This window comes from Solanum dulcamara, chromosome 8, assembly GCF_947179165.1.
Source record: "Solanum dulcamara chromosome 8, daSolDulc1.2, whole genome shotgun sequence".
Lineage (NCBI taxonomy): Eukaryota > Viridiplantae > Streptophyta > Magnoliopsida > Solanales > Solanaceae > Solanum > Solanum dulcamara.
In genome coordinates, this window is record NC_077244.1 from 56,011,409 (window position 1) to 56,155,587 (window position 144,179).

General features: G+C 34.1%; 7 protein-coding genes, 3 long non-coding RNA genes and 1 pseudogene across 21 annotated transcripts; 7 read left to right on the forward strand and 4 right to left on the reverse strand.

The window, feature by feature from the left end:
• Positions 1-4,562: 4,562 nt before the first annotated feature.
• On the forward strand, positions 4,563-7,149 carry LOC129898727 (40S ribosomal protein S15-like). Its single transcript, XM_055973376.1, has 4 exons — positions 4,563-4,670; positions 4,779-4,924; positions 5,510-5,567; positions 6,721-7,149. Exons 1-4 carry the CDS (start codon positions 4,668-4,670, stop codon positions 6,967-6,969), a joined length of 456 nt encoding a protein of 151 aa, XP_055829351.1. The 5' UTR covers positions 4,563-4,667; the 3' UTR covers positions 6,970-7,149.
• A 331-nt stretch (positions 7,150-7,480) lies between these two features.
• On the reverse strand, positions 7,481-10,475 carry LOC129898728 (probable pectinesterase/pectinesterase inhibitor 46). Its single transcript, XM_055973377.1, has 2 exons — positions 9,297-10,475; positions 7,481-8,567 (listed from the first exon to the last, which is right to left on the reverse strand). Exons 1-2 carry the CDS (start codon positions 10,309-10,311, stop codon positions 7,888-7,890), a joined length of 1,695 nt encoding a protein of 564 aa, XP_055829352.1. The 5' UTR covers positions 10,312-10,475; the 3' UTR covers positions 7,481-7,887.
• Positions 10,476-14,222: 3,747 nt separating this feature from the next.
• LOC129899622 (uncharacterized) lies at positions 14,223-15,664 on the forward strand. The gene is made up of 4 exons (XR_008769562.1): positions 14,223-14,477; positions 14,594-14,818; positions 14,985-15,113; positions 15,354-15,664. It is a non-coding gene; the product is annotated as an uncharacterized LOC129899622 (long non-coding RNA).
• Positions 15,665-20,771: 5,107 nt separating this feature from the next.
• Positions 20,772-21,741, forward strand: LOC129899623 (uncharacterized). The gene is made up of 2 exons (XR_008769563.1): positions 20,772-21,190; positions 21,431-21,741. It is a non-coding gene; the product is annotated as an uncharacterized LOC129899623 (long non-coding RNA).
• An 8,968-nt stretch (positions 21,742-30,709) lies between these two features.
• Positions 30,710-31,898, forward strand: LOC129899624 (uncharacterized). The gene is made up of 3 exons (XR_008769564.1): positions 30,710-31,024; positions 31,178-31,275; positions 31,789-31,898. It is a non-coding gene; the product is annotated as an uncharacterized LOC129899624 (long non-coding RNA).
• An 8,825-nt stretch (positions 31,899-40,723) lies between these two features.
• Positions 40,724-45,320, forward strand: LOC129900460 (vacuolar-sorting receptor 6-like). Its single transcript, XM_055975440.1, has 12 exons — positions 40,724-41,324; positions 42,064-42,756; positions 42,849-42,937; positions 43,079-43,148; positions 43,310-43,393; positions 43,491-43,567; positions 43,691-43,772; positions 43,910-43,992; positions 44,079-44,141; positions 44,251-44,379; positions 44,582-44,685; positions 44,876-45,320. Exons 1-10 carry the CDS (start codon positions 41,024-41,026, stop codon positions 44,254-44,256), a joined length of 1,548 nt encoding a protein of 515 aa, XP_055831415.1. The 5' UTR covers positions 40,724-41,023; the 3' UTR covers positions 44,257-44,379; positions 44,582-44,685; positions 44,876-45,320.
• Positions 45,321-45,554: 234 nt separating this feature from the next.
• Positions 45,555-50,353, reverse strand: LOC129900459 (probable splicing factor 3A subunit 1). 5 transcript variants are annotated; one of them, XM_055975439.1, is made up of 6 exons: positions 50,177-50,353; positions 47,538-49,696; positions 47,119-47,418; positions 46,608-46,678; positions 46,396-46,474; positions 45,555-46,300 (listed from the first exon to the last, which is right to left on the reverse strand). In XM_055975439.1, exons 2-3 carry the CDS (start codon positions 49,686-49,688, stop codon positions 47,149-47,151), a joined length of 2,421 nt encoding a protein of 806 aa, XP_055831414.1. In that variant the 5' UTR covers positions 49,689-49,696; positions 50,177-50,353; the 3' UTR covers positions 45,555-46,300; positions 46,396-46,474; positions 46,608-46,678; positions 47,119-47,148. The 5 variants fall into 5 exon arrangements, with proteins under 5 accessions (XP_055831414.1, XP_055831413.1, XP_055831412.1 ...); XM_055975438.1 differs by having other exon boundaries at positions 46,396-46,678; XM_055975437.1 differs by having other exon boundaries at positions 46,396-46,947.
• An 802-nt stretch (positions 50,354-51,155) lies between these two features.
• On the reverse strand, positions 51,156-55,461 carry LOC129901201 (uncharacterized). 6 transcript variants are annotated; one of them, XM_055976325.1, is made up of 4 exons: positions 55,239-55,456; positions 54,320-54,871; positions 52,688-52,756; positions 51,156-51,603 (listed from the first exon to the last, which is right to left on the reverse strand). In XM_055976325.1, the coding sequence occupies exons 2-3, from the start codon at positions 54,849-54,851 to the stop codon at positions 52,728-52,730; spliced, it is 561 nt and encodes a 186-aa protein (XP_055832300.1). In that variant the 5' UTR covers positions 54,852-54,871; positions 55,239-55,456; the 3' UTR covers positions 51,156-51,603; positions 52,688-52,727. The 6 variants fall into 6 exon arrangements, with proteins under 6 accessions (XP_055832300.1, XP_055832302.1, XP_055832301.1 ...); XM_055976327.1 differs by having other exon boundaries at positions 51,356-51,370; XM_055976326.1 differs by lacking the exon at positions 51,156-51,603 and adding an exon at positions 51,744-51,913.
• Positions 55,462-56,573: 1,112 nt separating this feature from the next.
• LOC129899017 (uncharacterized) lies at positions 56,574-65,839 on the reverse strand. 2 transcript variants are annotated; one of them, XM_055973761.1, is made up of 15 exons: positions 65,600-65,839; positions 65,214-65,321; positions 64,760-64,874; positions 63,616-64,316; positions 63,360-63,491; positions 63,116-63,205; positions 62,845-62,968; positions 61,462-61,785; positions 61,160-61,224; positions 60,204-60,366; positions 58,789-58,893; positions 58,564-58,665; positions 58,305-58,475; positions 57,086-57,217; positions 56,574-57,005 (listed from the first exon to the last, which is right to left on the reverse strand). In XM_055973761.1, coding segments are annotated over exons 1-15 (2,484 nt in total). In that variant the 5' UTR covers positions 65,602-65,839; the 3' UTR covers positions 56,574-56,855. The 2 variants fall into 2 exon arrangements, with proteins under 2 accessions (XP_055829736.1, XP_055829738.1); XM_055973763.1 differs by lacking the exons at positions 65,214-65,321; positions 65,600-65,839 and having other exon boundaries at positions 63,616-64,320.
• A 960-nt stretch (positions 65,840-66,799) lies between these two features.
• LOC129899018 (uncharacterized) lies at positions 66,800-85,430 on the forward strand (annotated as a pseudogene).
• Positions 85,431-117,747: 32,317 nt separating this feature from the next.
• On the forward strand, positions 117,748-126,084 carry LOC129901027 (protein PLASTID TRANSCRIPTIONALLY ACTIVE 14-like). 2 transcript variants are annotated; one of them, XM_055976131.1, is made up of 13 exons: positions 117,748-117,967; positions 118,076-118,291; positions 119,260-119,397; positions 119,878-120,003; positions 120,247-120,375; positions 120,917-121,006; positions 121,087-121,237; positions 122,984-123,093; positions 124,034-124,105; positions 124,777-124,882; positions 124,975-125,175; positions 125,517-125,559; positions 125,660-126,084. In XM_055976131.1, the coding sequence occupies exons 1-13, from the start codon at positions 117,899-117,901 to the stop codon at positions 125,736-125,738; spliced, it is 1,530 nt and encodes a 509-aa protein (XP_055832106.1). In that variant the 5' UTR covers positions 117,748-117,898; the 3' UTR covers positions 125,739-126,084. The 2 variants fall into 2 exon arrangements, with proteins under 2 accessions (XP_055832106.1, XP_055832107.1); XM_055976132.1 differs by having other exon boundaries at positions 117,749-117,967; positions 124,978-125,175.
• The last annotated feature ends 18,095 nt before the right edge of the window (positions 126,085-144,179 follow it).

The window sequence follows — 144,179 nt, forward strand, 5'->3', positions numbered from 1 at the left end:
ATGTTCTCTAGACAAATTAATAGGTGTATGTAAATTATCTACTTGTCATTCAAAAGGGGTTAAAATCTTTTTCATTGTAAATTTTGAATAGGCTATGCTATCCGAATCTGATTTATTTGTAAGTTTAAGTTCTATTTCAATAGAACCTGTGTCAACAAGGATGAATTCGTAAAACTTTTTTGTCTTAAGTGGATTCTCCGTTTCCACATAATTTATGTTCGTGTACAGGGGCATAAGCAAGTGCTTGACCTCATATCCTTCATACTCTTTGTCTAGAGCAAGGATTGGAGAGACATGCAAAGAAACAAGGTCAAATTTTTTTTTAACTTTTTGATTTTGAATTGTTGCTGGTGACACAAATGCAGCCAAGCTCTCTGGAGCTTCCATAGCATAACTATCCATGGCTAGATTTTGGGAAAATCTCTATTTTCCTGAAGATGAATAGGAACTAGGTTCTTGGTCTTTTAAAAATAGTTTTTTCATAATTAAAAGATTTGATGAAGAGCCTATTGGTGGCAAAGGTGGATATAAGGTTGGGTTTATGGGTGGCAGTTGTGCCAAGGCTGAATAACTGCTCTGGTCATTCAGTGATGGCCTGATTGCAAAAGGTTTAGCTGATGACATTTTGTTCACCTCTTTTCCCTTAAAGGGACTATTTGATGCTAGCCGTCTTATAAGTCTCATATTTTTTCCTACAAGAATTCTCTAGTTAGAAAATTTGGGAGAAAATTATCCTCTCTCTTTAGAAATTCAATATGAAAATCAAAGTTGGATAATAAAGCTTGCGTCCTATCAAATATTTATTTAGCGACAAGATATTTAACATCTTTTTGCAAGATATCTTTTACCAGATTTACAATCTACTCTAAGCAAGAATTCTTTGTTAATAAGATCATCTTGAAATTTAGTAATGCAAAGAACTATAGAAATAATTCCTTTTTTGATAGTACTATAATTCTTTTGCGCAGAATTTCAAATTCCAGAAGTATAATGAAGTAATTGTTTCATCGATTCAGGAAATTTTCTTTGTTTACGAATCCCTCCGTAACCATTATCTGAAGTATCAGTCTCTACTATCATAAAATAATCAGGGTTAGAGATGCCTAAACAAGAAAGGTTCTTGACCATTTCTTTGATTTTGATGACAGTAGAGGTTTGCTCCTTTGTACAAGGAACAGGGTTTTCTTTAACCTATCATAAAGGGATTTGCAGACCTGTCTTACTTTGGAGATAAATCTGCAACATAATTAAGGCTTTCTAAAAACCTTTGCAACTGAGTTTTATCAGTAATAACATCAGAAAATTTGTCCAAAAACTCAATGGCCCTGCAAATAGATTTATAAGTGCCTCGATACAAATTATGGCCAAGAAATCGGATCTGTGTTTGAAAAAGCCTAATCTTTTTAGCACTAACAACATAACCATTGTGCTCGATAATTTTTTAAAAAATATTTAAATGCTTGAAATGAGAATCAATGTCCTCAGAAAATATTAACACATCATCAATATTAACTCAAAAAATATTAACACATCTTCTTTTCAGTATAATTCCACTATTCACATTTTGATATGAATTCTCCACCTTAGGAGTGTTGCAACTCTTTTTCTGAGTTGAACTCACTGACTACAGGATTTAACTCAAGTCAATAACACACTTGATGGATGGTGGTGAACTATCGTAATATCGAAAGTGAATGATTGTTATATTAGTTCACTATCTGAGCTAAGTCCTCTGGTAGAAAAGTGGTTGTAATCTATACAACTTCTAGCATGTCGCCTCAATTAAATACAAACCTTATTTTCTCTAGCCTTCCATCCAAAATGCTTATCAGATTCTTAAAACTCCCAAGTTCCAAATCTATAACCCAAAAAAGTAATATGCTTACCTAACCTCTCACTCGCAGTGACAATAATATACTAAGCAACAAACATCTTTGTTGCGCTTATTATCCAACTATAACATGCATTACTTCTATATAGTCCAACAACAGAAATCTTTTTAAAGCACTATAGTTTTGACCCCTTCTGAAGACATAACAATCATCATGTAGTGAAGCAATATTTCCTATTACTACTAGCATACAAGTATAAGTTTGACTTTAAAAGTAGTTCCATTTTCCTACACCAACTACATTCCAGGTGACTCATTAGATGATCTGAAAACATCTTCTCCTAGAACTTTGGTTTTCAAGCATTTCTGTTTTGCCCCTCTTCTAGGCTTTTGAGAACTTTATTACCACTTCCCAAATAGGCTGAGTAATGCAATACATTCTACACATCTCCAATTCACCTTCTTCAACATCATTTACTACTCATTTTGTTCGAGATCATTCTAGCTTTATATCATAATGGAAAAAATGAACCTAGGACCTAACTCAATCCAAAAAAATAGCTCATTGAGGTGATCATTATACAAATCATTTAACAATTCATACCCTCAACCAATGTAGGATTCTAACAAAGTGTTTGTGTTGTACACTTTGAAGAAAGAATCAATCTAAAGGTGAATTCAAAATATAGTTTTTTCGAAAAAAGTATAAACTTTATAGAATAAGTAGGCTCTCAGTTACCCTTCTTTCCTTTTCTTTCGTTTAATATGTGAGAAAATAAACTAATGAACTAAAGTATAGGCTATGCAATTTCTTTTTCTTCAGAATTACCAGAAGCCCCAAATCACAAAAAGGAACAAAAACTAGAAATAGAAAGAAAAGGAACCGAAGAACAGTAAAGGGGTTGTTCAGGTAAAAAAATTTCGGATAAAATGAATAAATAAAAAAGCGACGAAGAAAACCCAGTTAAATAATGAGATTTGAATTCAAGAACCAGATAAGCACCAAATTCTAGCACAAATTTTCTGTTGTTTCGTCAATTATATCAATCCAACATACATAAACTTAAGCATTACCAAGTTTCACAAAAGGAAAAATAGATCAACAATCAAAATTACATACCTGCAATATAAATAGCTCCAGTGAGAGTGGTGAAGTAGGAACAAGTACGATGCTTGTTTTAGGGAAGGAGACCAAATATTCAAATTTAGCATTCAGATCCCTTTGAATTTGAAAACTACTACTATGCCCCAAACTTCACATAAATGGAGAAGTGCTTCTCCTCCTTTCTTTATTCCATTTTATATGATGGTGCATTAGTTCTTTAAATATAAAATATATAAAAAAATGATTTTCCTACTTATAACATAGATGATAGTAGAAAAAAATAAATTAGCAATCTTAAAATTCTCAAGTTAGACCGGCTAGGTTAAATGAGACATAAGTGTTGGTCAGTCAAAGCTCTCACAAATCAAAAGGTGAAGGTTGCAGAAATGAGGATATTGCGATGGATGTGTAGGCTTACTCTGAGAGATAAGATTAAAAATGAAGATACCTAGGTCAAATTATGAGTGGCCTCGTGGAGGACAATATGAGCAAAGCGAGACTAAAATTGTCCTAGTACACGAAGAGAAGATGCATGGATGCCCTATTGTAGAAATGTGAGATGTTGTCTATGGGTGATTTCAGGAGAGGTAGAGGTAAACTCAATAAGTATTAGAAAGAGATGATTAGACAAGACATGATAAGGATTCAATCTACCGAAAACATGACCTTAGATATGCGGCTATGACTAATAGATAATTGAGTGTTGTCTCACTTACTCACCCATACTAATAATCGATATAATATTAGTACAATTTCTTGTTGTACAATTTCTATTATAGTGCTTTATTAGTAATTGTATCATATACACTTGTGAGATGTCCTAAAATGAATAGAGCACCATATTGGTTGGGATGGGTGGATTAAACTGTTGCAATTTTTAAAAATTGATATATTATTTTTAAAAAATGATATGGTTACTTATATTTTTTAATATATTTCTTCGTTTGATAGATAACTTGGGTCAATGTGCACAAATACCCAACTTAGGTCATCATTTAAGTTTTATATGTAGTACCTAAATAATTACAAGTTTATTTATTTTGAAATAACTTCATACATGTTATGTCTTAAGTTTTATACGATTGAAGTTCAATCATTTTATCGCAATTTTAGAGAAAAATGTTTAATCATCAGTTATATGCAAAGGCATAACTAGGAAGGTTATCAAATTCACGTGAATTCGTGCGTCTTTTTCACATAGTCATTTTTTTTGTAATAGTGCATACATCATTTTGAAAATTCCGAATTCACCTCTAGCCATATATAACTTATATCTTAAATTATTCCATAATTTACAGGCATGTAATTTTTTGATTATAATTCAATACAGATTAAATAATAGTATCCATATAAAATACCGACCGAATATTTATGATAACTTGTTTAAACAAAACAAAACTCAAATATGTTTAATACTCATATAAGTTCCTGCAAAATAGAAAGTAAAACTTTTAATATCAAAATTGAAACCTACCCAAAATACCCCAAAAAATTGAAACAAGTTTCGAATTAAATCCAAATAATCTCTGCCGTTTATATGGCTATTGGCCCATTAAGAGGTTACACAACAGGCCCACTTTCTCAACCCAGCCCATCAAAAATAAATCGAACCCTACACCCTTCCTTATATATTCTTCTCACTTCTCATTATCCCACCTTTCATCGTCTTCCCCAAAACCCTAGCCGCAGTCACTTCCATAGGTGTTTTGCAGCCAATCCATTTTCCAAGCCATGGTAATGTTTCTCTCTCGTAACGTGTAACCAATACGCTTCTACTTTCACTATTCCTGATATTTAACAGTTCGTTGATGTTTTTCTTCTTCTTCTTCTTCTTGTGGATAGGCGGAAGTTGAAGCTGATGTTGCGACCGGCCAGCCAAGGAAGAGAACGTTTAAGAAGTTCAGTTACAGAGGAGTTGATCTGGATTCTCTTCTTGACATGTCTACTGATGAGCTCGTCAAGCTTTTCCCTGCTCGTCCTCGCAGAAGGTATATGACTATTTTTTGCAAATGTATGTTGTTAAATTGTTATTGATTTGCTTTGCATGAACTTGTATTAATGTGGAAGTGTAAGATCCCGAGCTTATTGAACATAAATCTGTGCATGAGCCTAAGCAAACAGTCTCATAGATGCTGTTTAGTGGAAGAATTGTAACTAGGGAGTGTGATAATTAGGGAAAAATACAGATCTTGCAATTAATATTCTTTATCTTCCCCAAAAAGTGAATGGTGGGTCAGCCGTTTCAATAAATTTGATGTGAATGTGATCACTGATTTTGTTAATTTTCGAAGCAAGATTATTTCTACTTTTTTCTTAAGAAGTACAATCATTATTTCTAGATTAAAAATATATATTTAAATCCACCTGCAAAGTGTTGTCTTAGGACGAACATTTTTACCTCACAATAGTTTTAAAGTGAAAAAAGTGATATTATACCAAAAATAACTGAACTAGACGGCACTTGTGGATGTAGTGTTTGGACTTAATTTTTCCTATTTATAGGCTCATATTTTAATATGTAGTTAGTTTTCTTGTCTGTCACGAGGACTCATCTTGAATTTTAATTGTGTTAGGTTCCAGAGGGGTTTGAAGAGGAAGCCTATGGCTTTGATCAAGAAGCTCCGCAAGGCGGTAAGAAAAACAATTTTACCATTTAGCTTCTCCTTGAACAAATGAATTATTTATTCTTCTTTCCTTTCTGTTTATTCACTGATCTGAATTTGGTGCTAAATATCAACTCTTTATATGGTAACGAATTACTTGAAATAGTTATATTAGGGATGTGTGGACCTCGATGCTGCCCTCTTAATTCAAGAATGAAAATTTATTTTGATTGATAAGTACGACTTTGTTTTTCATGACCTTAGTAACATCCAGGTCCACCCTGTATTTTGTGTATTAATTTGGAGAAAACTGTATTAGTGTAGCAGCAGAATTCTTAATGCCATAGTGAATTTAGCTCACGAGTTGAAAGACAGCTGAGATGTGAAGCTGTACTGAGTACCTGTTAATGCTTTTCTCAAAGTTGATTGTTGTAACCCCTTTTTTTTTAACAAGGAGAATCTAGGTTAGCTAGCTGTATCTTAGGCAAAACATGAATTTTTTGTTTGATATAACAAGATGGAGCAGTATTAGCAATGAATCTTTTAAATGTGTTTGTGAGTTTTTAATCTTAACATATTGATAGTAACAAAGAGATGTTGAAAATTGGGTGCCTAAGGCTGAGATCTTCCCTCGTAACTAAGAGGTGGCGTGTTATTCCACACAGTGGTTTTTTTGTGGTGCACTATGTGCGTAGGCGCACAATAATGTTTTGGGGTCTCCATGGCCACTTTGGTGCCTCAACTTGCTTCCAAAGTGGCGGGATTGCCCTATATTTTCATTCTTCCACAGTTGCTTTGTCTTTCATCTGCCACTAGAGTTGCAACTTATTTTGTCCCATTCTTTTGCTGAATTTCAAATGAGGTGGTACTGTGTATTTTCTTGTACATATTAATCAACGTGTACTAGGTATTGTGACTGGGAAATTTTACTTGTCAATAGTTGTTTGGGGAAGCAGGAAAGGGCTTCTGATGTTCAAGTTCTATTCATCAGAATGTCACTTTCCTCATGCAACCGCCTCTCCCTACAGATATAAACAGGATTTAATGCTTGCACCCAGTGTTTCATGGTTTGCAAGTTTGGCTTCGCTGTAACATTGGAATATTTCCTATAAGCTTTACACTACTAATTGTTAAATATGTCCCTGTCTTGCCATTGATGCATTTATTTCATATTCATGCAGAAACGTGAGGCCCCACCAGGTGAGAAGCCAGAGGTTGTGAGAACACATTTGAGGAACATGATCATTGTACCTGAGATGATTGGAAGCGTTATTGGAATCTACAATGGGAAAACATTCAATCAAATTGAGGTCAAGCCTGAAATGATTAGTCACTACTTAGCTGAGTTCTCCATCTCGTACAAGCCTGTCAAGCACGGTAGGCCTGGTATTGGTGCTACTCACTCTTCAAGGTTCATTCCATTGAAGTGATTGGGGCAGAGCTTGTCTTCATGTTTTCTAGTAATACTAGTACTTCGTTTTACTGCAATTTTGATGAGAACAGTTGGTACTGAATGGTGATCGGTTTGAGACTGGTAATTTCTGTTGGTACTGATACATTGCTATATTTCTGTTATTGTGCTTATCTAGATCCTTGTTCCATTTTGCCTTTTTAGGAGTGTTACTTTGTGCCTGAATTTTGAACTTGGTTTAAAGTCGTACTCTCATTTTGTGCGTCCTTTGTGTTTTTTACTCAGTTATTGAAAACCAGTTTTCAAAGGAAAATTAGTGCGACTTTGCCCTTGTTACAGCTAAATATGTTGAAAAGAGTATTTTTGATATCTACTTGCAGTAGATCAATACCATTAGATTAAGAGTAAAAATAGTATACAGTCCCTGTAAACTAAAATGTCGACACTTGAATTTTCAACTATGATAGTATGATATCATTCTAGTATATATTTGAGCCTTTTTGTTGGTGAAGTCAGATTATTTCTTGGCTTTTTTGCTTGTGAAATTCTAATATATTTCTGGTTGAATAGAGTGTTGCAATTGGCTGGTAATGATTCTAAACCACTTTCCCCTCCTTGCATACTCTCTGCTACTGCTACTTGGAATCAGAACAACTAATTATGAGTACTTATTGTCACAAAGGAACATTGGGTACATAGAAATTTCCCTTGTTTTCCCCCCTGAAATTTTGGGTACAAATCAGCCAATGTTTAGACAAAGCATTTAGGGTGTGCTGCTGTGTGTATAACATGTCCTTTGGCTCTTTGAGCTTCAAAAGTAAAACCAATTCTGCCTCCCCAAAAACTCCCCTCAATACAAAGAAAGTGCAAAAACAGAAAACAAAACTCAACCTTTGTTAAAAGTAAAAATGTGAACTCCATCATAGAATCATCTCACTCAAATATCCTTCTTGAAGGTGACTCCAGTTGATGGGAGCCATTTGTCCCCCTGAATGAACTGCTTAACGGAAAACTTGTTAGCTTCTTTACTAGTAATATTCAGTTTCAATCCCTTCCAGTTGACTCTATTTTTAGTCACAGCTCCAGGGCCAAAGTTTCTATATTCAGCATAGTAAATAGTATCCGGTGCTGTAGTACCGACCCAAGGTAACCACCCTTTAGGATCAATAAAGCTAGCCATTGTCGTATATATAAAAACAGTCGTGGAATAGTCCTTCCACGGCCTACCCAAGAAGGTACTGACTCCAGTAAGGTTAGCTGAGGGCCAAATAGTGCAATTCTGAATAGAAATGCCTGTGTTCTGATTAGGGTCGATTTTGCCTTGAGCTGTAATGGTGTTTTGTTGGCCAGGCATTGGTTTCTTGGGCAGTATGTTGCAGTTCTGGAAAACAACTGCTGAGTTACCAAATATGAAGTCTACTGTGCCATAGATACTGCATTCTCTGTAGAATTGGCGATTGGAGTGTGCGTAGAGTGTGTCTTGGTACGCATCGATTTTGCAGCGGTAAAAGACAGAGAGATCAGCAGTTGACATTAGGGCTACTGCTTGATGCTTTGCTGCACCTGCTGTGTTGCGGAACCCCATGTCACGAGCCATAAATCCCTTGCCAAACACAGCTGCGTGGGAAGAAAAATGGAAAAACAAATGAGTACTTGCTTCACCAATTTGATGATTATATACTGAATCCCCTTCATTTCTTTATGTGTTTGCTTCTTTATAATTTGGTTACTTTTAATGAAAATTCTACCTCAGTCATATCATGGTGGTCGGTGGATAGAAAAACCACAGTTGTAACGACTCTTTTTATTGGTAAAAAAAGGGGGATATTTTTGTGATAAAAAAGAAGAAACAAAACCATGAATAATAACTCAGAAACAAGAGGGGTTGCTTGGGTGATAATTGATAAGTGCACTCCACCTTCAATCCTAAGTTCATGGATTTGAGTCACCAGGAAAGCAAAAAAGGTGTGAGCTCAAAAAATTAAGGTAATTGTAGTGTGAGCACCCCTATCTCCCGCCATCTTATAACATGAAGTATATAAGAAAACAGTTCTCAATTACGATATGAAACCTTCGTGTACCCTATTAAAATAAAATGCATGCATATTGCTTAGATTTTAAAGTTGTAGGAACCATATATGTGTACTCCCTTCGTTTCCGTTTCTATTATGTTATTTCTTTATAGTCTGTTGTGAAAAGAATGATACGCTTCTATATTTGAAACTCTTTAATTATAAAATTTTCTTTTTACCTTTAAAATGAGAAGCTCGTAAAGCCACATAACTATTACTTATAACGTGTTTAAGATGACCACAAATTCAAAATTTGTAACCAATTAAGTCTTACCAAAAGTTGCAGTTTGGAAAGTGGGAGTGCCATCTACAAAGTTAAGAGAACCAGAAACAATAGTTGCATCCATGCCATCACCAATCATCATAACATTCCATTTATTCTTCTCAACCCTAACATTTTCAACATAAACACCCTTTTTCACATATATCACAAACCTCTTTTTACTCTTCTCAGGCACAACCTCAAGAGCCTCAAAAATATTGGTAAAATGCCCAGTCCCATCTTGAGCTACCACAACATCCACCTTTGTAGATTGAAGCAATTTCCTATCTTTTGAACTCATCCACCTCGGAAAATCTCCATCAAAATCCATCAAAAGACGACGTCTTCTTCCAATTCCACCTAAGGAATTGATTGAGTCCATTGAATTCTGAACTGATTCATCAATGTTATCAATAATAGCCAAGCTGTTACTAATATATTCCCCTGAATTCTTAAGGTTATGTTTAGCAGTTATATTTCCAAAACCATCGATACACGTTTGCTGGTAAGTTCCAGCTGCACTCAACGTCGTCTTGAGGTCAGAAAAAGCCTCGAGCAACGACTTGTTTGGTATAGAAAGTGAGTCATTCAGACTATCCAACGCAAGTGAGAGAAGATCATGACAACTTTCTATGGCCTTAATAGCCATGGGATCGGAAATGTTCTTCAATTCTGGCGAATTGAAAAACTCATCCGATGCTCTTGACAACTCGTCGACAGCAACTTTTACGGATAATTTGTATATGTCTTGAACTTTAAGGTTGTTTGATGTGGCTAGATGGCCAAGGCTGTTGTAACATGATTGAGGGTACAATGTTATGTCACAAACAGCCTTAATAGCTGTGGAAAAAGAATTGGTTTGGGTGTTTGAATTGTCATTGTTTTTGCTAGTTGTTATTCCAACTACAGCAGCCACAACACAACCAACAAATACTATAGAGGAAATTGCAATAATACTGATCCTCTTGATTGATTTTTTTCGAGCACCTACACTTTCTTGATTATTATTTACATTCAGATAGTCCATTTTTTTTAACTACTTTTTTTTTTATTTTATGTTGGGAATTGGAAAGGAAGGTGTTTATATAGGATTAGTTGTTGTGATTTACGTGCAAGGCATAACATTTAAGGAATTAAGGTTATATATGGAGAAGAGGCTATCAAAACTTATGTGTTAGTCATTTTTTTTTATTTTTTATTTTTATTATGGACCAGTTCAGTTCTATGAATGTTTAGAGGGGGGGGGGGGGGTTGTAATAATATGACTATAAAGAAAGCTGGGGGATTTCTAAGGGAGGGAGGGAGGGTGGGAGGGAGGGGGTATTTAATTAACTGAAAATGGCTTAAGAAAATGTAAGGGTAAGACTAAGCAGGCTTATAAATTGATTAAATTAGTTTATAAGTATTTTTTGGCTTATTATAAAGCGTTTGGTAACATCAAAAGTGCCTGTAGGACAAGTATTTATGAGCGCACTCTTGGTTTAACTTTTACGATTTTATCACTAATAATATCTTAAAAATTTCCTAAAATATTTTCTGTAAATAACTTTAGGGATATATCAATCATTTTAATAGAAAAAAGTGATTGTCAATGCATTTTTTTCAAACACCTTAACTGCATATTATCAATTTCACCATTTCTATTCAAAAGAATTCTGTTGGATTGCATGGGTCATATTTTGAGATTTTGTTGAAATAGTATATGACAAACCACTTTTTGTGAATCTTTTGGGAGGTTACTCGATATTTTGTAATCGTTATTATTCTTTTAGTATTTCTTATATTATATTTTGTTGTCTGATTTGTTATTTCAAACCTAAATATTTTTTTCAATTAGGATAAAAATTATCTTATGAATGGAAGTAGCTGCAGCCAAAGATAGTGCGAACGCACTTACACTATTTATCTGCTGCATCTAACTATGGAGAATCTTCGTTGAGGAATAATTCTCGACAAAATTGGTTTTAATAAGTCCAAAGATTAATATGTCTAAACAAATGAAACAACACAAATAAGTACAAAGGATGTTACTAAAATATTAAGTTGACCCCACAATCTAGTTGCATCTTGAAATTAACAGACTTTCAGTTAGTTTAATTTAGGAAAAATTACACTATATAGCCGTACATCAAATTGTAGCAAGTAAATGTACATATTGTATGATATATTTAAAATATACATCTTTTAATACAAAATTATATACATTCATTATTATTACGTGTTGATTACTAGTACAAATAGGTCGTTTTGAAAAGTTCCATATTTTTTGAAAGTCAAATAGGTCGGAATAAGATTAATTAAAGTATAATAGGACCCAATCAAAAACAGAAGAAAGGTGACCAAATCTAATGGAAGAACAAAGAAAAACTATTGGGTTAATCAATTGAATTTTTCCAGTGTGTTTGCAATTAATTATATATAGTAAATTTTCAAGAAATTTCTACTCCTGGCCCATTCCAATTTGCATGTTTGTGACTATCCACTTAATGAGGATAAAGTACTTGACCAAATTTAATTAAAAGACTTATTAATTTGGTTAAATTTAAAGATTTAGATATTCAATATTTCATAAAAGTACTTCTTCAATTCGTTATACTGTATGGTATAGTATATGGATGCAAATTAGTTAATGAAATTCATTTTATAGAAAATGTCTGCAAAGTTAATTTGATAAACATCACATAATATAATTTCTGCAACTTGATGAATTCAAAATTTTAAAAAGGCATAATACAGAAATAGGTCCTTTAACTTGACCTCATTCCACATTTATGCTCTTCAATTTTGGGTATGTACATGTAGACACTTAAACTTATAAAAATTGAACAAGTAAACACACATGTCCTACGTGACATAATACACGTAGGACGCCACATAGGACACAAAATTGCCTTGTAGAATGCCATGTAGGACGAATGTGTCTATTTGTTCAAGTTTTGGATAGTTAAAGTGCCTACTTGTGCATTAGTAAAGTTAAAAGTCAAGTTAATGGTCATATTTTATGCCTTTTAAAAATTATTTAAGTTTGATAATATTAGATGATTTCAAACATTATTTATTTACAAATCAAAATTAGTTTATCAGAGAAACTCATATATAACATGGAAATAAGTAAAAAACATAATTAGTATATAGTCGAAAGTGGCTTGCATGTTAACAAAGATTTTAGAATGTTTGAGTTTGACAATTATTCTAGTTTAATTAGCAGTTTTAGCTAAAACAATAACTAGTTGCTGTATAGTTGGTGTTTACAAAACTAACAATAACGACTTTTTTGGAGTATGAGAAAATGTCAAGTTAGTACTAGTAGATAATATACTCTATTGACAACATAAACTAGTCCTTTTGAGTATAAGTTTTTAATAAATAACGACTTGTTAAGGAAAATAATTACAACTACTTACATATTATCTAAAGCTACGACCCCAAATTTTATGAACCTTATTACGATCAATTAGTCAGGAGTAATAGAGTATTACTTACAAACTTATATTTGGTGACTCGAAAACGTTTATACATATTACTCGTTTAATGCATATCCAAAATAGTGAACAAATATTGTGGACATATTTGCGCGATTAAATTAGATAACATGAAGTATGTGGACGATTTCAGCAATATATTATGACAAATATAGTATAGATACTGTTTTACAGTTGTAGGCATCTCAATACAAGTTACCATTGCAACGCACGTACGGTGAATCTAGTGTGTATATATATATATATAAGAATAGAATAAATCTATTACGAACTCAGGCAATCCGGTTGCTGGTCGATGATTCAAAATGGAAGAGATGATTCGTCTACAGATGGCACGGGATTCAGAGAATCTTGAAATCGTTTTATGGACTGCCTAAACCAAACATCAATTGGAGTCTCAATCCCAAAATCTCAATATAAAATCCACCATAATTTATGAAACAGAAAAGGGTCATATTTGTTCTTTGTTATATTTTATTTCAATAAATATGTTCTTTTTATACAATTTTAGTGTCATATTTATTATTATTGTGTTAAATCTTTCACGCCACACTTTAATTTTCATATGTAGTTCCTATGTGACATTTTTTTTTTTCAAAACTGACTTTATTGCTCATTTTAACTCTTTTAGTCCGCCCATGTTAGAGTAAAAGGAAAACTTACACAAATCTCCCTAATTTAGGAGCTAATTACTTAGATATACTCTAGTTTGTAATATTACGAATCTTACCTGATTTTTTATGCGTTCAGGTACGTGTATCTCGAGATACATGGGGTCAAAATTAGGTGTAATTTATTCTAAATATACTGTATCCAAGTGGATTCACATGTATCTGGAATACATACACAAATGTGGCTCGCCTCCCTCTATCTCGCTAACCACTCTCCTATGTATTTGATATCCCAGATACATGCGAATCACACCAGTTATATACAGATAAATGTATTTAGTGTGTATCTAGTGTGATTCACATGTATCTGGTATACATGACTATCTCGTTCGCCTCTCTCCCCATCTTGCTCGCCTCCTTCCTTATTTTTAATGTATCTGATAGCAAAAATACATGTATTTATGTGTATCTTTCTGAATATGTAGTAGAAAACTCTTAATCAGTGGTAATATACATAATTATTTAAAAATATAGATAAAATTAATATAAATGATATGTGTGTATGTCTAATAAGATAAGTCTCGTGCGAAATATGTTTTACACTACCAAATACTCGGAACATTAATATGAGATGGGTAGGTGGCGAAGGGAGGGGAAGGGCCCAATCAAGAAAAGAATTTTGGCTTCATTCATGTGCTGAAAATAACATTTCTCAAAGCAGTGCCTTCTTTTGGGGGGGCAGTTTAGATAAGAGAACTCAGCATGGACCAATAATGTTTAATGGGTACGTTTGTAGCCTCCCGTTTAAATTTTCAAATAAAGCGCAGGTGAATAATGTGACTATTTGTCATATTCTTCAATAATGCTAGGTACCCTACCCCAGGAAAAAGGAAGAAAAAAATGTGTGAATAAAAGATAAAGCTGCGGTACCTATTTTTTTTCCATCCGGTGTTTAAAACTTGATTGGATCTTGTACTGTAATGCTCATTTAGGTTGACGCTTTCAATAGAATTTTCTCCATATTCAGGCTCGAACCCGAAACCTCTGATTTGATGATAAGCTGCGTTAGTATTGGTGTAAGTTGTTGATAACTTAAGCAGGTACCATATCTCTCTCCCTTCCTTATCTCGTGTTTACTAGTTGGTGTCCCAGCCTCATGCATTGCTTGTTTTCTTGTATTTGTTAAATCAACATTAATAATTGAGCTTTTCTGCAGAGATCGAAAATACAGAAGCACAATACTAATATTCACTTGTTCATCATCTTGTTGATAATTGTTGGGTTAACTTTGAGCTCATTTTCAAGGCATGAAGATAATTATTCGGAGAAATATGCAGTGATATTTGACGCTGGAAGCACTGGTAGCAGAGTTCAAGTCTTCCGTTTTAACTCAAATATGGGCCTCCTCAATATTGCCAATGATCTTGAGCTCTTCTTGCCGGTACATTTCAATTTGTTTACTTAACACAAAGTTTAAGAAACTAAAGTTACTTTTGAATCTTGTAGTTTTAAATAAAAAATATGCTGAATGTATCAAATTAAAATGTATTTTAAAAAGACATTTCATCAATATCTAAACTGTAGCATTTTTTTTAACACCTTTGCAGATAAAACTAGGTCTGAGTTCATATGCAGATGATCCAAAGGCTGCTGCAAATTCTCTAAAGCCCCTTCTTGAGAAAGCTGAAGCTGTTGTTTCTAAGAATTGACAGTCTCAAACCCCTCTTAAAATTGGGGTCAGTTAATTACTACTCCTGAGTCTCAATTTATATGGCACAATTGAAATCGAAATTTCTTTCTATGACTTTTAATATTTTAAATTGTTAATTATTATAATTTATAGTACTAATTTCCATGCCAAATAAATTAAGACAAAAAGAGTATTATTTCACTCTGAATTCTGATCAAAATATCTTTAATGAAATTAATACTATTATTAGTTAACATTATTCTTGGGTTAATCTTAATTGATATAGGCAACTGCAGGGCTGAGGTTGTTAAAGGGTGATTCATCCCAAAAGATTCTGCAAGCAGTACATTTTTTACCCTTTATTTCCCTTCATTAATCGGAAAATTGATCTTAATTATTGTATTATTTGTTAATCCTTCATAGCACAAATTAATCTAACTAGTTTAATTATTATTTTTTTCTTATTATCATTCCTTGATTATGTTGGGATATATAATATTAACCATGGAATATATACTATTAATCATGAGTTTGGATATAGTATTTATCATAGAACAATTGTTTATTCAATTTTAATAAAAGCTTTAATAGATCATATATTTTTTTATGTGTCCATTTACTTATATAGGTGATGATTTAGTGTATAGAGTTTTAGCTTATACACAGAGGATTAAATCATCGGTTTTTATAAGTATAAAATATTTTTGTTCACAATCTAAGATGGAAATTGGACAAGTCATCGGTATGATCGTAGCACAAGATTATATATATATAATTTATCTTGATTATGGTAGCGGTGTAGTTCCAACTTCTTGTACTAGTGCATTTTGTATGTATTGAACGGGACCGAGTAGAGATAGTTGTTTTAGACTGACTAACAAAAACATATTCTCTAAACTGTTAAATGTACTTATATTCTTAATCTTGATATAACTATTATGATCTGTATATATTAATTATGTTATTAATTTATTAAAAGGTGAGATTATGAGAAGGGTCAATATGCCTGATAGATTGGATGATAATAATATATATTGGTGAAATAATAAGTTATTAATGAAATCCATGGCTCGATATAGAGATTGATGATATGCCTTTTTGAGAAGCTTATAAGTTTTCATGTTGTCAAACCTTACAAGTGATTTTATGAATCCGACACATGAAATAAGTTAAGCAGTGCTCTAAAAAAAATTAATCTTTCAGTTAAATTCGTCAGTAATTTAACTTAGTGATTAGTATCTGTAATCTTAACATGGGGAATTACATAAGTGTTTAATGAGAAATTTCAAAATATATGGAGGAGTGCAATTATGAATTTTTAGTGGAATGATTTGTAATTTATTATGGTAAGAATAATTCAAATTAATTATTTTGAATTATTTTCATAATAAGGAGCCTCAATAATTAATTCTGTGGTCCGTATAATGCCCATATTTAACTAGAACTCAGAATCCCATTTTCTTCTCCCTTTTGGACCAAGAAAATGTCCCTATAAATAGGGGTTCTCCTAACCTTAAAAAAAAGAAAAGGATAGCGGTAAGGTTTTCTATGCTATATTTGCCCACCACCAAAGTATTGAGAGAATTCGGCTGTGAACTTGGAATCACTATAGAATACCGTAGAACTGCAGTCTGACTTGGAGATTTACTTGAAGGTATTTGCTCACTCTTCAAGAGGTATTTATCGAATTAAATTTCAAAAAGTTTATGTGTTCTAGCATTAACATATATGTTCTAGCATAAATATATGTGTTATATATTATTCATGTAAGCAGAATGATTCTGATATATTCCGCTGTGCATATAATTTTTCAATAATTGGCATCAAGAATCTAGCTTGCATCTAAATAGATAACTTAAAAAGGATATACGTACATGTGATTGCACTACATGTTTCGGAATTTAAGTTTTTGATCAAAGTGAGTGCCGTAGTAAATTCATTCAACGTTCATATTGCGTCTGACAGTAAAGTTGTCTATGACACCGGACTTGAGATTCCTCGTTTGTTTGGTTAAAGAAATCTTTGTTAAAAAGCCTTTGTTTTGGTGATTAGTAAAACAAAAGAAATTGAATGTTGTACATGTTGATGGCGGCAGCAACACAGTATTGAGTTTTAATGATTAAACTCAATTTTTTATCAGAAAAAAACAAAAAGGAAGCTAAGTACTGCTTATTAGGGTTGCTTTGCACCTTGATGACTTACATCACAATTTAAACCCCTTTCTTTTAATTTTTCTTTTTTAAAAAAATTAATTAGATGGTATTCACATGATAAATGTTGTGGTCATTCAATGTGTTTCCCTTGGTGGCTTAGCTTCCTCAATTAATTTGTTTTCTTATTCTGAATCATGACTACAGGAAATAACTTGATTTCTATGTTTTTCATTGTCACGAAAGGGCAGTGACTTACTAGAAAAAGTTAAAGTGTGGTTGGATTGATTTCGAATAGAAAAGGATTTAATTGTAATACTCTTTCTCACATGAATATATAAACTTGTATATATTAAGAATTTTATAATTAATAAATAGTTACCATTAAAGTAGCTTGTTTATTTGAAATTATTAGAAATTCTTAATATTTTATATATGTGAGACTACAATGCATGAATTAAGAATTATGATTAATAAATATGATTCACTTAAGTGATCTATTTATTTGAGTTATTAGAATGTGCTCAATGCATTATGTGTAAATTGTTCTGCAGTAGTGTAGTGGTGGAGTTTTATCTACTGAAAGAAGATTACTTTTAGCCACTAGTAACACCTAATTAATTCATGAGAAGAGATATTAAAGTGTCACGTCCCGGGAGGGTACCCTAGGCGTGGCCGGCACTCGAAGGCCATATCTGACCTCCGAGCGAACCGCCTGGTCCAGTCACACATTCATTCAAACACATTCTCTTAGCGGAAAATTTAATTAATAAAATACTGTTCCTATATGGGGGCCGAAGGCCAAGCATTTTCAGCCCAACAAAACAATATAATAAGACATCCTCAAAATAACAGTTCAACCTCCCCACACTCCAGTCTATGAAGCCTCTATCAAAGTCTAAGAGGTGCCAATGACAAGTCCATGGCTACCAATAATCAAAATAACGGAAACGACAACACACTATACAAGAAAGTTCAACATCCTCCGGAAACTAGGAGGACTCACCAACTAGCTGGGAGTGTATGTGGATCTTCAACGGAGCGCTGGTTGATGATCTCTAGTACCTGTCTCTGCATCATGAAATGATGCAGGCCAAATGGCGTCAGTACATGGAATGTACGAGTATGTAAAATGGCCGAATACAACGAACATCAAGGAAGAATCAATCAACTCGGAATCTCAACTCAAAAGGGACAACAACTCAATCAAATGTCCTAAGTCTAAACAAGGATATGATTTAGACGGGACCAATCACATACAATTCATCTCAATCTGACTTAGAGTACTATCAAGACATATTTGGGAGTTTCTCTTACCCGACAACCATCACTTATGAGCCAGTGAAAGTACAACAAACCGACGTTGTTGCCGCGTCCGTTCATACTTTGCTAGGGTATGAACGAATCAACCAATCATGGATCCAATCCAACCAAGTCCTATAATGTCAGGACAAACATCTCGGGGAAACATCCGACTTTAACAGTTCAATCCCCCCTATGTTTGGCGACGTAGTTATTGGGTTCTAGTATGGACTATACTCTTTCCCAATTCGGTGCTCGATACTCCTTCCAAGACTCAATGCTCATAAAACTCCATCCAATCAACTCAATCAAATCACATCGACAAGTCTCATTTCAACCTTGTAAACTCATCAACTCTATCATGATCAAATCTCTCTCAATCATACTATCCGATCAATCTCAATCATATCGTTTAAAGAAATTTAAATGCACGTTTATAGCAACATATAGACATAACCAATCATTTCCTCCATCTATTGAGACATCTTTGAGACTCATCACAACTTCAAGACTTTAAATCGACACTTTATAATAGGCAACATTCTTAAGAAGATAGCATCTTTTATCATAATCTACATAATTAAGAAGATCAATAAAATATATTTAACAACTCATCTTCATCAACTCATACTCACATAAAGGCCCATTTTAAGAACTTTTTAGCTCAACAACATCAACACATATAGAGTCAAATAAATAGGGGACAAAGCTCATACAAACATAACCATACCAAGAAAACTCCATTTTTCATGAACATCTAACCTCAAAGCAAGAGTAGGGCACATGGGTGGACTCAACCCATGTTTTGGATAGCCTTACATACCTTAGTGAAGACTTGAAGAAAACCTTGTGGTTGGGTCTTCAATGGAGAACTCAAACATTGAAGCTCTTAGAACTCTTCTTGTTGGAGAAGGATTTGGAGAGGAAGAAGAAGGGAGAGAGAGAGAGAGAGAGGTTTCTAGGGCTTTTAGAGAGAGAGTGGGGCTGAAGAAATGGTCCAAAAATGTTCAAGTCTTGTGAATATATAATTTGGGACAATTTCCAAATTACCCTTCCTCCAAAATTTTGAAAATTAGGCCAAAAACGTCTTTGGCGCGATAGTGGCGCATCGCGCCCTTACAGCGCCAAGGCCAATTACGCCTAAAAACCTGCACAACTTTTAGTGGCGCGCTGCGCCAAGGACCAAACTACTGAGGCATGTTCCTGGCGCGATAGTGGCGCGTTGCGCCCTTATAGTGCCAAGGCCAAAGGTTCTGGGTTCTGGAATTTTGGCTTGAAAAACCCTACACACCTCGCAATGGCGCGCCGCGCCAGGGACCAAACTACTGAGGCATGTTCCTGGCGCGATAGTGGAGTGTCGCGCCACTGCGGCGCCAAGCCCAGATTTCCAGTAGTTGAACCCCAGGCCTGAAATTCCTGCTGTGCTAGTTCATCTTAGGATCGTCATATCTTTCGACTCCGAACTCCAAAATTTACATTCTTGGTGGCGTTGGAAAGAAGACTCGACGACCATTAATTTAATAGGTCGTGGGCCACCCAAATCGTCATATATCAAAAGATAGGGTCGTTAGAAGTCAACCTCTCATGCGAACTCCTCCTCAAACTTAGCCACGACGAATCTTTTTGCTCTTAGCTCGGTCCTAGGGGTCCTTCGTGACCCCACATCACCTCCAACACTCCTCAATTACTCGGGGACTCATCTTAACTCAAGAACACACTTCTAAATAATTGGGTTCGACCATGCACGAATACAAGAAGGGTCCGAATCCTAGGGAAGAATTTTGAGGGGCGTTACATAAAGGTTTTTATAGGTCTGAAAGGGTGAAACATAATATCTTGAATTCTCAAGTGTATTAATTGAGAGAATAATTAGTTTTTTTAAAAAAAGTGTTGTGTGTCTTAGCTAAAGAAAAGACACACGGTATATTTTATGCTCATGAGATAATTATTAAAAGAAAAAAAAATCTAAATCAAGTTATTTTAATCTTTAACTATGCCTAAAATGATTAGTTTTAAATTTGGTCATAGTTTAGGTGGTCATAAATTTTATGATCTCTTATTGACTTGAAATTTGATGGTTCCATCGAAAATCATTTAGATGATTTTAGGTAGTTTGTCAAATTAAAATTTGATTGGAATTTGATAAAATCATTCTTTATATCAGTTATGTTTATGTTAAATTTGAAACATGATTACATATGGTGATTTAACATGAATTGATATGTGATAACAATGCAGATTATGTTATTTTAATTCCTAAAAATGCTTAAATCACTTGAATTTGAATTTGGTCATAGCTTTGGAAATAAAGTTTTTTTTAGATTCCAATTGACCTAAAATTTGGTAAGTTCATTGGAAACAACCTAGTAAGAAATACTCACTGCTATGCGGTTATGGTTCTTGAGGTCGTTAAGATAAATTTTAAGTTGTTCTTTTGGATTAAAATGTGAGTTAGTATGAAAACAATCCTTTATATCATTTTATTTATGTTAAATATGGTACATGAATACACATGATAATTTAACATGAATTGATATATGATAAGGATATATGCGCTTTTCAATATGCAGATGATCCAAAGGCTGCTGCAAATTCTCTAAAGCCCCTTCTTGAGAAAGCTGAAGCTGTTGTTTCTAAGAATTGACAGTCTCAAACCCCTCTTAAAATTGGGGTCAGTTAATTACTACTCCTGAGTCTCAATTTATATGGCACAATTGAAATCGAAATTTCTTTCTATGACTTTTAATATTTTAAATTGTTAATTATTATAATTTATAGTACTAATTTCCATGCCAAATAAATTAAGACAAAAAGAGTATTATTTCACTCTGAATTCTGATCAAAATATCTTTAATGAAATTAATACTATTATTAGTTAACATTATTCTTGGGTTAATCTTAATTGATATAGGCAACTGCAGGGCTGAGGTTGTTAAAGGGTGATTCATCCCAAAAGATTCTGCAAGCAGTACATTTTTTACCCTTTATTTCCCTTCATTAATCGGAAAATTGATCTTAATTATTGTATTATTTGATAATCCTTCATAGCACAAATTAATCTAACTAGTTTAATTATTATTTTTTTCTTATTATCATTCCTTGATTATGTTGGGATATATAATATTAACCATGGAATATATACTATTAATCATGAGTTTGGATATAGTATTTATCATAGAACAATTGTTTATTCAATTTTAATAAAAGCTTTAATAGATCATATATTTGTTTATGTGTCCATTTACTTATATAGGTGATGATTTAGTGTATAGAGTTTTAGCTTATACATAGAGGATTAAATTATCGGTTTTTATAAGTATAAAATATTTTTGTTCACAATCTAAGATGGAAATTGGACAAGTCATCGGTATGATCGTAGCACAAGATTATATATATATAATTTATCTTGATTATGGTAGCGGTGTAGTTCCAACTTCTTGTACTAGTGCATTTTGTATGTATTGAACGGGATCGAGTAGAGATAGTTGTTTTAGACTGACTAACAAAAACATATTCTCTAAACTGTTAAATGTACTTATATTCTTAATCTTGATATAACTATTATGATCTGTATATATTAATTATGTTATTAATTTATTAAAAGGTGAGATTATGAGAAGGGTCAATATGCCTGATAGATTGGATGATAATAATATATATTGGTGAAATAATAAGTTATTAATGAAATCCATGGCTCGATATAGAGATTGATGATATGCCTTTTTGAGAAGCTTATAAGTTTTCATGTTGTCAAACCTTACAAGTGATTTTATGAATCCGACACATGAAATAAGTTAAGCAGTGCTCTAAAAAAAATTAATCTTTCAGTTAAATTCGTCAGTAATTTAACTTAGTGATTAGTATCTGTAATCTTAACATGGGGAATTACATAAGTGTTTAATGAGAAATTTCAAAATATATGGAGGAGTGCAATTATGAATTTTTAGTGGAATGATTTGTAATTTATTATGGTAAGAATAATTCAAATTAATTATTTTGAATTATTTTCATAATAAGGAGCCTCAATAATTAATTCTGTGGTCCGTATAATGCCCATATTTAACTAGAACTCAGAATCCCATTTTCTTCTCCCTTTTGGACCAAGAAAATGTCCCTATAAATAGGGGTTCTCCTAACCTTAAAAAAAAGAAAAGGATAGCGGTAAGGTTTTCTATGCTATATTTGCCCACCACCAAAGTATTGAGAGAATTCGGCTGTGAACTTGGAATCACTATAGAATACCGTAGAACTGCAGTCTGACTTGGAGATTTACTTGAAGGTATTTGCTCACTCTTCAAGAGGTATTTATCGAATTAAATTTCAAAAAGTTTATGTGTTCTAGCATTAACATATATGTTCTAGCATAAATATATGTGTTATATATTATTCATGTAAGCAGAATGATTCTGATATATTCCGCTGTGCATATAATTTTTCAATAATTGGCATCAAGAATCTAGCTTGCATCTAAATAGATAACTTAAAAAGGATATACGTACATGTGATTGCACTACATGTTTCGGAATTTAAGTTTTTGATCAAAGTGAGTGCCGTAGTAAATTCATTCAACGTTCATATTGCGTCTGACAGTAAAGTTGTCTATGACACCGGACTTGAGATTCCTCGTTTGTTTGGTTAAAGAAATCTTTGTTAAAAAGCCTTTGTTTTGGTGATTAGTAAAACAAAAGAAATTAAATGTTGTACATGTTGATGGCGGCAGCAACACAGTATTGAGTTTTAATGATTAAACTCAATTTTTTATCAGAAAAAAACAAAAAGGAAGCTAAGTACTGCTTATTAGGGTTGCTTTGCACCTTGATGACTTACATCACAATTTAAACCCCTTTCTTTTAATTTTTCTTTTTTAAAAAAATTAATTAGATGGTATTCACATGATAAATGTTGTGGTCATTCAATGTGTTTCCCTTGGTGGCTTAGCTTCCTCAATTAATTTGTTTTCTTATTCTGAATCATGACTACAGGAAATAACTTGATTTCTATGTTTTTCATTGTCACGAAAGGGCAGTGACTTACTAGAAAAAGTTAAAGTGTGGTTGGATTGATTTCGAATAGAAAAGGATTTAATTGTAATACTCTTTCTCACATGAATATATAAACTTGTATATATTAAGAATTTTATAATTAATAAATAGTTACCATTAAAGTAGCTTGTTTATTTGAAATTATTAGAAATTCTTAATATTTTATATATGTGAGACTACAATGCATGAATTAAGAATTATGATTAATAAATATGATTCACTTAAGTGATCTATTTATTTGAGTTATTAGAATGTGCTCAATGCATTATGTGTAAATTGTTCTGCAGTAGTGTAGTGGTGGAGTTTTATCTACTGAAAGAAGATTACTTTTAGCCACTAGTAACACCTAATTAATTCATGAGAAGAGATATTAAAGTGTCACGCCCTGGGAGGGTACCCTAGGCGTGGCCGGCACTCAAAGGCCATATCTGACCTCCGAGCGAACCGCCTGGTCCAGTCACACATTCATTCAAACACATTCTCTTAGCGGAAAATTTAATTAATAAAATACTGTTCCTATATGGGGGCCGAAGGCCAAGCATTTTCAGCCCAACAAAACAATATAATAAGACATCCTCAAAATAACAGTTCAACCTCCCCACACTCAAGTCTATGAAGCCTCTATCAAAGTCTAAGAGGTGCCAATGACAAGTCCATGGCTACCAATAATCAAAATAACGGAAACGACAACACACTATACAAGAAAGTTCAACATCCTCCGGAAACTAGGAGGACTCACCAACTAGCTGGGAGTGTATGTGGATCTTCAACGGAGCGCTGGTTGATGATCTCTAGTACCTGTCTCTGCATCATGAAATGATGCAGGCCAAATGGCGTCAGTACATGGAATGTACGAGTATGTAAAATGGCCGAATACAACGAACATCAAGGAAGAATCAATCAACTCGGAATCTCAACTCAAAAGGGACAACAACTCAATCAAATGTCCTAAGTCTAAACAAGGATATGATTTAGACGGGACCAATCACATACAATTCATCTCAATCTGACTTAGAGTACTATCAAGACATATTTGGGAGTTTCTCTTACCCGACAACCATCACTTATGAGCCAGTGAAAGTACAACAAACCGACGTTGTTGCCGCGTCCGTTCATACTTTGCTAGGGTATGAACGAATCAACCAATCATGGATCCAATCCAACCAAGTCCTATAATGTCAGGACAAACATCTCGGGGAAACATCCGACTTTAACAGTTCAATCCCCCCTATGTTTGGCGACGTAGTTATTGGGTTCTAGTATGGACTATACTCTTTCCCAATTCGGTGCTCGATACTCCTTCCAAGACTCAATGCTCATAAAACTCCATCCAATCAACTGAATCAAATCATATCGACAAGTCTCATTTCAACCTTGTAAACTCATCAACTCTATCATGATCAAATCTCTCTCAATCATACTATCCGATCAATCTCAATCATATCGTTTAAAGAAATTTAAATGCACATTTATAGCAACATATAGACATAACCAATCATTTCCTCCATCTATTGAGACATCTTTGAGACTCATCACAACTTCAAGACTTTAAATCGACACTTTATAATAGGCAACATTCTTAAGAAGATAGCATCTTTTATCATAATCTACATAATTAAGAAGATCAATAAAATATATTTAACAACTCATCTTCATCAACTCATACTCACATAAAGGCCCATTTTAAGAACTTTTTAGCTCAACAACATCAACACATATAGAGTCAAATAAATAGGGGACAAAGCTCATACAAACATAACCATACCAAGAAAACTCCATTTTTCATGAACATCTAACCTCAAAGCAAGAGTAGGGCACATGGGTGGACTCAACCCATGTTTTGGATAGCCTTACATACCTTAGTGAAGACTTGAAGAAAACCTTGTGGTTGGGTCTTCAATGGAGAACTCAAACATTGAAGCTATTAGAACTCTTCTTGTTGGAGAAGGATTTGGAGAGGAAGAAGAAGGGAGAGAGAGAGAGAGAGGTTTCTAGGGCTTTTAGAGAGAGAGTGGGGCTGAAGAAATGGTCCAAAAATGTTCAAGTCTTGTGAATATATAATTTGGGACAATTTCCAAATTACCCTTCCTCCAAAATTTTGAAAATTAGGCCAAAAACGTCTTTGGCGCGATAGTGGCGCATCGCGCCCTTACAGCGCCAAGGCCAATTACGCCTAAAAACCTGCACAACTTTTAGTGGCGCGCTGCGCCAAGGACCAAACTACTGAGGCATGTTCCTGGCGCGATAGTGGCGCGTTGCGCCCTTATAGTGCCAAGGCCAAAGGTTCTGGGTTCTGGAATTTTGGCTTGAAAAACCCTGCACACCTCGCAATGGCCCGCCGCGCCAGGGACCAAACTACTGAGGCATGTTCCTGGCGCGATAGTGGAGTGTCGCGCCACTGCGGCGCCAAGCCCAGATTTCCAGTAGTTGAACCCCAGGCCTGAAATTCCTGCTGTGCTAGTTCATCTTAGGATCGTCATATCTTTCGACTCCGAACTCCAAAATTTACATTCTTGGTGGCGTTGGAAAGAAGACTCGACGACCATTAATTTAATAGGTCGTGGGCCACCCAAATCATCATATATCAAAAGATAGGGTCGTTAGAAGTCAACCTCTCATGCGAACTCCTCCTCAAACTTAGCCACGACGAATCTTTTTGCTCTTAGCTCGGTCCTAGGGGTCCTTCGTGACCCCACATCACCTCCAACACTCCTCAATTACTCGGGGACTCATCTTAACTCAAGAACACACTTCTAAATAATTGGGTTCGACCCTGCACGAATACAAGAAGGGTCCGAATCCTAGGGAAGAATTTTGAGGGGCGTTACATAAAGGTTTTTATAGGTCTGAAAGGGTGAAACATAATATCTTGAATTCTCAAGTGTATTAATTGAGAGAATAATTAGTTTTTTAAAAAAAGTGTTGTGTGTCTTAGCTAAAGAAAAGACACACGGTATATTTTATGCTCATGAGATAATTATTAAAAGAAAAAAAATCTAAATCAAGTTATTTTAATCTTTAACTATGCCTAAAATGATTAGTTTTAAATTTGGTCATAGTTTAGGTGGTCATAAATTTTATGATCTCTTATTGACTTGAAATTTGATGGTTCCATCGAAAATCATTTAGATGATTTTAGGTAGTTTGTCAAATTAAAATTTGATTGGAATTTGATAAAATCATTCTTTATATCAGTTATGTTTATGTTAAATTCGAAACATGATTACATATGGTGATTTAACATGAATTGATATGTGATAACAATGCAGATTATGTTATTTTAATTCCTAAAAATGCTTAAATCACTTGAATTTGAATTTGGTCATAGCTTTGGAAATAAAGTTTTTTTTAGATTCCAATTGACCTAAAATTTGGTAAGTTCATTGGAAACAACCTAGTAAGAAATACTCACTGCTATGCGGTTATGGTTCTTGAGGTCGTTAAGATAAATTTTAAGTTGTTCTTTTGGATTAAAATGTGAGTTAGTATGAAAACAATCCTTTATATCATTTTATTTATGTTAAATATGGTACATGAATACACATGATAATTTAACATGAATTGATATATGATAAGGATATAGATTTGATTATTTTTCCTTAAATCGTTGGAATCTGAATTTCACCATAGCTTTGGAGATAAATATCTTTTTTACTCTGATTGATCTGAAATTCAGTAAGTTCATAAGAAACGATCAAATTAAAAATACTCACTACTATGTGGTGATTTGGAAATTTGAGGTCATTTAGATGAAGTTTTGGATATTTTTTTGTATCTTAAAAAAAAATTTAATAAAAAATTACTCGACTATGATATAGTGGTGATAGAGATTGTTCTCTGTGGTCTTCATGCCTAAATTTCAGTGAAGTATTAAGTTCATGTGCTGGCTTTAGACCTTCCTCCATATCGGATGAAAGTAATACAAGTCGCTACATTTAATCTCTAGTTTTGATAATCTGTATTGACTCTCCCTATCTGAGTAATATATGATTGGATCAATGAATCTAGGGATAATGATATTCTTTTGGCTTAAAATTTAACAATATACTCTTTACCTGAGTTAGTTATTGTTCTAAATTTATTGGAGTGAATATCTGACATCACATATATATGTTGCATGAGTAGTTAGTTTTCATCAAAATTTATCATTTAAGATGCATGGATATATATGAGGTGTATTTTGAATTTTAATATTCAATGAATACATAGACATGCTGATTTTTGGAAAATAGTACTCAGATAATGAAAATAGATTTTAAATTTTTGTTCTTTATTCTTAATTCGTGTATTTATTACGCAAATGATGATATGTGATAAGAATTATTGAACGAAAAATTTTAAAATTCTATTTTGGCCAAAATCTTCAACCGAATTGATCATAGTTTTGGAATTCAAAAAAAAAACTTTGATTGATCTGAAATTCGGTAGATTCATTAGAACTATCTAGTAAGAAATATATATTTTTACTATTTGGATCCTTATATGAGTTTTTGGTCATATTTGGTGATAGGGGTCCTTTCCATAATTACCAAGATTAAATAGTAGTTAAGTACTAATTTTATGTGCTGGCTTTAGACCTTTCTCCCTATCGGATGAAATTAACACAAGTCACTATGTATTTAATCACTAATTTTGATAATCTGTATTAACTCTCCTAAACTGAGTAATATATGATTGGATCAATGTAACTAGGGTGATTTTCACTTGACTTTATCTAACAGTAGACTCTCCATCTGAGTTAGGTCTGTATAAGTTTATGGAGTGAATAATCGATCATTGTATAAGTTTATGGAGTGAATAATCGATCATTGTACATGTGTATTGCGTGAGTAGTTCTCCAATCCCATCGATTGACTATTCGAGATGCATGGATATATATGTATAAATGAGTCCTAAATATTATTATTCAGAATTATTCGACATATTATGATCTGTTTATATCTCAAATTCTCAACAGACTTCACAGACCCACTTAATATCTTGAGTTTATCAAGACATTTACAAAGTCTGTAAATGCCTTGATAAAACAGATTATGATGCTTTGTAAATGCCTTGATAAACTCAAGATATTTAAGACAAAAATAAAAATAGCATCATGAAAAATATATAAAGTCACTGCAATCTGATTTTAGCGCCTCTTTGCAGAGTTCACTAATCACTTATCTGATAGAGTAATTGCAATTCAATTGTCTACACCTGACACTCTATTATAGATTGGTGTAAAAGAGAAAAGAAATAGACTTTTATGGAGATGATAATATTAATGAATGACTTATTCGAAGTTGTTTGTTTCTTTTGGAATATGTCCTAAGAACTGCATATCACATTTTGAATTTAATTCTTTTTTATGTCAGTACCTTTGACAACTATAAAACTAGTGTGGATTTGACGTAAGTCCAATCTGTGACATGTTCAGATATAGGATTGTCTAGCATATGTGCTGAAAGGATGACCAAACAAGTTGAAATTAAGAATGAATTTGTGCGTTAGTTGTATAACCAAAGAGAATGAAAGAAGGTTTATTTTATTGTCCTAAGGAAAATAAGGCAATTGTTAACAAAATTGTCAGAGTTCTAGAAAAGGACCATTTAACAAACCATGTTCCTAGAAGTAAATTAATTTTATAGGAACTGAACATAGAAACAACAAATGAGTCAATTATAAATTCATACGCTCAAAAACATCTAATCAGTATATCAGAGTTGATGTTCCATTGCATTTAAATAGTGGGAGAAACGTTACTTGACATAAGAAAAATTACTATCTCAATTAGTGAAAGTGATGTTGAGCAAATTAAAGAACACTACATGAATAAGTTGTTAATATTTCAATGCCGAAAGGTTTTGAGGAAAATATTAAAATTTAAGAACATAGAAGTGTGACTATAGTAGTAGTACTTAGTCGTAGCGGGAGAATCGTAACGAAAATTGATTTGTTCTGTATTCTTGAAAGAACTTTCATGATAGAACTCCTAAAAAAAGTATACTTTTACCAGGTTTCATGATGGAGTCTCCGAAGATCTAGTTCAAAATCGATTAGTTACGACTAAGCACTACTAGACAGAGTTGTATAAGAAAATAACTGGTAAGATCCTTTTGACAAGTCATATAAAAGGAATGACTGTGAAAGTTCTAAATGCATAATTAAAAGTCTAAGTGGGAGATTGTTAGTGTATATACTATTAATCATGGGTTTAGACACAGTACTCTAACAATTTTCAAGATTAAACATCTTAGTGAAAGATTTTTAAGGTATATACTATTAACCATGTATTTAGATATTGTATATTATAACAATTGTGATGGTTAAAAGTTTAAGTGGGAGATTGTTGGGATATATACTATTAACCATGAGTTTGGATATAATATTTATTATAGAACAATTGTTTATTCAATTTTAATAAAAGCTTTAATAGATCATATATTTATTTATGTGTCCATTTACTTATATAGGTAATGATTTAGTGTATAGAGTTTTAGCTTATACACAGAGGATTGAATCATCGGTTCTTATAAGTATAAAGTATTTTTGTTCATAATCTAAGATGGAAATTGGACAAGTCATTGGTGTGATTGTAGCACAAGATTATATATAATTTATCTTGATTATGGGAGCGGTGTAGTTCCAACATCTTGTACTAGTGCATTTTGTATGTATTGAACGGGACCGAGTAGAGATAGTTGTTTTAGACTGACTAACAAAAACATATTCTCTAAACTGTTAAATGTACTTATATTCTAATCTTGATATAACTATTATGATCTGTATATATTAATTATCGTTTTGATTTATTAAAATGTGAGATTCTGAGAAGGGTCAATATGTCTGGTAGATTAGATGATAATAATATATATTGGTGAAATAATAAGTTATTAATGGAATCCATGGCTCGATATAGAGATTGATGATATGCCTTTTTGAGAAGCTTATAAGTTTTCATGTTGTCAAACCTTACAAGTGATTTTATGAATCCGACACATGAAATAAGTTAAGCAGTGCTCTAAAAAAATTAATCTTTCAGTTAAATTCTTCAGTAATTTAACTTATTGATTAGTATCTGTAATCTTAAAATGGGGAATTATATAAGTGTTTAATGAAAAATTTCGAAATATATGGAGGAGTACAATTATGAATTTCTAGTGGAATGATTTGTAATTTATTATGATAAGAATAATTCAAATTAATTATTTTGAATTATTTTCATAATAAGGAGCCTCAATAATTAATTTTGTGGTCCGTATAGTGCCCATATTTAACTAGAACTCAGAATCCCAATTTCTTCTCTCTTTTGGACTGAGATCCCTATAAACACAGGGGTTCTCCTAACCTAAAAAAAGAAAAGAATAGAGGTAGGATTTTCTATGCGATACTTGCCACCAAAGTATTGAGAGAGTTTGGCTGTGAACTTGGGATCACCGTAGAAGACCGCAGAACTGCAGTTTAACTTGGGAATTTCCTTAAAGGTATTTTTTCACGCTTCAAGAGATATTTATCGAATTAAATTTCAAAAAAATTATGTGTTCTAGCATGCTTGTATGTGTTCTAACATAAACACATATGTTATCTATTATTCATATAAACAGTATGATTCTGATATACTTCCGTTGTACATATAGTTTTCCAACAGATTTTGCTGACGAATGAAACTACTCTGAGTTACAAGGCTGAATGGGTCTCTTTTCTCGAAGGAACCCAAGAAGCTTCTTATTTTTGGGTAAGTTCAATTATTAAACGTTCTTACTTAAAATTGACAAAAGAATAATTTTGTGATTTTACTGTTATAATTAGTAAATTAAATTTAATGCTCATACGTGAACTTAATTTGTTAGAACACTTCAAAATTAATGTAAATCTTTTTTTCTTCACGAAAATATATAAAAAGATCGCGTGGTTAAACTTATAGAAAAACAAGAGAGTTTTTCACATGTAAGATAGACCGAGTTGGTTGATCAGGTAATCCCTCAAATGGGGGGTCACAAGTTTGATGCTTTCTTGGTTGAGTACTAAGTTTGGCTTGCCTAGTAAAGTTTACCTCTTCGTTATGATTTGGAGCTACTATACTGAAGCGAGATTTATCTTGTGTACACCCGAAGTATAACAATCGTAGATTCCTCACCGAAAAAAAATGAAAAAAGGACCTTTTCAAAAGTCATACAAATATTTCACCAAACTGTAAAAAAAAAAAAAAAAATTAAAATGACTTGTTTTCTCCTTTATGAAAATGCAGGTGGCTTTGAACTATTTGTATGGGAATTTGGGTAAAAATTACTCAGGCACCATTGCTACAATTGATCTTGGAGGTGGATCAGTCCAAATTGCTTGTGCTGTCTCAAAACACAGTGCTTTAAATGCTCCTAAATTATCTAATGGAGAGTCTTATGTCCAACAAAAATCCCTTCTTGGAACAAGTTATTACCTCTATGTTCACAGGTTCCATTGATATAATTTATAAGTAATTAATTATTTTCCAATTAATAGATCTATTTAATTTCTCAAAGTATAGTTAATTAACGTGCAATTTTATTTTTCTCTTCGTTTATGCACCATACAGTTTTCTAAATTATGGACTATTAGCGGCTCGAGCTGATATTTTGAAGGCTTCTAAAAATTCTACCAGTCCATGCATCGTGGAAAGCACAATGGTACTTTTCCTTGAACAAATAATTGAACCATATTAACAAAAGGATTAATATCATTTCTCGTCCCTTATTGAATTTTTTTGTATTTAATTGTAGATTTCTAGTGATATTTGAATAAGCAAATTCGCCCTTCAATTAATTGTCACATGCCCTTTTGATCCCTTAACTTGTCAATACTCACAAATTTTCCATAATTACTAATAATTTTACCACTTAATTACCTAATGTACTATGTTAATCTTTGCAATACTACGACAATAATTAATATAGTTCTAAAAATACTTCGAGTACTCTATAACATATTTCATATGCAAAGTGTATTCAATCTGGTGAGAGCTTTTTTTGATGGCCAAACTCTTCCTAAACCAGTCACACATACCAAACTTGTACTAATACCAAAGAAGAACAACATTGAAACTTTTGCTGATATGAGACCAATCAGTCTCAGCAATTTCATCAATAAGGTGGTTTCTAGAGTGGTTCAGGATAAGCTGGAAGGCATTCTGCCTTCTCTAATATCTCCTAACCAGTCTGAATTTGTTAAGGGCAGATGTATCATTGAAAATGTCCTACTAACTCAAGAAGTTGTGACTGACATTAGACTAAGAGGAAAACCAGCTAATGTGGTACTTAAGCTTGACATGGCTAAAGCTTATGACAGAGTATCATGGATTTACTTGATCAGAGTCTTAAGGAAGATGGGATTTGCAGACATCTTCATAGACATGGTTTGGAGATTGATAGCAAACAATTGGTACTCTATACTCCTTAATGGGCAAGCACATGGCTTGTTCCATTCCACCAGGGGGGTTAAAAAAGGAGACCCTCTCTCTCCTGCCCTGTTTATCTTATCTTCAGAAGCATTATCCAGGGCATTAAACTCTTTATTTGAGAATAATGAATTTAGAAGTTATGGAATGCCCAAATGGAGGGTAAATCTGAATCATCTAGCATATGCAGATGACACAATAATTTTTTCATCTAGTAATGCTAGATCTTTGAAGTTAATTATGGAGGTCCTAGAAGCATATGAGAAGGTATCAAGCCAACTTATAAATAAAGCCAAGAGCTTCTTTTATGTACACAGTAAGGTGTCTAATGGACTCATACAACAGGTGGAGACAATTACTGGTTTTAAAAGAGGAACTTTTCCTTTTACTTATTTGGGATGCCCTGTCACACACTTAAGGAAAAGGAAGGCTGATTACAATGATCTGATCAAGAAAGTCAAGAATAAGCTGCAGACTTGGAAAGAAAGATTGCTATCATTTGGAGGAAAAGTTGTTATGATCAATAGTGTACTATTGAGTATGCCAATACATCTGCTTTCAGCCATCAAACCTCCAAAATGTGTGATCAATGATATGCACAAAATCCTTTCAAGATTCTTCTGGAATAATAGTGAGGAAGGAAGAAGAAGGCACTGGGCATCTTGGCTACATCTGTGTAAGCCAAAAGAAGAAGGAAGAATAGGATTTAGATCTTTGTTTGATGTCTCTAAAGCCTTATGTGCAAAATTGTGGTGGAAATTCAGGACAACAAATACTCTATGGGCAAATTACATGTGGATAAAATACTGCAAGAGGCAATATCCTCAGACTGTGCAGTGGAAGGGAGGCTCTCAAGTATGGAAGGCTATGATAGAGGATAGAGATAATATAGAGCAAGAAATATGGTGGGAACCAAGAAGTGAAACTGCAAATATTTGATTTGACAACTGGACAAAACTAGGGGCTCTATATCACATCATACCAGAAGACTTTGAGATAGATGAGGGTGTTCAAGATGTAAAAGAAATAATGATCCATGGTGGTTGGAATATAGGTAAATTGCAGGAATTGTTACCTATTGATATTGTGAATCATATACTAGAAGATTTAAACTTTCAAGAACCATACTAAAGTAGAGATTCCAGGAGAATCATATACTGGATAATATTTGTTCACCAGTCAACTGATTATTTATGTCATACGCTAAGAAGCTTCATCACCTAAACAAGCTAACTCCTTATAATTTATAATTTTATCACTAGTGGAACAGTGACAATAACATAATTATAGAGATATTAATTCTAAAACACCAATACTCAACTTTAAATAATGATTAAAGTCTCTGTTAGCTCAACTTAACTAGCTTAATACTTTGGTAGGAGTATTATTTTTCTCATCTTGTTGGAAGGGGTTAGAGTCAATGCATCGAGGCCTATATAATCACATAATTTATGCGCTTTTCAATTATTTTATTAGATATTTGAGCAAAAACCCATCTACTCCTAATATTTATATCGTTTTAATAAACACATACATATTTTTCATATAGTATTTATCACTAAACTATAGTTAATTATTACACAATAATCTCATTTTAATTTATTACTTAATCATGATAAATTAGTATAATTTGTTATAAGCTTATTGGGTGCATGAATATTTTTTTTACCTGAATTATGTATATTTACTACTTTCTACCAACATGTGTATTAAATAACTCTCGCCACCAAAACTTAAGTAGATGAAAAGAAGTTACCTAATTCATTTTTTTGATCTCCACTAAATAAATTTAAACTTAGCCTTCATATGAGTTACTATATATCTAATATAAAAAAAATTATATACACTATTACTGCATAAAAGTTAGTGTCTTTGTAAAATTAGTTTCACACCCTACCCCACCCCAATACATCTACTCCCCTATTCCATATTAATTGAATTATTAAGGTAATGCACATATATTAAAAAAAGTATTCAAGGATAAAATTTGAACCATATTTTCTTCTATTACCTTTTTGTTTGATCAACCTCATAAAGATGATTAAATGTGAAATTCTAAATACAAATAGTCCCTTATTGGAGTATAATTTTGTAAGTGGAGTATAGTTTAACTTCTAGAAAATTACAAAACTGCATTAATGGAAAAGGTAAACATGAAAAAAGATTCAAATATTTCTTTTGAACTTTGAACAATTCAACTATTTTAAACAATGAAAAAAACTCTAAAATTCGATTAATATGGAATAGAGGGAGTACTTTTTTGCTCGTCTCAAGATAATATATATAAAGAGCTAGTTTCTTGTAATTGGATTTTTGCTAGAAAAAACAGGTGAAAATCTGTCAGGTCCTTTTGACTTCGGCATAGAATGGGGATTCTTCTCTGTCCCCACACAAGCTTTCCAAGACTTGTGTCACGATCCAACCCCGTAGGCCGTGACTAGTGTCCGAGTTGGACACTCGCATATATATCTGTTAGACATCATCAAACTAAAACTAAACACAATATGGAGGCTTTGTGAAAACATAACGACATCTCAAAACATTACATACATGTATCAAGGTAACCTGTCTCCTGAGGAGTCACAATCAACCAAAATATCATAATACACGAGCCGACAAGGCTGTTACTACATACGAAAACATCCCTAAACATATACGCAAGCCGACAAGGCTGCCACTACATACAGGAACGTCCCAAAATAAGTCATGCTAACATAGTCGAACAACATCTATACACAACCCACACGTATGTGTACAGACTTCTAAGAGTATCAACAGTAACATGTGACGGGACAGGGCCCCGTCGTATCCCTAGATAAACATATATATACATCAAAAAGATCTGTACCAAAAGTCTAGACACTGGGACAATGGAGCACTCCAAGACAACTGAATAGAAGTCCTAAGCTGGCGGATAAGAGAGTATCTGCACCTGTGGGTATGAAACGCAGCCCCCCCCAAAGAAAGAGGGTCAGTACGAGGTACGTATTGAGTATGTAAAGCATGAAATACGAATAAGAATGATCATACTAAAGTAGAGATTCCAGGAAACAAGTATGATAATCAAGAAATCAATGTACCTGCGTCTTATGAAATAAAATTATGCATATCATTATCATATACCGTACCCGGCCCATTATGGGACTCGGTACCACAATCATATCATCATATACATACACCATACCCGGTCCTCTAGTAAGCGACTTGGTGAATAAAGTTTTGTACACGTATACCATACCCGATCCATCATGGGACTCGGTGAATAATGCAGTAACACTGTATACAATAACATACCCGGCCCAGGATCCGTGAAAGACATATTGAGGCATGCACGAGTAGAACATCATGAGCAACCATATACAATTAGATCATCATCTGAGACTCAATAGAATCAGTAGAATAACTAACACTCAAATATCAAGGCAATAGTCATATTAATCATTCTTTGCATATCAATATGAACTATATCAAATAGAGCCTCGGGAATCACATATTATGTATCAAGATAATGCGAACAACTATTGTAAGTTAAGGACATTAATCATTATAAAGTCTGTAAGAATAGGAACTTTTATACACCAGCTACTATTCAATGTATAGAGGACTCGAGGGGCAATGGCTTAATCACATTAGGAGCTCTAACATCAAGAAGTAAATAAGGATCGTGAATCACACTCGAAACTTATGAATAAAATTACCCCAAGCTCATATCATTCATCACTTAAATCTAAGACATGCCAAAAGAAAAAAAAGGGATAAATTTACATACCTTTGACGCTTAATATGTGATTCGATATGTATACGTTGTCCAAAATATTTCAACCTATATTAAGACACCAGGACTATAGTTAAGCTACGAAAAGGGAATAAAACGTACTTTAACGTTAGTAGCTTATTTCTAGATAGTTGGGAAGCACCTCCCCTATATCACTCACTCTCCTCACATCCAACCAGCCATACAACAACCAAGTAGAATCAACAATCACACATTCAAATGCCATATTAAGACTAGCCAAGACAAGATTCCCGAATACTCCGAACAGCCCACAGCCACCATGCTTTATCAAAATAATTTTTAACAACCTAACAATTACAACCATACAATGTATATTTGTAGCTATACTTAATCCTTCAATTCAACATGACAACAACACATTATAATCAGCCTTTAAAACAATTGCAATTCCAACTTGAAATATCATATTCTTCCATTCTCATTATATAATCAGCCACAATAATAACATCAACATTAATTATAATTAACTCCATCATTTCTGGATTAAGGCAATCCATTAATTACCATCAACACAATGCAAGTCTTAACTTTTAATTCCTCAAATTAACAAGAACAACAACACACCCAAAACAGCCCCCCCCCCCTTGCACGGCTCAAACCATATCTCAACATCAACATACACAGTTTCTTATATCCAATTCACATCTACCAAATTATAACAAGTCCAAACCACTTCTAAAATATGTAGAAAAGGATTAAATTTTACTTTAATAAATTGGCCCCTTAAGTTGGCTGAAACTTGTGGATTGAAGTGATAATTATTCTTGTTGCCTCAATAACTACTTCACGTTGTTAATCACCTCCAATTGATTGAAGAAATACCTTAGAGAATTAATGTAGGGATCAGAATTTGGGGGCTTTGATTTGCTCAGCCATGACCGTGAGTTGCCATGGCTTAGACTCTCTCTCTCTACCTCTATGTTATGTTGAAGAAGAATGAAGTGAATGACTAAGTAATTAGTCATCAACTAAGTTCTATACATGCAGCCTTTGGAGTTACACGTGCCCCACTCATAGCATGGGCCAATCAGATTTGGCTCATGCTATAGTGGGATTCACTTAGCCCACTCATGATTTAATTAGTATTAATTTAATCACTAATCCCACTTAATAATCTAATCATGGTTAATTACTTTCTAATTTCCACTAATATTTCAATATCAATTAAAATTTGTAAGCAATCCGTGTACTTAATTAAAATCAGGAATTAAAAGTCTCTATCTCATATCTCAAAATGATCTTGCCCTTAAACTTATCTCGATTAGCGTAAAATATTCAAATGTATAAAAATACAGGATATAACAACCTGGCATAGAGCCGGGCTTAATATGGTCATTTTGCAAGAAAACAAAACTAAGAAAATCCCTTCTAAGATTATTTGTTACTTTAATTTTATCTAGCAAATTGAAATGGCGAAAGGATAAAATCTTCTCTAGGAAGGGAAATACAAACATCAAGGTATATATGTGAATATCTTGATTTTTTGACAATGGAACTCATAATTACTATTGTCTAAATGCGTATAAGGTGAATCTCATTATATTCCAGTGAAATAGCCTGCAAAATACACATGAAAAGTAACTCGTTCGATCGAAAAAGTATGCATATAAATGGTTTTGAACCTAGATCGCTCACTTAATTAAGAAATTATATGTTCAATCAATTCGATCAATCCTGCGGCTAGTAAATTATTTATTTTTTATTTAATGGGAATACTAAGATGATATCTATATATATAGCTCATCTTTTTTAATTTTTTTTTAGTTGGTTAAGTTGAATAACCTTTTTTATCTTAGCTTGTTGGAAGGGTTGAGAGGTCAGTGTTCCTAGTTAGTCAAATAAACTCTTAGTTGTTGTATTCAAATATTCTTCTTCCACGGAATCTAAGTCAACTATCATAATGAAATTTTTAATTCGAATATCCACTTCTTTTTTTTAATATTCTATGTTTATAAGCTATTTGGAATAAAGAAATAAAACCCATTCATTATTAATCGTATATATTACAAAAACAATACAAGGGTATGCAAGTGTCATTAATAATGGTGATTTTTAAAAAACATAAATCATGCTAACAGTGATTTGTTTGTAAAGAACGAAATATTATGATTTTCTTTATTTCTTTATAATTGCGTTAGTTCAAAATGTGGACATTTATTAATGCATATTGACCTAATAATAGCGTACCCTTTAATTTATCTAATTAACTATTCAAAAATTTTAATATAGTTCCATTTATTTCTCCAAGAGAATCAAAAGAACAGAAACTAATGAAAATATCAATTAAAAATAGAATCAAATTTTGGGCGAAATCTATTTTGTTATAAGATGATAAGCCATGAGAAGGTGAAGTATTGGGAAATTGGAAATAGGCTGTAACAATCAAAGATGTACATTTCCTAATTAACAAGCTTGTTAAAATTTTAAAAATAATTAGCTTGTCACTTATAATGTTAGAAACGAAATTCTCAATAAAATAATGCTCTAAATAACAAATTTATATATAGATGGCACCACATAGCCTTCTGCATTCCTTCTTTTAATTATGTTCTTGTTAGTTTAGTGAGCTAATTTTCGTATTTAAAAGTAGTTGGATTAATTTATTTCCTAAACAATTTTAGCCCTCTAAATAAGAGGGCAAAAATTTAAGCTTAATATGAGATTTGATGATTATAAGTGCTCTGATTTGGGAAACTATCTAAGCAAAGAAACTTGATATCTTAAGATTGAAGAAATAAAAAGGTTGTATTTATTATTTTATATTTACTCAAAGATAGAAGGGAAATATATATATATATATATATTTGCCTAATAAATCTAAGTCCAATTTTTTCTAATTCACACTACTTAATTCTTTGTTAATTGAATCCTTAAATTCAATAAAATTTAATATTTTAAACCAAATGCGTAAACATCAAATTTTAAACTAAAAATAAATAAAACAAACAGAAAAAAGAATAGAAAGACTAAAAAAAGATTAAAAATAACAATTTTCACTTCTTTCTTCTTTTCTCCACCCCACGCCTCCCCATTTCTTTTTCTCTTTCTAACCTCCCCGTATGTTCTTCCCACGCAGTCTCCCATTTCTCTCTCTTTATCCCCTTCTCCAGCCCTCTCAAATTTCTTTTTCACATTTTCTTTCTCCCCAAATTAGAAACGAATTTGTGCTGTCGTTATTGATTTGTCTTTTCTTTCCATTTTTCTGGATAATTACAACTCATAAGATAACAAAGATTCAATAATCTTAAAGGATGAAAAGTGATTATTGAGTGTTTTTGTGAAATTAGGTGGAGTGTGTTATGTAAAATTGTGTACAAATATTAAGATATATTAAGGTATTTGAGTATTGATTCATTGGTATCAATGGGAAAAAGTGATCTATGATGGTTCAAGTAGTGGAAGTAAACGTTGGTAAAAAAAAAATACGATTAAAAATTGTGAATGATAAAAACTTCAAGAAAAAAGTGAATGATGATTTTTTGTTATTTAGAAAAGTGGTGATACTGATGAGGATGGAAAGTTGTGGTGGTGAAGGAACAATGGAAGAGGAGGAATGGAGTAAAATTTAATATATTGAGTAGTAAATATTAATTACATTAATATTTAAAGTTAAATTAAATTAGATTAATTTAAAATTTATGCATTTAAAAATTATAAATTGCACATTTTTCTCATTAATATGAAAAAAATATATATTTTAAAATTTTAATTGAATTTCACATTAAAAAAATAAAAATTGTCACTTAAATCAGAATCGAGAGGAAGTACTATCTCTATTTTAATTGTCACATTTTACTTTTGGAGAATTAATTTAAGTAATTTTTAAAATTAAAAAATTAAATTAGATAAAATTTAATAGTTTAACATTCAAACAAGTAATTTGAACAAAGGAGTAGTATTCTTTTTCTTCTTCCCAAAAAACTCACAATAAATCAAATATAAATATGTTTAATAATATGAGTTGGGACATTCAGCGGTTGCCATCTTGGTAGTTGCTCTGACGACCCCAAGTTTGTTTCTTTTCTTCTACGTAATACAAGCAAGTAAACAATTCAACAAGAAGAAAACTCCAAAAGTCTTCTCTTTTTCTCAGAGTCTTCTCTTGATTTTTGCCCCCTTATGTAATCCCATTTTTTTTATTTTTTTTTTACTCTTTACACCTGTTTGAACTTTTGTCTATACATATTCTTCATTCATTTTAGAGAAGAAATTGTACTAATAGTAAATATGGTTGTACCTTGACACCCTCCTGCAAACATGGGTGCTCTGTTTTTACTAGTTGTTGTACTTTCTTCGTTGATAATATCGAATGTTGTTGTATTAATTGAGGCAAGATTTATCGTTGAGAAGAATAGTATAAGTGTTATGTCTCCTTATTCATTGCACTCAAAACATGATGCTTCTATTGGTAATTTTGGTGTTCCTGATTATGGTGGTTCTTTAGTTGGAACTGTTGTTTATCCTATTAAAGGTGCCAATGGCTGCAAAGAATTTGATGGTGATAAACCCTTCAAGTCTAAGGCTCATCGTCCTAATATCCTTCTTCTTGATCGTGGAGGTAATTTATTTTAATTTGGAAAATGAAAAAGATCAAATTTTTGGGTGATTTAAAGTTTTTGATTTTTGATTTTATGTAATGTTGTCTCTATCTCTAATCACTCTGCCAGAGGTTTCTTCACTCCCATGGCTCTAACAGGGATTTAAATTTTATGAATTCTAAAAGATATCAACAACAAGTATTAGTAATGGTTTTCTTGATTAAATTTTTGTATATATTTAGTGCGATTTCGTAATACAAATACAAGAGTTTAGACTAAAGCTACTACGTTGGGTCAAACCCATAGGTAACCTTTTAGGTCCGTCCCTAATTTCATCTATTCCATCACACCCCTTGTTGGATTATTAAGCATAGATGATAAAGATTTTAACTTCACTTTTTTCTACTCTCAACAACAAAAAAAAGAGCGACATGTTCTAAGATTAAATTCTATATCTTAGAGATTATTGCTGGTAATTAAGTATCCATTGGAGTTAAAAAAGAGCTAAGTAAATTCTATTTCTCAAGTTGGAGAAAATTACATTTCTTTAGGTTTTGCTTCTAAGTGTGGGCTTATTGAGTTATTTGACTGTTTCTTGGAGTTGAAGGAAGTTTCTGAATCTATTTCTTTAGTTGAGGAGCCACTATCAACTATACGGATATTCACTTTTCTATGCATAATTTACTAGAAAGTTTAACATATTAGATAAAGTTAGATGCCTTGAAAAATTTCGTAAACAATTTTTTTTTCCTTTCCCAGACTGCTACTTTGCTTTGAAGGTATGGAATGGCCAACTAGCTGGAGCAGCTGCAGTTCTAGTTGCTGATAGCATAGATGAGACTCTTATAACTATGGATTCTCCTGAAGAAAGCACAGATGCTAATGGATACATCGAGAAGATTGGAATCCCGTCTGCATTAATTGAAAAGTCTTTTGGTGACACATTGAAAGAAGCTCTTAAGAAGGGAGAGGAAGTTGTGATTAAAATGGATTGGACGGAGTCAATGCCTCACCCTGATCAGCGAGTTGAGTATGAGCTTTGGACTAATAGCAACGATGAGTGTGGGGTTCGTTGCGATGAGCAGATGAATTTCATCAAGAACTTCAAGGGGCACGCTCAGATACTTGAAAAGGGCGGTTATACTATGTTCACGCCTCATTATATTACTTGGTACTGTCCTGAAGCTTTCATTCTTAGCAGCCAGTGCAAATCTCAGTGCATAAATCATGGGAGATATTGCGCTCCTGATCCAGAACAGGACTTTGGGGAGGGGTACCAAGGGAGGGACGTGGTCTTTGAGAACTTGAGGCAGCTCTGTGTGCACAGAGTTGCAAACGAGAGTAGACGTTCATGGATTTGGTGGGACTATGTGACGGATTTCCATATCAGATGCTCAATGAAGCAAAAGAGATACAGCAAAGAATGTGCTGAGGAGGTCATGAAATCGCTTGGTATCTCCCTTTCGAGCAATATTTTTTTGTCACTATTGATAATTTATACTGTTCTCAGTAGTTACTCTTTGAGTTTTTATTCGATTCATCAGATCTACCTGTTGACAAGATAAAGAAATGCATGGGCGATCCAGAGGCTAATGTAGAAAATGAAGTGTTGAAGACTGAGCAAGACCTCCAGGTCTCTTCATTTCTGAAAAATCTCTGATCATTTCATTATTGTGACATGATCGACCATTTTGATATTTTTCAGATATAATATCTATGTTATCATGAACCTGTTACATATAAACATAACTTTTTCGTTTGGTTCCCTTGATAGGTGGGCCGAGGACCTCGTGGTGATGTGACAATCTTACCGACAATGGTCATCAATGATGTTCAATATCGAGGTATGATGTAGATGTAGAAAAATAAGATCCATGTAGACTGACTAATTGCTTATATTTGTAGCTATTTTATTGATAAATCTTCAAGGAGATATAATATTCTCCGTGGATCTCTATTATCTTACTCTTTGAGTACTCAAGTACTTTTTTACTGTTTCTTTAAGGAAAATTGGAGAGGACTGCTCTTTTGAAAGCCATATGTGCTGGATTTAAGGAAACAACTGAACCTTCGATATGTTTAAGCGGAGGTTTGACACCATTGCCTTCTTCATGATCTTGACTACAAGACTTATTGCATAAAATTAAATGAGTTAGCTAATTGTTGCTTATTCTCAATGACAATAGATCTTGAAACGAACCAGTGTCTAGAAAGGAATGGTGGCTGTTGGCTGGATCCAAAATCTAACATAACTGCCTGCAAGGTATGGCAAATAATGCTCTCTGAAACCTTAAAAAAAATAATCTTCCTTCGTGGAAAACGGTTGTGGTATATATAACAACCTTTTACATGAGCCTCATGCTCGTTTGTTCTACTTGTTTTAAAGGATACATTTAGAGGAAGAGTTTGTGAGTGCCCTTTGGTGAACGGCATTCAGTATAAAGGTGATGGATACACATCTTGTGAAGGTAAGGAAGTGTTGGTTCTTGTTCTTTAGTTATACATCCGTTAATTGACAATTGGCTTATCGAGTTGCTAGTCTCTCTTGAACATTGGACGACTTAAATATTTCCCCCCATCTAACTGTCTTGCTATCGATTGACAGCCGTTGGACCTGGAAGGTGTACGGTAAACAATGGAGGATGCTGGTCAGAAACCAGAAATGGGCAAACATTCTCAGCATGTTCAGTTCAGTAAAATCAATACTTTCTTTAACTGTATTTAGTCAAGATTAAACCATTGTATGTGCTTAAATCTGGTTTAACGCGAAGCAGGAGGGAGAACTATCAGGCTGTAAGTGTCCATTTGGTTTTAAAGGGGATGGTCATAATGTCAAGGTATGTAACATTCTTGTAAATCCTTTCGCAACACTAAAATTTTCTTGTGTTTGGTAAAAACTGATTTCAGCGTCTTTCCTTTCAACAAAAATAAAAATAAAAAAATCAGACGTAGATGAATGCAAGGAAGGAATTGTTTGTCAGTGTGATGGCTGCAGCTGTAAGGACACATGGGGCGGATACGAGTGTAAGTGTAAAGGAAATCAACTGTACATAATGGAGCATGATACTTGTATAGGTAAGAAAAAGTTGATTCAGCACTACTAACAAATGTTGTTCATCTTTTAAGCTAGCAGAGCTTCAACTTCAAAATTTAACCATAAAGTGCTGCCTCTGGAAAAACTCTCATTTTGTGAAGATGCAAAGTATCATTTTCATGATAATATTTCATGCCATAACAAGTGGAACTTACAATTTTACCTTGGTCCTTTATTGTACAGAAAGACACTCATCAAAGATCGGAGGGGTCCTTATGTTCTCTTTCCTAGCCATTGCAGTGGGGGCTGGTTTAGCTGGTTACATCTTTTACAAGTATAGACTTCGGGTAAGCATATCGAGTAGTTATTAGAGTCTTTAATCCTTTCACAATAATGTATTGTCGAATAGTCATACTTGTGCTACCACAACAACAATTATGACTCAATCGTTAGGATCGGCTGTATGAATCTTCACTATCATAAATCCTCTGTTTGGGAATAGTCATACTTATGCTAACTATTGGTAAATTTATGTAGTCATACATGGACTCGGAGATTATGGCCATCATGTCACAATACATGCCTCTCGATAACAACAACCAGAATCAGGTTGTCCATCATGAAGCTGAACCTCTACGACAGAGCTCAGTATGACGAATGTTGCCTAGTGCTAAGACTGCTAACGTATGATTTTCCGTTCCGACGTCATGGATCTTGTACGAGCAGAAGAACAAAGTCATATTTCAGAGGAAAACTACAGTGAGCTGGTTTGCCAACTCTCTAGTCCATAAAAACTGGCTTTTCCGTTTGTGTATAATAGAGTTTTGAGATGTAAATGCAGGATTCATCTGAGTTGAAAAGGTCATATAAAACGACATATACTTGCAGAAGGCAACCCATGACTTTTTACATTATTCAGCAGCTGCTTCCATCTTGATTATAAATTAGTTGAAATCGGATCTTTTGCTTCAATTTCACTTTACATAGATTCATTTAATTTCAATAAAGAATGAATTATACTTGGTAGAGTATGTGTTTTCACATACGGTAGCGTTCTTGCTTTATACGAATTTAAAACCCTTCGCTGAAATGAAATACGTATTCACCAACTTCAACAAGTTGGTTGATTATGAGAGCTTATAAAATTCTTTCATACGCAAAAATGTCATGAATATTGAAAAGGATCGAGTTAGTACTGTTCAAGGCATAAGGGACATAATGACTAAACGTCTTCCTCGATCAACTAACAGATGGGAAAATTCTTACACAAGCTATGAAGAACCCCACCCTCGATCACCCTAATGAAGTACATATTCACCATCTTGGTCTTTATTTTTTCCTCTACTTTTACGACCCCTCTGATCCCTTCTCACTAAATCATACATAATCAAATAGTTGGAAGTAGGGAGCACTCTACTACAACCACAAGTGGTGTATACACCCCATCCTGCAACACATGAAGCCTCCCACTTTTCAAAAGAACGTGAAACCTACATGGACAATGCTGTCTATTCTCTCAGTGATTATCCAATTCAGGAAAACCCAAGCAGACGCCTCCATACTTCATCGCACCCATCACGGTCTGTGGATGTGCCAAAAACTTCTGCTTACTAGGGAAAGCTGTATAGATAGAAACACATGGCCAGAACATTATCTCATAGAAAGCAGCTTCTTAAAGTATGTCCATCACATTCCTAACTGTGAAATGTCACTAGTACTATCATCATCAGTTGAAAGTACAGTTAAGATCAATAGAACCCATAAAAACAGGGTGGTGCAAAGCTACAAACAGCACAAAAGCACAAGCATAATAAGCGCTACAAAACCAATTCCCTGAAGAATCATAAACAAATGAATACTAATGACAGCAAATATTGGCCAGAAAATAAGGAATTCCCAAAGATCACATATGAAGCATGTATCAATCATCAATCTGCAACCTCCTCCAAAAGCCAGGGCAAACTGCAAAAAGTAAAGTGTTGAATCTTTGGTATCTGTCAACAGGTTCTCACCAAACAATAAAACTAACACACCAATGAAAAGAGCTTGAACTCTACCTGCTTTTGGTATCGAGATAGAACCTCATAAAGCAACCGACAAATACAGCATACATCACAACCCCTAACAGAGGTAAAGCTGTGTTGATAAAATAAAGGCATCAGAGAAACCTTGCCACTTTCTCCATACAGCAGACTCCACCGAAACAAATGAAAAGAATGAAGCTACATATGACTTGAACAAAGGGGCACAAGTGCCCCCAAAAACGCACCACAAAAGAGGCAGGTGTGCTTGGACAAGCGTCTCCCACCACGACAAGCACATCTTCTACAGAAATAGGTCCTAAATCCACAGAAGAATTTCAGATATTAATTGCTAAGGAAAGCCTCTAAAATTATAAGGAATATCAGAAAAGTTCTAATCCAAGAATGGGCCTTGGACTCAGAAGATACAACAAAATAACAACTGAGCTCTAGTTAGAGAGTGGAGCAACTGCACATGTTAAGACAAACACAAATTAGTAAACATAAACACAACCCACAACCATCTTATAGACATAGAACTAGTAAACTTCCTGTTGTCCTCATGGAAGATCGCCAAGATGCCAAAATCTGTAGTAGATACCCACAACCATCAGCTTGAAAGATAAAGTTGATTAAATTGCAGAAAGATAAACTATAAGTACAAGACCAATATAATCTCCGAAATAACATGAAAGAAGTATGGAGAATTCTTTAAATTCATCACAAGGATTAGATATGCCGAATAGTTGCAAAATAAACCTTTGAAGGCCATGTCAAATAACTCCCCATTCATCTCTTTCTCCCACCACGTTCTCTCAGAGAGAGACTGAATGTTTCTCCAGAAACAACATTATAGTATGCAAGAGACAAGTTGTCCTTGAGAAAACCAGCCTTTCCACTCAGCTTTTGTTTGTTTGCAGGAAGCTGGATCTCCCCAGAAATCTTCTCTTTTAGACTGGCTATGGTTTCGGACAGAGATTGCACTGTGATTTCCAGAACTTGTCCTTTGAGATTCCCTTCGTCGGTATTCGGCACAGATACATTGATCCTTGCAGGTCCCTGCAATACAACCCAGCAGGAAATAAAATTTCCATGGATGTAAAAACATGAGACAGACAATTTTGTCTTTTTTTTTTTTTTTTTTTTTGGGGGGGGGGGGGGGGGGGCGCTATCCCTACCGAGTGCTGAGCCAAAAACTGGTCTTCAGGAATGAGAACAGACTCATCAAGCTTTTGCCTCTTCGGCTCTGGCTCTTCAGGGAGAGGAGGGGCTTCCTCCGGTGGAGGAGGTGGCATCATTCCTTGGGGCATAGGAGGAGGCGGGACCATAGACATTCCGGGCTGGGACATCGGGTGGGGAACAAAGGGCTGAGGTGTTCCCAAAGGTGTAAACTGTGATCCAGGAGGTGGTGGAATAGGAAGGCTGTGCGAATTCATAGCCATTGATGGAGGCATTGGGGGACGATTGACCATGAGGTTTTGCTGACCTGGCATTTGTGGCATGTGAGGAGGTGGGGGACGAACCTGAGGAATCATGTTTACCATAGGAGGTCGAGGTGGAGGCGGAGCAGCAACCCCAGCACTGGTGGGAGTGGAATACTGGACTGTATTAGGAGGCCTAGGAATATTCAGCGCAAGCCCAGGAGGTGGAGGTAGTGGCCTGATAGATGGAAGACCGGGCCTGGGAGGTGGAGCCGCCTGCGGACCAGGAAGGTTTCTTGCATCATTTGCAGCATCATTCTGATCCTCTGCATTGTTCTGAGACATTGCTTGGCTTGCAGTGCGACCAATGCTACCTGTGTGACCATCCCATATGACCTGCTTCGGCTCTTCCATTTTTTTCTCAATCTCAGCCTTGACCGCATTTGAAACTTCTTCTTCCGTAGTGCCAAATATATCCGGACGGGTTCGTGCAAGCCCAACAATGTTCCTAGAAATCTCATCATCTTGTGCAAGAGTCGTTTCCTTAATCTTCGCAAACATCCTTTCCTTCTGTTCCTTGTACTTCGGATCGATGAGAGAGATCCTCATATGTTCAGACATCTCATTAATAGGTATCAGCTCACCAGTTATAGGAGAGACAACATACTTAGTCGGGTCCCTTTCTGCCGGGATCCTATCTTCAGGCCTCTTCCAGTTCTTCACAATCCGCATTGGTGGATCATTTTCTTCTGAAATTGCCATGGTTTCAGCATTCTTGACACCACCATTCTCTTCAAGAGTCGCAGCTCGCATACCTTCTTCAACTAGCTGCACCTCTTCTTCATCCATCTCCATTTCCACCTCCTTTCCAGGCTCAACATATTCCTCTTCCTCCAATGTAGGCATCTTGCTCCTCCTTATAACCTCCTCAAGGGTCATAGGTGGAGGTAAATCCTGATCCTCATCGTCGGCAAAATCTATTGTCTCAACAACAACAAAATCATGCCAATCAATCATAGACATCTGCAACCTCTCCTGTTCTATCTCATCTTCAGCTTTCTGTCTAGCCTGCTCCTGTGATCTTTCCCATTCCAACCGATGCAGACATCGCTCTAGGACTGTTGTCATGTCAGAAGCACTCTTCTGCAGCTTATCCGTCAAGCCTTTAGGAGGCATCAGAACTTTCGAATACGCATCCGCAAGTGAAGTAAAAAACATGAACATGCTGTGAGTAGGCTTTAGAAAATGAAATTGGGGATTATTTATCTCTCTGCTTGTCAACCCTGTTAAGAAAGACTTCCCATTTCTGGCCACAAATTGTGATGTAAGCTTAATGATATCCAGTTCTTCACCTGCGATCCCTTCAGGAAGTCGAACAGTATATTGCTCTGCCTCAGGTGGCTCAAGAACCTTTCTGACAGGTCTAAATTGAGCTGACAGATCAGGTTTTGCAGTTGCCTCAGCACCATTGGCGGTAGGTGGAGCAGGGGTTGCTTCTTTGTCTTCTGGCTGAGTCAGTTTCTCTCCAGAAGCCTGATTCTGTGCGCGAGCTTCAGCCAAACGGTGCTGATAATAGGCATGGTAAGGATCAGAAGCATTCAGGAAGTTGAATTTTGCATTGCCAGCGTTATTTAGAACAATCCTCTTCTCAAATTCCGGACCATTCTTTGCCACAAACTGTGAAGTCTTGTCAACAATACTCCTAATATCTGGAGGGGGATAAATGATACCAATAGTTCTCGTATGTGTTGCAACAGATGTTGGAACCTTGTCCTCATTGTTTTCCTCTTCATTCTCTTCCATCTTAACATCCTTTGGTTCCTCTACTACCTGAGCTAGAGGTGTTGGTCCCAGATTCCCATCCAATGGGGGCGCCGGAAGGGGCAATATGGGCGTGGTGCCTAACATTTCGATTCCTGCAAGTTGCAGCAAATTCCATTTTGAAAAAAAACAATCATTCCTCTATGGCAGATAACCTTGAGCACAACTAATTGAAATTATAAAAAAAAATAATAATAATAACCCCAAATAAATGCTTCTATCTTCATTTTTTTTTCCCCAGGCAAATCCAATGAACATGCTCTCCACTTCAGTTGTCATTCAAGCAATTGGAGCCCAGAAAAATACTTAAACCTCAACTTATTCAAGCAAGAAAGCCCAATAAAATGCTGATAGTTTCATTTCATTTCATTTCAAATGAGAAAAGACAGGGAAATTAACTTAAATAGTCGTCCGCCCAAAAAAGTAGCCAACAGATGTTGTGTATATTTGCTAGCAGCGGTAAGTATTTTTCGCTGAACATCCAAATGTGTAATCAACCTAATCTTAGCGCACCAAAAAAATGCGAAAATAACACTTAATTACATATTACAAGAAGCAAATGAAAAGAAATTTACCTTCTTAGCAACAAGCTGGTAATGAAAAATCAATATATGGAGTAGACAACCAGATCCTTCTCTGTTCAAAATCGGCCGGAAATTTCTGCCCGATACGATAATTACCGTCGACGAGAGTGATAAGGATTTTGCAGAGAAACGAAGCGCTTAAGGTTCTAAAATATGACGGAACCTTCTCGCCGACCATGTATGACCCGGAATTGTATGAAGGCCCACAGTTAAAATCTGTGGGCTGTGGCCCATAATTTTCCGCAACAACATCATTTAAGAAGCCCGTTTGGATTGGCTTTAAGTTGGTCAAAACCAACTTAAAGTCCCTTTTTAGCTTTTGGACGTGTTTGCCTAATGCTGACTTTAAGCCATAAAGTTCTTAAAGTCAGTCAAAAATGAAAAGTTAGGATTCCTAACTTTTTTTTCCCAAAGTGCTTAAAGTCATTTTCTTTGACCATGGAAATTACTTTTATCTCTTATATTTTAACTAAATTCTTAAACTACCTTTTTTTATTCTTTTAACCCTAAAATTCACATCATAAGCACTTTTATCCAAACACTCAACTGCTTATTTATAAAAATAACTTTCAGCACTTCATACATAAAAGTTACTTTTTTTAAGTCAATCCAAACGGGCTCAAGATCCAATCTCTTTTTAAATTTTAGACAAACTTTTCTTTCTTAAAAAAGATCCTTAGTCTCTAAGATTAATTAAAGTATGATGTTTGTAGATATGAAAAATGAGTTTAAATCAAGTGGATATTATTAAAAATTTTGAAAAGATTTACAAATCATTATTATTGCAAGTTTGAAGAAATAGGTCTTGGAATTTTTCAAAAGACAGTCATTTGATTTTTCTCCTCACAACCATCAACTCAAGAGCTCGACAATTTGTTCTTTGACTTGATGAACGCCTAAACTTGTTGATTGAATTTAATCGTGGATGTAGATCCAAACTTTGAATATGAATGTGAAGGTAGCTATTGATACTTCTTAATCTCCACTAGATGGGAAGCCTTCTTAATATTCGGAAGACTTATGGATCACCATCAGAGAGAAAGCTTCTTCATGTATGTATTTTTGTGATCTTTTGATGGTCACTTTTTGGTGTAATGGAAACCTTGATACATAGTTGTGGAATGGAGGAATCATGATGGGGAAAAACACTGAATTGATTGATCCGCACTAGTCATTCACTGAAACCTGCTAAAACCTTGAAAATAAGTCTACCAAATACACTTTGATTCACAGGCTTTTCAAGCATGTGAGACATGCTACTAAACATCCAAGAAGGAAACTAGAATAAGTAGAGGCAGGCATTACTTAGGTTGTCCCAGCAAAACATCCAGCAATCAGTCAATTTGCATGTCTGTGTTAGACTACAATCCATAAAAACTTTGATGCAAGTCATGCTGCAAACACAAGAATAGCGCAACCTAAAGAGAGAATTGTCGTGAGCAAGATGAACAAAGATCCTAACAAACAATATTACCAAAGACAAAAAAATTAGTTTATGCACAATATGCAAAGACCACCATGTTGTTAAGCACTTGCAAACAACAAATATGTGTCTGAAATTCAAAGTATGGCAGCCTGAAATCCTTAAGGATATCCACAACTATTCCAAGAATGATTTAAATATCTCATTTACTGCCTTCTCAGACCTACAATCCACTTCTAAAATTGTAACTTCCTGGATTAAGTTTGACTCTAACGTATAAGCCAAACAGCTTGCTCTCTCATCAACTGCAATTGTGCAACATATATATCAGGAACTACTCCAGAATAAGAAAAGTGATCGTCATTATCTCAGAGATTGACCGAAATGGAAGAAATCTGTCAGTCAATATATATTTTAGGTCCTTAATTGATGTCCGGTAAAACTAGAAAGAATTCCATAACCATTATATTAGGATCTTTCAAGTCTGAGCACACCAGTACAGGTGTAAAACAAGCTAAACTTCAAAGATCAACACTTTTTTTAACAACAACAATCTCAGAGTACCTCTAAATATAGGGCACCACTCATTTTATTAGACATAAGTAAAACTACACAAAGAGGCAAAACAAACACTACATGCTATTAACAAAACAAATTATGGGCCTTATTTTTCAATACTACTGAGATCAAGTTTCTAATGTGTTCGTTAAATGCAAAGGAAGTTAGTATATGCTACAAATTTAAATTTGAAAGTTCTCTACTATGAAAATAAGAGCTTCACAAATTCAAAAATGCAGTAGACAGCAGTATACGTTTGAGCAAGATGCTCTGTGATCAATCTAGTGTTTCCAAAGCATAGTCCAAGGTCACATTGGCCTACGACATTTTCATAGTAGTTTAGTGAAAAAATGACAAAATTAGTCCCTTATGTATAGGGGTTTGTTTTAAATAATCTTTTAAACATACACTTGCAGTTTTACTGTTTTACTCCTTTATGTTTTGTAGAGCGGGTTCCTGGGAAGCATGTGAACTGTTTAGACTGAAGAAACCATCGGGAAAATATTTCTTTCAATTGATACCTTATAAAGAACCCCGGAAAACCAGCCGAAGCAGACCAGATCAGCACCAGAGAAAACCAGCACCATAGGCTGACAACAAAATAAAAAACAGATAATTGAGAGAAGAGAAGTATGTCTCGGTTTCTCTAATTTAAACAGTTCAAACATACATTTGTGCGTTTTAAATATAACGGAGACCAAAATTGCACAGTTTTAGTAGGGTAGTACCAAGGATTGCCCTCTTGTTAAAGATGAGAAGGTGAAGTAAATGCAAAAGAGGTAGATCAGCTAACATTGGAAAGGCAAAGGAATTTCTCAGTTGTTTCATGTCATAGGAGTTAAACAAGGATCTGGAAATCAATATCACTTGCCTTGGAGTCAGACATGGAAAAGTAAAGCCCCATATTAAGTAGCATGTTTAATCTTGTGGCTTCTTAAACAAGATGTTTGCCTAACCCAATGCAATCTACTGAGAAAGGTGTGATAATATTTAGCAGATGGTATTTGTGTAATAAGGAGGCCATAAACTGCACAATAGCTAGACAACTCTAGAACTTATTCAATATGCCATTTGTAATGCTTAAAACAGATTGGGGGATTAGAAAATCACTAAAAAGAACATGGATCACACTGCCTGCTTGCATCTGCAGGATCTTTTGGGGAGAAAGGAACTCTAGGTGTTTAAAGAGAATCCTGTACCAGCTGTTAAAGTTTCAGATTTTTGGCTTTTTGGTTCAAACATTCAAGATGTAAAGGATGAAGACCGCATGCTAGACTACATCAATTCACTATAGGAATAGGTTTTATGGTACAAATGGGATCCCTCTTTTTGTATAGGGGAATCCCAGATTATGTAATAACAAGCACTGTCTTAGTGTTTGGTGGTTTTCATTTACAAAATGTGGTAAACATAAAGGACTAAATTTCGCCAGTGTGTACTTAAAGGACTATATGAAACCTTCTGCCTCATGTTTTTCCAAATGTTATCTGCTTTACCAACCATACAAAACTGGTAGCTTCTGTACTTTCCTCACATGATTCAATCCTATTAAATTAAACAAGCACCAGAATATCTTACAATCTAAAGAAAGCACGTAATCTTTGAGACTTGAAAATTAAAAGGTGTACCCATTAATGTCAAAGTCGACATTATTAAACACAAGCAAAGTTTATATTCAACATCATTTAACACAAGCAAATTTACCTCACATGATTCAAGCTTGCTAAACTTAACAAGAACTAAAATATACTGCATTCGAATGAAAGAAACCACATTAAAGACTTATAACGTAGAACACATAAGCCAAGACCATGTTCAAGGTTTACAAGATAGAACACATAAGCAAATAATGTCTCAATGGTAATAGAGGTCCACCAGAGATTTTCCATTGATAAGAAGAAAATAAGCTTGTTATTATCAACAACACTGACATATGAGATCAAAATCTCAATTGCAAGTACGAACACTAAGAAAAGAATCAGAAATGACTTCAATATTTCATCAAAGCAGATTACCATTTAGCAACGATAACAGCACTCTTAACCATCTATATCAGGTTCTACAACAGAAACTATGTAGGAAACGGAAGGTAAAAGCCTAAACTAAAATCAACACAATTACATGTCCGAAGCCTCATGGTTCAACTGTATTACCAAGCACAAAAGAAAATGCTTCACGAACTGGTGGATACTCGACAAGTGCAATTTCCATAGCATATCCAGCAACAGGTAATTTCAGATCCCTCAAAACAGAGAATGCCTCGCCCATACGAGTTTTAGGCACTTCATCAGCTACTGGGCAATAAGGAATCCATGTATCAGGACGATGCTCCTCTGCAATCTCAATTCCCTCCTTTTTCATAGCATCAAACAGTTGTGAGTGGAACTGAAGGAGAGACAAAGTTGGAGTTGGGGCAAGAAATAGAACATTGTCGTCACTTGGGAGGCTTCCAATTGAACCAAAGGACAGAGGCAACGATTCTTGCTTGGATGAAAAATTCTTTACAATGTTCTCAAGCTTTGATGGATCAAAAAAGGGACTCGAGAAGAGGGTAATGTGAGGTCTAGATTCAATCTCAATAAGCTGAGTGCTAATCTGGCGTCGAGCCAATACATTCCAGGCTTTCAGCACCTGGTTTTCCAGTGCAGGATCAAAGTAGAGCTCAATAGCGTAGCCTTGCGACATTGCCTCTATCAAGATTCAGACTAAACACAAAGATAAATCAAGAAATCACTAAAAATAAACATAATCAAAAACTTTCACAAAGTCCCACCAAAAACCAGTAAAAAGGAAGACCCCAATGGTACACTATAAGCAGAATTAAAGAAAACGAATGATGCTAGTAATTTCTGACAAAGCAACAACGTATAATATCACTTACAGTAAAGTAAAACTATCTGATACTAAAACCCACAAAATGAATTGGGATCTCATACACAGAACAAGAAATAATGAAGAGAGGTACACTTAAAAAGTAAATCCACAAAGAAAAGAATCATGAAACTTAAAAATATCATGAAAAAGATTGAAACCCTAATGAAACCACCTAATTAGCTGAAAATTAAGACATACCCAGTTGAAAGAAGAGGCAGAAGGACCGGAAATGCAACAAATGATGAACAAATGAATCGCACCAGAACAGTAGCAGAAATGCAAAGAGTAGACCAAAGAGGAGGGGATAAAGAAAAGATTCTTGGGAGTAAAGAGGAACAATTTTTTTCTTGAAAATATTTGGGCTACAAGTCTCCAATTTTGTCAATAGAAAAAGTTGAAATTTTGTTTAATTGACCATACAATAGTGAAAGAAAAATTCTTTTGTGGTAAGACTTATTTTTCCAACACCAAAGAAACAAAAAGTAGACGGTCAGAAAAGAAAAATGAAGTATATTCGGTGAAGTTACAAATTAGATTTAAAGGTTTTTTTATGTTTGGGTTGTTCTTTCGTAGAAAAACAGGAAGTAGTTTTTTATAAAAATGAGTAATATGATTTTTTTTTAATTACTGAAAGTAGAAAAAAAACAAGTATGGTAAATGATATTTCAAGTTGATTGTCTTCTCTCCATATAAATCAACAGTTTGAATATTTACGTTTATTTTTATATTATTTTGCTAGATTATATATCAATAAATATTCTTGGAATATTTTTTAATTTTCGTACTTACCAAACCACATGCCTCATTTATATTTATTTAAATTAACACAAATATCTTAATACTAAAATTTACATTAAGATTTAGATGTTAAATCTGAATATTAAGATGTATTACAATTTGAATTATAAATAAGTAAGATAGATTGTTTTCAACATCAAGATATATAAATTTATTTTTTAAGAAAAATTCAATAAATATTATATTAATCTAATATTATACTAATAAAATAATTTTAAAAAAAATTATATGACTGTTGATGATGGTTATGACTAGTGATAATAATTGTAGGTATCGATTGAAGATAGTATTGACTAATGATAATGTTATGAGTAAAATTAGTGATGATGATAATCGTTACTATAGTAGTTAATGGTGGTCGTTTGTGACGACGAATAGGTGTTGCCGTGTTGACAGGATTAAAAAAAACGCTATTCAAATTGTCCATGTTTTCACACTGGTCATTTTTTAAAGATGTAAATACTCGACCCTTTGATGACCTCCTTTATCTAAGCAAAAAATTCAGCTTCGAAACTCGGTGAATAATAAATTCACTCCTCCGAAACAAATAAGTTTATTCTTTCGCTATTGGTGGGTAAGAAGCACCAATTTTTTATCAACCCCTTGCGACAGGGGACTCTACATCTTTTTTGTTTAAAATAATACAGAAGAAACATCCAAAGGATCCAACTTTGTTTACCTACTTTGATATTGTCACAAACTGACTGGAAAGTTTTCATAAACTACAGTACAAACTGAAGAGGATGTAAAAACATTACATTAATAAACAAAACTGTAAAACTCAAGTTCTGGATAGATCTTATCCCAAACAAAAGATGGTTAATTTAGTATACAAAGAGAACTGTCAAGTCCCACCACATTCACTCTGTGAAAATAATTAAACAAGCTCTGATCTGAGTGCTATTTGCTACAAAGACTGCAGAGTTAGTAGCTTTAACCTATACAGGACAACTGATTGGGGATAAAAGGGAGGAAACTCTCGTCCTCATGTTACATATGACTGTTGTGAAGTATTAATCAGCAATTCCCATCATCCATTATAGACATTTGCTTTCTCTTCTTTGATAATTTAGTAGTTTGAAACCCATTTTGCTCAGCACTAAACTGAGCAGCTGTGCGAGCACGTAATTCCTCTAAGGTCTCACCTTCCTTGGCTCTCTCCAGAACCTAAGATGTAGCACACACATAACATATTATTCGGTGATATTTAGGTAGTTATCTACAATGAGAATTGCAAGATCACATACCAAATGGCGTCCATACAAGTGAGTATTCGATAGAGCTTCAATGGCGTTCTTTGCCTCTTGCTTCGTGACAAACTCTACAAATGCAAATCCTCTATGGTTCCCAAACTTCATTGGCAACCTTAAACTCTTAATCTGTAGGATGAATTTAATTTTGAGGTCAACAAAAGATATTGAGATAAATAGCTATGTGAAAATATGATGACAAATGCAAAGCAAAAATAACATACATGTCAAACTTTCAAGGAACCAAAGCATCATAATGGTTTTTTTTTCTAGATCTAGGTCTTAGTGGCTAGATCGTCTGTTAATTACCATGCATCATTCTGTCTAAATCAACATTTTTCAGACTAGTGATTTCCATAACACATTCCACTATAGCTGGACGCTCGAACAAAAGCATTTACAAAACGGAAAGAATCTTAAATGCTCACTTAAATCTCGATAAAATAGTCTACCAAGAAAAGTTGAAGTATGGCTGAAAAAATAACCTATAGTTTAATCTATTTTTTTTCCAATCAAAATTATAAATCACAGCAAAAAGAAAAAGAACATGTAGTGTCCAAAGGGTTCTGGAACGATCAAGAGCCAAGGATCATATGATTAAAAATCTTATTCAGCTGGTTCTTAAGATTTGAGCCAAAGGGCAAGGGCGAAATCATTTCCTGGGTTTAGCTTCATGCAAAAATGCCATCATTATGCCTAATATAACTAGAGACAAGACCACAACCTTTAAGCTAATTTAGTTATCCACAAAGTATTCGTCATTTGTGGCTACTAAGCCACATCCCATCCTTCCCCAGTTTCCCCCCTCTTCATCCACCCCTCATTTTTTTCACATCCTACTTCTGTTTCTTCTACATCATATCCAAGGCTAACATCATACCTCAGCTTTTCCCCACCCCTCATCTGGACGTCTGGGCAAACTGGCCCCGATACCACATTTTAAAATAATAGCAACAATAATTAATCAGGTGAAAGTCAGTTTTCATGATTTTGACCAATAGATCAGCATTAGTGCAATTCTATGAGTTCCAAACAAAGAAGTGTCTCTCACGTGGAATCAAAATGAAAATGTACAGGATATAATGCATGCTCGTGCCTCACACCATATTTATCCTCAACCAACCTCTATCTTTGGCACTTCTAGCACAGGGAAACCTCATATCACTTTTTTACTACATAGTATCACCCTATGTTACCAACAGTTACGAGGAAGTACCTGCCCAAACGGACTGAATAGCTGCCTGAGATCCTTTTCAGTTGCCTCAAAAGCAACATTCCTAACAAGCAACTTAGTTGAACTCTCGTCATTCTCAGCTCTCTTTGGTAATTGGTCCTTCTTAGTGTGACAAAGTTGCAATATAAGTGCATGGCCATCCAAAACAGTTCCCTGAAACAAGAAGAGAGAAGTTGGAAAATTAGTTATAAGAGCCTGAGAAGTATGGACAGAGAGTTAAAATAAAAATCAGAAAGATTACCTGCAAATCCTTGCAAACGTTGACTGCTGTATCAACAGAATCAAACTCAACGAATCCAAAACCCATAGATACATTTTTTCCATTCTTTACATGCTTCTTCACCTTCACAGAATAATATTAACAGGTGTTGGAGGAAGAGGAGTTATTTTCGCATGCAGCAGGAAGGAAATACTCTGCTCAGATAGTAAAAGTCTCAGAAATAAAAAAAGAGCCAAAAGAACTTACCCTCACGCTTAATATTCGCCCATCCTTTATGTGATCAGTGAAATGCTTTTTTAAGCTCTCATCCAACGTCTTGAAATTTAGGTTCTTGACATACAGTGATCGTGACTGGAAAGATGGCAAACAAGAACGTCAATTGGTTAATAAAACAGGAAACAAACATGGGAAATCAAGACAGCTAGAAGAACAAACAAAGAGGCAAACGAGGAATTTCAAAAACTGCATTGCTATTCCCTACACTTATTTCCAATAACTGAACTCTTTTTGTTTTCGGTACAGGGAATACAATGATTCTTTGGTAATAGTGGTGCAGCTGAACCAGCAAGCAATGAGTATTCAATAGTCTGCTGATACCAAGAGTGAGGAACATATTTAAGAATAACTTATTTCTGATTTACAGCAAACCTGTCTCTTTCTTCCAATGCTTGATTTGCAGACTGTCAGCCATAATCCATCAAAAACCACTTTGATTCATATGCAGGCCATAGTTGCTTACCAACAAACTAAAAACTTGAATATATATGTAAGACTTAGTAACATATTCCACATTTTTTTGTGCAACAAAACAACTACACCCCAGTCCCAAGCTAGTTGGGTCATGAATCCTCATTATACATGCCACTCCGTTCAAGCCCATCTCTGAATAATTTTATGAAGATTTGATTTCTCTAGCGCAGTAGGTTCTTTATATTTTCTACCGGTATATAGATCTTTTTCTTCCTTTGTGCATACCTATTTATGCTGTGTAAGAAGACAAAATGTATACAAATGAAGAATGATGTTTACATTAACATAACATAGATTTTCTCTTGAAGTTATGTGTCAGTTCCTATCTTCAGAACCTAAAGCAGGGAGAGAAGATTAAAATCCTACTAAATTATCATAAGTAAAATGGAATTGATAAAGTGAAACTTCGTAGCCTATGGTGAAGCTATTGATTAAACGGAAGTGCCAAACTCGGTAAAGCTTTCATTAATTTTTTTATTTTTCTTTCCCACCCAGTGTTTGGTACCCCTTGGGGCCCCAACTAATCCGGATTTGCACCGCGTAAAGCCCGTTGATGGGAGAAGCACTCTCTAATAGGCTTTTAAATTATCTGAATTATCAGGGAGAGAAGGATAAAATCCTATTAAATTATTTTGTTATAAATGGAATACGTAAAGTGAAATTTTGGTGCAACCATTGATCAAACAGAAGTACCAGCGTCGACAACGCTTTTATTTGCAGTTTCCAGCAAATGGAGACAAATAACAGACAGAAATAACCCACAAGCAAAGATTGATAAGGACAAACTTAGCTAGACATTAGTCTACACAGGTAGAAATAAACAGCTCGCAAATGCTCATACAAGAGTTAGAACTTAGAACCAATGTACATTCAATATAAAGAGGGAAACATAGGTTTTACAGTTCATATACCTCAACTCTATCAGGATCAACATCTGGATCCATTATTCCTTCCACTTGTTGCTCTAGCAGCACTCTCTTTGCATCATCTTCACCAACAACAAGAGCATTTTTTGAATCACTTGTTTGATCAAGAATATTTCCAGGAGCCCACTCCAAATAAAGGGGAGTGTCCCTGCATTAGGACAAAGGGACAAAATTTACTTCATCATTCCAAACTTTCAAGACTCAATCAAAATATATTAGATATGAAACACAGCAAAAATGATATATGCTAGAAAGAACAAAAGACAAGCTAGGAGAAATCTCAATCTTGCAAAATCTACAACTGAAAGGCATTTTCTAAAGCAAGACCCTGGAAAAAAAAAACTTTTTCACCATTCTCAAGGATTCTCAATTATCTAAAACAAAATTAAAAAATAATGTAACTCCCTTCTTCTCTTTCCACGGCTTCAGTCTAATTTTGAGTCTTCTCTCAGTAACATGAACTGAGCTAAACAAATTGCACATTGTTTCGAGAATACAAGGGGATATCAGTGACGAAGGAATTATTGGAGTTACAGTGAGAGGAAAGCAGTAAGATTTAGATTGGGGGAGATTCGGCTTAACGCCACTGAACAGAGGTGGGGCAAGAAAGAAAGAAAGGTAGAAGGCAAAACAGGGTTAGAAAAATTAAGTGGTGGAATACACATGTCAGGCACATTATTGCCCTCCCAATGCAAATCTGATAGTTTCATGGGAAGGGGTATTTATTCCACTTCAGAAAAGACTAAGGACTAAGGAGTAATAGGACCCTCGCAAATTTTAAGTGTATTGTTGAAAATTCACAATTAAGTTGAGGGGGGTATTCATAATCTTACTTTGTTGTTAATCATGCCAAGAAATTTCTTCTCTACATATACTGCTACTTGTTCAACTACGAAAATCACCTTTTGTACTGAAGGTAATAAATGAATGTACACACTTACTTGTAACGTTTGTATGCTAGACCCCGGAAAGCTGCTCGTGCTTCTGCCGGTTCTAGGAAGACAACCTGATAGTTAATAATCGCAGAAACAACAAACAATCTTGTTATGTTCTAACTAATTCACATATACTCATACAAACAGAATCTTGATCTATTAGTATCAAAGTAGAAATTTTTGCAAGTACTTAAGGAAAGGAGTGACTATCACTCTATTGGAGGGAAAAGTCACGAAGCGGATAGATAACATTTACAGTTCAAGAATAGTCATTTCAAGCCAAAGGCTACAAAGATAAAAGCATATACCAAAGCTAAGGTTTTGGTAGGAGGAAGAATAATCTTATCCAGGCTCCCGAACTTCCCAAACATATTTGCAAGTTCACCTTCTGATGAACCATAAGGCAAGTTTTTAACTAGAATAACGTGATTGCTTCGTTTCACACCATCGGTTTTTCCAGCAGCGTATTCTTCCAGTGAAACAATATTAACTCCAGCTTTTGCAAGAGACTTTTTTGTCTCCGCTATGACTTGAGTCTCGCCCAATGCTATACGTACAGCAAGATCATCAGCTTCTCTATCAAGAATATCACTTTTACTCACACCAAATTTTCTTGCAATATTTTCAACAACCTAAAATATTTCAAAGAACAGCCGGAGATCATTTTTACATTCAAGAACAAGTCCAAAAATTAACATAGTATAATGCATACTCAACCTAAAAGAGAAGTAACTAAAGATCATGAAGCATTTCAGAAATTGATCAGAGAAGTAATAAGGTAGCTAAAAGATTTGAACAACCAAATCATCTTACAAGAAGAAGAATATAGAAACTAAAATAACTACAATCTGATCAAAAGTAAGCAAGATAAACCCAGTCTATTATGGCAAATATCAAAGATCCGTAAAAGTTGCTGTCCACATTTCCCCCCCCCCCCAAACGAAAAAAAGCATCCAACATTAATTTGTACCATGTTTGGTTGGGCTAGGGGAAATTTAGTCTCCACAAAAAAATCCGCATCAAGTTGTACAATGTTTGGTTGTTAGCTATTGTTTTCCTTATAAATAATGCATGTTAGTTATGCATTATGTATTATTTAATGCAGCGTAGAATGTGGTGTAAGAATGCGTCTATTAACAATACATGGATTTAGATTCAAAATGACAGAACTAACCCTCATAATAGTAAAGAATATTTTTTTAATTAAAGAATAAACAAATATTCTAAATTATACACTGTAATACTAATTAAAGAATAAACAAATATTCTAAATTATACACTGTAATACTAATTTATAATATATTAATCATTCAACAAGAAATAATCTTTGCATTACTAATCCAAGTATTATTGACACTTACATTACAATTGTGGTATTACTAATCCTTGCATTGCCCTAGATCTTTGTCTATAACGTTTCTTCATTTTTAAGATAGTAAGAAATAACTTGCTTTTGTAAGCAATTTGTAAGCAAACCATAGTTATCATTATACAAAGTAACATCTCTAAAGATGTGTTTTTGTTACAAGTTACAAGAACACAGAAAAATCAAGGAGCATCCTGACTAATATGTAGACATGTAGAAGCATAATAAAATCACCAGTTGATCATACTGTTTCTAGCAAACAGAAGAGCACCAGCATCACAGAAAAAGATGGATTTCCATTTATAATATTTGATAGTGTACATACAGTGTCTGGCCGCATAAACAGAGTATTCCAAGATTGTGTATTTCCACTAGCTTCAGATGCCTTCTTTTCCTCTTGCCTCTGCTGCTTAAATGTGTTTGAAAATTGCTTGGTATTAGCAATTGTCCTACAGAGTAATAAACGACCAATCTTATTATAGCAAGGTAGATCCCATATTAAAAAGAAAAAACAGAGAGCTTCTCTTTACATATATGTAATAGCAAAGAATCACAATGGATATGAACATTGAAAAGAGTAGGAGAACACCACTTACTCTGTCTTCTCCGGAGAGATTTTCTGCTTCGCTGGCATAACATGAAGTAATCGTCCTTGAAAGATTGAACTGTCCAGCTCTGCTAATGCCCTGGAAGAAACAATAAATGAACAATGCAAGGAAGCACCGTGAACATGCAAAATAGACACATATATACATAATGCATAGGACTCATGTATATCAGTGTACTTCTTGCAGGTAAAAAGTGCAGTAGCTTAGAATTTGGATGCTGATTGACAGGTACCTAGCAGCAGATTCGGGTAATGCATAGAGAACATATGCAATTCCTTTGGACCGCTTTGTATCTTTGTCAACAACAATATGAACCTGTGAGACATTGCCAAATGCTCTAAAGTGTTCTTCCAACTCCTCTTCCCTGAGTCATAAACCCATTTGTTTAACAAGAACATATATTTGGTTCATTCCAGTCATAAAACTATGCAACATATTGAGTTAGCAAAATCGCCCAAAAAGGAAAAAGAAGAAAGAAGATGTATTACGTAGTGGTGTATGGAAGATTACGAACAAATAATCGTCCGCTGTCCAGATCTTCTTTTTCAACCTTAACACTTGATGAAGGGTCAACAGGCTCAAGCGACTCATTATTAGATCTGGTGAACCCATCACTCAAAAATTCCTCTGTATCATCAGGTTCAAGGATATTACCAGCATTTGCATCTTCACTGCTCTTGTCACTTTCATTATCACTACCATCGTCTTCACTACTTTCTGATTCGGACCAATCTTTCCTCACTCTACTTTTGAAATAATCCGTATCAGTCATAACTTCATCATTATGGGAGCCGCCAGGTTTCTCAGATTTTTCACTATCTGACAGAGATTCCTTTTTTTTAATAACCTCGTCCAACTCAGACTCATCGATATCCATTTTTTCCTGGCTTGTCTCTTTTCCCTGGTATTGCTTATCGCTATCCTTTTTATTTCGGGAAAGAGATGGAGCTGTTAGTGCATCATTTGCCCACAACTTTGACTTACTCCGAGGCTGCATAACTTCAAGGAACTCTTGAAGCTGAGGATCCCCATCCTTACTCTCCTGTTTACTATTCTTTGTGTCCCCTTTTAAACCTGAAGACTTGGAACTTTTGTTTACTTTTGACTCATTTGTCAATTTCTCTTGTTTCTTCAAAGTGTGCCTGCTCCATGGACGAGGGATATTTGGATCCCCAATTTTCCTAGCAATCTGGCTATATGAAAATGCATTTCATGTGTCATTCAAGCAAATCACTAATAAATGGCTATTCTCTTATCGAAAAATAATTATCACAACCTAAGAAAGTAAATTATTCCTGAGCTTACAACTTATATTAGGAGATTTTAACTAGTTACTTGGAAAAAATAATAAAGGTGTCATTTTTTATGCTCATATTGTCCCAATGTGTTTGACTTGGCACAGAGTTTTAAAAAGAAAGACTTTTGGAACTCGTGGTCTAACACAAACAATGACAGTGTGTGGCTATAAATCAGGTTAAATAAAAAAAGTGAAAGTAATTCTAAACATACAAAGAAGACGTTCTACTCATTTCAGAATAATGGAATATGGAATAGAGATGCATCTTCTTCTTCAGCTAAGTATGTATGCCTCCGAAGCAGAATATCATAGTAACTGAAGCAGAAAAGACATACCTCACAAATAATACGACTACTATCCATGAAAGACTTGTCAAAATACTTGATAGCTTCCTCAGCCTCTTGCTCTGTTCGAAATCCTACAAATCCAAACTGCCTGCTCTTCCCATCTCTGTTTAACGTGACAATCATTTGATGTCAAATACATTTCAAAGTAGTAATAAACACACCCCATAATATCAATACTACCATATAGTAACTCGTACATACGAGTCAAAAAATCAATTGTTGGCTAAAACACTGATAACAACTGAAAAACAGTAATGTTACTATACATCAACAGCAAGTTCTTTACTAATTGTGGTTTGCTGTATGAATGCTCTATAGTTTGTTCCTCCATTTTGACCCATTTCAATCGAACAAATTACGGATTTAGGCATAGAGTTTGTCTACAGCTCGCATTACTATTAAAAATAATTAGGAAGAGCAAAAAGGACGAGAGAAACTTAACGAAGTCCGCATGAGCTTGGCGTCAGTGACTTCCCCTTTCTGAGAGAAGAATTCCCTGAGGCGGTCCTCAGCTACATACTTTGGCAAATTCTTTACACATAGACGAGACCTTCGATACAAAAATATAACATCATAAGCATTTAATACTATCCAAGAACACCAACCCCAACAAAAAAAAAATCAAATCTTTGCAATCCAAATCAAACAGAGACTCAAAACTCAGTTCTGGGTTTTCTTAAAATCCAAACTTAAACAACATTGATCAACAATTCCTACAACCCCACCAAGAAAAATTATCAAATCTTGTCAACCAGAAACCCAAGAGCTCAATTCTGGGTATTCTTTAAATTCAAAAAAAGAAATTTAAAAAAAAGGCAACACTCTTACATTGTTGTGTTGTAGCTGCCAAAATTCAGCGTAAACTGCTAAAACACCTTTACAAATTGGCGTTAATCTGCCTATGTTTTTGCTTCAACGTAAGCTGAGAGAGGGGAAAGACTACGTTGGCGGTAGGGGTTTAAGCGATAGTATGGTATGGAAAACGGATCGGGTCGGCGTGGAATTAGGGTTCGGTATTGAGAGGAAAACTTCTGTAATTTGTAAAAGTTTCGATTTGCTCTATTTTACTTTTTGCCCACTAAAGATTTGCTCTATTTTATACAAAAATAAAAAAAAATAAAAAAAAAAGGAGTTTTTATTAGAAAAACTATCGACACAAGTAATTTGGGTAATTTTCCCACAAAAATTGCTCCAAAACGTAAATATCCATTTAACTTAAATAATAGAAATTATTTACATTATATCTCAATTCATCTTTTTAAATATCTATTTTAACCCCATGAATCATCAACATTTCTCTATTACTTTTTAAATTTTGTTATCTTTTTTCTCCATTTAATTAATATTATAAATTTACGTATAATATAAATTAATTTTTATGAAAGTGGAAAATAATATTCAAAACATATAATTTATAACATTGAAAATAAGACAACTAGCACAAAAAATTTAGAATAATAAATAAAATTTTATAAGTAAATTTATTATAGCAATCAAACTTTTTTGAAATATATTTATACATCTAAGAATAAATTGGGAAAATATATATATATTCAATTCATATAGTGCGAAAGTAAATTCTAAGCTATAGAGATAGATATTATAAACAAATTACTAAACAATTTTGGATTTATCCACTTTAAATGAATTTCAAATTATATTTAAAAAATATTTCATTAATTAAAATTTAAAAAGAATAATAAGCACAAAAGAATTAAGAATAAGAAAAATTGTATGATAATTTTATTAATACAATCAAACTTTGAAATAAATTTACACATTTAAAAATTTATTCTCAATTCATATAGTGGAAAAGTAAATTCTTAGCTATAGAGATAAATATTAATATTAAATTATTAAAGATTTTGGATTTATACCCTTTAAAGAAATTTAAAATAATGCTTAAAAAGATATTCATTAATGATATCAAAAAAAATATTTTTATGTTACTTTTTTTTATGATATACTTAAGATTATAATATTTTAAAATATTATTAATTTTCTTAATATCGCAATAAGTCAGGCACTATGACTATGAGATCAATTCAAAGATTGCGTTTTCTTTCTTCACCATTTCTTCTCTCACGTTTCACTTCTAATTATTTGTCTTTCGCATCTTCTTCTTCTTCTCCTCGTGCCCAAATAGAACCCACAACTGCAGCCATTTCTCTGACCCAAGAAGAGCTTATACAAATCATTTTACTAATCCCACGTTTATGCTCTTCAAATCACCTCAAAGAAGCTGTTAATCTCAGCACAACAGCATTTCTCACAAATCCATCTTTAGAAATAATCTTTGTTTTCATTTTCATTCACAGACTCTCTCTTGAACCTGACCTTACACAACCCATGTAATTCCTCAACTGCCTTAAGTATACCCCAAACATACAATCTTTTTTATTACCCATTTGTAAATTGTTAGTTTCTTTGTATTTTAGGGACAGGAAGGCTAAGAAAGCTTTAAAAAAATTTCGTTGGGCCTAATTTCCCTTGTCTTGTGGATTATGGATTGTGTGCTATTTTGTTGGATGGTTTTTGCAAGAATGATATGGTTGTGGAGGGGTTGAGGGTTTTGCGGATGATGGTAGTTGGGAATTTGAAGGTTTGGGGTCAGGTCAGGATATGGGTGTATAGAAGTCTTTTGAGGAAGGTCAGGATTAAGGAGGCTCAAGAGCTGAATGAAGCTTTGAAGTGTGTTGAGAATGGGGAGAAGGGAAATAAGGAAGTGGTTGCTTTGTTGGATAGTATAATCTCAAATTGGATTCAATAGAGAATTTAAGGTAACTTATTTGGCTAATGACGATTATTCGTGGCTAATGCTATTTGATGTTATTATTTGTGCTACTTTCTTTCTTGTAGGAGAAGACTAAATTGAACTGAAAAATTGACAATTTTACAGTTTTTGCATGAATGATTGTGATTGCATTAAGTTGGTAGTGTTAAATTGTGTTCCTAGGCTTTGCATTCTTGAATTATCAGCTAAGTTTGTGCAGATTTCCTTCGTTATATTGTGGAGATTATCAACTTGTAGTTTGATAAACTATTGTTTATAGCTTCAATGTCCATTCTCAATAGTTTTTACTAATAGTCATATAGTCTATTTTTCTTGCATAATACTCTACATTCACTTTGTTAATTTTTTCGTGCCTATTTGGATAGTTGTGTCATACTGATTTTGCTCCTCTATTTCGTGCAATTTCAATTTCCTTATTATCAGAGGTGTGATCTTTACAAAATGCTTTATAATAATACATATTTGCACCTAAATTTACTAAGTACATCAGTACATGTCTGTTCAACTTATCATCAAACTTGGAATGTGTTACTTACTTTCAGTATCATGTCCCGTCCGTATTTGTAATTTTTAGTTTCGTTGTTAATTAGATGCACTTATAAGTGCTTGTGAGGTTGTAAACAAGTTTGTTCCATAAGAACCTGTCTCTCTCACTACCATTGGCTGGTTGGTGGCTGGAGGTGTAGGTGATGCTGATTGTTTTAAGCAGCAACACGAGATAGCAGAATTATGCTGCAAAAGTCCTCATAGTTTCTCTAAATGTTTGAGTAGTAGTAACCTATTTAATCATAAAATCAAAACAATGGAACACGATTTTAAATCTTGTGGATGGAGGTGGATAATGGGCAACACTTAGAGATGGAGGTAAATACAGAAATATGCATAGCTGGTTTGAAAATATGTATAGTAACCAGTATAAAAATATGCTTATTATGACTCCTTGCTCATTATACACAGAACTTGGAACTTGATAAGACTTGTCTCTTTTATATAGCATTCTCTTAGTTTCTGTGCATTTTTGTTCTTAAACATTTGCACATTAAGCAAAATATGGACTGGAATATTCTATGGTTTTAAGTTGAATTAGTTGTACAAGAAAAGTTTTTTGGAGAACTAGTTTCTCACGACGTTGTTATGTCGGAAAAAAGATGGATTAAAATTAATTTCAACTTTTTAGAGAAAAAATTAATTTTAGAAAAGAGGAGTCGCCACTTAATTTTTTAAGAAAAATCAAGAAACCTTAATTTTAAAGATCCTATCAGATTTAAGTCTTAAAATTCAGAAAAAAGGTGGTACGAGGTTCTTATTTTCATTTTGAGAAGGTGTTAATCATTCAAAGTGGCCGCTAGCGCGCGGTTATCTGGCGATTTGAAAATTATTTGACTAACTTTTGAAAATATTAATTTAAAAGGAAATAAAGACTTTAAAACTATTTTTGAAAAAATGATCACACTTATACATTGGAAATAATATGAAAAGAAAGTAAAGTTTATTAAAATGGCTAAATAAAGGTAGAATAACATTTAAATAGTAAATTAACATAAGATGGTTTATCTTTATGGAAATCTAATTAAGTTAAACTATATCTAAGCAATCATAAACAACATAAGTAAATCAATTATTACAAATCGAATTAATAAAAATAAATAATAAATAATATATGAAAATATGGTTCGACATTTAGTTTTTGTACGCCTGGACTAAGTTGTTGGGCCACCTGCGTTTTGAGCTTTTGGCCCAATTCTATTGTATATCACAACTGTATATACACAGTATATCGGTGTATACAACCACCAGTTTTCTTGTATATCAAATATACATGGACTGTATATCAGTTGATTTTTGCTCCAACATCAGTAAAGAAACTTAGTAAATGTGTTAATAATGAATAAATAATAATAATATTATTATTATTATTAATAATAATAATAATAATAATAATAATACGAAAATAAAATCCCTCTTATGAATATGGGAGGTCTTGGAAATCGATGGTAATTTCTTCATCGGCCAATTTCAACTTGTAATATATAATATGTAATGTAAATTTAAACTAAAATTTTCGTCTTTTAAAATAGAGAGGCCTCGAAAACTAATAGAGAGATGTTTTCATTGACTATGGGATCTGCAAATAATTTAAAAAGGAAACAAATAAAATTGAGGTAAAAGAACAATATTACAGACGTGCAAATTAACTAAAATGTCGAACAAAATGATCCAAATAAAAATAGTAAACAAAACTTAACGGAGAAATCATGAATAATGACCGGAGAACATGAAAACACAGAAAACAATGATTGGAGTTTAAACCCCTTCGTCCAGATCTGAAATGGAACAAAATATATGTGAAAATGCAACAAAACATAGCAACAAGAACAGCAAAATCATAAAACAAAGTGAAGCAACATTTCTATCTAGTTAGATTTGGAGTGAAAACTCAAACCTCACAAAAAATGAAATGTGTTTGGCTAGAAAAGAAGAGGATTTTGGCGGTTTGGTGGATGTTGGTTGGTTTTAATGGAGAAATGTGAAGGAGAGCGATCAAGTTCTCAATAAGAGTTAAAATTGATGTTATTTATAGTGAGGGTGAGGGAGAGACTGGAGAAGAAGAAGAAATATTATGGGTGTGTCTTTCAGAAGAATTAGAGATGAGAGAAAAAGAGTTTGAAAATAGTTATATATGTATAGAAAATTGTAGTGTATAGGTGTTGGACTTTTGTTGTAGTTGTTGATAGGTATGTTTTTTTAGGAAGAATAACAGAAGAAAGAGATAGTTTAAAAATTGTTATATAGGTGTAGAAAATTATAGTGTATAGGTGTTGAACTTTTGTGGTAGTTGTTGATAAGTGTTTTTTCTAGGAAGAATAAGAGAGGAGAGAGAGAGAGTTTGAAAATTGTTATATATGTATAAAAATTGTAGTGCATAAGTGTTGGATTTTTGTGGTAGTTATTGATGAATGATGGGTGTATTTTTTTAGGAAGAATAAGATAGGAGAGAGGGAGAGTTTGAAAAATGGAGTTTTATGTGGAAAATTTTGTGTGATTAGTGGAGTAGGTAAAATTGTACGGAAAATTTATGTGATTAGTGGAGTATGTATAATTGTGGAGAAAATTTAATATTTATCTATATTTTAATATATTCCTAAACTGTGCTAAAAATACTAAAATAAATATGAACAAATATAACAAATGAAATATAAAAATGCAAATTAACGAACTGCGATAAAAATAGTTATAACTAAAATCTAAAAAAACTGATAAAATCCTCATCTAAGAATAATTATCGATAAAATTGATTTAAAATTGTAAAAATGCACTTTTGAACTATTTAAAAAATAAAAATTAAAAGTATTAATTTTAGAAAAGTCAGGCCAAAACTGGTGTCAACGGCTGTTCCTTTCTGTGGATAGGATCGACAAAAGAGATCATGGACAAAGAAATTGACCAATCTAATTTTGATTGTACTTATGTCATTCAGATAAAGGTGTAGTTTGATTGAAAGTTTCTCATTGTGTTGCGTCCTTGTTGACGTGACCCTTACCTATGGTTTAATTGAGAACACACCCTTTTGGATGTTCTCAAAAAAATTAAGATATTTTTTTTTAGTAAAAACAAAATTAAAGAAAAAGGTAGCATCTCTTACGATACTTTTTGTCATCTTCTTCGCATATGCTTGTGGATATGTTGTTGTTTTAGTGCTTCAAAGTCATGCATGCCGACAACCTTCATCTGATTGTTTAAGTGTGGTGTGAGTTCGTTGAAAGGACAAAACAATATCCATTAATAGGATATTTGGCAAACTGAATGCAGGTCCATTGGTAGTACATGTGAGAACGATCCATCGGTAGAATACAAATACATGTCTAACAATAAGACAAATGTAGATCCATCGATATGATGATGTTGCATGTCCATCGATAGGACGAATGAAGGTGATCTATTGGCAGGATATGATACATGTCCATTGGTAGGACGAATGAAGGTGATCCATCGATAGAATATTTAGGCAAAATAATTATTGGTCTATCGATCAAACGAATAATGATTCATTGGTAGAATGATGTTGCGTGTACATCGATAGGACGAATGAAGGTGATCCATGGGCAGGATATGATGCATGTCTATTTGTAGGATGAATTAAGGTGATCCATCGATAAGATATAAATGCGTGTCCATCGATAGGACGAATGAAGATCCATTGGTAGGATATGTTGGTCCATCGATAAGACGAATGATGATACATTGGTAGAATGATGTTGCATGTCCATCGATAGGATGAATGATGATCCATTGATAGGATACTTGGTAAAATAAATGAATGTCCATCGGTAGGATGAATAAAAATAATGTTCTATCGAAAAGATAATTCTTCTCCATTGGTAGACTGGTGATCCATTGGTAGGATATATGCTGCTCTATCGGTAAGATGATGATCCATTGGTAGGATACTCGGCAAAATAACTTTATGTCCATCAGTAGGATAAATTAAGATCCATTGGTAGAATATAAATGTGTGTCCATTGATAGGACAAATTAAGATCCATTGGTAGGATATAAATGTGTGTCCATCGATAGGACAAATAAAAATCCATTGGTAGGATATGTTGGTCCATTGATAGGATGAATGATAATCCATTAGTAGGATAATGTTGCATGTCCATCGATAGGACGAATGAAGGTGATCCATCGGCAAGATATGATGCATGTCCATTGGTAGGATGAATGAAGGTGATCCATCAGCAGGATATTTCGGCAAAATAATTATTTGTCTATCGGTAGGACGAATGAAGATCCATTAGTAGGATATAAATGTGTGTCCATCAATAGAACGAATAATGATCCATTGGTAGAATATGTTGGTCCATCGATAGGACAAATGATGATCCATTGGTAGAATATGTTGGTCCATCGATAGTATGAACGATGATTTATTGGTAGGATATATGCTGCTCCATTGGTAGGATAATGATCCATTGGCAAGTTGCACTTCAAATCTTCTCTAATATTTGATGTGTCTTACGTATGCCCTTCAGGTGTTTAGAACGCTGGAAAATGTTGATGTTTCGCTTCGACGAGATCAACATACAATGCCCTCTTGTCTATGATATTACACTTTCGATAATATAATATGAATGACCTTTTTGGCAATGATATTACCACTTCTATTATATAATATGAATGACCCTCTTGAAAATAATATTATCACTTCTGATAATATAATATGAATGACCCTCTTGCAATAATATTATCACTTACGGTAATATAATATGAATGGTCCTCTTGGTAATAATATGCAATGTCATCCTCTTGGATGATTTGAATGATGCATAACCCTCTTGGTAATGCAATAAAAATAAAATAGCCATCTCGCCAATGCAATGTAATGAAATGGTCCTCTCAGCAATGAATATGCAATGTCATCCGCTTGGATGATTTGAATGATGCATGACCCTCGTGGCAATGTAATGTAATGAAATGGCTCTCTCAATAATGAATTTGTAACGTTATCCTCTTAGATGATTTGAATGATGCATGACCCTCTTGGTAATGTAGTGAAAATGAGATGACCCTTTTGACAATGATATTACCACTTCCGTTAATATAATATGAATGACCCTCTCGGCCAATAAATATGCAAATGTCATCCTCTTGGATAATATGAATGATGCAAGACCCTCTTGGCAATGCAATGTAATGAAGTGGCCCTCTCGGCAAATAAACATGCAAATGTCATCCTCTTGGATGATTTAAATGATGCATGACCCTCTTGGCAATGCAATGTAATGAAATGACCCTCTAGGCAATGAATATGCAATGTCATCCTTATGGATGATTTGAATGATGCATGACCCTCTTGGCAATGCAAGTAATGAAATGACCCTCTCGATAAATAAATATGCAAATGTCATCCTCTTGGATGATGTGAATGATGCACGACCCTCTTGGCAATCCAATGTAATGAAATTACCCTCTCGACAAATAAATACGCAAATGTCATCCTCTTGGATGATTTGAATGATGCATGACCCTCTTGGCAATGCAATGTAGTAAAATGACCCTCTCGACAATGAATATGTAATGTCATCCTCTTGGATAATTTGATGATACATGACCCTCTTGGTAATGCAATGTAATAAAATGGCCCTCTCGATCAATAAATATGCAAATGTCATCCTCTTGAATGATGTGAATGATGCACAACCCTCTTGTCAATGCAATATAATGAAATGACCCTCTCGATAAATAAATATGCAAATGTCATCCTCTTGGATGATTTGAATGATGCATGACCCTCTTGGCAATGCAATGTAATAAAATGACCCTCTCGATAATGAATATGCAATGTCATCCTCTTGGATGATTTAAATGATGCATGACCCTCTTGGCAATGCAAGTAATGAAATGACCCTCTCGGTAAATAAATATGCAAATGTCATCCTCTTGGATGATGTGAATGATGCACGATCCTCTTGGCAATGCAATATAATAAAATGGCCCTCTCACCAAATAAATATGCAAATGTCATCCTCTTGGATGATTTGAATGATGCATGACCCTCTTGGCAATGCAATGTATTAAAATAGCCCCCTTGGCAATGAATATGCAATGTCATCCTCTTGGATTATTTGAATGATGCATGACTCTCTTGGCAATGCAATGTAGTGAAATGGACCCCTCGACAATAATATTACCACTTCCGATAATATAATATGAATGGTTATTTTGGCAATAATATGCAATGTCATCCTCTTGGATGATTTAAATGATGCATGACCCTCTCAGTAATGCAATAAAATAAAATGGTTCTCTTGGTAAATAAATATGCAAATTTCATCCTCTTGGATGATGTGAATGATGCCCGACTCTATTGGTAATGCAATGAAATGAAATGGCCTTTTTGGCAAATGAAAATGAAAATGTCATCATCTTGGATGATTTGAATGATTATCCACTGTAATAAGGTAGATGACTCGATGTTTGTCCACTTTAACAAGGTGAATGGCTCGAGGATTGTGAAAGTGTCATCATCTCGATGCTTTCACATGTTTCTTCATTTTTTTCTCTTGAACAATTTATGTTTGTTGGGACTCATGTCTTTGATGGAAGTTTATACGAGACATCAATGGCTCACATCTTGAATTTGCGTTCGCTCTATTCTATCCCACTAAGATTTTTTGACAAATCTCGAGCTGCTGAAAAAAGAATTTTGACATTCTTATAGAATTTTTGAGATTTTCTCCAAAATTCTGTCCAGTTGCATATACTAACATGATCTTCAATCTTGACTTGTTGGAGATAGTATCTTCTTGTGAATTTTTGAGATCTTCTCAAAAAATTTATTCCAGTTTTCATGGTAAGGGAGAAATAAAAATATTACGGGGAACATGACCGAGCCATTGTGGCGCCTACATATCATGTTATTGCATGAATCAGGTCAAATATAGTTTAAATTCTGTGGATGATGAATACTGCAAAATCTGAGATAAGACCATCAGTAGATTCATGTGTAATATGAGCATAATGATATGGAAAATTATATTCTTTGCAATATTTACAACTTATAAACAAGAGATATGCCTCACATTTGAGATGGACGATCCAATGAAATCAAATAGACATCTCACATCGATGAAATTAGTCTAATGACACATTATTTAGAGCAAACCATCCAATTTCAAAGGAAAATGCATTTTTTAAGAATGTAAAGAGATAATCAAATTTTGACTATAATTGGTACCAACAGTTAGCATTGTATAAATATATTTCTCATTTTCTTTCTTATAATTGAGATTGACTTCGAGGTAATTCTTATTATTTCAATTAATACCTTAAACATACTTCTTATTTCAAGTGCCTTCACAATAAAGAAAATTATATTTCACACATGTCTGAATTATTCGATTTGAGGGCATTTTTCAAAGTGCACTCACACTCTCAAGAATGTTCAACACATGCAACTGTGATACCAAATGCTTGACCTGTATGTAAGTCTCTACTAATGTGAGAATATTTAGAATAGAATAGTGCACGTAAGCACTCAGAAGAGAAAGGGCTAAGAAGTGGTTGTCCAAAGAAAAGGTTTTGAAAGGCACAATCGGGTCAAAAAAAGCCTGCAATCCTTTCTCAAACCAAACATTGCTCAGGATTTCGCCTCAACAAACATTCAGGCCAAGTTCTAGATCAGCAGTGTGATGCAATTGAATTTTAACCTAAAGCTCACCATGCAATACACATGAAGCCATGAGGTTGGTTTATTCTTACCTTGAATGCTTGCAAGAGACTTTTCAAGAATAACAAATGTACAAATGAAAGATACCAACAGAAGCTATGGTTTATCACAAAGCCAATCTTTTTTATCATACCGACTATTTCGTATGCTCCTAACTGTATTCGCCCCAATCAAGAAGATATGACTTTTAAAATATGTACACAATTTATTGTTTTTTTAAAAAAAATTTATTGAAAAAAAAATACCGAAGCCAAGAAGAGCTGCCTACGTATCTATCTGAAATGAGAATCAGGTGTGTGTAGTTCTTGCAGATATGATATATAAAATAATTTAAAGATTTAGACAGATTCAGAGTGACATTTCGTAAGTCTAGTGCTCGTTGACATCTTCATCTGGGTAGAGTCTTTTGCCTATTTGCACCAATACGTTTCGTGTCCTTTCCACCATCGGTGAGGACACCTATTATTGTATTGTTTTTCAGATAATCCTCAGAGATTATACATTGATGTGTTCTTCCAATTTTCCGAAGGAATCACTTGTTGTTGTGTTCTTTTTGAGAATTGTCTCTTATGACTTGAGTTTTTCCAAATATTCATGAGAATCATACATTGTTATGACCATCTCCGACTATTGTTGGGGATGATTTTCCATAAAGATATGAAAAAAATGTGAAAGCGGGGCGATTATAAAAAAATGTAAAAAATATAGGAGTAAGACTTCATAGTCAAAGACTCCTCCGATTTATCTTTCAGGCTGTGTATTGGTGTCTTGTGAAATTCTAGGTCATCGTTATTTTCCATTAACCCTTTGTCCCTACAAGATCCATAAGAAAAAGAGTTATGATTTCTCTTAGATTAAAGAATTGAAAGAGATTAGGGTTAAAGTTTGTGATTGAATGTTGTACTCGATTTGGGATTGTCATAATTCCTTCTCTGGAAAAAATGTTGTCTCTCCTATGTACATAAAAAACTTCTTAGTTAGGGAGGGGTGTTGACTTCTCAAATTAAGATCTAATTATTTATTGCTCGATGTTCTTTGATAACAGCCTCTGCAAAGGGAAAAAATCAATTTTGTTGAACCCTCGATCTTTGAGAAGTAAGCAAATTTGATTTCTGACACAAAGTAGTCTCTCTCTGAAAAAATAAGAATAACTCAAATGCCAAAGTATTAGCTCGTGTTTGTAATAATTAATGCAAAATATCACACAAAGAACTAAACATATAAATGTTGCTTTGTTTGAAGATAAACTAATCCATGGGTGAAGAAGACTAAATGGACAGAAATCGACCCATTTTAATTATAGTATTGATGTGTGAAAAATGTTGACTTGTGTTGAATCACAGATTTCTTGCGCTTCAACTTTTGTACCATCATTTTTCTTATATGCAGAAGAAGTTCTCAATTTTTTTGAAGGATTGAGGAAAAACTAAAAACTTCAAAGACAGGACCGAGACTTCAAAGGCTGCCTACGTATCTCACAAAGGAAAATTCAGGTCTTACATTGTTCGACTAGCTTGAATCACTTTCCAAAAATAAAAATAAAAAATATCAACCTCTTCTCAAATGAGAGAGTGAGATTTTAGAATTTTGAGAATGTAATTTGAATTTTGTTGGAAAATTAAAGACTCAAAGATTATTTTGACGAACTTTGATAGTGACTTGATATTTGTATGTTTAGAGGATTCTAAAAAAAATATTTCAAAATAGGGTGGGATAGAATGTCTCCAAACAAAGCAACATATTCACATAAACAGTAATGGTATATAATACATAAACAAATATTGTGCATTCTAAACAGGTATGTAACCCTTTTGTGCCAAGGGTAGGCCTAACGATTTGAAGGATGTATAACGTCATTTGAAATATTCCATTACGCCAAAAAACCATATTTATACAAGCTTTATGAATAAACTGAATAGGGATACATAATAGAAAAATGGGATACAAATAATCAGTCTCATGCAAGGGTACAATCCTAAACTAAGGCTTCGTGGAAAGTCTTTCGTTCTTGACATCTACGAATGCCAACACCTTTTGGATGAAGTAACAGCTTGTGAAGATCCTTCTTTGACTAGATTAAGCTACTAAAATAAATTTCCAACCCAAGGGACAATGGTTTGCCAAACGACGTATACAACCTTCAAATTTAAACACATAGGAATGATCGTCCATTTAGGCCGAGGGCCGTTATGGACTCAAGGTGATCTTTGTAATGGGCCTAATACGCCTTGAGTATTGGATCGTCTTAGGCTAATGTGCTAAATTAGGAATTTGGCTTCGCTCTATGCTAGGTTGTCTAAGAATAGGCAATATTTTGAAGTGTACCGGTGACCCAAGCAGACAACTCGAGTTAGGGGAAGTTAGCGACCGTTGGCCATCTAGTGACTAACTCATTTCGCCAGGGTACCCCCTAGGAATATTTTGGATTCAACTGCTGCGACCCCGAATAATCATCATTTAAGTAAGAAAATAAAAGGCCAAGTAGCGGAAAACATGTTATGCATGCAATGACAATTTAATATTCAAAATTTGAATACATAAAACGCAAATAAAGAAAAATTAATTACTAATTATTACATTTTCAAATAGTTAGTCAAATAAGTCAAACAAATCTAATGGTTAGAACCTAAAATATATCTCTAGTAGAGTCGCCATTTCTGTTATGTTGGAAAAAGAAAAGAGGAGTCGCCACTTAATTTTTTAAGGAAAATCAAGAAACCTTAATTTTAAAGATTCTAATAGATTTAAATCTTAAAAATTCAGAGAAAAAGGTGGTATGAGGTTCTTATTTCATTTTGTGTTAAACATTCAAAGTGATCGATAACCCACAGTTATCTGGCGATTTGAAAATTATTTGACTAACTTTTGAAAATATTAATTTAAAAAGAAATAAAAACGTTAAAAAACTATTTTTGAAAAAATGATCAAGCTTATACATTGGAAATAATATGAAAAGAAAGTAAAGTTTATTAAAATGGCTAAATAAGGTAAAATATTATTTAAAGAGTAAATTAACATAAAATGGTTTATCTTTATGAAATCTAATTAAGTTAAAACTATATCTAAGCAATTATAAACAACATAAGTAAATCAATTATTACAAATCGAATCAATAAAAATAAATAATAAATAACATATGAAAATATGACCAGACATTTAGCTTTTGTACGGCTGGATTAAGTTATTGGGTCACTGCATTTTGAGCTTTTGGCCCAATTTTATTATACATCATAGCTGTATATACACTGTATATCAGTGTATACAACCACCAATTTTCTTGTATATTAGATATACATCAACTGTATTTCAGTCGATTTTTACTTTAGCACCTGTAAAGACACTTAGTAAAATTGTTGATAAAAATAATAATCTTTAAAGGTTTCATAGCATCTTAATGCTTCAGTTATTTTGTCAAATTTATCGTCACTACTTTCTTGTCTAATCTTGATATCTAAAGTTGACATATTTTGTGTAATATCGACTTTTACGTCTTTAACATCTATCATGACTCTGATATCAACTGGAAGAGGGGGTCTAGAAAATTGCTGATTCTATAAATCTATAATCTGAGTGTGTATATTTTTCATATCTAATAATATAATCATCTTGTTTAACAAGTAAAATTAGTCCTCCTAAGGAGGAATATGTTATGTCTAAAGAAAACATAATAATTGAAATAGAGTAAATTTCCTGAGCACCATAATATTATAACAATATAATTTCATAACTTAAATAAAAAGTCAATGGTCCAACACGCTTCCATACCTATCCACTTTGACCATAATTACTCCGGATATTCGTTGAGACTTTTACCAGACATTGCAGTTCCAATCTGTTTCCAGGTAATTTCTCTGACCTTCTTTCAGAATAACACAACACAGCGTAGATTCATTTTCTACTTCTAGGCATAAGGGTAGTATGAAAGGGGAGTACTTTTTTTTATAAAAGGAAAGAAATTCTAAAAGAATAATATTGATGCTCAAGAAATATACTCACAAACTTTAGTTTTTATTCAAATCTTAAAGAATTTTTACAAAGGTAGAGGGATTGTTTTTTGATCAAGTTTCGATCGATGCCCCCTTTGTGTACAAACTGTCTCCTTTTATAGACGAAGGAGACGGACTTCTGTTGCGGATTTAATACATTTATATAAAGATGAAAGTGACCTTTTATCTCTTAGTTTACAAAAGAAAGAAGTATTGAAACGACTCTTCTTTCAAAAGAAAACAAAATAGTGGGGACCTATTTTTACAAAATGACAATTTTCTATCTTCTACGTCATTTTCTTCTTTTTCTATCTTCTTAAGATGAAAAAAAATATTAGCTATCAGTCGCTATCATATCTTATTATGAAATGACAAAAAGGTTAGCTATCAATTGCTATCATCTTTTTCTTTCTTCTTATCTTTTTCATTCCTTATCTTCTTCTATCCGTCCATCTATCTCTGTTTTATTCGGAAGATGTTGACATGACATCTTCTATCATCTTCTCCTTTTTTGGAGTAAAAATTCGCATTTGTCTTTAGCGTGCTCCTCATTTCGCATAATCGTTGCTTAGCCTGAGGGCTGGACTTAATAATACCTTCATTAATTAAAATCAAAATCTATCTTTGTTTCCATATACCTTTTAACTGCTGGCGGAGTGTTTTTTGCCGAGGCAATCAGGATAGAGGAATGTATTTTTGTTCCTACATAAGTTCTAAATCCTTTTTTAAAGTTGTGCTCCATATTTTGTAGTATAATTTTTAATCCAATAGCACGTCCGTAATGAGTATTCTTTTTGGTAAATCTTTGAAAAGATTTTTCTTGAAAATTGTTTATAATATTAAAATCGTTGGCCTTTTCAATTTGCATAAAATGGTAAGCAAGATATCTTTTATCTTTGAAAAAATCTGGTCTGACAGAAACAAATTTAAGGACCAAAATATCCTTTGCAGTAATCGTTGAGCTATTGAGATAACAATCTTTTATTCTATTTTGTATCAATGACGGTAATCTACTAATCTCTGATAAATTTAAAGAAGTAAGATAAATAGAATTTATGGCTCCAAAATTGTACTAGTATCTAATTTCTTGTGGAGATTAATCTTGTAGGTAATTGATTTGAGGATATATCCCCGTAAAATCAATGTATCTGTTTGGAGTAGTTTTGAGAGAATAATAAATCTCTTATTATCTATTCTTGATCTTCGATGGCTTGAAGTAGCTTATCGAATTTTTCTTTAAATTCAAAAGTAACTCCTTTTTGGGGCATTGGGGTCTAAAAGATAATTTTTCGTACTTATATTGTCCTCCGTAGTTATCAAGGTATTATCATCCTTTTGCGGTTTATCAAGCTATTAACAATATCATAAAAATCACTGCACTGGCCAATTTTTTACGTTATCTGGGCACATATGCTGATTAATTTGTCAGCAATTAGTTGTTCAGAATTGAAATTAGCTATTTCTATAATATCAGAAACTATTTGATCTGAATATTCTTTTGATATTGAAATTATTTGATCTAATAAAAATATTGTAGCAGATTTCCTCACAAGAGATGGACATCGAAATCAAGCAACAGATGACCATACATATGCTGTTTGAATATCTTTGAAACCCTTATCGATATGTTGCAGATGGTTTTTAATTTCTTCTATTTCTGATGAAAAAAACTGCTGCAATATTTTTGTTAGTTCGAACAATTTTGATATCGATGGAATATTCGGATAATAACATTTGCCATCTAATAAATCATTTATATTCTGGTTTTGACAGAAGATTATTATGAACATAAGCCTTTACTTGCGTTTTATCAGTTTTGAGAGTAAATGGTTTTGGTGGTAAGAAGTAATATAATTTTTGATACTTTTTACTACGGTTAACAATTCTTTTTCATTAATATGTTATCGAGTTTGGGTGTCCGAAAATTTTCCAGAACAATATCAACATAGGCTTTCTCCAATATTATTTTTATTAAGATCATAATCTATTCTTTTTAATACACCGCACCAAGAATGTTCTGAAGCGTCTGTTTCTAGAATTAAATCATCACTATTCTTTGGTAATTGTAATTTTGGTAGCTCTCTGCAAGTACATTTAATATCTTTTACTTTTTTCATTAATACTTTATTGAATTCAAAACTTTTATCCATTTTTTAATAATTCCTGAAATAGTTTTCTTAATTCAGCCAAATGCTGAATATAATTCGAAGTATAATTAAAAATTTCTAAAAAGTTTTGTACTTGATTTTTATCGACTAATTTATCTGAGAAAATAGATATCTTTTCAATGATATGGCTTTGTAATATTATACCATTTTCGTCAATAATAGTAATAATAATAATAACAATAATAGTAATAATAATAATAGTAATAATAATAATAACAATAATAATAATAATAGTAATAATGGCTCTTAACTCTTCAGTTAATCTATCGAATTTAGATTCATTATTTTCTTGTCTAATCTTAATGTCTAAAGAGGACATGAACATGTTTTGACAGATATCTACTTTTACGTCTTTATTATCCATCATGGCTCTGATACCAATTGGGGAAGAGGGTCCAAAAAATTGCTGGTTCGATAAATCAATAATCTGCAGAAAAATATTTTGATATCTAACAACACGTGCATCTTGCTTAACAAGCAAAATCAAGCAAATCTTCCTATCCCACAAATCATATAAATTCTAGAATTACAGTAAAATATATATAAATATTAAATTTTCCTGCAATTATACCTACCCCACTAATCACACATATTTTCCACACAATTTTACCCACTCACTAATCACACAAAGTTTTCCACATAAATCTCCATTTTTCAAACTCTCCCTCTCTCCTATCTTATTCTTTTTTAAAAAATAACTATCAACAACTATCACAAAAGTCCTACACCTATACACTACAATTTTGTATACCTGTATAACAATTTTCAAACTTTCTCTCTCTTCTCTTTTACTTTCTAAAAAAAATATATCCATCAACAACTACCACAAAAGTCCAACACCTATTCACTATAATTTTCTACACTTATATAACAATTTTCAAACTCTCTCTCTCCTCTCTTATACTTCCTAAAAAAACATATCTATCAAGAATTACAACAAAAGTCCAACACTTACAATATAATTTTCTACACCTATATAACCATTTTCAAACTCTCTCTCCTTTCGTATTCTTCCTTAAAAAAAATACTTATCAACAACTACAACAAAAGTCAAACACCTATACACTATAATTTTCTACACATATACAACTATTTTCAAACTCTTTTTCTCTCCTCTCTAATTCTTCCTAAAAGACACACCCATAATATTTATTATTGTTCTCCACTCTCTCCCTCAACCTCACTATAAATAACACTAATTTTAACTCTTATTGAGAATTTGATCGCTCTTCTTCACATTTTCCCATTAAAACCAACGAACGACCACCAAACCACCAAAATCCTCTTCTTTTTCAGCCAAACACACTTCATTTTTTGTGAGGTTTGAGTTTTTACTCCAAATCTACAGAAATGTTGTTTCACTTTGTTTTATGATTTTTCTTTTCTTGTTACTATATTTTGTTGTATTTTTTACGTATATTTAGTTCTATTTCAGATCTGCACGGAGAGATTCAAACTCCAACCATTGTTTTCTATGTTTTCATGTTCTTCAGTCATTATTTATGATTCTCCGTTAAATTTTGTTTATTATTTTTGGTTTGAGTTATTTTTTTTGACATTTTTAGTTAATTTGGACGTCTGTTGTAACAACCCCTAAAATATTGTATGTCGGTATTTCAATTCTCGATGAAAATAATACAGCCTCTGTATTTTGGGCATAACTCTTCATAAGTTGGTCCAAATTAAGTGATTCAAATTTCTGGGTAATCACAACATCCTTACCTACAACTTTCATGAAGAACATAACTTCAAATTCGGAGTATAAGTAGGTCAAATAAATTAATCTTTGCAAGATATAGTGTTGTGACGGAATTGAGTGTTGATAGAAGAAAATTCATATCTCACTGTAGGTTGCTCCAAATTGGTTGATTGTTGAACGATATGAAACTAGACTTCCATATCTACAATTCTTATGAAGATACCAAATCCTAATAAGGAATTTATCTTATTCAAACGCAGCTTCGAAAACGAGTATTCTGTTAAAAAGAACTCATCTTACCTACCATGGAAACATCTAGATGCATTTGACATCATGCATGACATAAATTGTCCTCCATTTAACATCATCCATGACATCAATATATTCCATTAAATTTTCAGATTTTTCTTTATAATTATTTTATTTATTGTTAGGTCCCTCTTTCCCACCTATAAATACCCACCTTATTTCCTCATTTTATTCATCAAGCTTTCTTAAGCATTTCTTCTCTTTATATACTTCTTCTCAAATATAGTTTTAGTTTTAGTAGTATAAAAATACTACTCCGGTTATTCTTATACTCCGGGTAGTACACAAAACGCTCCGGCGCGAAGAAAAGGCTAGGGATCCAAGAGTATTCCAATTCGGAGTAAACCTTCGGATTTAAGGTATGTAAGGCTTTCATAGCATCGGATTGAGTTCGTCCATGCGCCCAATATTTAAATTCATTATAATTGAGTTATAGTTGAGTTTTATCCAAATCTTGAATTCTAAATAAATTAATTCTTCTTCTATTGAGTTAGATATATTTATGCATTAATATTATTATTATTGTTATCTCTCATATTGTTGGAATTATTGTTCATGGCTACTTTCCCATGAATCCTAATTGATTTGATATTCATGAATATTTTTACACATATTTTGAGTAAAGATGTTGGTTTTTTAATATTTTCATTGATAAAAAGAGTGATATGAATTAATACTATATATGTATTTTATTAAGTTTTAAAAAAGCAAAAGAGTTGAGTTTGAATAAATTTGAGCAAATGATATTTTGAGCAAGATGTTTTGATGAGATGTAAATGATGTTTTTTGGAAGTATAATGATTGATGAACATGAAATGAGATGAGTTTGATGATTTAAATTAAAGTCTAATGAGACTAGATGATGAGTTTAATATGAGCATATATTTTGGGAGTAGTATTGAGCACCGAGTTGGGTAAGAGTTTAATTGACTCAAACCCCAGAACTACGTAGCCAGCGTAGGATGGAGGCTATGCCTCTTAAGTCCCAAAAAGAGGACTTTGATGAGTGGATCCAAGATGGTGATGTCATTTACCCTGGCAAGGTATTGGATGGATGTGGCAACGACATCACTTCGTTGTATCATCGCTAGCTCATAAGTGATGGTTGTCGGTTAGAGAAACTCCCAACTGAGTAAGCATTGTTTATTACTATTATTTTTATATTTTAAACTTGCATTACATATTGATGTTGAGATAATGTTGAGTTTTGAGCTGAGTTTTCTCGAGAGGAGTTTATTGATATCTGTCCTTACCTTCCTGCCATTTTACATACTCGTACATTCCACGTACTGACGTCATTCGACCTGCATCGTTTTATGATACAGATACAGGTGTTAGAGATCCTCAACAGGCGCATCGTTGAAGATTATTTCTTTTCAGCTATTTGGTGAGTCCTTCTTGTATTCGAAGGAACTCCTTATCCTTTTATTATTGTTGAGTGTGATGTTTCTTTTGAGGTAGCCATGGACATGTCATTGGCACCATCTAAGAGTATTAGAGGCTTCATAGACAGAGTTTGATGATGTAATCGGAGTAGTTCTCCTTAGAAACTACTTCTTCTAAGAATTATCTATTTTTCCTTTGATTATGACAAGCCACATTAGTATTATTAAGTCTTTCGCTGATGAACAAATGAGTAATGAGACCAAGTGGTTCTCTCGGAAGCCAGAGATGGTTTCTGAGTGCTGGCCACGCCTAGGGTACCCTCTCGGGGCGTGACATCTGTAATGTTCTTTTACCTCAATTTTATTTGTTTTCTTTTTAAACTGTTTGCAAGTCCAATGGCCAATGAAAAAATTTCTTCTTCAATTTTCGAGATCTTTCTATTTTAAAAGACGGAAATTTTAGTTTAAGTTTACATTACATATTATATATTATAAGTTAAAGTTGACCGATGAAGAAATTACTGTTGATTTAAAGGCCTTCCATGTTCCTTATCTACATTATTACAAGAAAACAAATTAGGTGGGACCCTATGTTTTATATAATTACAAAAGACAAAAGAGTCACTATCTGTCTCTTTCTTCTCGTTTCTTCCTTCTTTATCTTCTGCTTCTACATCTTTCTGATTATCTTCCAAGCGTCATTGCTTTACTTGGAAGATGTTGATATTGCGTCTTCTATCATCTTCTTCTTTTTCGGAGAACAAAATTCACATGTATCCTTCTCATGTTGCCTGAGCTAGCATAATTTCTTCTGCGCCTGAGTGCTTGACTTTAAAATTTATTTTTCTATCATATTATATTCTGCTTGTAAATATCGAGCAGCTGTTGGTGGCGTGTTTCTTGCTGGTGCTATAATAACTGAGTAGTTCATTTTTTCTTCTCCATATGTCATAAATCCTCTTTTTGAACAATTGTCTATTCCTTGTAGTATTACGTAAAGGCCTATAGCTCTCCAATAATGGATATCATTATTGGTGAATTTATTAAATTCTTTAGTTATTTTATCATTCTGAGTAATATAAAAATCAGTGGCTTTTCCCAACTGTATTAAATGATAAGCCGGGTATCTTTCTTCATTGAAATAATCTGCTCCTGCAGAAAAGAATTTGAGAACTAGTGTATCTTTAGGTGTGATAGTGGGATTGTTTAGATATCAATCTCTAACACCAGTTTTAATCCATCTAGGGAGTCTATCGATTTCATTAAACTCGGGGGTTGTTAGATATATCGAGTTGATTGCTCCAAAATTGAACCAATATCGGATCTCCTGGGGAGATGAATCTTGTAAATAATTAATTTGAGGATAGATTCCTCCAAAATCAACATATCTAGTGAGAGTACTTTTGAGAGCAACATAATATTATAATAGTATAACATCTTATCTTAAATAAATAGTCAAGAGTCCAACACGTTTTCATACCTTGACCCGCTTTGACCAATATTATTCCGGGTATTCTTTGAGACTTTTAACGGACATTTCAATTCCAACGTGTTGTCAGGTAACTTCCTTGATGCTTCTTCAGAATAACTTAGCACAACCTTAATTCGTTTTCTGCTTCAAGGCGTAAAGGTGATAAGGAAAGGGAGATTTTTTCTTTTTAAAAAAAGAAATAAATTATATTGAAATAATATCAAGGCTCCAGAAAAATACTCACAAACTTAGCTTTTATTTATAGAGGTATTTTTACAAGGTTAGAAGGATTTCAATGTGTTTTTTGATCGATGCCTCTCTCAATTACATGTTCTACCTTTTATAAATGGCTTTCTACGAATTTCAACAATATATTTAAATGTTTTTAAGAAAATGAAAATGACCGGAAAGAGACACTATTCTTATCAGTTAACAAAAGAAAGAAAAAGGACAACTTCGTTAACTATATTATTACAAGAAAACGTCCTTATTTGGACCTCCTTCCCCAGTTGGTATCTGTAATATCCCCTAAAAACGTTGTATACGATGTTTCAATTTTTGCCTAAACATGATACAGCCTCTGTATTTTGGTCATAACTTTTCATAGAAATATCCAAATTGAGTGATTCAAATTTCTGAGTAACCACAAGATCATTACCTACAACTTTTATGAAGACCATATTTTAAGATTCGGAGGTTAAGTAGGTCAAATAAATTAATCTTTGTAAGGTAGGATGCTGTTACGGAAATGAGTGTTTATAGAAGAAAAATCATATCTCACTGTAGGTTTATCCAAATTGGTTGATTCTTGAACGATATGAAACTAGACTTCCATATCTACAATTCTTATGAAGACACCAAATCCTAATAAAAAATTTATCTTATTCAAACGCAGCTTCCAAAAAGAATATTCTGTCAAAGATAACTCATTTCACCTACCATAGAAAGATCTAGATACATTTGACATCACTCATGACATAAATTGTCCTCCATTTAACATCATCCATGACATCAATATATTCCACTAAATTTTCAGATTTTTATTTATAATTATTTTATTTATTGTTAGGTCATCTTTCCCACCTATAAATACCCACCTTATTTCCTCATTTTATTCATCAAGCTTTCTCAAGCAAATCTTCTCTCTATACACATTCTCAAATATAGTTTTAGTTCTTAGTAGTGAAGAAATACTATTCCGGTGATTCATATATTCCGGGTAGTACACAAAACGTTCCGGCAAGGAGAGAAGCTAGGACTCAAGAGTGTTCATTAAGTCTTTCGGTACCAACTAAAGCTTCGGTTTCCAGGTATGTAAGGTTTCAATGAGAGTATTCCTTCCACTCTCATGTCTAAATTATTTTGATTATATAATAAATTATGTTTATTTTCTTTAAGCTTTACTCTAAGTTATGTGGGTGTTTATCCATAGGTTCTTCCACCCATGTAGTCCAAAAACTCTTTCAATTAAATATCTTGATTTCAAGTAATATTTTCTTATGTTAATTCTTAATTTTACTTAATAGTATGAATCATGGTTAAACTAATGATTATTGCTCTATTTTGATGCAACATAATTTCATATGTATGAATTGATGGTTTACAAGTAATTCTTTTATTTAAAGGTTCTTGAAATTCATGGTGGGTTGTTTAAAGCATGATTTTTAATTAATGAATTTTAAAGTATTTATGTATATTTATTTACATACATATTTGCAAGTTGAAGTGATTTGATCCCACCTAGTTTTACTATGTTTTTAATAAAGTTTTACTTGAAAGCTTTGACTCCAAATAAATGTTTATGAAAACAATATCTATGATCAAAAAGGGAGTCTTATGAAATGAAAGAATGATGAAATGATATGAATGATGGATTCTTTATGCAATAAGGACAATTCTTGCATATTTGAATTATCAAATGTTTTAATGAGCTATTCTACCGAATATGATGTTTGAATTCTCAAGTTATATGCTATGAATATTTTAAAGTATTAAACTATTCCGTGGGATTGACTTAGCACCGAATGAGGCATTGAGGTGGGATTCGGTAAGGGAATCCTAGTAGCAACCCCTTGTCTCATTAACTATGTGCCAACATAGGAGCCCTTGTAGGCTTAGGCTAATGGATCCATAAATAGCCCTTAAAGTTAAAGTTAAAGAAATGAATGAAATTGACGGAGTTCTACCTGGCAAGTAGTCTCCCCGGCCAACGTAGGGGGTTATGTTGGATTCCATGTAATAGCTCGCATGGTCTTAAATGTCGGTTATGGTTAGCTTCCCACAAAAATGAATGTTTTAAAGGATATCCATATGATTTATTATGCATGTATTACATTATGTTCCATATTACATAAATGTTATAATATTTTCTCAATGTTCATGCATCCTTACATACTTAGTACATTCAAAGTACTAACGCATACTCTTTTGCCTACATGATATCACCATGTAGGGATCGGTGCTCCTCCTCGTTCTCCTCCACGTGGCTAGTTGATATTCCATTAAAGACTACTTTTGGTGAGTTCCCATGTTCCGGGAACAATACTCCTTTTTCTTTCTAGCTTATGATATGTTAAGATATTTTATTATGACATTTCTTCTATTATGATTGAGGGTGAGCTAGGAACTTGTCTTAGCCCCATTAAATCTAATAGTTAGAGGTATTGTTGGACATATGTAAGTTGAAGATTTATTATTATGATTTCCGCTTGTCTATTTATCATCATTACCTATGAAAGGCTAAAAGAATGCTAAGAGGCTTGTTTGAGGTACTTTTGGGTTCCTCATTCGCCATGTCACGTCTAGGCCCTAGGCTTGGGTCGTAACAGTATCAGAGTCATGATAGATATTAAAGACGTAGAAGTAGATATCTTTTAAAATATGTCCATATCCTCTTTAGACATCAAGATTAGACAAGAAAATAATGAATCTAAATTCGATAGAGTAACTGAAGAGTTAAGATTTAATGAAAATTTTAATGATATAGACATAGGATGAAATGACATTTGTCTTTTGCTAAAGTAAAAATAGATAATAAATTTCTATAAAAATTCAAAAAGCATCTTCATGATAGTATTAAAAGCAAAGAAAAATGCAAAAAATTATTAGACTTACTTAAGCAAGACAATACAGATAAAACTGTTATAGATAGATCTAAACAAATATTACTTGGTATGATAGAATTATAGAAGGACTTACGGATAATATACAACATATTAAAAATGAAACCAATACTCACACCTCTAGTTTTGGATAATGAAAAAACTACCATCTTTCATTATTGGTATGATTTCGAAGCCATTAACTCGATATACCTAACTAAATCCGATTTTACTGAAATTAATAGACTCACTCGATGGATAAAAAATGGTATTAGAGATTATTACCTAAACAACCCTACTATCACCCCTAAAGATACTTTGGTTCTCAAATTTTTCTCAGCAAGACCAAATTATTCCAAGGAAGAATGATACCCTGCCTATTATTTGATACAATTGGGAAAATCTACAGATTTTTATATTACTCAACATGATAACACTACAAAAGAATTTAATAGATTCAATGAAACTGATATGCATTATCGAAGAGCCATCGGCCTACGGATAATATTACAAGGGATCGATAGTTGTGCCAAAACAGGATTCAGAACTACAGAGAAGAAAAAATGTACTCCTCAGTTATGATAGCACCGACGCGGAATACACCACCAGCGGCTGTACGATATTTACAGGCTAAGTACAATATGATAGAAAAAAGTATTTTAAAATCAAGTCTACAGACACAAAAAAGATTATGCCAGCTTAGGCACATTCCAAAGGCACGTGCGAATTCTGCTCTCTAAAAAAGGAGAGAATATTTGAAGACGCCATGTCAACATCGTCCGAATAAAAAGGCGATAAATGGACGATGAGAAAAAGGCATTAGAAAATGCTGAAAAGATAAAGAAAAGAAGATAAGGCTGAAGGAAAAATGTAGAAGATAAGAGAAGAAAAGGACTGATAGTGGCCCTTTTGTCATTTTATAATAATATAAAAACATAGAATCCCACCTAGTTTGTTTTCTTCTAATAATGTAAGTAACGTCATTTTCAAATCATTTTCTTTTAAAATATTTTTGTAAATCGATAAGGTTAGGGTCGCTTTCAAATGTAATTTAAATGTAATGTAGAAAGACGTTTAAAGTCCGTTCCTCCATCTATATAAGGAGGAATTTGTGTAAATAAAGGGGCAACGACTTCTGAACAAGCCCTCTACTCTCTTTGTAAAAACCACTTATGAATAATATCTAAAGTTTGTGAGTATTTTTCTGAAATAAAATTTTATTATCTCAGTTATAATCTCTTTTCTTTTATAAAAGGAACAGTCTCCCCTTCCATATCACCCTTACGCTTACAAGTAGATAACAAATCTAGGCTGTGTTGAGTTATTCTGAAGGAGCGTTAGGAAAATTACCTGAAAACAGATTGGGATTGAAATATCGGTTAAAAATCTCAACTAATACCCAAAATAATATTGGTCAAAATGGGATAAGGTATGGAAGCGTGTTGAACCCTTATCTTTTTATTTAAGTGAAGATATTATACTGTTATAATATTGTGTTGCTTTAGAAAAATACTCTATTGTTAATATTATGTATGTTAGACATAACATATTCCTCTTCAGGAGGTTTGATATTACTTGTTAAACAAGATAATTGTATTGTTAGATATGAGAATATACTTACTCAGATTATTGATTTATCAAATCAGCGATTTTCTGGACCTCCTCTCCAGTTGGTATCAGAGCTATGATAGATATTAAAGATATAGAAGTAGATATTATAAAAAACAGGTCAACTTTAGATATCAAAATTAGACAAGAAAATAATGATTATAAATTTGACAGAATATCTTAAGCCTTAAGATGTGATAAAAATTTTAATGATATAGATATAGAATGAAAAGCAACCCTCTTTTAGTGATATAAGAATAAATAATTCCATACTCTGAAATTTTAGACGACATGTTCAAGATAGCCAAAAAGGTAAAGAAAAATGTCAAAGATTATTACTCCTACTCCAAAAGGATAATATTGATAGGGAAGCTATAATTAGAACAAAAAAGATATTATCTAACTATGATATAGTAATAGAAGGACTAACCACAAATATAAAATTCATTAAAAATAAAATTGATACACACCCTTCTAGTATAGGATAATGAAAAAATTACCATATTTTTCAGATATTAGATTAAAATATCGATTATATTGGAATTTTTGAAAGAATTTAAAATTCGCTAATATAAAAGATCAATCATATAAAAGATATTTAAAAAGAATAGACCTTGCTAATATTGGACAGATAAGAAGAATACAGAAAATATTAGTCGCTAATGATAACGAAATAATAACAGAAAAATATAATCTAAAATTATTACTTTAAAAAATAGTCAGTCAGTTTCGGATAAAATGGACAATAAACCTCATTATAAATTATTAAATAAAAAAGATCTTTTAAAAATAAAACAAGATCTGTATGAAATACAAAGAATGATAATTTATTTTGGAAACCTAATAATTAAAGAAATCCAGAATTTAAAAGATATGTTAACACAAAAAGAAATAAAGATTGATGAAGAACCTGTAGTTAAAACCATAGGAACTATAGGATCCCATATTGCTAACATAAAAATACCGGAAGGATATGAAGGAAATAATCTAAAATGGTAAGCTCAGAATCAGAAAATTTTGACATAGACGATCTCGTAATAAATATAAAAAGCACCAAGTTAAAAGACGAAGGTGACATGATAAATCTAAAAATGGATGTTAACAAATCAGAAGACATAGATTTCAATTCTAACATTATCGAACTTCCCACTAAGGCTGAAACTAGCCAAAGTTTTAATAAACCCTCTAGGGCTTATGCAGGTATAAATGCCGCTCTAAGAGCAAAAGATAGTCATACACCAATAGAATCAATGAAAAGCGAAGCAATTAATCCCTTTGGAATATACCTAGATTTAAATTGCATTAATAATACTGAAGAAGCTATAGATAAATGGAAAACCTCTTTAAGGATAGCAGTTATAGTAAATAAAATGGAATATGATACTACAAAACACTTTATAAAAAGGAGTCTGTCAAACTGTGTATTAAGATTTTGGCAAAATCTTAAAAAGAAGAGACTCTTTAAAAAGAATTATTTCAAAAAGAGAAAAATTAGATATTATAAAAAGAAAGGATATACCCGATATCAAAAAACCTTTTTACAAAAGGAACAATAAAATAAAAAATTCAAAAGAATGCAGATGTTATTACTGTAAAGAGCTAGGACACTATGTCAATAGATGCCCAAAGAAATGCAATCTCATATGTTATTTCAAATACACATCATTCAGATTGTTTTGCTATAAAAGATACAATAGATTATCCCCATCTATTCGAAGAAGTCAGTCAAATACAAATGTCTAATATGGCATAGATACATGACATAGAAGATACATCATTAGACTTAGATTTAGAACTTAAACCCTTGTATAACCATGTCACGACCCAAGCCTAGGGCCTAGACGTGACATGGCGAATGAGGAACCCAAAAGTACCTCAAACAAGCCTCTTAGCATTCTTTTAGCCTTTCATAGGTAATGATGATAAATAGACAAGCGGAAATCATAATAATAAATCTTCAACTTACATATGTCCAACAATACCTCTAACTATTAGATTTAATGGAGCTAAGACAAGTTTCTAGCTCACCCTCAATCATAATGGAAGAAATGCCATAATAAAATATCTTAACATATCATAAGTTAGAAAGATAAAGGAGTATTGTTCCCGGAATATGGAAACTCACCAAAAGTAGTCTTCAATGGAATATCAATTAGCCACGTGGAGGAGAACAAGGAGGAGCATCGATCCCTACATGGTGATATCATGTAGGCAAAAGAGTATGTGTTAGTACTTTGAATGTACTAAGTATGTAAGGATGCATGAATATTGAGGAAATATTATAACATTTATGTAATATGGAACATAATGTAATACATGCATAATAAATCATATGGATATCCTTTAAAACATTCATTTTGTGGGAAAATAACCATAACCGATATTTAAGACCATACGAGCTATTACATGGAATCCAACATAACCCCCTACGTTTGCCGGGGAGACTACTTGCCGGGTAGAACTCCGTCAACTTCATTCATTTCTTTAACTTTAACTTTAAGGGTTATTTATGGATCCATTAGCCTAAGCCTACAAAGGCTCCTATGTTGGCACATGACTCAATTTGGGTAATTGTTGATAGAATGACTAAGTCAGCTCACTTCCTACCGGTTAAAACTTCCTATAGTACCGAAGACTATGCCAAGTTGTATATTCGGGAGTTGGTAAGGTTGCATGGTGTGCCATTATCCATTATTTTGGATCGTGGTACCCAATTCACTTCTCACTTCTGGAGATCATTTCAAAAAGGCCTCGGTACTAAGGTAAAGTTGAGCACAGCATTCCATCCTCAAACGGATGGGCAAGCTGAAAGGACGATTCAAACACTAGAGGATATGTTAAGGGCTTGTGTGTTGGAGTTTAAAGGGAATTGGGATGATCATCTACCTCTCATCGAGTTTGCCTACAATAATAGTTACCACTCAAGTATTGAGATGGTACCGTTTGAGGCTTTGTATGGGAGACGATGTAGATCACCGGTAGGTTGGTATGAAGTAGGTGAGATGACCTTGTTGGGCCCCGATTTGATACTTAATGCTTTAAAGAAGGTGAAGATCATTAGAGAAAGGTTGAAGACGGCTCAAAGTCGTCAAAAGTCCTATTCTGACACTAGAAGAAGGGATCTTGAGTTTAATGTGGATGATTGGGTGTATCTGAAGGTTTCACCCATGAAAGGTGTGGTTCGATTTGGTAAGAAAGGGAAATTGAGCCCTAGGTATGTAGAGCCTTATAGAATCGTGAGACGTGTTGGTAAGGTTGCATATGAGTTGGAATTACCATTGAAAATGGCCATGGTTCATCCGGTGTTTCACGTGTCTATGTTGAAAAAAGTATGGGTGATCCTAGTTCCATTGTACCTATGGGAGTAGTGAATATTGAAGAAAACTTGACCTATGAAGAAGTTTCTATGGAAATTTTGGATCGGCAAGTTAAGAGATTGAGGAACAAAGAAGTTGCATCTGTTAAAGTCCTTTGGAGGAATCAACAAATAGAAAGTGCAACATGGGAAGAGGAAGCAGATATGATTAAGAGATACCTTCATCTTTTCCCCTCTACCCAAATCTAAGGTATTAAGTTGTCCTTGCTCAATTACTTGAAATCTTTACATCTCAACTTTTCTTGTCATATGCTTGCAAAATTATAAAATATATTTTAAACGATATTTTAAATTACACTGTTGCATTAATGATAGGTTGTTTGTTAATACTCTACTCTACTCAAGCTAAGTCTTTTCTCATTCGAGGACGAATGTTCTCAAGGGGGAGATAATGTAATATCCCCTAAAAACGTTGTATACGATGTTTCAATTTTTGCCTAAACATGATACAGCCTCTGTATTTTGGTCATAACTTTTCATAGAAATATCCAAATTGAGTGATTCAAATTTCTGAGTAACCACAAGATCATTACCTACAACTTTTATGAAGACCATATTTTAAGATTCGGAGGTTAAGTAGGTCAAATAAATTAATCTTTGTAAGGTAGGATGCTGTTACGGAAATGAGTGTTTATAGAAGAAAAATTATATCTCACTGTAGGTTTATCCAAATTGGTTGATTCTTGAACGATATGAAACTAGACTTCCATATCTACAATTCTTATGAAGACACCAAATCCTAATAAGGAATTTATCTTATTCAAACGCAGCTTCCAAAAAGAATATTCTGTCAAAGATAACTCATTTCACCTACCATAGAAAGATCTAGATATATTTGACATCACTCATGACATAAATTGTCCTCCATTTAACATCATCCATGACATCAATATATTTCACTAAATTTTCAGATATTTTTTTATAATTATTTTATTTATTGTTAGGTCTCTCTTTCCCACCTATAAATACCTACCTTAAGCAACTGGGCTAGACTGCTGATCTTCTGGAGTAGCCTGACCCTGGGAAAGAGGCTGTAATCGCCGCCGGTTGCTGCGTCTTGAGATCCTAATTGCCATGGTTCCGCTGCATCACATGGGATAGGAATTCGTAGTGGGACGTTCTTTTCATAGATCCTTCGAGCGACGTCAAGCCTGTAGGAGTAGTGAAGAAGTCTAGATTTAGTTGGTTGTTGACCAACGGAAAGTATGGGATCAAAAAAGGCAGAATTACCTCTTTGCGAATTCACAGCTGAACCTTGATGGGAAATCATCACCGGAGTATAGCACAAGATCGCCGGGTGCTTCTATCTGATGCTAGAAAACGTCCACAGGAAAGAGCAATCAGAGCACCGAAAGCCCTAAGAATTCTCTCAAGGATTCGCATCTATTAATGAGATTTCGAGTGCTGGAAAAGCCGCAAGCACCACTAGGCCCGGTCGTCGGTTGAACGTCAGTAGGGTCCGGTTACGCTTCAATAGAATGAATTCGGTAAGGGTAGAATAGGCCCTATGGTCGATCGAAGGTGCTGTGCCACTTGAACTCAAATCTATCTGACCTTCAATCCATCTTTGTCCAGCCAGCACAGGTTCCTTCGGCGGCAGGAAAGGCAGTTGACTTCGTTGACCCGGATTGGAGCAACAAGTCGAATTTGGAGCATTCCAAAAACGTCTGTTCAGGGTTCCAAACTCAACGATGGCAACTAAACTTTGACCCCGGGCTTCCCTTTCATTACTTCTTTCACGATCATTTTATTTATCAAGCTTTCTCAAGCAAATCTTCTCTCTATACACTTCTTTACACTTTCTCAAATATAGTTTTAGTTCTTAGTAGTGAAGAAATACTATTCCGGTGATTCATATACTCCGGGTAGTACACAAAATATTTCGGCGAGGAGAGAAGCTAGGACTCAAGAGTGTTCATTAAATCTTTCGGTACCAACTAAAGCTTCGGTCTCCAGGTATATAAGGTTTCAATGAGAGTACTCCTTCCACTCTCATGTCTAAATTATTTTGATTATATGATAAAGTATGTTTATTTTCTTTAAGCTTTACTCTAAGTTATGTGGGTGTTTATCCATGGGTTCTTCCACCCATGTAGTCCAAAAACTCTTTCAATTAAATATCTTGATTTCAAATAATATTTTTTTATGTTAATTCTTAATTTTACTTAATAGTATGAATTATGGTTAAACTAATGATTATTGTTCTATTTTGATGTAACATAATTTAATATGTATAAATTGATGGTTTACAAGTAATTCTCACAAAATGAATGTTTTAAAGGATATATATATGATTTATTATGCATACATTAAATTATGTTCCATATTACATAAATGTTTTAATGTTTTCCTCAATGTTCATGCATCCTTACATACTTAGTACATTTAAAGTACTAACACATACTCTTTTGCCTACATGATATCACCATGTAGGGATCAGTGCTCCTCCTCGTTCTCCTCCACGTGGCTAGTTGATATTCCATTGAATACTACTTTTGGTGAGTTCCCATGTTCCGGGAACAATACTCCTTTATCTTTCTAGCTTATGATATGTTAAGATATTTTATTATGGCATTTCTTCCATTATGATTGAGGGTGAGCTAGGAACTTGTCTTAGCTCCATTAAATCTAATAGTTAGAGGTATTGTTGGACATATGTAAGTTGAAGATTTACTATTATGATTTTCGCTTATTTATTTATCATCATTACCTATGAAAGGCTAAAAGAATGCTAAGAGGCTTGATTGAGGTACTTTTGGGTTCCTCATTCGCCATGTCACGTCTAGGCCCTAGGCTTGGGTCGTGACAGTCCTAGCTTCTCTCCTTGCCAGAACGTTTTGTGTACTACCCGAAGTATATGAATCACCGGAATAGTATTTCTTCACATTAAGAACTAAAACTATATTTGAGAATGTGTAAAGAAGTGTATAGAGAGAAGATTTGCTTGAGAAAGCTTGATAAATAAAATGAGGAAATAAGGTGAGTATTTATAGGTGGGAAAGAGAGAACTAACAATAAATAAAATAATTATAAAAAAAATCTGAAAATTTAGTGAAATATATTGATGTCATGGATGATGTTAAATGGAGGACAATTTATGTCATGAGTGATGTCAAATATATCTAGATCTTTCTATGGTAGGTGAAATGAGTTATTTTTGACAGAATACTCTTTTTGGGAGCTGCGTTTGAATAAGATAAATTCCTTATTAGGATTTGGTGTCTTCATAAGAATTGTAGATATGGAAGTCTAGTTTCATATAGTTGAAGAATCAACCAATTTGGATAAACCTACAGTGAGATATGATTTTTCTTCTATAAACACTCATTTTCGTCATAGCATCCTACCTTACAAAAATTAATTTATTTTACCTACTTAACCTCTGAATATTAAAATATGGTCTTCATAAAAGTTGTAGGTAATGATCTTATGGTTACGCAGAAATTTGAATCACTCAATTTGGATATTCCTATGAAAAGTTATGCCCAAAATACAGAGGTTATATCATGTTTAGGCGAAAATTAAAACATTGTATCACTAACCATGTCGGGAACACCCCTTTTAGGGCTTACCATCGCCATGGTTTAAGCTAGTTTACTATAAAATTATTTTAACTTTAACCTGACCAAAACCGTAACCCATTAAAGAAAAGCTCTTATTTTAGAGTCTTTGCCATTTGGTATTCTAACAACCTATATCAGTTATTATTTAACACTTAAATACTTAGCCCATCATGGGTCTAAGTTAAACAAAATATATAAAAGAAATGAAATAAGTACCTGGAGCACCACCAGTAGCCTGGGGTTGTTACAGCAAATTTCAATCTTTTATTTATTTGACAACTATTACACACTATGTAGTACAATAAGTAGAGAGAAGGTAGAGAGAATTGAGAGTAGTGAGAGAAGGGTGTCTCCAAACTTAAACGAAATGAATGCAGAATGCATTCATTTATAATTGAAAAAAGTGCACAGTAAAATGTGCAAAAGTCAAAAGTACACAGTTCCAAATAGTAAAAATCTACAGTTACCCTCCAATTTTTCAACGTTTGAATAGTGAAATAACTGTTGGCACAGTGAAATCTACTGTTCATGCCATCAATTCTGTCTGCTTGTCATTTTCTTGTGCAGTCCGTTTAAATTTTCTTTTTATTTTTGAACTGCATAATCTCTTCTTCAGCCTTTTTAATAATATCTGGAATGTCACTAGAGGCTATACTGTGTAAACTTTGAGCATCATTAAAAAAATTCTCTTCTCCGGAATTCTCCGGCATGGAATCATCATCATCTGTTCCAAATTGTTGCTGAATATCTCTTTTTACTTGTTCCATGTAAGCAGCAACAAGTTCTTCTTGGGACAATAATCCTCCCTTTTTAATCTGCAATTTTTTAGTCATTTTGGCAAAATGACTTTCTTCTTCTGGAATCTTGATTTTATCAAATCTGCCATATTTAATGATGGCTTCACCAATATCATTTAACAAATCCTGTCCATAAAACTTCCCATTCTGGTCTTTCTGAACTAATTTTGACCAGAATTTGGTATGAAATAATCTACAAATACACGGCATACTGTCTGAATCTGTAGTGACTTCAATAGTCCACTTAAAAATCCAGGGGATAGAAAATTCCATAAAGAAGTTCATTAAGGGAGTCCCTATGAAAAGTCTATCTTCTTTTTCTAATTCAGAAATTTTTGGGGTAGCTTCTAACCATAAGGTAAATTGGTCCAAAAAGAATGAAGGTAATACTGAATTAGTAGGGCCGAAATAGGACCACCACTTCACAAAGCAGGTAGGAATTACAATGGCTTTGAAAATTTGAGGACAAATCTTTATGAACCACGAGTGTTTGTGGTCATCATTCTCATAATACAGAGTTTTGGTAAAAGCATCAACATAGTCCCAATAATTAAAATTGACACTAGTTTTGACAATAGGATGAGTGTATTGAGAATCTTTTAGGGTACTTAATCCCCATTCTTCTGGTAAAATTAATTTTTTGATAATAATTTTAGAATATGTAAAATATGATTTATTGGGCCCTCCTGTATTATTGTGAGTAATTTCCACAGACCCTGTAGTAGTTAAAATCATTTCATAATGTAATCTTATTTTGTAAGTTTGCATACGAAATAATGCATTGCTTAAATAACGTTTCATCACGACCCATGGATTAGTCTTCCATTGAAAATCTTTTGGGTCAACATGCAAAATCAATTCCTTTTTAGGATTAGTGCAAAAAATCTCTTTATCATTTTTGCCAATAATTGAGGCAAAGGAATCTTCATTTGTAGTATCCTCAACTGAGGTGGGTTGACTGGTAACATTGTTACCCCCAGTAGTTCCAGCATTGCTGGCATTGATAAAATTTAAGTAATTCTGATAATCTTCAAAGGAGGGTCGAATACCGGCATTGCCGACTGTTGAAGACGACGCTCCTGGAGTAGAAATTCCTCCAATTAATCTGCTAGAGCCTGGAATCTGGCCCAAAGACTGAAATCTATTCTGGTTTTGAACACCTCGGGCTCTTCCTCGATTTGAGGACCCGGACCAGTTAGGGTGCATCCTGTTCATGAAAATATTTAATTCAAATATTCTCTTGTAAGAAAATCAGATAAACTATTTTCAATACCTTTTTTATATTCAATGTCAAAATCAAAAGGGGTTAATAATGCTTGCCACCTAGCAAATATCTGTTTTGAAACATTATGCTTACAGTCTTTGTTAAACATAAATTTAGCAGCTTGACAGTCCGTTTTAATAGTAAATTTTTGATTATATAGATCAGTCTGAAATTTTAACACACATTTAACAATAGCTAAAATCTCTTTTGCCACCGTAGCATAATTCTTTTGACTAGTATTCCATTTACCAGAATAAAATTGAATAATAAAATCTTTTTTATCAATAGGAGAATGCTGGGTTAAAATACCACTATAACCAATATCTGAAGCATCTGTTTCAACTGTTTTCATCCAATTTGGATTTGCCAAAGTCAAGCAGGGTAATTCTCTGACCTTCAATTTAATATTTTTAACAGTAGTAGTATGTAAATCACTCCAAACTTTAGGATCCTTTCTTAATCTATCATACAGAATAGCAGTATCTGTAGCTAAATCTTTAACAAAAGGAGAAATATAGTTTAAACTGCCTAAAAATCTTTGTAACTGAGTTTTATTAGTTAAAACATCAGGAAATTTAGAAGCAAATTCAATACTTCTATTGATCGGACTAATCTTACCTTTTTCAATATTATGGCCTAAAAATCTAACATTTGTTTGGAAAATAAACATTTTTGGTTGAGAAATTACCAACCCATTCTGGATAACAATTTTTTGAAATAATTCTAAATGTCTAAAATGTGATTCAATATTTTTAGAAAATACCAGAATATCATCAATGTAAACAATAATAAAATTAGTATAAGGAATAAAAATATTATTCATAATTTTTTGAAATTCAGAAGGAGCATTCTTTAATCCAAAAGGCATAACATTCCATTCAAATTGACCCATAGGTACATTAAAAGCAGTCTTATATTTATCAGACTCAGCAATCTGTATCTGCCAATAACTTGATTTTAAATCAAATTTGGAAAAAATAATAGCATCATGTAATCTGTCTAATAAATCTTTTTTATTAGGAATGGGATATCTTATCCATTTTAAAACTTTGTTAAGAGGTTTATAATTAATAACTAATCTGGGAACGCCTCTTTCTTGTTCAGCATGCTTATTAACATAGAAAGCAGTACATGACCATGCAGAACTAGAATGTCTAATCAAATTCTTTTTTAACAAATTATCAATTTCTGTCTTACAAAGTTCTAAATAATCAGAATTCATTTGACAAGTTCTAGCCTTTGTCGGAATATTTAACTCATCAAAAGAATCTTAATAAGGTAAAGTAACAACATGTTTTTTTCTATTCCAAAAAGTACTAGGATGGTCACCACATATTTTTAAAATAAATTGGGTTTTTAACAAGGATATTTTTTCCTGTAATTTAGAATTTTTTAAAATAACATCTAGTTCTAATAGAAAAATTTCTTGTTTAATAAAATCGATCTGCTGATTTTTTAAAACCAATTTATCAACAAGCTGGTTAATAGTCTTTGTAAAAGGCTTAGTAATAAAATTTAATTGAAAATCTTTATTTTTGTAAATCCCAATTAATTTATTATTATCCCAATATTTTAATGGAAAAATAGCATTCATAAAAGGTACTCCTAAAATAATAGGACAAGAAATATCTTCAACAATCATAAAACTCTGAGGTAAACAAATACCATCATTACACAAAAATGCTTCAGGTAATTTATAACGTAATTTCATTCTACTACCATTAGCATATCTTAAACAATGAGTAGTCTTATGAAAATATCTCGAAGGAATAATCCCTTCTTGCACACAATTAACATCTGCACCACTATCAAATAAAGCAATAAATTCTTTTCTAAAATTATAATCGATTTGTAACGTGATATTAATATAGAATTTTTGTGAAGTAATAATACTAAGTTTTTGTAAAAATTCACTATTAGTATCAAATTTAATTTCTTTTAAAAAATCTTCATCAGTATTTTACAAATTAGGTTCTAGCATAATTTGTTTATGATTTTCATCAGGTTTGTTAGCCTGTAAAAGTAAATCAAATGTTTTAGAATCTTCAAGACTTAAAATTCTTTTATCCATAATTTTGTTTTGGGCTTTTAACTGGATAACTTCTTCCTTTAAAATATTAATTTATTGTCTTAAATCAGAAGTAGTTACCTCTTTTGAAAAGAAATTTCTTTTATTTAAAATCTGTTTTAAATCGGCCATAGAATAATAAGCAGGTTGTTGTCTGATAATATCAACAGGTTTTTCATCTATCTTGCTACTACTAGTACCTTCATCAAAAATAGTATCAAAAATCTTATTTCTTAAATCTTTATGCTTGACATTTTTTAAAATATCAAAAATCTTATCATCATCTATAACAGTTAAATTTAAATCCTGAAAATTGGATAACAAATTATACAAACTGTCATCTTTTTCACAAGACATACCCTTTTGACAGGGTTCACATTCATCATCAGAGAAAGATCTATTAGAATCTGAATATAAATCTTCATTTTGTAAAACTTTTACTTGGTCTTCAGTAGAAGAAGAAGCAGAATCAGAACTTGTTTCATTAGTACCAAAAGGAGAATCCTCCTGATCAGAATATAAAAGAATTTTGCACAAACAATCTTTTAATTTATCATCCAAATCTAATGCTCTAATTTTCTCCTGAGTCTTACATTCATTAGCATAATGATCATATCTACCACACTTATGGCATTTAACATTCTTTTTATAATCTTTCTTACCCATTTTGCGCTTATACATTTTCCTATATTTTTTAGGAAGCTCTTTTAAATCAGATTTAGATAATTCTCTACGCTTAACTTTGCGAGATTTCTTAAAAAACTTTTCTTTAGAAGGGTAAACTTTTCCTTTTCTAGCAGTAATAGGCATATCAAAAGCAAATTGGTCACAAAATTCACCCAATTGTTGTTTTTCATTTAATCTATTCTTCTTTATATGATAATTCATTTTAATCTCATTACAAACATTTAAACCTTCTTGAGTACAAACACTGATAATCTTACCATAAGTAAGTTTTTCATAAGGAATCTTTGTTTCAGTGCCACGAAGAGTTTTTCTAACACGTTCAGCAAAAATAGAAGGCAATCCATCAATAAATTTAGACTTACAATGTTCATGACTACAATCATGTAATTCCATTACTCTACTAAGGAAAACATCTTTATACCATCTAAAATCAGACAGTTGTCTACAGCGTAAATTCTGTAAAGTAGTTCTAATAGTTTCAGCTTCATCAGTCCATCTACCACAAAAATATTCAACCATTGTAGTGACTAAAGTATAAACAGCATTGGCCATTTCTTGGCCTTCAGAAGTAGATTCATCAGCAGTTTGATAGGCTAATTGGCCTTCTATTTTAGAAACAGTGGTGGTATTCATAATAGTTTTACGATGTTCTTTTAAAAAATTATCCCACCAACCTTTTAACTGCCCAGTAAAACCAACAACAATCATATAAGCAATTTCTTTATCAGAATTCTTATTAACTTTAGAAATAGTACTATACATTAGCATTCTATGTACAGTAGTAAAAATCTGTTTATCATTAAAACCATCAATGTTCCATTCATAAATTTCTCGATAATTATAATTGTTATTAAAAACATGTTTCCTTTCTTCATTTAAAACATCAACAGGAGTAGGTCTATTATAATAATACATACGTTGAATAGGTTTATCAGCCCATTTAGTATTAATCCTATTCACAGAAGAATCATGACGAGCTCTTTGTTTAATAAAGGCTTCTTCTTTTGCAGATAAAACAGGTTGAGGTTGTAAATCCAAATTTTTAATTTGAGAAGACAAATCAATACTTTTAAGTTTATCTCTTAGAAGTTGTTCAATATCTTCAAAAGACTCTGTTTTGAAATCAGGAACTTTAGGAGGTGGTTGTAAAGTATTTCTAACTATCTTTTGTTCTCCTTTTTCTTTTCTATTTGTAAATAAATCAATTTTTTCTTGTAAAATCTTAATTTATTTTAAAGAATTATCAAGATGCTTATGTAAAGACATAACATGTTCACCTAAAATATTTAAATAATAATTAGCATAATTTTGCTGTTTTAATAATAAATTCACATGTTCACAATTTACTAAAACATTTTTATCATTAAACAATTTAGCAAAAGCAGTAAAATTAATTATTTTTCCTTCTTTATAGATTTCAAAAGATTGCATGGGAGGTAAAGAAGAAATAACAATATCACCAGTAGATAATCTATATTCATGTTCAATGACAGATAAATATTGTCCTACATATTTAATCATGAACCAAGGCACAAATGATAATAAAATATTTTCCTTAGCTAAATCAGCATAAAAATCTTCTTGAAAATATTTCTTTTCTTCTGGGGAAAATGATTGAAAAAACCACTGTCTAAAAGGTTCCCAATTTGTAAGAAAAAATTCTTCAGATATTTGTTTTCTTGCCGGTGAACCCGGACTAAAATCAATGGGTTTACTATCCATCTAAACCATTTGGAAAATTCATTTCAGAATCTGTTGGTTCACTTAAATCTCCTCCTCTAGCAATGTTTTTATTATCAATAATAATATGATCAAATCTTTGAGGATTAGTTTCTCTAATCTGAGAAGTAGATGCCCTAGATGGTATGTCTACTAAGTAATTAGCAGGAGAAATGTAAGAAGACATAGATCTAGTTAATCTAGAAGAAGAATTAGTAATCCTAGGAATATGTTCATTATTAAAACGGAGTCTAACAGTCCCATCTGAAGTTTGGGAAATTTCAGCAAGATCTTCACAAGTAATATTTTGAGGGACAACAGCCTCCTCAATAATCCATTCTTCAGGGAAATTAATTTCTTCCCATTTAATTAATCTCCGTGTAATAATTTTAGACTTAGAAAAATTATTTTCAAATAATACAGTCTCATTATTGTTGTCAGCAATACGACACCTAGGTGATAAGGTATACAAAGGACGATACACAATTCTAGTACAAATACAAATTACTTCAGTACCAGATAAATAATTATAACCATTAATTTTTACATTCAGAATCAAAGATTGTAAAACATTCACATCAGATAATGCAACATTTAAATTTGGATAGGCGTTAAAATAAACAGCACCATAAGCTAAACTAGATTGAATTGTACCAATTAAAAAATTATTCCAATTTAAATTTCTACCATCTCTTAATGCAGCAATAAAAGATTCAGGCAAACCTTTTAAAGTTAAAGGCTTAAAAGCAACTTGTACTAGTCCAATATGCAAATAATTAAAATCTTTATGTTTATAATAATCAATATCATCTTGAGTAAAAAGATGGAAAATATCACTCTCTTTTTCCATGGCAAAACTTAATTCGATAGTTTTAACAGTTGTCTTACCAGCAAATCTTTCAAATGTGCCTAATTTATAAATAGTTTGCACATCTACTTTAGGAATAGTCCAAGTATTTAATAAATCTTGATTAACAGGTAAATCTATCTGTTCTTTTAACATATTTTTAATAATTTTTGATTTTTTAAACCAATCCATTAACACAGCTTTAAACAAAAAGTGTTAAATAATAACGTGATATTATTAATAATAATACAAAAATAAAACCAATCTTATGAACATGGGAGGCCTTTGAAATCAATGACAATTTCTTCATCGGTCAATTTTAACTTGTAATATATAATATTTAATGTAAATTTAAATTAAAATTTCCGTCTTTTAAAATAGAGAGGTCTCGAAAATCCATGGAGAGATTTTTTAATTGCCCATGGGATCTGCAAACAGTTTAAAAAGAAAATAAATATAATTGAGGTAAAAGAACATTACAGACATCCAAATTAATTGAAAATGTCGAACAAAATGACCAAACAAAAATAATAAACAAAATTTAACGGAGAATCATGAATAATGACTGAAGAACATGAAAATACAGAAAACAATGGCTGAAGTTTGAACTCCTCTGTCCAGATCTGAAATGGAACAAAATATACGTGAAAATGCAATAAAACATAGCAACAAGAACAGAAAAATCATCAAAACAAAGTGAAATAACATTTTTGTCTAGTTAGATTTGGGAGTGAAAACTCAAACCTCACAAAAAATGAAGTGTTTTGGCGAAAAAGAAGAAGATTTTGGTGGTTTGGTGGTTGTTGGTTGGTTTTAATGGAAAAATGTGAAGGAGAGCGATCAAGTTCTCAATAAGAGTTAAAATTGGTGTTATTTATAGTGAGGGTGAGGGAGAGAGTGGGGAATAATAATAAATATTATGGGTGTGTCTTTTAGAAAGAATTAGAGAGGAGAGAAAAAGAGTTTGAAAATAGTTGTATATGTGTAGGAAATTGTAGTGTATAAGTGTTTGACTTTTATTGTAGTTGTTGATAGGTATATTTTTTAGGAAGAATACGAGAGGAGAGAGAGAGTTTGAAAATGATTATATAGGTATAGAAAATTGTAGTGTGTAGGTGTTGGACTTTTGTTGTAGTTGTTGATAGGTATGTTTTTTTAGAAAGTATAAGACAGGAGAGAGAGTTTGAAAATTGTTATATAGGTGTAGAAAATTGTAGTGTATAGGTGTTGGACTTTTGTGGTAGTTGTTGATGGGTGTATTTTTTAGGAAGAATAAGAGAGGAGAGAGAGAGTTTGAAAATTGTTATACAAGTGTAGAAAATTGTAGTGTATAAGTGTTGGACTTTTGTGGTAGTTGTTGATGAGTGTATATTTTTAGGAAGAATAAGATAAAAGAGAAGAAGAGTTTGAAAAATGGAAATTTGTGTGGAAAATTTTGTGTGATTAGTGAGTGGGTAAAATTGTGTGAAAAAATTGTGTGATTAGTGGGATAGGTATAATTGTGGGGAAAATTTAATATTTATCTGTATTTTAATGTAATTCTAGAATGTGTTAAAAATACTAAAATGAATATGAACAAATATAATAAATGACATGTAAAAATGCAAATTAACGAACTATGATTAAAAAAAATAGCTATAACTAAAATATACATAAAAAACAAACTGGTAATATCCTCATATAAGGATAATTATCGATAAAATTGATTTAAATTTGTAAAAATGCATTTGTGTTATATGTGAACCAAGAGCTACCTATTTATAAGAATGAAATCTTCTTCTTGATGTCATTCATGATATCACTATGGGTTATAATGTCAAGGCTTAACTTGTGAAAACATTTAATGATTTACCAATATTTCAACTATAAATTTCCTACCTTGACTTTTTATGCCAAAGAATAATTATCTTCCTACCAAATCTTCACATTAATTCAATTAGAATCTTGTTAATTTTAACAAATCTCCACCTTGACAAGATTCTTCATTTTCAATTTTCTCTCAACAAATTTTGACTGTGTCTTCAACCTCAATCTTCAATGTTCAACAATGTTGATCAAGTTCAAACAATGTTGAAACTTGACGACAGTCACCAATTTCGTCAGCATATCGGCAGGGTTATCTGTAGTCCGAATTTTCTGCACTATGACTCCACCTTCTTCAATGATTTCTCGTACAAAATAATATCGGACGTCAATGTGATTCATCTTTTCATAATAAACTTGGTTCTTTACTAAATGAATAACACTTTGACTATCACAAATTATTGTGATACCTTCTTGTTCAATACCAATCTCTCTAAGCAACCCTTGCAGCCAAATTGCCTCCTTTGCAGCCTCTGTAATCGCCATGTACTCTGCCCCAGTGGTAGACAAAGCAATTGTTGACTGCAAAGTAGACTTCCAACTAACTGGTGTGTTTGCAATAGTGAAAACATAGTCAGTAATTGATCTTTGTTTGTCTAAATCACCCGCATAATCTGATTCACAATATCCAACAAGATATTGATTATCTTCCTGCTCAAAAACTAAACCACCATCTAAAATATTATCAATATACCGTAGAATCCATTTTACAACTTGCCAATGTTCCTTTCCAGGATTATTCATATACTTGCTTACAACTCCCACAACATGTGAAATATTTGGTCTTTTGCAAACCATTGCATACATCAAGCTACCAACAATATTCACATATGGTACTCTTGACATATGCTTTTGTTCAGCTTCAGTTTTTGGTGACATAGCATCACTAAGCTTAAAGTGAGGAGCAAGTGTAGTGCTAACCGACTTCGTTTTTTCATTCATACCAAATCAATTTAGTACCCTCTTCAAGTATTCCTTTTAAGTTAAAAAGAGCTTTTTTGAATGTCTATCTTTTTTAATCTCCATCCCGAGAATTTTCTTTACCTCACCTAAATCCTTCATCTCGAACTCCTTTCTTAGTTGATTTTTCAGCTTCTCAATTTCCTCTTGACTTTTAGGAGCTATCAACATTCATCAACATATAAGAGGAGATATATAAAGGATTCGTCTTCAGTTTTTGGCGACATAGCATCACTAAGCTTAAAGTGAGGAGCAAGTGTAGTGCTAACCGACTTCATTTTGTCATTCATAACAAATTAATTTAGTACCCTCTTCAAGTATTCCTTTTAAGATAAAAAGAGCTTTTTTGAATGTCTATCTTTTTTAATCTCCATCCCGAGAATTTTCTTTACCTAACCTAAATCCTTCATCTCGAACTCCTTTCTTAGTTGATTTTTTAGCTTCTCAATTTCCTCTTGACTCTTAGGAGCTATAAACATTCATCAACATATAGGAGGAGATATATAAAGGATCCGTCTTCAAGTTTGCGCAAATACACACAATAATTGTATTTGCTTCTTCTGTACTTTTACTGCAACATAAACTTGTCAAATCATTTGTACCATTGCCTAGATAATTGTTTTAATCCATACAATGATTTTTCAAGTTTGCACACCATATTTTCTTTTCCATAAACTTTGAATCCTTCTGGCTGAGTCATGTAGATTTCCTCTTCCAAGTCTTCATGTAAAAACGCAGTTTTTACATCCAACTGAACTAGTTCCACATTCAACTATGCTGCCAAAGCCAACAAAACTCTAATGGAGGAGTGTTTCACGACTGGAGAAAATACCTTATTATAATCAATTCCCTCCTTTTGAGCATATCCTTTAGCCACAATCTTGCCTTGTAGCGAACATCTTCTTGGTTAGAAAATCCTTCTTTCTTTGCATATACCCATTTGCACCCAATTGCTTTCTTGCCCTTCAGGAGATTGGCCAATTTTCACATGTGATTCTTATGGAGGGACCACATTTCTTCATTCATGGCTATCCTCCACTTATCTTCTTCTAAACTTTGGACTACGTCTTTATAAGTGGTAGGAATGCCATCAGTTGCAATTGAGTTTGTACAAGCTACCATATCTATGAGTCAAAAATGTTTTCTTATTATCCTCTTTGGCTTGCTAGTTGCTATTGATTCAAGTTGTGATTGAGGTTCTTGAGATGGAATCTCCCCCTCAACTGGCTCTTCTTCCAGAGAAAAATCTTCTGTTGTTTCCTCATTTTCTCTCCATATTGGGAGAGTTATTTTTCCCTTAAAATCCACCTGCTTTGAAGCACCATCAATTTGTTTGACATCTTCAATCGTTACCTTATTTTCAAGGTAGATTCATCAAAGGTAACATTCCTACTGAAAATAATTCTTCTTGTTTCTGGACACCATAAACGGTATCCCTTGACTGCAGAAGTAATCCCTATAAAGCTTTCTTTGCTCTTGGGTCCAATTTTGACTCTTTTACATGATAATATACAATTGAGCCAAATACATATAAAGAACCATAATCTTCAGAAGATTTTCCATACCATTTTTCTAAAGGTGTCTTACTATCAATAGCAGCAGATGGTAGACGATTAATGAGGTGGTATGCATATGTTATTACCTCAACCCAAAATTCTTTGCCCAAGCCAGCATTGGACAACATTCATCGAACTTTCTCCAGTAAAGTCCGATTCATGTATTTTTCCACTTTATTCTGTTGTGGTGTATTTCTGACGGTGAAATATCTGATGATGCCATTATCTTCATAAATCTTCTGGAAAAAATCATTTTTGTATTCTCCGCCATTGTCTATATGAAGACACTTGATCTTTCTGCCACTTTGAGTCTCTATCATCGCCTTCCATTTGAGAAAAGTTCCCTATACTTCATCTTTTGTTTTCATCATATACACCCACAGCCTTCGGAAAAAGTCGTCAACAAAGGTTACAAAATAGTATTTCCCACCAAATGAAGGTGTTTTGGAAGCACCCCAAACATTAGAGTGAACATAATCCAAAATACCTTTAGTATTATGGATAGCTGTTCCAAATTTAACCCTTGTTTGTTTTCCCTTGATACAATGTTCACAAAACTCTAAGTTGCAAGTTTTTACTCCTTTCAATAATTCTTGATCTGATAAAGTTTTCAAGAATTTTTCTCCCGTATGTCCCAAGCGTATATGCCATAGCTTAGTTATTTTTACGTCTTTGTTGTCACTGGATGTTGTTGCCGCTGTTCCAATAATTGTACTACCTTGATAGTGGTACATATTATTGTTTCTTCAATATCTTTCATTACCACTAGTGCACAAGATAATATTCTCATTACCCTATTATCTGCAACGATTTTAAACCTCTTTAACTCTAGGGCTCCTATAGAAATGAGATTTTTCTTCAAATTCGGTACATATCGAACATTTATTAATGTTCTGCTCAATCCATCATGATTTCTTAATCGGATTGAAGCAACACCATATATTGTTTGTAGTGTGAATAACACTACATTCTCCTTCTTGTAAATCAACAAACTAGTCCCAATTGGGACACATATGATAGCTACAAGCCAAGTCCATCAACCATACATCAGATGATTTGGATGGCTCTGTTGTAACCAACAAGAAATCAGAGTCATCATAGTTAGCTACATTTGAATCCATGAAGGACTTGCCATTGTTTGGTTTGACCTTGCTTTTCAACTTTAGACAGTCTTTTTTCCAGTTTCCATTTTCTTGGCACAAGGCATATTCATCTTTGCTGGATCTGGATCTTGACTTGGATCTTCTTTTCTTCGTTCTCGTCTGATTCTGAGAACGACCTCTCACGAACAGTGCTTCTGCTTCTCCACCCTTTTGTTTTTTTCTCTTTCTTTATTTATAACTATATAAGGCAGAACAAACTTCTTTGAGAGATACTTTATCATTCCCATGAAGTAGAGTAGTTTCACGGTGCTCGAACTCATCGGAAAGTGAACTTAACAACATTAAAGCCATATCTCCATTAGTAAAAGTTATATTCATATTCTGCAAATCTGTCGCCAACTTATTAAAGCTGGTGATATGATCATTCATTATGCTACCGGGGATATATGTAAAGCGTACAATCTTTTTTTCATGTAAAATTTATTTTAACTATTTTTCTTCAATAATTTCTCCTTCTATGCATTCCACAATTTATTTGCAGAAGTTTTCTTTGTGTATGAATACTTTTGTTCTCTTGTAAGTTAAGATAGAATGGTACTACAAATAACACGATTCATAATCTTTCAATCTTCTTCTCCTACACTGTCTGACTTTTTTTCTTCTATGACAATGTCTAGTCCTTGTTGAAAAAGGACATCAAGGACCTCGTCCTGCCACATTTTGAAATGTCCTAACTCGTCAAAAATTTCAATTGCAAATTTTGTATTTGACACAATTCTTGTTATAAGCGAAGATGCCAATGATGATGTATTATTGAAATTCGATGTGGACTCATCATTTTTCTTATTTTCGATTTTTGCTACAAATACTATTTATTAGCTAGCAATTGCAAAAGGCCAAAATAAATCTTTTCTGATGTGGAAGTTCAGACTGTGCTGCAACCACAAAGCATACTCAGATAAAATCTTCACTCTGATATCAATTGTTGTGGAAGCCGAATATATAGAAAGTGATGAAATCACAACTGTTATATCTAAAGACAACTAATAAACAGTAAATGAGACAACAATAAAAAGAACACCAGAAATTTACAGGTTAGGCAAAGGTTTGTTTTTTCTTTTGCTTAATCCTTGGACATAACCAACCAATATTTATTTCACTTCAAAAGAATACAAGTGAAATACTACAAGAGAGAAAGAAGATCAAATGCCTTAAAAGACGAGAAGGCAAGTGAGAGGTGTGTTACAAGTGAACCAAAAGCTACCTATTTACAGGAATGAATCTTTCTCTTGATGTCATCTATGATATCACTATGGGTTAAAATGTCAAAGCTTAACTTGTGAAAACATTTAATGGTTTACCAATATTTCTACTACAAATTTCCTACCATGACTTTTTGCCAAATAAGAATTATCTTCCTACCAAATGTTTACATTAATTCAACTAGAATCTTGTCAATTTTAACAAGGACTACTTGTTTTTCTGAAGCCACGGGATTTACGAGTCAATTTAATTCTGAAGCACTGGTGTCTTTCTTTTTATAGGACATCTAATTCCTTTTGTTTTTCTTTTCTTTTTTAGAGATATTTTCTTTGGAGGATGTGGCCTAGTCGATAAGTTGGAGTAAAGTCCATTGGAGACTAAGGTTCAAATCTCAAATAGAGGCAAAATAGTTGGGTGATTTCTTCCTTCTGCCTAAACCCTGGTGGTAGAGTTATCCGGTACCTATAATACTAAAAGGATACAAGGTCCTAGTGGATTAGTCAAGGTGCCCACTACCTAACTCCACCGTCAAAGAAAAAGAAGAAGAGAAAAAAAGGAAAAACAGGTTTCAATTTTTGTAATATCCCCTAAAAACGTTGTATACGATGTTTCAATTTTTGCCTAAACATGATACAGTCTCTATATTTTGGTCATAACTTTTCATAGAAATATCCAAATTGAGTGATTCAAATTTCTGAGTAACCACAAGATCATTACCTACAACTTTTATGAAGACCATATTTTAAGATTCGGAGGTTAAGTAGGTCAAATAAATTAATCTTTGTAAGGTAGGATGCTGTTACGGAAATGAGTGTTTATAGAAGAAAAATCATATCTCACTGTAGGTTTATCCAAATTGGTTGATTCTTGAACGATATGAAACTAGAATTCCATATCTACAATTCTTATGAAGACACCAAATCCTAATAAGGAATTTATCTTATTCAAACGCAGCTCCCAAAAAGAGTATTCTGTCAAAGATAACTCATTTCACCTACCATAGAAAGATCTAGATACATTTAACATCACTCATGACATAAATTGTCCTCCATTTAACATCATCCATGACATCAATATATTCCACTAAATTTTCAGATTTTTATTTATAATTATTTTATTTATTGTTAGGTCATCTTTCCCACCTATAAATACCCACCTTATTTCCTCATTTTATTCATCAAGCTTTCTCAAGCAAATCTTCTCTCTATACACATTCTCAAATATAGTTTTAGTTCTTAGTAGTGAAGAAATACTATTCCGGTGATTCATATATTCCGGGTAGTACACAAAACGTTCCGGCAAGGAGAGAAGCTAGGACTCAAGAGTGTTCATTAAGTCTTCCGGTACCAACTAAAGCTTCGGTTTCCAGGTATGTAAGGTTTCAATGAGAGTATTCCTTTCACTCTCATGTCTAAATTATTTTGATAATATGATAAATTATATTTATTTATTTTAAGCTTTACTCTTAAGTTATGTGGATGTTTATCCATGAGTTCTTCCATCCATATAGTGCAAAAACTATTTCAATTAAGTCTCTTGATTTCAAGTAATATTTTCTTATAGTAATTCTTATTTTTACTTAATAGTATGAATTATGGTTAAATTAATGATTATTGATCTATTTCGATGCGACATAATTTCATATGTATGAATTGATGATTTGCAAGTAATTCTTCTATTTATCTATTTAAAGGTTCTTGAAATTCATGGTGGGTTGTTTAAATCATGATTTTTCATTAATGAATTTTAAAGTATTTATGTATATTTATTTACATACATATTTGCAAGTTGAAGTGATTTGATCCCACCTAGTTTTTACTATGTTTTTAATAAAGTTTGACTTGAAAGCTTTGACTCCAAATAAATATTTATGAAAGCAATATCTATGATAAAAAAGAGAGTCTTATGAAATGAAAGAATGATGAAATGATATATGGATTCTTTATGCAATAAGGACAATTCTTGCATATTTGAATTATCAAATGTTTTAATGAGCTATTCTACCGAATATGATGTTTGAATTCTCAAGTTATATGCTATGAATATTTTGAAGTATTAAACTATTCCGTGGGATTGACTTAGCACCGAATGAGGCATTGAGGTGAGATTCGGTAAGGGAATCCTAGTAGCAACCCCTTGTCTCATTAACTATGTGCCAACATAGGAGCCCTTGTAGGCTTAGGCTAATGGATCCATAAATAGCCCTTAAAGTTAAAGTTAAAGAAATGAATGAAATTGACGGAGTTCTACCTGGCAAGTAGTCTCCCCGGCCAACGTAGGGGGTTATGTTGGATTCCATGTAATAGCTCGCATGGTCTTAAATGTCGGTTATGGTTAGCTTCCCACAAAAATGAATGTTTTAAAGAATATCCATATGATTTATTATGCATGTATTACATTATGTTCCATATTACATAAATGTTATAATATTTTCTCAATGTTCATGCATCCTTACATACTTAGTACATTCAAAGTACTAACGCATACTCTTTTGCCTACATGATATCACCATGTAGGGATCGCTGCTCCTCCTCGTTCTCCTCCACGTGGCTAGTTGATATTCCATTGAAGACTACTTTTGGTGAGTTCCCATGTTCCGGGAACAATACTCCTTTGTCTTTCTAGCTTATGATATGTTAAGATATTTTATTTTGGCATTTCTTCTATTATGATTGAGGGTGAGCTAGGAACTTGTCTTAGCCCCATTAAATCTAATAGTTAGAGGTATTGTTGGACATATGTAAGTTGAAGATTTATTATTATGATTTCCGCTTGTCTATTTATCATCATTACCTATGAAAGGCTAAAAGAATGCTAAGAGGCTTGTTTGAGGTACTTTTGGGTTCCTCATTCGCCATGTCACGTCTAGGCCCTAGGCTTGGGTCGTGACAATTTTGATATGAAGAGCGGGGTTAAGGTTGCGTACCGCGTTGTTTAAGCTTTTTAGTGTTAGTAGCTCTATTTCTTATCCCTTAACTACTATCTTGATAACAATGATAAAATTTATCAATAATGCACTATGACAGTGTTCCAAGAAAAAGGAAGAGCTTTGACAAATAACTTATTAGTATTATTAGTTTTTAATTAAAGAGTATAGTCTGTCAGCCGTGAGACCATCTCAAACCTCTTCTGACAAATAACTTAATGTGCAACATTATCAGCATCTTGTATTACTTAACAGAATGGTTACCATGATCTAGCTCTCTGCATATGTTTCATAGAAAAACACTGGTGAATGATTTGTTAAAAAGGAAAAGGAGTCACTGTTGGCTATGCTTTATCTTCTTCTTTTTATCTTTTTTTTGGCAGCTCAATTTTTGGATGCAAAACTGCAACCTCTCGTTGATTTTCTTCTTGTGTTGATCCACCCCTAGTAGTTCATTTTATATTTTAGCCCTCAATGAACTTGTAGATTAACAAATAGATCTCATTTTTGGTTTCTTAGGCAGTTAGGTGTTGCGTATCAGGATTCTTCTTCTCCTGCTGGACTTCTTTGCAGTATCTAAGAACAGGAAACATGAAAAGATGAAAAAAAACCTACAGTAAATACTTGTTACAATAAGATTGTAATGGTTGAACTATTCCAGGTGTGTTACTCATGCTCAGTGATAAGAGAGCATTAAGCATCTCAAGAAGAGATCTCCATAGTGTCTGGTGCTCAATGTATTAAAATCTAAGGGATGACATCAATCCCTTTAAGTTTGTAATATTTTATTTTTCTTTGGGGTTTAGGAAGTGCTGCCAACTATGATATCTGACATTATTAATCTGCCCTATTTCGGGACATGAACATCCTAATTCAGTCGCTTATCCATTGAAGATCTATTACTGTATGCATAGCTGGATATGAAATTTACTTTATTGTAATGTTAGCTAAAAATTGCATCCTGTGCATAGTGATGTTGTTGGGCCGCTTTTTGTGGTCATATTTTCAGATTCGGTTAAATTAGTTGATCGGTTGAAGATCTTTCCTATGTATAAGAAAATATCCATATGTTTTTCCTGATATCTTACATGGCTCTCTGATTGCAGATCTCATGTATTGCTAGATCTCTCTCTCTAACATCTTGGTTCAATGTTACAATTCATTCTCAATCGTTCCTTTCCTTCATCTTTTTGTTCGAGGCAAATACGATGACTATTTATGAATTGTCATTTTGTGATGTTAACTCTTCCTTCCAGTACCATGGAACTGTTGGTGGGATACCTGAAAATTGGAAATCATATAACAGTGACCGATGAAATTCCTATTAAATAATGATCTTGTAGAGCCAGAATGCTCCCTTCACCTTCTATCTTGATTTGCTCATTCATTTTGGAGACTCAGAAATATGTCATGTCATATGATTATGATTTTGTGAATGATACTAAGAAGATATGGTTTATATGACTGGTGGAAATGATCAAAAATCTTCAGTCAGTCCCCCATCACAGCTAATAGTCTATTGGATGAATACTGTCCAACATTGATATATTTATGAATCAATTAAGTGTTGGTCCTAAATTAGTTGGAATGAGATGTATCAATCCTTTGATTTTTTTCAGATTATTTATCATAATTTGAACGACTATGCTTTGCACAATACACAAGTAGAAATAAGTACAACTTTCTTAGTAAATCAAAGAGCACGAGAACTCCTTTGTTATCCCTCATTGGATTTCTTGATATATGTTAAGGGAAAATCACAAGGGATATTTCATATCCAAATGAGTTTATGCCGTCGTAAATTTTGAGGAGTAAATTATAGGTCTTGATCATATTGAGTCTAATTCCACATGTGTTCTTAGAGAAATATTGTGACAAAACTTTGAGCGAAATCATGTGATAAAAAGCAATGTGCCATTTGAAACATATAGATTCAATGTGAATTTGTTACATATAATATTTTATCCTTTATATCATTATATCAATATGAATATATACCTCCACCATTTTATAAAGTAACAAAAGTGTGCTTGTTGTTTCGACATCATTGATTCTTTTCACGGCCACAGTTAAAAACTTTTACATAATGAAATCAAAATTGGACACATTTTCAAAACTCATTTGGTTAAATATTCTTTATCCCTGCGTTTCGGATGGAAAATAAAGAATATAAAAATAATAATTAAGTAGCAGTATTCTTGAATAAAATAGGAAATAAAAAAGGCAAAAAATTTAAACCCTGGAACCCCCCGGGCATTTTCTCTCTGTTATTTTGCTGACAGTAGAGTGGATAACGTTCCAAGAACCCAAATTCCATCGATGAAATAATTGTGTATGAATCTTCTTTACTGAAATTCCACTAAATTTTCAGCTCACTCTCAAGAATGGTTTCTTCCACCATTTTAATTCAGCAACCGACGTACTTCTTCCACCAGCCAGAGTTTCACCATCAGGTTAGGCCTTCGCAATCCCCCAACTTCCCCACAAACCCAAAACATCCAAGAATGGATCTTTTTTCTCTTTTAATTTCTGGGTGTTGATTTTCTTGTTAATTGAACCAGTTATGCAGAGGTCTGCACCATGGGTGTGCTGCACCATTGCAGAAACACCCCATTTCTGTATGTAATAGTAACAAGAGAAGCAGACTTTTGAGAGCTTCTGCAAGTGCTAATGGTGCTGCTTCTTCCACTTTGGAGGCTTATGATTCTTCTCCGTCTCCTTCTGCATTTCCTCTTTTTACACCCCCATCTCAACCACAAGATACTCCTGCTTCTCAGGTATTTTCTACTTGCCAAAGTTTCCTTCTTTTTCATGTTCTTGAAGTTCAAGTTTAGTTAATCACTTCTTGTTACTTTCTGTGTAATAAGTACTGTTTTCATTTGGTAAGCTCACTGATTAAGTGCTCATTTATGCAGTATCTTTATGTACTCTTTTCTGTAGTAGGAGTTTTGGCACTGCATACTTTTACCCCATCTTCAGTCATGGTTTCTGTTACTTTACTAGTTAGCCCAACAAACAATGGACAAAAATAAGTACTAGTCTCTCAATAAATTGAAGGAAGTGTCAGCCAGGCTGTTGATGTTTGGAAAAGATAGGAGTTACATTTTGAAGATCGATGAATTGTTCTTTTGAATTGGTTTTGTTCCACATTTGAGTTTTTCTTCACAAATTCTTTGGGTCTAGGTATAGAATACTTTCAGGTCCCGTATAATTTTTTTGGTGATTACTGTGTTAGAAATATAAAATGTTCTACATCAGGTATAGGCGCATGATAAGTGTGTCTTAAAGGCATTGTATGACTCCCCCACTGCATAATTTTTTCTTTAGTAAGTCGGAATTTTTCACCAATTAGTAAGTCTGTTCTCACATGCGTGAGTCTGCATTGAAATTCACCTGTGCTTTTCAAGTACGGGAGAAGGGGCTTCGGATATATAGAATGCCTCACTTCTGGTATTTAGGGGCATCCAAAGGGTTTATAAAGATTTTGAGCTACTCATCAATTACCTTAAGTTTTTCAGTTTAATGCTCAGGTTCATTCTCACATTCTCATGGATAGATTTCCCATTTCTGTTGTTACTTAGTCAACTAATGGTTGGAGTCCCTCTCTTTTCTCAGTCTTACATCCTTTGATTTTCTTTTGAGAAGCTGATGAACATATATTTTCCTATTTGATTATTTCAAATTATCCTTATTTTCTCTTGTTCTTATTGTTGATGATGGTGATGTAACATTTTCATATGAACAGTTGGAACTGGCAGATCCTGATTTCTACAAAATAGGATATGTTAGAAGTTTTCGAGCCTACGGAATTGAATTCAGGGAGGGACCAGATGGATATGGAGTGTTTGCTTCCAAAGACGTGGAGCCTCTCCGTCGAGCTAGGGTGAGCACTACTTTACAATATATTTGTATGTAGAACGTTTTCCTCCTCCTAATGGAATGTTCAACTTTACCATCGGAAGGAGTGTCAATTTCAGTGCTCTATCAATGTTTTGCTATACCTAAAGCTGAACTTCATACCATCAATTCCACCATTGGAAATTGGGGGGAGTGGAAAAAAAGGACATGGGAGAATTGTAATACTCTTTTATCTACTCTCCTTTCCTGCTTTCTGGGATGAGTATCCTTAGTTTATTTCCCTCATTTGCTTTTTAACAATGATAAGGTATATGTGTCAGTGCCTAGGCACTTCTAATTCTTCTCCTTCTGTGGTGTATTTTATCATGTCCTACATAGTTTTGACTGTGTCTATTTTATTTGGCATTAGCTTGACTGTTTGATTCCTCTTTTCGCACTGATCATCTTCCCGCCTTTTCGTTATCACTAAAATTCAGTGAATGATGAGGTTTTGTTTGTAACGCAGGTAATAATGGAAATTCCTTTGGAACTGATGCTAACCATAAGCAAAAAACTTCCTTGGATGTTTTTTCCAGATATTATACCTGTAGGACATCCAATATTCGACATTATCAATTCAACCAATCCTGAGGTAAAAGGATGCATTTTTTCCTTTTAAATATTTTCTAAGGGAACACATGGGAGAATTTTTATCCACATTTTCTTTGATTGGATAAAATATAAAATAGACGTCTTACCTTTTCCCTAATGGTACACATGAGAAGATATTTACCTGCATTTTTAGTTGTTTTTATTCGTTGAATTTTTTTCATTTTCTGTTTGGTATTCTAAGATCTCTTGTGAGTTTTTAATATTGATTACCTTCTTATGGCAGACAGATTGGGACTTGAGGTTGGCGTGCCTTCTTTTATATGCTTTTGATTGCAAGGACAACTTTTGGCAGCTTTACGGAGACTTCTTGCCTAGTGCTGATGAGTGCACTAGCTTTCTTCTAGCTACTGAGGTCTGGATATGAGTATCATCCAAATTTTGGTGCTTTCAATTAATGTAATATTTTGAAGAAAATTCTATAGAAAATGCTATGCATTCACAAAATTAATCCTCACTTTGTTATGGTGTTCTTCTGAGGTTCAAGTTTGGGTAACTCGAAAGGTGAAAAAGAAAAGCTTTTGTGATGTTCATACTGTTATGTGACCTTTTCTATTAGTGGGTTCTAATTTATAAGAAAAGTTCCTTCAACTGAATCTTGTTTTGTTCCATGGCTGTTGAAGCTCTCTTCTGTACCAGAAGTCTATTTTGGAAATGCCATTTTGGTTTTCAATCTGAAAATCGATATGTGGTTGAAGCTTCTTCATTTCTGTGCTTTGCATTTTCCATTAGTCAGCTGGGCTGGTTTTGATCAGAAAGATTTGTTGCAAACACAAAAAAGGAATGGCTGCGTTTTGCATGTACTTGGTGGATTAATTTCTAGAATTTCATAGCTAGAGTTATAAATGAACGTTTCTTCCTGACGCTCTTACTTCTGAATGCTTTCTGTGATGTAGGAGGATCTTTTGGAGTTGCAAGACGAGAAGCTTGCTTCAACCATGAGAGAACAGCAACATCGGGCACTTGAGTTTTGGGAGAAAAACTGGGTACAGACAATATTGTTCAATCTCTTTCCTCCAAATTCCTGCACATTAACATTGCCCTTTGACTTTCTTTATTTGTTTAGCATTCTGCAGTACCTCTCAAAATTAAGCGTCTTGCTTGGGATCCTGAGAGATTTATTTGGGCAATGAGTATAGCACAATCTCGATGCATCAACTTGCAAACGAGAATTGGTTCACTGGTTCAAGATGCAAATATGTTGGTACCTTATGCTGGTGAGCTTCTTTATTGTATTTCTGTCCAAAATTTCAATAGTGAAATGGTGGGCTTTAATTGGTTTATTCACACAACGCAGCAACCTATTTTGGCAGAATGAACTTGGCTGAGATATTTTAAAGTTGGTCTGAATGGCATCGTTTATTTAATTTTTGTTTTGATTGGTCTTGAAGTGATGCTCATTTGTAATTTTATATGTTAAGTGGATCAATAAGAGCAGATTCACGACTGCAGTAACAAGTTAAGCAGTGAAAAATATGTTCTGTTTTCAGTTTACTGAAACTATGCCAATGAGAATAGTGTGTATTACATTTTTTCCAAATTGTTTTAAATAGCTGTGCTCCTTGAGGTTCTCCCTCTACATTTTAAAACTTGACCTAGTTACTATTACAGGGGAAAATGTTTGTCCACCCTAATGATTTCATATTACTTTGATCACATTTTTGTTAGAAATATATTGTTCATAGAGGGGTTTATGTAGTCTAATATATACTGTTTATTCTAAGAATTGTAATTATTCAATATCTGATGTTAGACAGCAAGTTTATCAAGTAGTCAACCATTGTAAAACTAACCAGGTCATATTTTATGGGATAGAAGGAGTACCTTACAGAAGAGGAAAATCTGTTTTCCAAAGTTTCCACAAACTTGTTCTGTCAAAGAAAACGATGTCCTGTCGAAAATAAAATATTATATCAGCTTTTGAATTTCCTCTCTACCCAAAACCTCAGATTCTTGCCCATCCTCCCTTGGTTTCAGCATTGTGTGTGTATCTATGTATCTCATATTAGAAGAGGCAAAATGAAACATTCTCAAATACTAGTCCTGGTCAAATGCTCTATCTAATTCGATTTTGAGGACAAGAATTCAATTCGTTTGGTTTCAATATTCAAAGGACACTTTCCTCTGCTCTATCTTCCATTTGTTTTGTTGGTTTGAATTCATCATTTCGCTTTAGAAAATAGCATAAGATGGAGGTGCAATGCCTTTTTACTTCTTAAGATAAGGAAGGTTCTATTGTTTGGCCAAACAAGTTTCAAGAAAATAGAAAACAAAATGCTGAAAATTGGAATTTCTTTTCCTCCTTCTTCAAAAAAAGAGAACAAAAAAAATTGGAACTTTATTCTGGGTAATTTCTTGAAAATGGGAAGGAGCATTGCAGAATACTGAAGGATGCTGATAACCGGAAGAAAATGGTGATTATGAGAGGAAAATTGGTGACTGAAGAAGATATATTAACAGTTCTTTTGACTTGATATGATGAGAAAGATTTGTTAATGGTATTGCTATTTTTCTTCTATTTTCCATTAATTGCTAGCGAAGGCTAAGTAACTGTTATTCTCATTGCATCTTTGTCTTTCTAGTCTTAAAGTTTGATGTTAACTGGTGATGTAGTTGTGCGCATTATGGTTTCTTATGTAATGCACATAATTAGAGTCTTCCACACAAGTAATAGATATATTAAAAGTCTTTATTTGCTATTAATACCAGTCAACTTTGTAGAGAAGTTGAGGAAACCTAAAAGCATTTGAACTAGTAGTGCAGAACACAACAACAAGAACTACTACTATGCCTTCCCAAGCGTATTATTGTGACCTGTGTTTAAGAAAAAAAACTTAAAAAACTTAATAGATAGGGATTCTTCTTATTTCAAGGCAGACCTGCTTGCAATTATCTTTAACATTTTCAACCAAACTTTCTTTGTGAGGAAGTCCTTCTAATATGTTACTCATCTCATTCTCCAGACATGATGAATCATTCTTTTCAGCCAAATTGTTTTTTCCATTGGCGCTTCAAGGACCGCATGCTGGAGGTGATGATAAATGCAGGACAAAGAATTAGAAAAGGAGATGTGGTAAATCCTTTTAGCTTTCTGGATCTAGTGAAGGTTTCATTTGAACTGTGATGTGTGTGTATTAGTTGGCACATCTTATCACATAGGGAATATAACTGGCTTTGTCAATGAGTCGGCTTATTTTGGATAATTCATTTGGAGAAGATGGCATGTGGCTGAGTAGGAGAAGATGCATGACTCACATGCTTATTTCTGCCCAAAAGGCATTTCTTACATTCAGTGGTGCAGAAAAATTCGTACTCCATTTTCTTTTTGAACATAGGTCATGGTATATGATATCTAGAGCTATCTTATTTTTAAGGATGCATTTCTTACATCAGAGTCTTGCTTATTCTAGTCCCCAAAAGGCATTTTCGACATCAAAATCTTGCATAATTAAGGATGACCTCATTTGATGCCACCGACTTTCTTTCCTACTCCTCAGCATGCAAGGTCTTGCCTTCCACTGCAAGGAAAAAGATAAGCTAAAGGAAAAGTAGGGTTTAAAAATGAAAGAAGAAATAGCATGCATGCACTCAGGAAAATCTCGTTTCCTGCTTTCCTTGGTGTTTTTTCAGTTTTTAGCTGATAATAGAAGCTTTAAAAAATTGCATAAAACCATGGCAAATTTCGAACACGCGACCTAATGGGCACAAAGTGGTGTTCACATTTATCACCCCACAGTGTAAGCTTTACCAATTAGGGCATTTAATTTATATTTATACGTTAGTACATTAATTCTATCTGTTTATAATAAAAATTATCGGACGAAGCGGTGACATGCTTTAACCTAATGTGCATCTGCCCTTGGTGGTGCCCCTGTCGTCTTCAAATCTTGGGTCCACCTCTGGGCCCGAGGAGGGGGCCGTGGCCTATCCAACTATATGTGGCCCTGCTTGTCTTTATTGCTATTGCATTATCTTGAAATATGACCTAACATGACCTTTATGAATTTTTGCAGATGACTGTTGATTACATGGCTGGACAGAAGAATGACTATTTTATGCAAAGATATGGTTTCTCATCGCCTGTGGTAATGCAGTCTTTCTTTACTCTTCCCAGAAAAGAGAAGCTGTGTCGTACTTTTTCTGCTGAAAAGTATGAAAATCCAACTCAAGGCCCTAGTACAACTTATTTTGCGTAGTGATATTCATTGTTGTAATCCGTTTTAAAAGTAGGGATGCAACCGTAAATGACTGGCAAGAAATCGCTGTAAATGGACTTTCAATGTCTACTATCAAGCCCTGACAAGTGTAGATGAAAGTAAATGAAGATGGGATAAACCAAAAAGTGAATGGCATAAGGGTTAGAGTGAGGAAAAAATTTCTTCCAGTTATTGTCCTTGTATTTGGTTATTGAGAAAAGATTAATTTGGGAATTTAATCATAGAATTTTGAGTAGGGTTTGAGTGTTGATTAAATTAGTATTGTTCAATGATGCTCCATATAGTACAAATTTTTTGATATTTGTACTGAATCAGAGGAAGATAGTGTAATATATATTGCTTTGTTTAAGAATTATTCTAACGGAACTATGATTTGATTAGCTTTCAGGGCCATCTATCTCCACAACATGGAAATAAATTTAGATATGATTGTTGATTTCGTTGAACTCTTGCTTTGATTATGAGATGTCTCTTTCTTTTTCTATTTTTTGTTCTTTTTCTATGGACACTGACTACAATATATATCTTTGATATTGCAGAATCCTTGGGATGTCATTCATTTCACCGGAGATGCCAAAATTCATCTAGACACCTTTTTATCGGTCTTTAACATATCTGGCCTCCCTGGAGAATATTATCACAACAGTATGGGTCTTAAAGAATCTTTTTGATACACTAGCTCCTTCACCGATCTAGGTTTGCTATTAATGTTTAGAAACCTTGTTTAAAACTTGAAGCAGGTAAGCTATCAAATGATGGAGACAGGTTCGTCGATGGAGCAATAATAGCAGCAGCAAGAACGTTGCCCACTTGGTCAGATGGAGATCTCCCTCCAATTCCAAGTTTAGAGAGGAAAGCAGTGAAGGAACTGCAAGAAGAATGCCACCAGATGCTTGCAGAATTTCCCACAACTTCTGACGAAGACCAGAAAATGCTAGGTAAACCTGGATTGTGTACTTCTATCTAATGATGCATGTTGGAGAAGAAATATAAGTCCATCTTTTGTGCGCTATGATTGTCACCTGTATTTCCTGGTCAAAAACAGTGTGGATTTACTCTGATAAATTGAATTCAGAATTCATCAATCCTAGTACTGACTAACATCATAAGCTTTGGCTTTTGCCACGAATTACAAAGCTTGTAGGTGTCATGCTTCATCTGGACCGAGTCTGTTTACCACATTTTGTTAGTTTCACCGGTTGACTTTGTAACAGTTGTCATTATTCATGTCATAAAGTTGTCCAACAATGTATTCATTTTCTCGGTTTACTGTGAACAGATTCGATGCCTGAATGCAGGAGAACACTCGAAGCAGCAATAAAGTACGTAATATTTGAATTATTTTTTATTGCATGCAGGGATCATCTTATCTTGCTTCAAAATGACTGCAGATCTTATTTACAGAATGCTTTCGTTTGGCAGGTATAGATTACATCGGAAATTACTGATAGAGAAGGTTATACAGGCCTTGGACATTTACCAAGACAGGATTCTGTTCTAGACATGAATAACAGCTGGATAAGTAGTCTTTGCCAGAAATCATGTAGCCATCATAGCAGACGGCGTCCAGAGTGTGGTTCCATTGCAGATATTCAGAAAGCTTTATCTATCACAATTTCTGTTGCATCTCATTGTCAAGAGCATTTAGAGGGCTTTTGTTGGGGTTGGGTGGGTGGGATTTGGGAAATAGCTAGTAATGGTGTATAGGTGGAAAATGCCACCACCAGTTTTGGAAAGATAGTATGTGAAGAAAAATGAAAGGTTCTCTGTAGAAATCATGATGAAAATGAAGGATAGCTTTGCTGAATATGTTTGATGTGTTTGATAACAAGAGTTTTGCACTTCTATTTACTGAGGAAAAAAGAACTATGAGCTACTAATTCTTTTTCTGATGAAAGTTGAAAAAAGTGCAGTAAGAGCAGGCCAAAGAGACTGACATAAAAGGAATCAAAGAGGTCATGCTATTTGGAAATATTTTATCTAAATATGGAACTTGGGAGAAAACAAGCAGAAGGGCTCTTTTGAATGAATGAAATATATGAATTCTCTTTATCCAATTCCACTCTATTCTACTTTATTCTCATACAAAATAATTGTATTGTAAGCAATATATTTACTAGGGGTGTTAATGGGCGGGTTAGATTGAAATTGAGAATATTAAAATGGATTGAATTAAAAATTGGGTTAAGTCAATTTACTTTGGGCTCAATTGGGTTAAAATTCGAGTTGGGTCATGACCCCTCCAATTTTATCCACTTAATCTCAATATTTTTAAGGGAAACTTACATAAATATACAAGATTAAGAAAATATTTACCATTTATAGCAATAAAAAAATAATTTCACTGAACACTTATAATACATTTATAATACAGTTTTAATACATATTGCAGAGAACTATTTATAAAACATTTATAATACAAGTTTTATAGATGAATAATACATTTATCACATATTTTAATAGATTTATAATACATTATGTTAGTTTCTTACTACACAAATATAATATATATATTTTAAAATACTTATAATACATTTATATTGTATGCATAATTCACTTTTAATACAAGTATAGATTTATCATAATAGTGCTATATATTGCTATAAATGGTAATAAATAAAAAATATCGCTAAAATCAGTAATTAATTTTTAAAAAGCACTCAATCAAGTAATTTTTCCTATTTTTAACATATTATTATTTACCTTTTATAACCACAATTTGAATTTCAATTCAAGAAAATAAAAATAAAACTTTACAAATAGATCGATTAATCCTAAAAGATATAAAATAGATAGTAATTCATACTTTTATTATGAGAATACATATTATACCAATGCAAATAAAGAACCTTTAAACGAATTGAAATTGGAGTTAAGTTGGGTTCAATTGAAAATTCTCTTCTTTTAAAATGAGTTGAGATTGAACCCAATACAAGTTATTTTGAGCCCAACCCATAAAAGTGTAATTACCTGTTCCCGTCGTTAGGGATAGGACAATAGGGAAGGATTTCGGGCCAGAAAATTTCAGATAGTAACTTCGATAAATTTGAGCCTAGGCCAAACTTGGACGAATTCTAAGTCAGGTGAAGTTTAGAGTAATCACATGAATGATGGGAGGTCAAATCTATAATTTGATTGGACAGGCTGATAGCCAAGGCAATACGGAGCATTTACAGCTTCGCGGAATCGCATTCGGGCGAGTAAAACTCTCAGAATAGAATTTGGCGTGAATGGTATCCGCATATCCCGCTAGAGTCAGATTATTTCCCCCAGAGCGGGACAGTTGCGACTTAAGTCGTGAAAAGACCAGAAACGGTCTTTTTTGCAACAATCAGTTTCTAAAAATCCAAGAGGCTACCTAGCGCGATTTTCATTAATTTTCCACGGATTTCCACGCTTAAGGTAAAGTTTTTACTCCTTAGATTCATACTTTAATTCCTAGAAAGTAGAAGTATGGGTGATAATCATTGGGGGAGGGTTTGAACTGAAAATCTATGATGGGAAATAGCCGTAGGGTAAGGTTAAGATCATGAGTTTGACCTAGAGAGTGAAATTGTGTTATATTTCCTGATAGTTAGGCTATTGTATTGATCCTTGTTATGTATTTAATGTTTTCTAGACCAAAAACGAGAAAAACGAACTCAAAAAGGGAAGACTCTTGCATTGTAAGGTTATGAAAGCTTGAATTTGAGGTAGGTGATGGTCTAGTTTTCTGTATGTGTTTCATATACTTGTTAAATTATTTCATGATATACATGTGTGTATATGAATAGGGAAACATGCTAGATTATGGGTGAAATTATCACTTGCTGGCCTGTTATTGTGATGAACCTGTTCCTGGTGGTATAAATGTTGTAAACATTGAATGTTTTTGTGATTGTGATATCTTTGGATCGGGTGTCACATTCAGACACGTATTTGGATTTGGTGTCACGTTTTGACACATACTTGGATTGGGTGTCACGTTCCGACACGTATTTGGATCGGGTGTCACATTCCGACACATACTTGGATTGGGTATCACGTTACGACACATACTTGGATCCGATGTCACATTCCGACACAAAGTTGATTGTTTATAGGTCCCTTGAGAGGACCGTTGTGTGAAATTATAGCATGTGGAAGACATTGATTTGTGATATTGAGATGTTGTTTTATTCTGTATATGTATATGCCTATTGTGTTGAATTTACATATCTATGATCCGTTTACTGCTAACCGCGTGATCCTACCAGTACATCATTGTTTTTGTGTACTGATACTAGTGTATCCATTACTTGATAAAATGATCTTTTCCGCTGCTTTTCTCTCTTGTTTCTTATCTGGTTTCTGCCAGTGCTTCGAGCTCTTGAAGTCATGCTTCAGGCTCCCTAGTAGAAATCGACCTGTTCTTGCTGCGGAGCAAACACCTACTTTGAGGAGAAAGAAATCCTTGCCAAGATAACCTTTGAGGTACCTCAAGATCCTTCCTTCTTGTTCTCGGTGAAGGAATCAGAGCTGCCGCTGTGTACTAAATACAACACTACATTTTTGTTGAGTACAGGGCATATTCAGCCGACTATGGAGAGACCTCGGTTAGAAGATTAATCTTGTTCGAGTTTAAGGGTGAGCTGTTTGTTTCAAGCTGCAATGGACTCTTTCATGTTCTAGTCCCCTTTTTCAGGACTAAGACTTTAGAAACTGTTTTATTATTATGTTTTCTTGTGGGAGTGTTTTCCTTTCCCTTTCAGACATTGTTAGAGTTTTGGTACGGACGACTTTCAATTTCCTAGGGTGTTTCCGCACTTCTTGATATTTGATCTCTTTTGTTGAGTTTATGGGGACTCAGTCATTATTCTAGTTTATATCCTGCTTTTGCATATCTAAACTTGTGTACATATTTTAATTTTTATTGTTGGGCTATTAGAATGATTCTCCCATCGGAGAGTTAGAGTGGGTGCCACTCACAGCGGGTTGGGGTCGCGATAAAAAGTTTGGACAAATTGGGCGGGGTTACCTATATTTGAGCTCATTTTGACACCCTTAATATTTAGAGAAACTTACATAAATAGCTATATTTGTAGGGTTATTGAATGTGAATAGCTATAAGTATCTATATTCAAAATTACGTTTGACCTGATTCTTATCTCTATAGAATATGTAAGCACCTTACACATGCTCAATTATATTTGTCCTAAAAAAAATTATTTTTCTTTATGATGTGTTCTCCTACAAACAAGTGAGAAAATTTCATGATCCAGCCCACCGAACCGTGCGGGCACCCACTCCAAGACCTAAGTAGGAGAATTCTTAACCCCATATATGGAATAAGCATTGCGGAAGTTATAGAAAAATTAAATAGTAAGCCAGAAAAATTTCATTAAACCTATAGTAATTTAAGAACTATGGTCTTATACAAAATATTGTCTAACCCCCCAAGGATGCTAGTCTAAACAAGTATAAGAGATCTAAAGAAATAGGGTATAAGATAAAATAAAAAGACACAGTTCCTACTACAAAGGAAGGAAAAATAGAAGCTGCTGGAGGATCGTCTTCACCTGCACTTATAAAACTCCACTGACCCTACAACCAGATTATGCCAAGTGGCATAGCAAGAATAGTATCAGTACAAACAACACATACTGATAGGTATCATCGGTCAATCTAATACCCACCGCATAATATTTATAGAAAAATAAGAGAAGATCACGGACAATAATAGTTTATGTCCCCGCACACAATAACATACAATTAACCCCTTACTCTCAACTTTATAGTGCTTCCCCCACCTACTAACCACCGTTCACTACCAACTCTGATTTTTAAGATTGAGACCTATGGGTTATACCCCGCAAAGTCCTCAAGGAACGCCCTAACATCAAGCCAGTCGACTACCTTACCTACGCGCAAGGCAACACAACCACCACAAATCTTAACCAGTTTACCTTACCAGACATGACCTAGTCATCCCACAAACACACCTCTTAACTAGATCTTGATCGAACCCTAATGAAAATAACTCCCTGCTAACAAAAAACCTCCTCCCTTAAGCCCGAAGGTATAGAATATCACAAATATCACAACATCGCCTCACAAGGTTCCGTAGTCTTACCCACGAATGAGCCTATGATGACTCTCAGTCTTTAACTAATAACAACCACAGACTCTCCCAGGTTCTTTTATAAGAGTCCTACCCTTTAGTCCATTAACCGTTACACTCAATATTCCACAAAATGATATATATCATCGGGACCTCTTATGGGACCATCCACACACACACTTGTCCCTCTCATGGGACCCAGACTCAATCATATATGTGTCAGAACATAACAGGCGATTCAAGAACGTGTCAGAACGTGATACTCGATCCAATAATGTGTCGGAACGTGACACCCTATCCAAGAGCGTGTCGGTACGCAACGCTTGATCCTCACAACAACAATAATCCATATTTACAGTTGCAATAAGCAAACATCATCAATGCATATATAATTACTCAGGCTCTTGCACTCAATTAAGCTAAGTTGCTAACCTCCAGGATTTATCATAGGTTTAAATATGAGAGTACCAATATCAATTTTTTCCAAACTCATTATACAACTTCCTTACCTAGCTCACATCAAATTTGACCACTGAAAACACCTGTATTTCTATCCATGACCCGTGACGCAGAGCCTAATTATAAACCTCTCACTAAATTCCTTTATACTACGCAATAAGTATAGATTTAACTACTAAGACAAGAGAAACCCAGCCTAACTGGGATCTAAGAAGCTGTAGAGAGGTAACGAATCTCTAATCCTTGGTTCCATATGTCTAACAGTCAAGATAGACCTGAAATAGATCTGCCAGTTGGAATTTCTTCGGGGCTGAGGTTCTTCCTCCCTCCTTCCCAAGTCTTGAGCAACCTATTTGAAGGTTTTTTCAATAACCCTCATCCATAACTTACACTTTGGGAGGAGTGGGAATAAAAGAAAATAACGACTTAAATTCTTGTAACACCCAGTGTAATTCTAGGCTAGACTAAGTTCGGGAACCATGAGAAAGATTGAAAAAAAGTGAGTATGCCTATGTGTGCGAGTCAACCTACGAGTTGTAGAAACTCCTATGGATCGCAGGAGAGACTCTTAGTGATGGCATTAAGGTTTGAAATCTAGCCAAGTCTAAAAGTGAGTTAACGAGTCTATGGACTACTCGTAGAGAAGTCGATGACTCGTAGGAATGAGTAGTAGAGTCGAGGTTTAACTTAGCCATAGTACTTTGGCTACGAGTTGACAAGACGATCCATAGAAAAGATCACGAGTCGTAGAAATGACTCGTAGAGAGCCAAATTTTAAACCCTGAATATCATTCCTACAAGCTAAGTTGACGACTCATCGAGGAGTATACGAGTCGTAATAACGGATCGTATGAAAAGTTCAGAGATTTAGTTTCTCTGATTTTTGAGGACCTGTAGGATGAGTTAAATCTATGACTTGTAGACACGAGTTGTAGACCCCAACATTTTCCAGCCCAAATTCCACGATTGAAGAGAATGACTCGTAGAATTTTCTACGAGTTATACCTACAACTCGTAGATGGCCATATTCAGTTTTTAATAAAGGGTAGATTGGTCTTTTCCCACCCCTTTTAGACTAAAATCCTGACGTTTTAGGACTAAATTGAGTCACTTAATAGTATCCTAAATGCATTACTCTCTCATTGACACTTAGATTATTTGAGAGCCAGGATTGGAGAAGAGGAGAAAGACTAGGGTTCAAGCTCTTCGAGTAAGGTCTTCAAATCCGTGATTGTTCTTCGTTCTAAGTATGTAAGGCTGAACTAAAACATGAATTTTATTCCTCCATGTGCCCATAATTGTGATAGATTGATTGTGAATGAATTGAGTCTCCATGATTGTATTTCTTGAGAAATTATTGTCTTATAAATATACATATTTTTTTGATTTTTGATGAAATATTGATTTCCTACAAATAAATTCCTTGAACACATGAATTGAACTACTTGCTACTCAAACCCTAGTAGCATGTTGATTGATAGTGAGTTGCATTCATCCTAAGATTGAGTCTAAAGACTTAAATTGTGAATGTTTGATTATGATTAGAATGTGAGCATGATGATAGTATTAATAGAGTTGACGAATTGATAGTCCTGAAGGTTGTCATAAATGCATATCTAAACTACTCTTGAAAAATGTGATTAAGATTGATTGGATAGTATGATCGGTCGAGAGGTTTGATTGTGATAGAATTGATGAATGGATAAAGGTCCAAAAGAGACTTGTCGAAATAACTAGATTGAATTGATTGGATAGAGTTTTATGAGAGTTGAGTCTTGAGAGGAGAATAGAGCACCGAATTGGGTAAGAGTAAGTAATAACTAGAACCCAATAACTCATCGCCAAACATAGGAGATGATTGTACCGTTAAAGTCAGATGTTTTTCCAAATTATTATCCTGACATAATAGGACTTAATTGATTATGGACCCATGATTATTGTTTTATTCCTACCCTGGCAAGGTATGAATGGATGTGGCAACAACATCGGCTTATTGTACTATTATTGGTTCATAAGTGATGGTTGTCGGATAAGAGAAACTCTCATATAGGTCTTGATAGTACTCTGAGTTGGATTGGAATAGATTTGATTGGTTTGTATATGATTGGTCTTGTATAAATCATATTTTTGTTTAGACTTAGGACATATTGATTGAGTTATTTCTTCTTCTGAGTTAATTTGATTCTACCTTGATACATGTTTCATTCTGTTATTTTACATACTCGTACATTCTACGTACTGACTCTATTTGGACTGCATCCTTTCATGATACAGAGATAAGTACTAGAGATTATCAACAGGCTCACTGTTAAGGATCTATTCACTTCCAGCTAGTTGGTGAGTCCTCCCTATTTCTAGAAGATACCACAATTATCTTTTCTAGTTTTAAGTTAGCTTTCTTTTATTTGATTTGTGGTAGCCATGAACCTGTCATTGACACCTCTCAGATTGTTGATAGGGGCTTCATAGACTAAAGTGTTAATGATGTTGATTTGTTTCATTTTGACTAGTTTTATTCTTATGTCATGACCCAAAAACTGAGGTCATGATGGCACACATCTCAAAACCCAATCTAATGTGTAACCCTAAAAATAAAACTCATACAAGACTCCCAAAGGGGAAAGTGATTCCACGATTTAAATAAAAAGAAAAAAAAAACAATGAAGAAATTATCCCAAAACCTGGTGTCATAAGTATAAAGAGCATCTAATACAAGGTTCGAATCTGAAGATACAATATAAGTCTCTGAATGGTATAAAAGACTGAAAAATAAAGATAGACTAGTGACGATCCGAATTCTGGAACCTCACCACTAATCTGAGAATACACAATCCGCTAGAATATTAACTGCCACGTGGGGTACCCCAACTAGTATCTGCATCAAAAAGGGACACAGAAGTAGGGATGAGTACAATTCACATGTACTCAGTAGGTTTTAGCTGATTGAGTATAAGGAATTAATCAAACCTATAAAATAAACTAAGGAACGCTTCCACCTGCATACAGAAAAGTCCCACTTCGGCATCGGTGCCGCCAGTTTATATATATAGTGGCACGAGTAAAGTAAACCCATAATAACAACTCATAATCATAATTAATCAAATAATTCAAGCAGCACAAATGTCAATGCAATGCAATATGATGATGCAATGATGTGGTGGTACGGTGGAATCAAGACTGTCGCACAACCTGTCGTATACACCTGCCGAGCTGTGCTACCAAGCAGGACCCATGGGGGTCTCGCAGACCATATACCTCAATCACAATATCTCATTATACTTGCCACCTCCTCGTGGTCAAGGGATCACAATGCATCCACTACCCTGCCGGAAAACTGCCTCGGTCAGGGACTCAAGATACAAAGGTTAGGATCACAATGCATCCACTACCCTGTCGGAAAACTGCCTCGGTCAGGGACTCAAGATACAAAGGTTAGGATCACAATGCATCCACTACCCTGCCGGAAAACTGTCTCGGTCAGGGACTCAAGATACAAAGGTTAGGATCAAAATGCATCCACTACCCTGCCGGAAAACTGCCTCGGTCAGGGACTCAAGATACAAAGGTTTAAAGGTGTTTTATTTTCTTTCTCAAAAAGAATTTCCATATTTTTCAACTTCCCATGTTTCATGATATGATGAATGAGGATGAATGCATCAAATCACATATGCATGGAAGTAATAATCAACTCACATGTGGTATAAGGTTCAAAGTTCTCAAAACTTAACCTACACATGATATTTACCCTCAATAAATAGTAACGGGAAGAACACACTTTCATTTAAATATTCACCCCTTTCTCAATAATATTTCAATACTTAAGTATGCTCAAAACCCCCAACTCAATCTCTCAGGCGGCATCACAAGTCAAATAATATACTCAAGCCTCTCTCTTAGGCAATCATAATTCACATGCTCTCAAAGCAAATAAGATAATAAATAAGGCCCCACACGGGCTATGTAATATAAATAAACCCCGTCATGGCAACATATTAATAAATAAGCCTCCACACGGACATCACAATATATATAACATTCTCAACTCATACTACAACCCCATCCCAAAGTCTATAACATATGAATGACTAATTACCCCATCTCAATCTCAAAGAAAGATAGCCAAACCTACCTCAATTGCCGAAACCGCACTCGAATACCTCCACCAGACAAGCAACTCTCGAATTCAGCGCTCGGAATGAAAACCCACTATCAACAATGAAACATGCACGTCACAAGGAGTCCAATGACACCCATATTGATAGATTTCGGAACCGGGGGTAAAATGGTCCAAAAATTAACTATTTTTGAAAAGGGTCAAATCTGGAAATTTATTGAACAATCCCATTCTATTGGTAATAAGGAACTCATGGTTGAAAAACCCATAAAAATAGAGCTCAAAACGAGTTGGAAATCACAATTTTCCTTAAATTCGGATTAGGGAAGAAACAAAGATTTTTGGGGTTTGAAACTAAAATTTAAGAGTTAAAATCGTCAAAAACTTAATGAAAAGGGAAGGTTTTAGGTCAAAAATCACTTACCCAACACTTTGCCTCAAAAATCTCTTCTCAAATCACCTCAAGGAGTTCAAGAACTCAAACAAATGATGAAAAATATTGAAATGGGAAGAAAGGGGCATTTTCTGCCCAAAAAGTTACTGTTCACGCGTGTTACTGTTCACGCGTGTTTTGTACAAATTTTTGAAAATCACCCTCAAGGTCATTACAATATCCACCACTAAAAAGGATGTTCGTCCTCGAACATAAGATAAAATAAAGTACCTAGGGTCTCAAAAAGCTGAGGGTACCGAGCCTACATATCAGACTCTAACTCCCAAGTCGCCTCCTCAGCAGGCCGATGCTGCCACTGCACCTTGACCGAAGCGACCTCCTTGGTCCTGAGTCTACGAAGCCGCCTATCTAGAATAACTGTCGGCTCCTCCTCATAAGTCAAATCCGGACTCAACTCTACCGCATCATAAGAAATCAAATGAGACTCATCCGGTATGTACTTGCGAAGCATGGAAACATGAAACACCGGATGGACAGCTGACAATTTAGGGGGTAAGGCCAACTTATACGCCACTCCACCTACTCTCCTCAGGATTTCAAACGGGCCAACAAACCTTGGGATAAGCTTGCCCTTCTTTCCGAACCTCATCACACCCTTCATGGGCGATATTTTAAGCCATACGCAATCACCCACCATGAACTCTAAGGGACAAACCCTCCTATCAGCATAACTCTTCTGATGACTCTGAGCTGTCAATAGTCGACCCTGAATCAAACGTACCCGCTCCACAACATCCCTAAGTAAGTCAGTATCCAATGCATCAACCGCAACAGAATCAAACCATCCAATGGGTGATCGACACCTACGACCATACAATGCCTCAAATGGTGCCATTTGAATGCTGGAGTGATAACTGTTATTATAGGAAAACTCTGCTAAGGGCAAGTGTTGGTCCCATCGGGCACCAAAATCAATCACACAGGCCCTAAGCATATCCTCCAACACCTGAATAGTCCGCTTGGACTGACCATCGGTTTGGGGATGAAATGTTGAACTCATCTCTAGTCGCGTACCCATACCATGCTGTAATGCCTTCCAAAAGTGAGAGGTGAACACTGAACCCCGATCCGATACAATAGATATAGGCACCCCATGCAGCCTAACAATCTCACGAAGATAGATCCTAGCAACTGATCCGTATTGTAGCTAGTCTTCATCGGAAGGAAATGGGCTGATTTGGTCAATCGATCCACAATCACCCAGACAGAGTCATACTTACCCAATGCCATGGGTAATCCAGACACGAAGTCCATAGTGATACGCTCCCATTTCCACTCAGGAATGGGCATCCTTTGCATAGGACCACCCGGTTTCTGATGCTCATACTTCACTTGTTGGCAATTTAAACACTTAGCCACAAAATCAATAATGTCTCTCTTCATGCCACACCACCAATAGTGTTGTTTCAAGTCATGAAACATCTTTGCCACTCTCGGGTGAATCAAAAACTTGGAACAATGAGCCTCCTCCAATATCATACGTAACCATTCACTAACCTTGGGCACACAAATGCGACCATTAATCCTCAAAACTCCTTCCGAATCAAGAGAGGCTGATTTTGCTTCACCACTTAACACTTTGTCTCGAATGGCCCTCAACTTTTCATCTTCAAACTGGTGTGTACGAATCTGGTCCATCAAAGTAGACCTAGCCTCCACAAAGGCCAAAATACCATGATGTGTAGAAATATCAAGTCGGACCAACTGTCTAGCCAATGATTGAACCTCCAATGCCAAAGGCCTCTCCACAGCCTTAAAAAAGGCCAAACTACCCATGCTAGATTCTTTGCGACTCAGGGCATCCGCTACCACATTAGCTTTGCTCGGATGATAAAGTATGGTAATGTCATAGTCTTTCAATAACTCTAACCACCTACGCTGCCGCATGTTCAGATTCGACTGAGAAAAGATATACTTAAGGCTACGGTGGTCAGTATAGACCTCGCAATGCACTCCATAGAGATAATGCCTCCACAACTTCAGAACAAACACCACCGCTGCTAACTCTAAGTTATGGGTAGGATAGTTCTTCTCATGTACCTTCAACTGTCGAGAAGCATAAGATATAACTCTACCTTTTTGCATCAATACACCACTCAAACCGACTCCCGAAGCATCACAAAACACAATAGTCAGGTTTTTTTTATGGGAACAGACCCTACATGAGGCTCCCACCTCTCATGCATAGTCAGGGGTTGAGCAACACCCCCAAGCCTTAACATAAATAACAAAAGTAAAAATACAAGGAGGGGGACATAAAACCTTACCTCCGATCCTATGTTGGTTCATAAGTCGGCTAACTTACTAAAGTCGGCTAACTCATCCCCGGTACAAAAAAGGGGCTAACTATAACTAGAAAGCAGTAAACCTATGAGAGGACTTCTCCTAGTACAAATCGGCTAAGAAAGCATAAATGAGGGAGACTCTCCCCTTCCATGAGAATACAATAAAGTAACCTACACTAGTCCTATTCAAATATGCTACAACTCAGACATAGCTACATTGAAGAAGAACAAGTATACGAAACTTCTATCTCACATGGGATGGGAAAATTATCTTCATCTTTGCCTTTTTAAGCCATATCATACCAAGTAGGTCCAAAGGAATTATGTAGCCATATCAAAGGCAGGAAGCAGCTAAGGAGGATGAAAGGATAGGAAGTAAATGGAGCCATAGCAGCCAGCAGCCTTGGGGTTGTTGTTGTTAAGGAAGCTGAGGGACAGAGAAGGTGTACATTGCAATTTGTATGTGGTGCAGCCCTGACTTGAGCAGTTGGTTGGAGAGTGTGTCATGCATTTTGAATGGTTCCAGTGCTGTCGAGGGTGATCAGGGGTACTCCTGTACCTGCACACCCACAAATATAAAGAGGTTCCAATAGTCTTGGATATAAGGATGCTGTTGCATGAATGGAAGGAATGCATCCGGAATGTAAGGACTGCTGAAGGGAATAGATGAGGCCCCTGCATGTGGGTCTATTGTCTTCCTTTGTTTGAGGCTTTGTAGACCTGCACAAGAAGTAGCAAAGGACCCAAACAAATATGAAAGCTGTTGCAGACCTGTATGCATCTCCTTGTTGCTTCCAAAGACAAAAAGCAAATAGCTGCAAGATTCTTGTGATGCTGAATTGTTGCTGCAGGTATCTCATAAGAGAAATTGGCCTGGATGGAGGGCTGATGTGTTGATGAATTCCTAACATGGTAGGCTACTGTCTCCATGTTATTGCCTTTTATTTGCCAAGGTGCCCCAGATGCTATTGTGCCTACATATAGACCATCAATAGAATACAAACATCCAACCAAATAGAATAACCAGTAAGGGCCATATGAAGTCCTCTTAGTGGGGATTTTTGATTTGATGGTTGTATCTGTGATGACCTCTATGTAGTTGTTGTTAAGGCCTGTTGATGTATCTTGGAAGGCTGTTGTGATCAGGTTCAACTTTGTTGTGATCAGGTTCAACTTCTTGGAGTACCTGCACAGATAAACAAAACCAACAAACCACACAACCAAAGAATTCTGCAATCTGCTGTAGCCATTACTATTAACTTGTATTTGTTCCTTGTATGCTGCTAGTTGGTGGAGTTGTTGCTGGAGTGTGTTGCTGTTAGAGATGTTAAAGAATGTGGATGGCAAGCTGAAGGTGCTGCTCCATCGAAGCCCCAGGTTATTGTAGCCCTTATAGCAGATCCAAAGAGGGTCTACATAAAGGGATGAGGAAGAGCAAAACCAAAAGCTGGAGTGGATGCTATGGGATTGCTTCTGTGGAGTCCTGGTGAGCATCTCCAACTTGTTCTGATGGGATAGCTCCCCAGTTGTTGATGTACCTAAACAAAAACATTCAAACAAAAACAAGCAACCAAACAAACACAAAAACCAGGAGGGAATTGCAATTCTGCATAGTCCTTGTGTAGGCCTCTTAGTGAAGGTATTTGTTTTGGTGGTTGTATCTGTGATGTCCTCTATGTAGGTGTTGATGTAGGTATTGATAAGTCATGTTGATGAATCCATCCTGCCATCTGCAGCTACAAAACAAACAAGAACCAGCAGGAAAGAGATTGCACAAGGTAGCATAGGGGGGAATAGATAGGCTGCTGTAGGCTTGTGTGCAGCTCCAAGTTGCTTTCATAGTAGGAGAGGTTAAGGAGCTTGTTGGAGCAGGCTTCACATAAAAAAATGCCCTTCCTTGTGATCTGGTTCAGCTTCTTTGTGTGTGGCTCCCCAGTAGTTGTTGCACCTAGACAAAAACAATCAACAGAATACAGGCAACCAAACAAGTACCAAAACCATGAGGAGCCTCCAGTTCTGCACAATCCTTTTGTATCAGTCTTGGTGAGTCTTGTATCAGTGGTGTCCTCTATGTATTTGTTGTTAAAGTATGTTGGTGTATATCTCCAACTACCTGCAACTACACAGCAAATAAATAAAGACAAGGAAGAAGAAGGACCTGTATAGGCTAACAGAAAAGCATGGATTTTGGAGCCTGTTAGGATTTTCAAGGTCGCTCGCCTAACGTCTCCACTTATCCGTTTGAGTTGAAACTTCATGAGGTATGCACCTATAGCCTTTTCTTTATACTTGTAAGATTTGAAGGCTTTTTGCCCAAGTTGGAGCTTCCAAATAGCAAAATGTTCTCTCTTTAGGCTTAAGACAACTGATTGTTTCAAGGTCGCTCGCCTAACGTCTCCAATCATCCGTTTGAGCAGAAACTTCTTGGGCCTTGTCAAAAGAGTATATGATGCAATCCTGCAAAGTTTGGATGCCTTGGTGCATGCCTTCATGCTGCAACACACCCTACACATCTTAGCCTGCTGAAGCTTAGATGTTGCAGGGGTGGTGGAAGTTGTATTTGAAGTTTTCTCTATGTATTTGTTGTTAAAGAAAGTTGTTATATCACTCCAGCAACCTGAAATAATACAACAAACAAATCCAAGTAAAAAAGAACTTGCACAAACTAGCAATAAAGAAGGGACCTCAGTAAGAGCTTTGGAGACTGTTATCTTTTTCCAAGTCACTCGACTAACGTCTCCAATTATCCGTTTGAGCTGAAACTTCATGAGGTTTGCATATATATCCTTTTATTTATCCATGAAAAGTTTGAAGGCTTGCTTCCCATGTTGAAGGGTCCAAATTACTGAAGGCCCTCTCTTTAGTCTTAAGAAAGCTGAATTTTTCAATGTCGCTCGCCTAACGTCTCCAAATATCCGTTTGGACTGAAAATTCTTGGGCCTTGTCAATATAGTATTTTCTGCAACCCTGCAAAGATTGGAGGCCTTTGGACAGGTCCATATGCTGCAACTCACCCTGCACATGCTGCCTTGTAGCCAGCTTCTTGGTGCCTTCATATTGGAATTGTTCAGTTGTATGTTGTTGCAAGTTATCTTTAGGAGGAGAGCATTCCACATGATCATCTCCTTAGAGTACTTGCACCTACATATAAGTACAAGGACAAAAAGGAGAAAGAGAAAGAAGAAAGGTTCTATTCTAATCCTAACCTGTAAAAGAAATTTGGTTATTCTAAGAAAGCATAAAACAAGGGAGGTGTTCCCTTTTACCATGGTCCTAACTATAGAACCTTCAAATTGATTAAAGCTATGCATAGAATATGTAATTTGAAGAGTAAGTTGGACCAATGAGGCTGAAAGGTCATGGTGGCTTCTTGATTCTCTTAAGCCTTCTTCTTCTGAAGTTGGCCCAGTTTGTCAAGCTCAAAGTAGGCTCTTGCCTCTTTGGGTAGCTCTTGCTTAGTGAGATATATCTGTGGAGTAGTGCACTTGTGGCTATGCTTGGATAAGGCATCAGCTGTAAAGTTGGCTTCTCTGTAAGTGTGACTGCACTTGAATACCTGCAAATGATGGCTGATGTCCTACAACTGCTAGAGTTGTGCTTTGACAGTCTATGGTTGTTGAGCTAGGTGTTTTATCCATCTGATTACTAGCTCAGAGTCCACTTCAAGGATCACTTTAGTATATCCTAATTGGAGACACCAAGTCAAACCAAAGATGGCTGCCAATATTTCAAATTGGTTGTTTGTGCCTTCTCCAAAAGGGGTTGAGAAAGCAAAGAGAAGATCTCCTTGATTGTTCCTTAGCAATCCTCCCCCTCCTATTTTTCCAGGGTTGTGAAGTGCACTACCATCAGTGTTCAACTTCACCATGTGAGCTGAAGGTTTCCTCCAGTAGACAGTACTAACATTAACTTCATTAGTACATTTTTCCATAAGAAGGACAGTTCCTTCCAGCTATTTGGCCAGCTGATATAGGAGTAGGTAGTGCTTAGAAGGTTGAAGTTATCCTTGAAGACTGAGTAGATCACTCTTGTAATATTAGACTGCTTCCCTCCATATTTGATGGCACATCTATTTTTCCATAGGTTCCAACATATGAAGATTGGAGTTGCTTATAGGATAAGTTTATGGACCTCATTACTGTAATTACTGGACCACCACCTCATCATTAGGTTTCTAAGGGGTGTGTATTGTTTACTAATACCCAGAGAATCAGAAAATACACTCCAAACCTTCCTGGCAAAGTTTCTAGAAACAAATATATGGTCAATGGTATCCAAACCAGCTCTATGGCAACAGTAACATTGGGCTGGGGCTTCTCCAAAGCTGATAAGCTTTTCATTAGTAGGTAGTTTCCCTCTAAGTGCTCTCCAGAGTAGGAAGAAACACTTAAAAGGAATGTGTTTGTGCCATGTTTGAGAGTTAATTCTTGTCTTACTCTTTTTGTCCCTGATAAGTTCCCAGGCAGAAGAACAACTAAATTCCCCACTGCTATTAGGCTTCCAAGAGGCCTGATCAAGTTTGTGGGGCTGATAGTTGATGTTACTTGCCAGGATGCTAGGTACAAACTGAGGAGGTGCTTTCTGAGAGACCAGTTCTGTATTCTATTGACCATTAATCATGAAAGAAGACACCTTAGTATTGTTCTGTCTACTACTGGCAGACCTGAAATTAGCTAAGGGGCCAACTCCCAACCAATTATCCCACCAAAAGAGGCAAGAACCAGACTGTATCTGCCATTGGATGTGAGGCTCAACATTGTGCTTGTTCTTCATGAGGTGCTTCCATATCAGAGACTGTCCTGTATGCCATTTTTTGGTTATAAGATTTGACCTCTGACAGTACTTAGCTTTGAGGAACTCACTCCATAAGGAATTCTTAGTTCTGAATATCCACCATTGTTTGTATTGGAAAGACTTGGCAACATCTGATATTTGTCTCACTCCAATACCACCCTCTTCATAGGGATAACTCAGATTCTTCCAAGAAGACCAATGATATTTCCTCCTTTCATTCTTCCACCCCCAAAAGAAATTGGCTGTGATGCTTTGAATTTGCTTGATAGTGGTTGCAGGAGGGGAACTAGCAGATAATAAGTGAATAGGAAGTGCTTGGATGACATGCTTAATCAAAGTAACTCTTCCTCCATAACTAATTAACTTTGCCTGCCATCCAGCTATCCTAGCCACAACTTTAGCTATAAGCTCAGAATAATAGATGATCCTCTATCTACCAATGTAGAGAGGACACCCCAGATATGTGATAGGGCTGTTCTTTTGCTTGAAGCCTGTAACTTTCTTGATTCTTCTAACAGTAGAGTTGAAGGCATTTGAGGGTACCATGAAGTTACTCTTGTCTCTGTTGATCAATTGGTCTGAAGCATGCTCATAGGTATGTAGTGTCTCCATGATAAGCTTCAAGGTATGAGATCTTCCAGATGAGAATATGATGATGTCATCTGCAAAACTGAGATGATTAATTTGAGGGCCCTTTTTAGCCATCAGGAAACCATGATATTGGGGGTGTTGATGAAGATTGTTCATGAGCCTGGAGAGGACTTCAACACCTATGATAAACAAAACTGGTGATAATGGATCCCCTTGCTTAAGGCCTCTTGTGGAATGAAAGAATCCATGCCTTAAACCATTAATAATGATGGAATACCAATTATCAGCCATAATTCTCCATACCATATCAATGAAACCTTCTTCAAATCCCATTTTCCTCAAAACTAGACAAGTATAGGACCAAGATACCCTATCATAGGCTTTAGCTATGTCAAGTTTGATAACTACATTGCCTCCTACATTTGGCTTCTTGATCTGGTGTATAATCTCTTGGGCTAGCATAATATTTTCAGAAATGTTCCTGCCTTTGACAAATCCAGATTGGTTAAGGGAAATGAGGTTGGGTAGGATAGGTGCCAGTCTAAGGGAAATGAGTTTGGAGATGATTTTGTTTGTGAAGTTGCTAAGGCTAATTGGTCTATACTCAGAGAGCTTGTTAGGATGGTGTACTTTTGGGAGCAGCACCAAACAAGAGTGAGTAAAGTATTTAGGCATAGCTTGTCCACAGAAGAAAGATAGAATCACTTTAAGGAGGTCCTCTTTTATGATGTTCCAACATGCTTGGAAGAACTTGCCATTCATTCCATCAGGTCCAGCAGCTGAATTGGGATTCATTAAAAACACTACAGTTCTCAACTCCTCCATTGTAGGGATAGCTTTCAGGTTTCTGTTATGCTCATCAGTGACCATCCTGGGAATACATTGGAGGGTATGCTCCTGAATTTGTGTTTCCTCACCAGTGAAAATGGCTTGGAAGTGATCACATGCAGCTTTGGCTATGTTTTCTTCACCTTGTACCCAATTATCATCCTCATTCTAGATCTTATGGATGTATAATTTCCTCCTCCTTCCTCTTATCAAGGCATGAAAATACTTGGAATTCACATCACCCTCTTTGAACCAATGCAACTGAGTTTTTTGCTTTAGCATGGATTCCTCCAGTTTCAGGTATTTTATATACTCTGCATTGATGGCATGGAGCTTTG

What these genes read in the sequence shown, in the direction of transcription:
- LOC129898727 (XM_055973376.1), top strand. An exon ending in CCTGCTCGTCCTCGCAGAAG is followed by an intron (nt 4,925 to 5,509) that starts GTATATGACTAT and finishes TAATTGTGTTAG; the next exon opens with GTTCCAGAGGGGTTTGAAGA. An exon ending in TCAAGAAGCTCCGCAAGGCG is followed by an intron (nt 5,568 to 6,720) that starts GTAAGAAAAACA and finishes ATATTCATGCAG; the next exon opens with AAACGTGAGGCCCCACCAGG.
- LOC129898728 (XM_055973377.1), bottom strand. Translation starts at nt 10,311, where the DNA reads ATGGACTATCTGAATGTAAATAATAATCAAGAAAGTGTAGGTGCTCGA. An exon ending in TTTCCAAACTGCAACTTTTG is followed by an intron (nt 8,568 to 9,296) that starts GTAAGACTTAAT and finishes CTTCCCACGCAG; the next exon opens with CTGTGTTTGGCAAGGGATTT.
- LOC129900460 (XM_055975440.1), top strand. Translation starts at nt 41,024, where the DNA reads ATGGGTGCTCTGTTTTTACTAGTTGTTGTACTTTCTTCGTTGATAATA. An exon ending in CCTTCTTCTTGATCGTGGAG is followed by an intron (nt 41,325 to 42,063) that starts GTAATTTATTTT and finishes TTCCTTTCCCAG; the next exon opens with ACTGCTACTTTGCTTTGAAG. An exon ending in GGAGGTCATGAAATCGCTTG is followed by an intron (nt 42,757 to 42,848) that starts GTATCTCCCTTT and finishes TCGATTCATCAG; the next exon opens with ATCTACCTGTTGACAAGATA.
- LOC129900459 (XM_055975439.1), bottom strand. Translation starts at nt 49,688, where the DNA reads ATGTTAGGCACCACGCCCATATTGCCCCTTCCGGCGCCCCCATTGGAT. An exon ending in AGTTTTTGGCTCAGCACTCG is followed by an intron (nt 47,419 to 47,537) that starts GTAGGGATAGCG and finishes GTTGTATTGCAG; the next exon opens with GGACCTGCAAGGATCAATGT.
- LOC129901201 (XM_055976324.1), bottom strand. Translation starts at nt 54,851, where the DNA reads ATGTCGCAAGGCTACGCTATTGAGCTCTACTTTGATCCTGCACTGGAA. An exon ending in AGCATTTTCTTTTGTGCTTG is followed by an intron (nt 53,712 to 54,319) that starts GTAATACAGTTG and finishes TTAATTTAATAG; the next exon opens with GATTGAATCATGTGAGGAAA.
- LOC129899017 (XM_055973761.1), bottom strand. An exon ending in ATCTCTCCGGAGAAGACAGA is followed by an intron (nt 62,969 to 63,115) that starts GTAAGTGGTGTT and finishes ATTACTCTGTAG; the next exon opens with GACAATTGCTAATACCAAGC. An exon ending in TTGATCCTGATAGAGTTGAG is followed by an intron (nt 58,894 to 60,203) that starts GTATATGAACTG and finishes CCATCTTTCCAG; the next exon opens with TCACGATCACTGTATGTCAA.
- LOC129901027 (XM_055976131.1), top strand. Translation starts at nt 117,899, where the DNA reads ATGGTTTCTTCCACCATTTTAATTCAGCAACCGACGTACTTCTTCCAC. An exon ending in TCAATTCAACCAATCCTGAG is followed by an intron (nt 120,004 to 120,246) that starts GTAAAAGGATGC and finishes TTCTTATGGCAG; the next exon opens with ACAGATTGGGACTTGAGGTT. An exon ending in TATGTTGGTACCTTATGCTG is followed by an intron (nt 121,238 to 122,983) that starts GTGAGCTTCTTT and finishes CTCATTCTCCAG; the next exon opens with ACATGATGAATCATTCTTTT.